The 144,179-nt window shown below is 43.8% G+C and overlaps 1 protein-coding gene and 1 pseudogene across 1 annotated transcript; both read right to left on the bottom strand.

Annotated features, from left to right (window-relative positions):
• LOC140200978 (uncharacterized) overlaps positions 1–2,452 on the bottom strand; it is a 2,614-nt pseudogene extending 162 nt beyond the window's left edge.
• A 25,400-nt stretch (positions 2,453–27,852) lies between these two features.
• Positions 27,853–125,499, bottom strand: LOC140200863 (organic cation/carnitine transporter 2-like). The gene is made up of 10 exons (XM_072264496.1): positions 125,098–125,499; positions 115,981–116,084; positions 97,201–97,355; positions 83,578–83,749; positions 72,795–72,921; positions 64,181–64,281; positions 53,908–54,122; positions 44,990–45,172; positions 40,091–40,226; positions 27,853–27,943 (listed from the first exon to the last, which is right to left on the bottom strand). The coding sequence occupies exons 1-10, from the start codon at positions 125,482–125,484 to the stop codon at positions 27,853–27,855; spliced, it is 1,671 nt and encodes a 556-aa protein (XP_072120597.1). The 5' UTR covers positions 125,485–125,499.
• Between the last annotated feature and the right edge of the window lie 18,680 nt (positions 125,500–144,179).

Genomic DNA, 144,179 nt, shown 5'->3' with positions numbered 1-144,179 from the left:
GGGTGGAGGAGGTTCAGCAGGAGGGCACAAAGGGCTGACAGACACAGGTTTCAGTTGGGAGACGTGGAACATGGGATGAATGCACATGGATCTGGGTAGCTTGTGTTTGACCGCCGAGGGGTTGATGATGCTCTCGATTTCGAATGGTCCGATGTAACGAGGGGTGAGATTTTTGGATTCGGTTTTTTACGGGGATGTCTCTTGAAGAGAGCCAAACCTTCTGACAAGGCTGATAGCTGGGTGCTGGAATCCGGTGGCAATCGGCGATACTCCGGTTGCGGTCAGCGGAGCGGGGCAGGGCAGAGCGTGCATCCTTCCAGACCTTGCGGCACCGGCGGAAATGGGCCTGAACTGAAGGCACAGCGATGCCGTCTTCGTGGGCAGGAAACAGAGGGGGTTGATAGCCTAGGGAACATTCGAAAGGAGACATTCCGGTGACGGCGCTGTCCAGAGAGTTGTGGGCATACACCACCCAAGTGAGATGGGTGCTCCAGGATGACGGGTTATTGGCGGAAATGTAGCGCAGTGCTGCTTCCAAATCCTGATTTGCTCTCTCCGTCTGACCGTTAGTCTGTGGATGAAAACCGGAAGACAGACTTACTGAAGCTCCGCGGGCTTGACAGAAGGATTTCCAGACTTGGGAGATGAATTGGGGATCCCGGTCAGAAACAATGTCACGGGGAATTCCATGAAGGCGGAAGACGTGTTGGAGAAGGAGGTCGGCTGTTTCACGGGCTGTAGGGAGTCTGGGAAGGGCTACGAAGTGCACGGCTTTTGGAGAAACGGTGCACCACTGTGAGTACAGCTGTGTTACCATGTGAAGGGGATAGTCCAGTGACGAAATCCAGAGCAATGTGGGACCAAGGGCGGCCAGGGACAGGAAGGGGACGAAGCAGCCCAGCAGGTGGCCGATGGGAGGCTTTTCCGCGGGCACACACAGAACAGGCAGAGACGAAGGAGCGAGTGGCAGCATCCATGGTGGGCCACCAGAAATGTCGCTTCAGAAGGGACAGAGTTCGGCCGATTCCAAGATGGCAGGCGAACTGGGAAGTATGTCCTCACTGGAGAACCTGAGACCGGACAGAGTCAGGCACGAAGTGACGATTGGGGGGGGGGGGGGGCATCGCCTGGGTCAGGTTGAGTCCGTTGGGCCTCTTTAACTATGAACTCGATCTCCCAGGTGAGGTTAGCTACGACGCAGGATGGTGGAAGAATGGTATCAGGATTGGAAGGGTCCTCCTCGGAGATGTATTGACGAGAGAGAACATCTGGCTTCACGTTGTTGGAACCAGGATGATAAGTGAGGGTGAAATTGAAGCGGCCAAAAACAGTGCCCAACGGGCTTGGCGAGAGTTACGGCGTTTAGCTGTCTTAATGTATGCCAGGTCCTTATGGTCTGTTCAAACGATGAATGGGTGTTCTGCGCCGTCCAGCCAGTGCCTCCACTCCTACAAGGTGAGTTTGACGGCCAACAACTCCCGGTTCCCAATGTCGCAGTTCCGTTCAGCGGGGGATAGACGGCGAGAGAAGAAGGCGCAGGGATTGAGCTTTTGGTCTGGGACGGAGCGTTGAGAGAGGACCGCCCCCACCCTAGTGTCGGAGGCGTCTACTTCCACTATGAACTGGCGAGAGGGGTCAGGTTGGACCAGGATGGGAGCGGAGGCGATACGCCTCTTAAGCTTTGAGAAGGCTGAGTCCGCTTCGGGGTCCAGTGGAAAGGAGTCGCAGGAGAGGTGAGCTGGGTAAGGGGCGCTGTCACCCGGCTGTAGTCCTAATGAAGCGACGGTAGAAATTGGCGAACCCCAGAAATCGCTGGAGTTGTTTGAGCGTCGTGGGTTTAGGCCACTCTGCCACCTCCCGGATCTTTTCGGGATCCGCCTTCACCTGCCCACTGTCAATGATTTATCCCCGGAAACTGACGGAAGGGGCATGGATTTCGCACTTCTCGGCCTTAACAAATAGTTTGTTCTCCAAAAGCCTCTGAAGAACCTGGCGGACATGGTGGGTGTGCTCCTGGAGATTACAGGAGAAGATTAGGATATCGTCCAGATAAACGGAAACAAATCGGTTAATAAAGTCCCTAAGGACGTCGTTGACCAGAGCCTGGAACACTGCGGGAGCGTTGGTCAGGCCGAAAGGCATCACCAAAATGACCGAGGGGGGTATTAAAGGCTGTCTCCCATTCATCTCCCTCCTGTATCCTGACCAGGTGATAGGCGTTCCGCAAGTCCAATTTAGAGAATATTGTGGCTCCGTGAAGGGGCTCGAATGCTGAGTTGACCAGGGGCAGAGGATACTTGTTCTCTATGGTAATATTGTTCAGGCCACGGTAGTCGATGTATGGGCGCAGCGAGCCGACTTTCTTCCCCACAAAGAAGAAACCAGCGCCTACTGAGGAAGATGAGGGTCGGATGATGCCAGCCGCGAGGGAGTCATTTACGTACATCTCCATAGCTTCTCTTTCTGGTCAGGACAGGTTATACGGCCGACTGGTGGGTAATGAGGCTCCGGGGAGAAGGTCAATCGCGCAATCGTAAGGGCGATGTGGAGGCAGAGAAGGGGCCCGTTGCTTACTAAACACCTCTCCAAGATCATGATATTCTACGGAACGGTGGACAAGTCAGTGGGCTCAGATACGGACGAGGTAGCAGTGACCTCCACTGGGGTAAGGGTCCCCACTGCTACTGGTGAGCCTCCCCCCCCCCCTTTGGCCGGAGGGAACACGTGGCAAGGAAGTGGCCGGACTGACCGCAGTATAAATACTTGCCCGCTCTCATTCTCCGGAGTCGTTCAGCGGGAGAAAGGCGGGTCCGCCCCAGCTGCAAGGGTTGCTCTTCCGGGGCGATCGAAGTGGCAGGGCTGGGAGCTACTCGGGGTGCAGGAGGGGAAGAAAGGCTTGTTCTGGCGGGAGGCGGTAATGAGAGCCGAGAAGTGGCCAAAGGTGGTGGACGACCAGTTCTCTCTCTACGGCACCCCCGGAGGCGATTGTCCAACCTGGTGGCGTGGCCAGGGAGATCAGGGAATCCAGGCTGTCGGAATCGTCTCTCGCCGCCAACTCGTCCTTCAGCAGGTCGCTAAGTCCATTAAGAAATACCCCCGGAGTGACTCATCGTTCCACCCCGAATCGGCTGCTAACGTCCGGAACTCCACTCAATATTCAGCATTACTGTGGGAGCCCTGGCGAAGGCGCTTGGCGGCCTCTTTACCCCGGACTGGGTGATAGAAGACTTTTCTCATCTCCGCGATGAAACTGGCGAAAGAGGAGCAGAATTCAGGTTGGTTGTACCAAACTGCTGTGGCCCATGCTAATGCGTTCCCCCTTAGCAACCCCATGACATAAGCAACTTCAGACTTATCTGTGGAGCAGGTCGACGGCTGCTGCTTAAACGCCAGGGAGCACTGAAGGAGGAAACCCCGGCACTTCCCCAGGTCTCCGGCGTAGTGCGCCGGCTCTGGTACCTGAGGCTCTCTGGGCGGGGGTGTTGGTGAAGCTTGGGAGGGGAGTTGACTAGGCTGGGTTCCAGGAGCAGGTTGAGTGGAGACCCGGTCCACCTGGTTACCGATCTGTGTGACATGAGCAGACAGGGAACGGAGATTTTCCATGACCTCCTGGAGGATTTGGTCGTGCTGTCCCAGTAGGGAACCTTGGCTGGCGAGGGCTTGTTGGATGGTGTTTGTGTCCGCTAGGTCCATGTTGGCCAGATCGTTACACAAACGCAGGACGCTGACACGGAGATAGAGTAATCTGATGCGTGTTCATTAATGGTTGCAGGGAAGGCAGGGGCGTGAGCGAGACTTGACCGGGGATCGAGCACGGGTCTCTGCGGTGAGAGCGCGGCGTTTAACCACTGAGTCAGCGGAGAGTTGCTCTTTTCAGCAGCTATGTAGGCTTCGTTGTCCATTTGAGTGGTATGGTTAAAGGCTCTGTTTGGCCTAGAGTTTAGCGTTTTCTTTTCCCTTTAACATTGTTAGCATTAAAGTCTATGAACTATCGAGCTGCTTCAGTGTCTCTCACTCCGCACTAGGGCCATGTCCGCACCGGGTGACAGCCCCAGCTAGTAAGTGTTGTTTCAGAATTAGTGTCTGTACACCAAATCATCGAAGAGTTTTGTTAGACACTAAGGAGCAGGATATGGAATGTGCTTCCTGTTATAAGAATGGAATACAACTTCCAAAGCTGAATGTGCATCTACCTCAAGATGTCTGATTTGCAGATGCCTGAAGAAAAAGCTGGGTAATGGGATTAAACTGGGACTTTATTTCAAATATAGCCACCAGCACAATGCACCAAAACTAAATGATAAATGCTGGAAGTACTCAGCAGATCAGACAGCTTTGGCAGAGAGAAACAGAATCAGTGATTTAATAAAATCAGCCTGAAACATGATCTGTAGTTCTCTCTCCACTGACCAACTAAGTATTTATAAAATGTGTGAAAATAAAATGTGTGAAAGCACAATGACAGTTTTTCACCCACCTTGTCAGATTCTTGAATGGTCCAGTTGTAGAATAAAACGGACTCTTACATGCTACCTTGTGATGATCTTGTACTTTATTGTTTACATGCACCGCACTTTCACTGCATTGTTGTTCTTTTACCCTGTTCTTCCTCCAATACACTATGTAATGATTTCGATCTGTATGAGCAGTCAGCAGGACAAGTTTTTCACTACATCTTTGTACACGTGAGAATGATTAACCAACACCAATACAAAATAATGAATAATGTAGCATGTGAATTGCAGGAATAAAAATGTTCATCTTCTGCAAGTGATAAACTAGTCAAAATTCATCCTATTGTGGATAAATTATATGTTAAACAGCTAAGACAACTGCACTGCTCCAAAGAGCACTATATGAGGTCATTCTTACCCTCGGCCATTAGGCTCAACAATGATCCAACCTATAGCCGGGGAAGTGATGACCCCCTCCTTTTAGACTTGTTGTGGTAACTTATTTTTTATTCTTTCTACTTCTCTTCTAATATTTATATCTGAGCATTTTTAATGCTGCTGTGTCACTGTAATTTCCTTTTGGATCAATAAAATATCTACCTATCTTTCTCCATCAGTTTATGATAAATGTAGACTTAAAATAATGAATCATAAATGAATGCCAATTGCAAGAATAAAAAATAGTGCAACCCACATTTTGGGACCTAAGTTAAACAATAAAGTTCTATTTTGTAGTCCCTTAACAAAGTTAATATCCCAAGGATTTTCACAGACTTGATATGAAACTGTTTACCAGTGAGCCTCATAGAGAGTTATTGGGGCATGTATCCAAAATTTTGGCAAAAGATTAAGGAATTTCCTGAAATACAGAAGAGGGCCAAGGGTCGTGAAGAGTCTAGAAGTAGTGAAGAAGAAGATTGTAAAGTTGTGGAGAATACAGAAATGGTGAGTATTATTTCTGTGGGTTTTCCTGAAGCAACTGTAGAAGCAGACATTCAGTCAAAATGAACTTAACAAACACTTTATTCCAAACACCACGGTATTGGTTACTGTTTTATAAACTTTATTACTATACACAGACTCATGACTCTGTTTTCTGTTGAATATAGAACTATACAATTAGCTAAACTGCTTATGAATATGAAATAAGACAGTCAGTTTATTTCATACATAGATGCCCAAATGTAAATTAACTTCAAGTGCCAATGATTGTGATACATCACATTTTGTCAGTACATGCTTTCTCCTTTGTTATGGCTATTGTATACATTGTGAACTGTAAGTGCTCTCGTAATTATGTGTCATTATAACTTGTGGACTTCCACTTCGTATTCATTCTGTACTTGACATTCTCCATCACCATTACTGGGTGTGTCGGGTGCAGGAAACAGATGTTGCACTGAGATTTTTAAAAATCTAACATTCACCTTTGTTGTTGTGTGGTGTAGGTCCTAGTACCCCCAATGTAATTCCATGGTTTCATCATGACAATTGTCCACACACATAGTTTCATACTAACCCCCTCTAGTTCCTCTTCCTTTCTTCCATTTCTTTTAAGGGGCTGTTTTTAACTTGGCTGTGTATGGAACTGCTGATTCATCAATATCTTAGAGGACATATCATGGGCCATACCTCTAATCCCTTTCAGACTCTTGACCAAAATAAGAAAGTTCTCATTTACAATTTGTAAGGATTCAACATGCACCCTCCTGAAAGACAGGCTAGCTACCATTACACTTTCACTGGAGCAGTGGCCTCTCATCCTGATGTATTAAACAAGTCTTTGCCAGGCCTTCAAAATCCTGTTTATTATCAAAACTCAAAATTCAAATCTGAAGTTTCTGGTGACAAGGCAAATCTACACAACTTCTAAGTTTACTGTACATATCATCTAGCCACTACCTTCACATGGGTTTATTCCCATGTGTTAGACATGAACATCCTTCAGTATGCACACCCACTGTATTTTCACAATCATCACTGCAATGCGATTGATTTACTAGAAGCATTTCCAGCGGGCAGGGTTCATGTTAAATGGACCATGGGAAATGGAGAATTTAAGCTATTAATTGAATGAAAACCTCATATTTACAATGGACAATTAAACTGCCAGATTGCAATAAAAATCATTTTGCTCACTGACCTCTTTTTAGAATATGATTACAAATACACAATTATTTAAACAACATATGGGATTAGGGAATTTAGCCACACTGGTTGACTTTGCATTTTAATAAAATTACAGCTGGTCTCATGGTAACCTTTACTCTGCATTCCAATCTGCCTATGATAACCTTTTATACCCTTGTGTTTCAAGACTCTAGCTACCTCTGCTTTAAAAGCATTCACAGATTCTGCTTCTTTTGCCCTTTAGGGAAAGTGTTCCAAAGATTCACAACTCTCTGAGTTCCTCATTATTGTTTTCTTTCTAAGCAGTGACCTCGAGTTCCAGTTTCTTCCATTAGACAAAATATTCTTTCTATATCCACTTTTCAAGAACAATTTGGAATAGACTATTGACGATGGTATTGCCAATGATCTCCACATCCCATCACTAAAAAAAGGGATATTCCTTGTCTATGAAGTAAAGAAACCAATGAGTGCAGTCCCATCTAGCTGGACATTGAATGGGGAGTGTTACGTACCCCGTAACTGGGTTGCCAACCCAGCCAAAATGGGACACTCATTGGAGTCTGGATTACTAGGAACTAATAAAGTTTTATTAAAGAAACAAATAATACAGTACTCTAATCGTAAGGATATAAATGTAACAGCTTAGCAATGATAATACACACCTATACACAGAACTAGCGTAATAGGAATCAACCAAGCTCTATCGCACTCTAGGGGTAAAATGATCAGTCTTACAGTGACGCAGAGTTCATTTCAGCTTGGTGCAGTTTGCAGTAATCGCTATTGTACCGTTGGAGAGAGAGAGAGAGGGATGCAATTTGGTCCAGGCAGACCTTTGATGTCTTCGCAGTTGGTTTCGGGCAGACCCTTTTTGATGTCTTCTATCCCGCTGTGGTCACTGACTGTGACTCCTCCGTTCTCGATACGATCATTCTTCCGCGGTGAACCCGGCACCCAGGCAGGGGCAGACACACACACCAGGTTCCCACCGATCGTACTTTTACACCCTGTGAGCCTATGGTCGGTTCCCGCGAACTGGACCTCCAAACTCCCACCACTTGTGGGGGCACACCACTCTTTCCAGGGTCTCATTGTCTTGTGGTCTCGTGGTGTCCCGTGCCTTAGCAAACCTGCTCTTTTTATCCCCCTGCTGGGGTATCACCTGTCCATCAAACTTCAAACAGTTCAGGTTGAAAGCAACCGGTCGGTCAATATTCTGAATTGTGTTTCTTTCCCATTAATCCCTCTTTCCTCTCTTATTAGCATTTTGAATGTTTCTCCATTGCCTCTCTTATCTCTCTCATTAGCATCAATCGTCCGAGAGCTTGGTTTGGCGTCACACCCCTACCCTTCAAAGGATTTTTACCGGGGTAAAAATCATGGGCATGAATGCACATTATTAGATACACACTAATATACAGGGTCATCAGCTATTCGGCTAATACAGAGAACTTTAAGTTTCAACACCTTGACAGACAGTCAGCAATCACATTGTCCGTTCTTTTTATATGTTTTATTTTAATATCAAATTCCTGTAAGACCAGGCTCCAACTTAGTAACCTTTTGTTTTTATCCTTCATAGTGGCCAAAAACACTAATGGGTTGTGATCAGTGTAAATTATCAGTGGTTTCCGTGCTGGACAAATATAAACCTCAAAATGTTGTAATGCTAGTATGATTGCCAGTAATTCCTTCCCCACAGTGGAATAATTTCTCTGATGGACATTAAATTTCTGAGAAAACAAGCCACTGGGTGGTCAATCTCCTCTTTGTCTGTTTGCAACAGCACCGCCCCAGCTGCTTCGTCGCTAGCATCTGTTGCTAGGCAGAAGGGTTTTGAAAAGTCAGGCACATTCAGCACAGGATGGTGACACAGAATTGCCTTCAGACTCTCGAAGTCCTGTTGACAAAGGTCGTCCCACACAAACTTCGCATTCTTTGGCAAAAGCTTAGTAAGAGGGAGGGTAATAGCCGCAAAGTTTTTGCAAAACTTCCGATAGTACCCCACCATCCCCAAGAACCTTCTCAGGGCTCTCTTGTCTGTCGGGATGGGGACTTCAGAGATAGCCCGCACCTTAGCCTGCATCGGAGCCAGCTGCCCCTGTCCTACCACATACCCCAGATAAGTGACCTTCGCGTGGCCGAATTCACTTTTTGCAAGGTTCACTGTCAGGTTGGCTTCAGACAGTCGTTTAAACAGTTCCTCTACCGCCACAATGTGCTCCTCCCACGTGTCACTCCAGACCACTAAATCGTCAATATACGCTTCTGTGTTCTTTAGCCCTTTTATCACTGAATTAATCATCCTCTCGAAGGTCCCTGGGGCATTTTTCATGCCAAAAGGTAAAACATTATACTCGTATAACCCGGATGGAGTGACAAATGCTGAGATTTCTCTGGCCTGGTCAGTTAAAGGAACGTACCAGTACCCTTTTAGCAAATTGATCTTTCTGATGTACTTAGCTCTCCCCACTTTATCGACGCAATCGTCTACCCTTGGGATGGGATACGCATCAGTTTTTGTGATGGCGTTCACCTTTCTGTAATCTGTACAGAATCGTATGCTCCTATTGTCTTTTGGGACAACCACACAGGGGGACGCCCATTCCAATTTGGATGGCCTAATAATATCTGTGGCTAGCATGTGTTCAATTTCTTTCTCCCCTAGCTTGCCCTTCTCCAAGTTCATCCTAAACAACATCTCCAGGTGTTGTTTAATAGGCTGGTCTGAGGTGACAACAACATCATGCACCATCCCTTTGCATCGCCTCGGGACATCCGGACATACGTGTGCATGCCGGTGAATTAGCTTTATCAGCGGCTCACTCTGTTCAGGGGTTAAGTGAGAGAGCTTATCAGCAAAATTGGCCAAAACAATAAAGTTCTCCAATCTGGTCAGCACCATATTTATCTTTTCAAGATGGGTTTTCCCCTTATCATTTGACACCCCAGCCTCATTAATTTTCATGATAACACCAACTAGATCTGCTTTCTGATCGTGGTAATCTTTTAACATGTTAACGTGTACCAATTGTGTGGGCTTTCGCCTGTCTGGCGTTTCGATAACATAATTCAAAGAGTCTATCTTTTTAATCACTTTGTACGGACTGTGGAATCTCACCTGGAGGGGGTTGGTTACCACTGGGAACAGAACTAAGACCCGATCGCCCACTTGAAACACTTGTTCGCGGGCACGCCTATCAAACCATTATTTCATTTTGGTTTGAGAGTGTCATAGATTTTCTTTGGCAAGGTCACAGATTCTTTTAAGCCTCTCACAAAACTTTAAAACATAATCAATCACATTGACTTGGACTGCCGGACTGGACCATTGCTCATTCAGTAAGGTCAGGGGGCCTCAGGACCGATGACCGAAGATGAGCTCGAATGGGCTGAACCCCAATGACTCCTGAACCGTGTCCCTTACAGCAAATAGCAGAAGAGGCAAGGCATCATCCCAGCCCCTAGCGTTCTCTTGACAGTAAATTTTAATCATGGTCTTTAATGTTGCGAGAAATCTTCCCAATGCCCCTTGGGACTCTGGGTGGTACACGGAGGCCAAAATCTGCTTTGCTCGCATCTCATCCAACATCCGTCGGAATGTATGAGATGTGAAGACACTCCCCTGATCTGACTGGAATTCCCTGGGCAGCCCCACCATAGTGAAAAATTTCACAAGCGCCTCTACCACTGCGGGAGCCTTGACGCTTGCCAGGGGCACAGCATCCGGAAACCTGGTGGCGTCGCACATCATAGTCATCACATACTCTTGCCCACTCGCAGTTCTGGGCAGGAGACCGACAAAATCCACAATTATTCGGGAAAAAGGTTCCCCAAAAGCGGGTATCGGTCAAAGGGGTGCTTTAGGCAGGACCTGATTCGGCTTTCCTACCACCTGACAGAAATGACATCGCCTACAATAGTCAACAATGTCCTTCCTCATGTTCGGCCAGTAAAACTCCTTCATAATTCTATCGACTGTCTTCCTCACACCAAAATGTCCACCGACGGGTATCTTGTGAGCCAGGTTAAAAATCTCATCCCTATAAATTTTCAGCACTACCACCTGGTACACCAAACCCCATTCCTCATCTGCGGGCATGGTACTTGGTCTCCATTTCCTCATCAGTACTCCCTCCTTCACATAATAGCCCACAGGCTCCCTTTCTAATTCTGTTTCGGAGAAAGCTGTCTCTGTCAAAACCATCAGCTCCTCGTCTCATTCCTGTGCCTGTATAAATTCCTTCCTTGCTAATGATAAGTCTACCTCAACTCCCTCACTTCCTTCCGCTCCACTATGCTCCTTCTTCTCACTTTTTTAACCCCTCTTGGTACAAAGCTGGTAAAAACATCTCAGCTAAATCTTTATTCGCTTCAGCAGCCTTTCTGGACATGCGCTGAGTCACTGCGCAAACGGGATAAACCTGTGAGTCCATGGGCGGGGCCTCAATCCTGGCAGGCTTGCTTGTCAGCTTTACTGCTGGGTACACCTCTCCGCCTGCAAGGTCATTACCGAGTAAGACCTCCACGTCTTCCATCGGTAGTTCGGGCTTCACCACTATCGTGACCGGTCCGGAGACCAAGTCGCTTTTTAGGTGTATCTGGTGCAAAGGTACTGCTTCAGTCCCTTTCCCAATGCCTTTTATCACACTGACCTCCCCAGTCTCGGTCTCTGAACTAAAGTCTAACACACTCCTTAAGATCAATGACTGACAAGCCCCACTATCTCTCCAGATCCGTACGGGAACTGGGTTTGACCCCTCCTTCACCGACACCAATCCAGCCAAAATAAACTTCTCGCGCCCTTCCTGAACTCTGTCAGAGCTCTTCTCCCCTAGCGGTTTGTTTGCCAGCTCAATACAGCCAGTCGGAACCGTCGTTGTTTCCTTTCCCCATCTCCTTCTTTGGGGCAAAGCACCTGGACGCAAAGTGTCCGGCTTTTTCACAATTATAGCATACGACCACAGGAGACTTCCTACCAAACTGCTTTCTGTCTTCCTTATCCTTGTCACTAGTCCCCAGCCTACTTTCTGGCTTTTCCAGTGGACTCTCTCCACCCTCTCAACTACCCTTCTGGTAGCTTTTACTCAGGGTAAACTTTGCTTTGTGTGTTAACATGTACTCATCTGCTAACTTAGCAGTTGCGGCTAAGGTTTCTGCCTCTTTCTCATCTAGATAGGGCCTCATACCTTCAGGGACACAACCTTTAAATTGCTCAATCAGTATTAGCTGTAGCAGTCTGTCATAATCCCCATTGACCCCTTTCGAGGCGCACCAACGCTCACAATACATCTGCATCTCATGGGCAATCTCTAAATATGCGCGGCCCCACTGCTTCCTCACATTCCAGAACCTCTGCCGGTATGCCTCCGCTACCAACTCATAAATCCAGAGTATCGCCTCCTTCACCACATCATACCTCTGGGCATCTTCTGCGGACAATGCCAAGTAAGCTTGTTGAGCCTTCCCTTTAAGTACGCTCTGAAGCAAAACAGCCCACTTATCCTTCGGCCAGTCCTGACTTGCAGCAACTTTTTCAAAATGTAGAAAGTACCAATCAACATCGGCCTCCTCAAATGGGGGAACCAGCCTAACCTCCTGGGTCGCCCTGAATCATCCACCTTGATTCGGCATGGGGCCCTGCGCTAGTGTCATCCTTAACTTCTCCAGCTCAAAATCCCTGTCCTTCTCCTTCTCTCTCTCTTCTCGTTCTAATTGCCTGTCTCTCTCTTCTCGTTCCAGCTGCTTTACCCGGAACTCGTGCTTGAGTCTCAAATTTTCCACCTGCAGCTGCACTGCTTCTCCACCAGGTTTTCTCATAGATACCACCTCCAGCTCCCCTTGAGGAAACACACCTTTATATACATAATGCCCATGATAGCTCTCTGCATCTCTGCTCTCCTCATTGTTGGCCTCCCCTTAAAAAGATTCAACCGTTTGGCAACAGTTGCCAATTCTGTTTTCCTGGCATCCTCTCATGCCTCCAAGGATGGCACTTTTAGAAATTCCTCATTCTCCATTTTTGCTGTTTGCCCTTTCCTTCTTTCAGGAATTTTAACCCAATCAATTTACCCAGTCCCAAATTTGGCGTTCAAAATCCCGTCGAGATCCCCACTTATGTTACGTACCCTGTAACTGGGTTGCCAAACCAGCAGAAATGGAACACTCGTTGGAGTCTGGATTACTAGGAACTAATAAAGTTTTATTAAAGAAACAAATAATACAGTACTCTAATCGTAAGGATATAAATATAACAGGTTAGCAATGATAATAAACACCTATACACAGACCTAGCGTAATAGGAATCAACCAAGCTCTATCGCAGTCTAGGGATAAAATGATCAGTCTTACAGTGACGCAGAGTTCATTTCAGCTTAGTGCAGTTTGCAGTAATCGCTATTGTACCGTTTGGGGGGGGGGAGAGAGAGAGAGAGAGAGAGAGAGAGAGGATGCAATTTGGTTCAAGCAGACTTTTGATGCCTTCGCAGTTGGTTTCGGGCAGACGCTCTTTGATGTGTTCTATCCCGCTGTGGTCACCGACTGTAACCCCTCCATTCCGGATACAATCGTTCTTCCGCGGTGAACCCGGCACCCAGGCAGGGGCAGACACACACACCAGGTTCCCACCGATTGTACCTTTACACCCTGAGAGTGTATGGTCGGTTCCCGCGAACTGGACCTCCAAACTCCCACCACTTGTGGGGGCACACCACTCTTTCCAGGGTCTCGTTGTCTTGTGGTCTCGTGGTGTCCCGTGCCTTAGCAAACCTGCTCTTTTTATCCCCCTGCTGGGGTATCACCTGTCCATCAAACTTCAAACAGTTCAGGTTGAAAGCAACCAATCCGTCAATATTCTGAATTGTGTTTCTTTTCCATTAATCCATCTCTCCTCTCTTATTAACATTTTGAATGTTTCTCCATTGTCTCTCTTATCTCTCTCATTAGCATCAATCGTCCGATAGCTTGGTTTGGCGTCACACCCCTACCCTTCAAAGGATTTTTACCGGCGTAAAAATCATGGGCATGAATGCACATTATTAGATACACACTAATATACAGGGTCATCAGCTATTCAGCTAATACAGAGAACTTTAAGTTTTCAATACCTTGACAGATAGTCAGCAATCACATTGTCCGTTCTTTTTATATGTTTTATTTTAATATCAAATTCCTGTAAGACCAGGCTCCGACTTAGTAACCTTTTGTTTTTATCCTTCATAGTGGCCAAAAACACTAATGGGTTGTGATCAGTGTAAATTATCAGTGGTTTCTGTGCTGGACAAATATAAACCTCAAAATGTTTTAATGCTAGTATGATTGCCAGTAATTCCTTCTCCACAGTGGAATAATTTCTCTGATGGACATTAAATTTCTGAGAAAAATAAGCCACTGAGTGGTCAATCTCCTCTTTGTCTGTTTGCAACAGCACCGCCCCGGCTGCTTCGTCACTAGCATCTGTTGCTAGACAGAAGGGTTTTGAAAAGTCAGGCACATTCAGCACAGGATGGTTATACAGAATTGCCTTCAGACTCTCGAAGGCCTGTTGATAAAGGTCGTCCCACACAAACTTCGCATTCTTTGGCAAGAGCTTAGTAAGAGGGAGGGTAATATCCGCAAAGTTTTTGCAAAACTTCCGATAGTATCCCACCATCCCCAAGAACCTTCTCAGGGCTCTCTTGTCTGTCGGGATGGGGACTTCAGAGATAGCCCGCACCTTAGCCTGCATCGGAGCCAGCTGCCCCTGTCCTACCACAAATCCCAGATAAGTGACCTTCGCGTGGCCGAACTCACTTTTTGCAAGGTTCACTGTCAAGTTGGCTTCAGACAGTCGTTTAAACAGTTCCTCTACCGCCACAATGTGCTCCTCCCACATGTCACTCCAGACCACTAAATCGTCAATATACACTTCTGTGTTCTTTAGCCCTTTTATCACTGAATTAATCATCCTCTCGAAGGTCCCTGGGGCATTTTTCATGCCAAAAGGTAAAACATTATACTCGTATAACCCGGATAGAGTGACAAATGCTGAGATTTCTCTGGCCTGGTCAGTTAAAGGAACGTACCAGTACCCTTTTAGCAAATTGATCTATCTGATGTACTTAGCTCTCCCCACTTTATCGACGCAATCGTCTACCCTTGGGATGGGGTACGCATCAGTTTTTGTGATGGCGTTCACTTTTCTGTAATCTGTACAGAATCGTATGCTCCCATTGACTTTTGGGACAACCACACAGGGGGACGCCCATTCCAATTTGGATGGCCTAATAATATCTGTGGCTAGCATGTGTTCAATTTCTTTCTCCCCTAGCTTGCCCTTCTCCAAGTTCATCCTAAACAACATCTCCAGGTGTTGTTTAATAGGCTGGTCTGAGGTGACAACAACATCATGCACCATCCCTTTGCTTCACCTTGGGACATCTGGACATACATCTGCATGACAATGAATTAGCTTTATCAGCGGCTCGCTCTGTTCAGGGGTTAAGTGAGAGGCCTTATCAGCAAAATTCGCCAAAAAAATAGGGTTCTCCAATCTAGTCGGCACCATACTTATCTTTTCAAGATGGGGTTTCCCCTTATCATTTGACACCCCAGCCTCATTAATTTTCATGATAACACCAACTAGATCTGCTTTCTGATCGTGGTAATCTTTTAACATGTTAACGTGTACCAATTGTGTGGACTTACACCTGTCCGGCGTTTCGATAACATAATTCAAAGAGTCTATCTTTTTAATCACTTTGTACGGACTGTGGAATCTCACCTGGAGGGGGTTGGTTACCACTGGGAACAGAACTAAGACCCGATCGCCCACTTGAAACACTTGTTTGCGGGCACGCCTATCAAACCATTGTTTCATTTTAGTTTGAGAGTGTCATAGATTTTCTTTGGCAAGGCGACAGATCCTTTTAAGCCTCTCATGAAACTTTAAAACATAATCAATCACATTGACTTGGACTGCCGGACTGGACCATTGCTCTTTCGGTAAGATCAGGGGGACTCTGGACCGATGACCGAAGACGAGCTCGAATGGGCTGAACCCCAATGACTCCTGAACCGTGTCCCTTACGGCAAATAGCAGAAGAGGCAAGGCATCATCCCAGCCCCTAGCGTTCTCTTGACAGTAAATTTTAATCATGGTCTTTAATGTTGCGAGGAATCTTCTCAACGCCCCTTGGGACACTGGGTGGTACGCGGAGGCCAAAATCTGCTTGCTCGCATCTCATCCAACATCCGTCGGAATGTGTGAGATGTGAAGACACTCCCCTGATCTGACTGGATTTCCCTGGGCAGACCCACCGTAGTGAAAAATTTCACGAGTGCCTTTACCACTGCGGGAGCCTTGACACTCGTCAGGGGCAGAGCCTCCGGAAACCTGGTGGCGGCGCATGTCATAGTCATCACATACTCTTGCCCACTCACAGTTCTGGGCAGGAGACTGACAAAATCCACAATTATTCAGGAAAAAGGTTCCCCAAAAGCGGGTATCGGTCAAAGGGGTGCTTTAGGCAGGACCTGATTCGGCTTTCCTACCACCTGACAGAAATGACATCGCCTACAATAGTCAACAATATCCTTCCTCATGTTCGGCCAGTAAAACTCCTTCATAATTCTATCGACTGTCTTCCTCACCCCAAAATGTCCACCGAGAGGTATCTTGTGAGCCAGGTTAAAAATCTCATCCCTATAAATTTTCAGCACTACCACCTGGTACACCAAACCCCATTCCTCATCTGCGGGCATGGTACTTGGTCTCCATTTCCTCATCAGTACTCCCTCCTTCACATAATAGCCCACAGGCTCCCTTTCTAATTCTGTTTCGGAGAAAGCTGTCTCCGTCAAAACCATCAGCTCCGCATCTCATTCCTGCGCCTGTATAAATTCCCTCCTTGCTAATGATAAGTCTACCTCAACTCCCTCACTTCCTTCCGCTCCACCATGCTCCTTCTTCTCACTTTCTAACCCCTCTTGGTACAAAGCTGGTAAAAACGTCTCAGCTAGATCTACATTCGCTTCGGCAGCCTTTCTGGACATGCGCCGAGTCACTGCGCAAACGGGATAAACCTGTGAGTCCATGGGCGGGGCCTCAATCCTGGCAGGCTTGCTTGTCAGCTTTACTGCTGGGTACACCTCTCTGCCTGCAAGGTCATTACCGAGTAAGACCTCCACGTCTTCCATCGGTAGTTCAGGCCTCACCCCTATCGTGACCAGTCCGGAGACCAAGTCGCTTTTTAGGTGTATCTGGTGCAAAGGTACTGCTTCAGTCCCTTTCCCAATGCCTTTTATCACACTGACCTCCCCAGTCTCGGTCTCTGAACTAAAGTCTAAAACGCTCCTTAAGATCAATGACTGACAAGCCCCAGTGTCTCTCCAGATCCATACGGGAACTGGGTTTGACCCCTCCTTCACCGACACCAATCCGGCCGAAATAAACTTCTCGCGCCCTTCCTGAACTCTATCAGACCTCTTCTCCCCTAGTGGTTTGTTTGCCAGCTCAATACAGCCAGTCGGAACCGTCGTTGTTTCCTTTCCCCATCTCCTTCTTTGGAGCAAAGCACCTGGACGCAAAGTGTCCGGCTTTCCCACAATTATAGCATACGACCCCAGGAGACTTCCTACCAAACTGCTTCCTGTCTTACTTATCCTTCTCACTAGTTCTTAAAAGTTTCTGGCTTTTCCAGTGGACTCTCTCCGCCCTCTCGACTACCCTTCTGGTAGCTTTTACTCAGGGTAAACTTTGCTTTGTGTGTTAACATGTACTCATCCGCTAACTTAGCAGTTGCGACTAAGGTTTCTGCCTCTTTCTCTTCTAGATAGGGCCTCATACCTTCAGGGACACAACCTTTAAATTGCTCAATCAGTATTAGCTGTAGCAGACTGTCAAAATCCCCATTGACCCCTTTCGAGGCGCACCAACGCTCACAATATGTCTGTAGCTCACGGGCAAATTCTAAGTACGTGCGGCCCCACTGCTTCCTCACATTCCGGAACCTCTGCCGGTATGCCTCTGCTACCGACTCATAAATCCAGAGTATAGCCTCTTTCACCACATCATACCTCTGGGCATCTTCTGCGGACAATGCCAAGTAAGCTTGCTGAACTTTCCCTTTAAGTACGCTCTGAAGCAAAACGGCCCACTTATCCCTCGGCCAGTCCTGACTTGCAGCAACTTTTTCAAAATGTAGAAAGTACCGATCAACATTAGCCTCCTCAAATGGGGGAACCAGCCTAACCTCCTGGGTCACCCTGAACCTTCCACCTTGGTTCGGCATAGGGCCCTGCGCTAGTGTCATCCCTAACTTCTCCAGCTCAAATTCCCTGTCCTTCTGCTTCTCTCTCTCTTCTCATTCTAACTGCCTGTCTCTCTCTTCTCATTCCAGCTGCTTTACCTGGAGCTCGTGCTTGAGTCTCAATTCTTCCATCTGCAGCTGCACTGCTTCTCCCCCAGGTTTTCTCATAGATACCGCCTCCAGCTCCCCTTGGGGAAACACAGCTTTAGATACATAATGCTCAGTGATAGCTCTCTGCACCTCTGCTCTCCTCATTGTCGGTTTCCCCTTAAAAAGATTCAACCGTTTGGCAACAGTCGCCAATTCTGATTTCCTGGCATCCTCTCATGCGTCCAAGGTTGGCGCCTTTAGAAATTCCTCAATCTGCATTTCTGCTGTTTGCCCTTTCCTTCTTTCGGGAATTTTAACCCAATCAATTTACCCAGTCCCAAATTTGGCGTTCAAAATCCCGGACGAGATCCCCACTTATGTTACATACCCTGTAACTGGGTTGCCAAACCAGCAGAAATGGAACACTCGCTGGAGTCTGGATTACTAGGAACTAATAAAGTTTTATTAAAGAAACAAATAATACAGTACTCTAATCGTAAGGATATAAATGTAACAGGTTAGCAATGATAATACACACCTACACACAGACCTAGCGTAATAGGAATCAACCAAGCTCTATCGCAGTCTAGGGGTAAAATGATCAGTCTTACAGTGACGCAGAGTTCATTTCAGCTTAGTGCAGTTCGCAGTAATTGCTGTTGTACCGTTGGGGGGGGCGGGGGGGGTGAGAGAGAGAGAGAGAGAGAGAGAGAGAGAGAGAGAGAGAGAGAGAGAGAGAGAGAGAGAGAGAATGAATGCAATTTGGTTCAAGCAGACTTTTGATGTCTTCGCAGTTGGTTTCGGGCAGACGCTCTTTGATGTCTTCTATCCCGCTGTGGTCACTGACTGTGACCGCTCAATTCCGGATACGATCTTTCTTCCGCGGTGAACCCGACACCCAGGCAAGGGCGGACACACACACCAGGTTCCCACCGATCGTACCTTTACACCCTGTGAGCCTATGGTCGGTTCCCACAAACCGGACCTCCAAACTCTCACCACTTGTGGGGGTACACCGCTCTTTCCAGGGTCTCATTGTCTCGTGGTCTCGTGGTGTCCCGTGCCTTAGCGAACCTGCTCTTTTTATCCCCCTGCTGGGGTATCACCTGTCCATCAAACTTCAAACAGTTCAGGTTGAAAGCAACCGGTCTGTCAATATTCTGAATTGTGTTTCTTTTCCGTTAATCCCTCTCTCCTCTCTTATTAGCATTTTGAATGTTTCTCCATTGCCTCTCTTATCTGTCTCATTAGCATCAATTGTCCGATGGCTTGGTTTGGCGTCACAGGAGGTATTGGATGCATATGGTATGTCAACTTCTTTGTTATTTAGGAAAAGTAATTGTACTTTTAAAGTGGATTGGTTTGCTTCTGAGATATTCAAACTGTACATTATTTATGATTCTTGTTAGAGATATTTCAGTAATTCTACTAGAGGATTCAGTATGGGGTCCATGAGATGGATGTGGATGAGAGAATCGATTGCAGGACTATATACGAAGGAGAGGTTGCAATTAGATTGCAGGATTCAAGTAGAATAGGAAGGTTAAGAGATTATATTGAGGAGTTTAGTGATGACAATTGATTTTTTGGAACTTGGTTCTAACCTGCTTATCATTTTCAGATTTCTCTGAAATCTATAAGTCTATTCTTTCTTATCATAGGCTCCTCTTCTCACTATCCAACGTGTTTATGCTTTGTATTATTTTCTGCACTTCAGTCAGGTCTGCTTTCAGCCTTATCGCTCCAAGGAAAACAACCAGATTCTCCATTGCCTCTTCAAGCTCCATCCCAATCAATATCCTGGTAAATTTCTCGGCACACTCTGCAAATAGAGTTGCATATTGGACTCTAGCTATTGCATAACTAAGGTCTTAATTAGGAGAACCATGAATGTTGAGGGAGGTGATGAATTTAGTCAAGAGGAAAAGTAAATAAAGCTTGGGAAGCTAGAATCAAAAAGAGCCCTTGAGGATTATAAACAAGCCACAAAAGACCTCAAGAAGTGAATTAGGAAAGCCAGAAAGGGCCAGGAAAAGTTTTTGGCAAGTAGGTTTAAGAGAATCCCAAAGCATTCTATCCTTATATTGAGCAAGAGCAAATAGGGAGAGGGAGGACTACCCAAGTATAAACACAAAACAATCTGCAGATGCTGGGATCAAAGCAACACAAACAACACGCTGGAGGAGCTCAGCAGGACGGGCAGCATCAATGGAAACGAAGAGTGGACATTTGAGGCCGGAACCCTTCGTCAGGACTGAACAAAGAAGGAGGGGGAAGGATTTGAAGAATGCTTGTAGGTTCAGTTGGAAGATCGGTAATTTGAAAGACAAAGAGGTGGGGGAGGGGAAGCAGCGTTGTCATAGGCAGGAAAATAATGGGTAGTAGAAGAAGGAGGTAGAACCATGAGGGAGGTGATAGGCAGCTAGGGGAGGGGGCAGAGTGAAATAGGGATAGAGGAAGGGAGGGGGAGGGAATTACTGGAAGTTGGAGAATTCTATGTTCATACCAAGGGGCTGGAGACTACCTAGACTGTATATGAGGTGTTGCTCCTCCAACCTGAGTTTAGCTTTATCATGGCGGTAGAGGAGGCCATGTATGGACATATCTGAATGGGAATGGGAAGCAGAGTCGAAGTGGGTGTCTACCCGGAGATCCTGTCTGTTGTGGGGGACGGAGTGGATGTGCTCAACGAAGCAGTCCCCCAATCTGTGTCAGGTTTCACTGATGTAGAGGAGACCACACCGGGAGCACCGGATGCAATAGATGACCGCAACAGACTCACAAGTGAAGTGTTGCCTCACCTGGAAGGACTGTTTGGGGCCCTGAATGGTGGCAAGAGAGCAGGTGTAGGGACAGGTGTAGCACTTACGCTTACAGGGATAAGTGCCGGGTGGGAGATCCGTGGGGACGGACGTGCAGATAAAGGAGTCGTGGAGGGACCGATCCCTGCGGTAAGCGGAGAGGGGTGGAGAGGGAAAGATGTGCTTAGTTGTGGGGTCCTGTTGAAGGTGGCGGAAGTTGCAGAGGATAATATGCTGGATTCGGAGGCTGGTGGGTTGGTAGGTAAGGACAAGGGGACCTCTGTCCCTGTTGTGGTTGCGGGAAGATGGGGTGAGGGCCGAAGTGCGGGAAATGGAGGAGATGCGGGTGAGGGCATCATTGATGACGGTAGAAGGGAAACCACGATCCTTAAAGAAAGAGGACATTTGAGATGTCCGGGAACGGAAAGCCTCATCCTTGGAGCAGATGTGGCGGAGATGGAGGAACTGGGAATAGGGAATGGCATTTTTGCATGTGGCGGGGTGGGAAGAGGTATAGTCAAGGTAGTTATGAGAGTCAGTGGGCTTGTAGAAGATGTCAGTGGACAGTCTGTCTCCAGAGATGGAGACCAAGACATCGAGAAAGGGGAGAGAGGTGTCCGAGATAGACCAAGTGAATTTGAGGGCTGGGTGGAAGTTTGAAGTGAAGTCGATGAAATTGACGAGCTCAGCATGGGTGCAGGAAGCAGCATCAATGTAGTCATCAATGTACCGAAGGAAAAGTTGGGGAGCAGTACCAGAATAGGTTTGGAGACTGTTCCACATAACCAGCGAAAAGGCAGGCATAGCTGGGTCCCATGCGAGTTCCTTTTGTTACACCCTCAGTCTGAAGAAAGAGGTAAGAGCCAAAAGAGAAGTTATTAAGTGTGAGAACCAGTTCCGCCAACCGGAGGAGGGTAGTGGTGGTGGGGAACTGGTGAGGTCTATTATCGAGGAAGTAGCGGAGGCCTTTGAGGCCTTCTTGATGGGGAACAGAGGTGTATAAGGATTGGACATCCATAGTAAAAATGAAACAACTGGGACCGGGGAACTGGAAGTTATTGAAGAGGTGGAGGGCATGGGATGTATCCCGGATGTAGGTGGGGAAGGACTGAATGGGTGACAAAATGGAGTCCAGGTAGGCAGATACAAGTTCAGTGGGACAGGAGCAGGCAGAAACTATCGGTCTACTGGGACAGTCAGGCTTGTGCATCTTTGGGAGGAGGTAAAACCGAGCGGTACGGGGTGTGGGAATAATGAGTTTAGCAGCTGAGGATGGAAGGTCTCCGGAGTTGATATGGGCGGTGATGGTGCGGGAGACAATGGTTTGATGTTTTTTGGTGGGGTCCTGTTTCAGGGGTGAGTAAGAGGAGGTGTCAGAGAGCTGCTGTTTGGCCTCAGTGATGTAGAGGTCCATCCGCCAGACTACTACGGCACCACCTTTGCCAGCAGCTTTGTTGGTGAGGTTGGGATTAGTGTGGAGAGAGCGGAGGGCAGTGCGTTCAGAGGGAGTGAAGTTGGAACAGGAGAAAGGAGTGGTGAAATTGAGATGGTTGATGTCTCGGCGACGTTTCGCCTCCATCCCCAAGGATCTCCCACCCGGCACTTATCTCTGTAAGCGTAAGTGCTACACCTGTTGTAACACCTCCTCTCTTGCCACCATTCAGGGCCACAAACAGTCCTTCCAGGTGAGGCAACACTTCACTTGTGAGTCTATTGGGGTCATCTATTGCATCCGGTGATCCCGGTGTGGTCTCCTCTGCATCGGTGAAACCCGACGCAGGTTGGAGGACCGCTTCATCGAGCACCTCCACTCCATCCGCCACAACAGACAGGATCTCCTGGTAGCCACCCACTTCAACTCTGCTTCCCATTCCCATTCAGATATGTCCATACATGGCCTCCTCTACTGCCATGATAAAGCTAAACTGAGGTTGGAGGAGTAACACCTCATATACCGTCTAGGTAGTCTCCAACTTCTGGTAATTCCCTCCCCCTCCCTTGCTCTATCCCTATTTCACTCTGCCCCCTCCCCCAGCTGCCTATCACCTCCCTCATGGTTCTGCCTCCTTCTTCTACTACCCATTATTTTCCTGCCTATGACGACCCTGCTTCCCCTCCCCCACCCCTTTGTCTTTCAAATTACTGGTCTTTCAACTGAACCTACAAGCATTTTTCAAATCCTTCCCCCTCCTTCTTTGTTCAGGCCTGACAAAGGGTTCCGGCCCGAACCGTCGACTCATCATTTCCATTGATGCTGCCCGACCTGCTGAGTTCCTCCAGCGTGCTGTGAGTATTATCCAAGTATAAAGGGAAGCATTTGCTTGGAAGTGCAAGATGTGGGTGAGTTTCTTAATGAGTATTTTGCATCAGTATTTATCAAGGAGAAGGATGTGGAGGACAGGGAGTTCAGTGCTGAACGTATTGATATGCTTGGGAATTTTGATGTAAGGAAGCAGATAGTGTTGGGTTTCCTAAAGAACATTATGTGGATGACTCAAGGGCCTGATGGGACATAGCTCAGGTTATTGAGAGAGGCAGGAGATGAGATTGCTTGGGCCATGACAAATGTCTTCGTGTCATTTCTAGCCATAGTCAAGATCCTGGAGGACTGGCAAGCATCTATTGTTGTTCCATTATTCAAGAAGGGAATACAATCATAGAAACTGAAGATCAGTGAGTCTCACATCAGTGCTAGGAAAGTTACTGGAGAAAATTCTTAGGAATAGGATTTATGAGCATTTGGAAAACCATGGGCTAATTAGACACAGCTAGCGTGTCTTACTAACTTGATCGAGTTTATTGACAAAGTGATGAGCGTGATTGATGAAGGTAGGTCTGTGGATGTTCTCTTCATGGATTATAATAAGGTATCTGACAAGGTCCCCTGGGGGAGGCACATCCAGAACATTAAGTACATGGGATCAATGGTGAACTCGCCATTTGGATTCAGAGCTGGCTTCCTCATGGAAGACAGGGGGTAGATAGTGGTCAAAGGGACTTATACTAGCTGGAGGTCTGTGATTTGTGGTATTTTACATGGACCTGTACTGGGACCTCTGCTGTTGTGATGTATATAAATGACTGGATGAAAACGTAGATGGGTAAGTAAGTTTGCAGGTGATAAGAAGATTGGTGGTGTTGTGGATGGCGTAGAAGTTTGTCCAAAGAATATAGCAGTATAGATCAGTTGTAGATATGGGCATTGAAATGAAGTTTTTCATCTTGATAGGTTAAATGTAAAAAGACAGTATACTGTTATGGACAAGACCCTTGAGCAGTGGGATCTTGGGTCCAAGTATATAGCTCCCTGAAAGTGGTTACACAGTTTGATAGAGTTGTTAAGAAGGCATGCAGCATGCTTGCCTTTATTAGTTGAGGATTTGAGTTCAATAGTTAGGAAGTTGTGTTGCAGCTTTATAAAACTCCAGTTAGGCCGCATCTGCAGCGTTGCATATAGTTCTAGTTGTCCCATTACAAGAAGGATGATGAGTTCTGGAGAAGGTGCAGAAGGTACTGACCAGAATGCTGTTTGGATTAGAGAGCATGTGCTATAAGGAGAGGTTGGACAAACTTATGTTGTTTTCTCTGGAGCAGCAGAAGCTGAGGGGAGATATGATAAAGGTCCATAAGAGTATGAGAGGTATAGATAGAGCAGACAAACAGTGTCTTTTTCCCAGGATGGGAGTGTGCACGTTTTTTGCACAGAGAGTCGTGGGTGCCTGGGGTGGTGGTAAAGGTAGATACATTTGGGATTTTTAATATGAGGGAAATGGAAGGAGATCGACATTGTGTAGGCAGTAAGGATTAGTTTAGTTGGCTATTTGTTTACTAATTTAATTGGTTTGAAACAACATTGTGGGCTGAAGAGCCTGTCCCTATTCTGAACTGGTCTATGTTCTATTTTCACCTTTCCAGGCATATATTCAGTTCTGAAGTTGAGTGCCTTAAGGCCACACCTTCATATGGGATCCACAAACCCATATTCAATGTAGTCATTAGCTAATAACAATGCATTGTGTTCTTGACCTAAGGTCAAGGATTTCAAACGTGGCGAATTTCACTTCTTGGAAAGAGAGGTGAATAGACTAGTTATGGTATCTCTGGAATCAGAACCAATAACAAGGAATTTCCCGCATAGCACTGAGTCAGTCAGCAACAGAAGCAGTCTGATCTGCTGAGTTTTACCAGTATCTTCCTTTTACTATCTAATTCCAGGATATCACCACAGTAGTTTCTCAGTACCCTCAGTACAACCATCTTCAACCATTTCATTAATGATGTTCCTTCCACTGCAACAAGTACAAAACATAGTGATTGCCCCTAACAGTCTGGGCTCAGGCTACTCCATAGACACGAAATAATAATCCTTTGGAACCTTCCCAACAGATTGGGGTAGAGCAATATTGCTCTTTAGGAGATGAGAGAAGATAAGGAGAACTGTAAACCAGTTAACCTGCCATCAGTTGTTGACATAATGCTGGAATGCGTACAGCAAGATCATGTAGTAAATAACAAATAATGGCAATTATGAAGAAGAGCACTAACAAAAAGAAAGCAGTGACAAATCATGTACTGTACTGAAACTTTCTAGGTGTATCAGTTTTGGTTGATTATATTCATGCAGCATGGAGACAAATGGAAGGTTGACCCAACATAAGGTTGGTAACATAACAGAACATCACTACGACTTTGTACTCAGGACTGTTTGTCAAAAAATTAGTTAATGTCAGTCATGATTCAGTTATCCAGTGTTTAAGTAAGGCCTTCTGTACCCAAAATAGAAACACTGAACTGAATCACTGATTGGGACCCAGTTCCAACCCATTAAGTTGAAAGAAAATGGTGTTGAGCTTTTATGTGGAATTGAATCTTGTCATATTGAAAGGTTCCCCAAATTTAATTTTTGAATTAGCAAATATCAGATTGTATAGAAACCATTTGATTTGTACTTGTAGGGGGCAAGTTCCCATCCAGTTAAAACCTGAGCAGTAACCACATAGAGTATTGAAAATAATGTGTCAGTTCAGTGTCTACTTTTATTGGAGTCAGAAAAAAATTGTTTTAATGGTATTGAAGATAATTTGTGTTTCTATACATAGGATTTATCTTTAAATTTGCATGAATAACCTGCAACAAAATCTAAATTATTCTTACGAGACAAATCATTTTCTGTTGGGACATTAATAAATTGGTGATGCATTGAGTCCCTCAGACTTTATTTCCATTCAGATCTATCTTAGCTAATTTGCAACTTAGGTCTGTTTATTTGTATTAAGTTCCAACATACAATGATAATTATAATGCATACAATCAGTTTTAACTGTTGCAGCTATTATGTGCCGAATAGAACAGTATTATCCAGACTGTGTAATTTTTTACCAGTGCGATTGACTAGTAAGTGACCTCAGAATGATCTAACGACAAATTCAGGAGGAAGTAGGAGTGGTCAATAAATACCAGCCTCATCAATGAAGCCCATAGTTTGTGAAGGAAAAGAAATATAGAAAGTAAATATCAGATAAAACAGATTTGAACATGTCATAATACATATTTAAATCCTATAATTTATTTGTATATGAGCAAACAAATTCCAGTATTTCAGTTACATTATTCACACCTAATCCCTAAAAGTAGATTTAATAACCGTAATGACTAATAAAATGATCCCGTTTTACTTCAGTAAAAAGCGCCATCGAACCAGTATCAACTTCTGCATTTACAGTTTAGAATCAATTGTGCAAGATTGCCAGAATAACTATATCATTTTTAGAGGATCGCTCCAAACATTTCTTCCTGTATTTTCACTTGCAGGCATACCACCTCTATGAACCCTTATCCATGAACGTGTTAACCTCTTCGTGCTGATACTATCACCACTTGTCTGCTCAAATTCCTCAATCAACTAACTGATGACCTGCTCACCATCTACCCAACTTTATTCCCCGAAACCACCTGAGAAAAAAAATCTAAGATCCCTATACCCAACTAATCTAAGTTACCCGTATCTCTTTATACCCTGATATTGGGAAACTATATTCTTGAGTTTGACTTATGCTCATTCATCTTAAATGCTACTTTGCAATTTATTCTGTTTACAGAACATTACTATATTTCTTCATTGTCAAGTTATTATCTCTAAATGCTATTTCAATCAGCGTTATTTTATTGATGAATACTCACTTGTTCAGCTACTATGCTGAAAAATATCTTAATGTACAACTATTTGTTTTGTAACTTTTCTTCACTTATTTGACACAAATGATGCATTTCCGATTTTATTTCAACTATGAGAATTATGATTCCATATGGAGGAATGGAGCAGGAATAATGTCTTTCAGAAATAGGAACCAGTGTCAACTGCAATTGTTACCTCACAGCAAAAATACTCTCTTTGAAGAGAAACTAGAGAATGTTATTTTGTACGGGTTAATTTCACTTCATTTGATGGATTTAAAGTGAGTGTTATGTGCTCAAATGGAGTTTGTAATTATTACTGTTCTATTTAAAAAAGCTTAAATTTCAAAGGGGCCTACAGTTAAGTGGTCAAGTCTATCCCTCTCATTTGTTTTCAGCTTTGGGAGCATAAGAACGTGACTACTTTTTTAAAGTAAACTTAAGATAAGATCTGCTGAGTTTCAGCCATGCTAACTTCCCCTTAAGTGTTCTGGCATCTTCAGGAGCAGTGTTTTGCTGGTGATTGAGACAGATTTATACTGGGTGACCTTATGCTGTTGAGCTACATCAGGATAGCGCTAACACCCTCAGTCTGGCAGCTGGTATTAAAAGTGGCCAGCGATGAAATGGTAGGCAGCTGAGCGGCTGGCATGCTCCAATGATACATTTTTTAAATAGTAAAAATAACTTGACAAAGCATGTTCTCAAAAATTGTAAGTGAACTAGTATAAAATTGAGGATCTTCTAGAAATCTAAATTGTGCGATGTTCTGTTGGTCTGTGTGTTTTACACTGATCCCTGCGTATTCTGGTTGTATCACTACATTCTGGTTTCTTCAATATATGTCATTGCAATACAGAGTAAACCGGGAAAGTGATTGTTCATCTGTACCGCTGCAGATCAGTTGCTGGATTAATTTTCCTCATTGTTTTGATCATTATGTTCAGGTTTTCCTTTTTTATAAGACCTGATGTGACCTTTACTCGTACTTCCACATTTGAGTCTACAATCAAATCAAAAAGAAAGCCTTGTTATAAAGAATGAATGTTAACTGAACCCTTTCCAACATATTCCATGGATTGATACAGTGACATAGTATATAATTTCAGAATGGCATTATTTTATGAGACTTGGGGCAGGTAATATATAGAAACATAGAAACAAGGTGCAGGAGTAGGCCATTCGGCCCTTCGAGCCTGCACCGCCATTTATTATGATCATGGCTGATCATCCAACTCAGAACCCCGCCCCAGCCTTCCCTCCATACCCCCTGACCCCCGTAGCCACAAGGGCCATATCTAACTCCCTCTTAAATATAGCCAATGAACTGGCCTCAACTGTTTCCTGTGGCAGAGAATTCCACAGATTCACCACTCTCTGCATGAAGAAGCTTTTCCTAATCTCGGCCCTAAAAGGCTTCCCCTCTATCCTCAAACTGTGGCCCCTCGTTCTGGACCTCCCCAACATCGGGAACAATCTTCCTGCATCTAGCCTGTCCAATCCCTTTAGAATCTTATACGTTTCAATCAGATCCCCCCTCAATCTTCTAAATTCCAACGAGTACAAGCCCAGCTCATCCAGTCTTTCTTCATATGAAAGTCCTGCCATCCCAGGAATCAATCTGGTGAACCTTCTTTGTACTCCCTCTATGGCAAGGATGTCTTTCCTCAGATTAGGGGACCAAAACTGCACACAATACTCCAGGTGTGGTCTCACCAAGGCCTTGTACAACTGCAGTAGTACCTCCCTGCTCCTGTACTCGAATCCTCTCGCTATAAATGCCAGCATACCATTCGCCTTTTTCACCGCCTGCTGTACCTGCATGCCCACTTTCAATAACTGGTGTATAATGACACCCAGGTCTCATTGCACCTCCCCTTTTCCTAATCGGCCACCATTCAGATAATAATCTGTTTTCCTATTTTTGCCACCAAAGTGGATAACTTCACATTTATCCACATTAAATTGCATCTGCCATGAATTTGCCCACTCACCCAACCTATCCAAGTCACCCTGCATCCTCTTAGCATCCTCCTCACAGCTAACACTGCCACCCAGCTTCGTGTCATCCGCAAACTTGGAGAGGCTGCATTTAATTCCCTCATCCAAGTCATTAATATATATTGTAAACAACTGGGGTCCCAGCACTGAGCCTTGCGGTACCCCACTAGCCACCGCCTGCCATTCTGAAAAGGTCCCGTTTATTCCCACTCTTTGCTTCCTGTCTGCTAACCAATCCTCCACCCACACCAATACCTTACCCCCAATACCGTGTGCTTTAAGTTTGCACACTAATCTCCTGTGTGGGACCTTGTCAAAAGCCTTTTGAAAATCCAAATATACCACATCCACTGGTTCTCCCCTATCCACTCTACTAGTTACATCCTCAAAAAATTCTATGAGATTCGTCAGACATGATTTTCCTTTCACAAATCCATGCTGACTTTGTCTGATCATTTCACCGCTTTCCAAATGTGCTGTTATCACATCCTTGATAACTGACTCCAGCAGTTTCCCCACCACCGACGTTAGGCTAACCGGTCTATAATTCCCCGGTTTCTCTCTCCCTCCTTTTTTAAAAAGTGGAGTTACATTAGCCACCCTCCAATCCTCAGGAACTAGTCCAGAATCTAACGAGTTTTGAAAAATTATCACTAATGCATCCACTATTTCTTGGGCTACTTCCTTAAGCACTCTAGGATGCAGACCATCTGGCCCTGGGGATTTATCTGCCTTCAATCCCTTCAATTTACCTAACACCACTTCCCTACTAACATGTATTTCACTCAGTTCCTCCATCTCACTGGACCCTCTGTCCCCTACTATTTCTGGAAGATTATTTATGTCCTCCTTAGTGAAGACAGAATCAAAGTAATTATTCAATTGGTCTGCCATGTCCTTGCTCCCCATAATCAATTCATCTGTTTCTGTCTGCAGGGGACCTACATTTGTCTTTACCAGTCTTTTCCTTTTTACATATCTATAAAAGCTTTTACAGTCCGTTTTTATGTTCCCTGCCAGTTTTCTCTCATAATCTTTTTTCCCTTTCCTAATTAAGCCCTTTGTCCTCCTCTGCTGAACTCTGAATTTCTCCCAGTCCTCAGGTGAGCCACTTTCTTTGGCTAATTTGTATGCTTCTTCTTTGGAATTGATACTATGCCTAATTTCTCTTGTCAGCCACGGGTATACTACCTTCCTTGATTTATTCTTTTGCCAAACTGGGATGAACAATTGTTGTAGTTCATCCATGCAACCTTTAAATGCTTGCCATTGCATATCCACCGTCAATCCTTTAAGTGTCATTTGCCAGTCTATCTTAGCTAATTCACGTCTCATACCTTCAAGTTACCCCTCTTTAAGTTCAGAACCTTTGTTTCCGAATTAACTATGTCACTCTCCATCTTAATGAAGAATTCCACCATAATATGGTCACTCTTACCCAAGGGGCCTCTCACGACAAGATTGCTAATTAACCCTTCCTCATTGCTCAAAACCCAGTCCAGAATAGCCTGCTCTCTAGTTGGTTCCTCGACATGTTGGTTCAAAAAACCATCCTGCATACATTCCAAGAAATCCTCTTCCTCAGCACCTTTACCAATTTGGTTCACCCAATCTACATGTAGATTGAAGTCACCCATTATAACTGCTGTTCCTTTATTGCACACATTTCTAATTTCCTGTTTAATACCATCTCCGACCTCACTACTACTGTTAGGTGGCCTGTACACAACTCCCACCAGCGTCTTCTGCCCCTTAGTGTTACGCAGCTCTACCCATATCGATTCCACATCTTCCCGGCTTATGTCCTTCCTTTCTATTGCATTAATCTCTTCTTTAACCAGCAACGCCACCCCACCTCCCCTCCCTTCATGTCTATCCCTCCTGAATATTGAATATCCCTGAACGTTGAGCTCCCATCCCTGGTCACCCTGGAGCCGTGTCTCTGTGATCCCAACTATATCATAATCATTAATAACAATCTGCACTTACAATTCATCCACCTTATTACGAATGCTCCTTGCATTGACACACAAAGCCTTCAGGCACTCTTTTACAACTCTCTTAGCCCTTATACAATTATGCTGAAAAGTGGCCCTTTTTAATGCTTGCCCTGGATTTGTCGGCCTGCCACTTTTACTTTTCTCCTTAGTACTTTTTGCTTCTACAATGTTAACAAAGAAACACATTACTATGACAAAGAACTCCATTAGCAAAACATGCCACATGTCAAAGATGGTAAAGGAAACTTTGCACATATGGTCGTTCATAGAAACATCAGTTTTAATTCATTAGGCAGGAACCACAATTAGTGACCACATTATTATTAAAATACTGCAGAAAGTGGGACAACTGGAGGCAGAATTTATTTGATGAGACTTCCAGGAGTTCATTAGGCTGGAATTAACACCCTGGAAGATGGGTGAAAGTGTATAATGTACTCTGGAGGAAGATGGTGCATTGTAATGAATGAAGCCAATGGCCAGGTTTGAGCAAGATTCCCCACTGGAAAGCATGAGTGTGGAATTTGAATGATTGTGAACAATCAAAACACACATCAACACTTGCCATGGCTTTGGCCATAAATAGTTCCCAAACCACAGAAAGCAATAAAGAAAATAATAAATTAAGAATGAAATGGGGATCATAGAGTCCTGGTTTTCCTATGTAGCCCCTAGCTTCGTCCCTCCCATTTTTCCTTCACTCTGCTCTGACCGTTATCTCTGGCTGGCATTCCATTTCCCACCCACCTCATGTAACAGGATGTCATCAATCTGTTAGATCAGGATGACACCACTGAGATTAATGCTGCAGCTGAAAGGGAAAAACGCCAAGTCTATATGCTGATGGAATTCCACAGAGTGTGTGAGAACCTGTTGCTGAAGGTTAATTTTAAAGTATCATGTCAAAGAGGAGTCCAATTGTAGAATGAAGCTGAAGAGAGCCTTCAAGGGAAGACAATAGAATAATTGAGCTGTAGTAAGGAGGAAGGGGACAAGGACACCAGTCATTGTTGCAGTGATGGGTGTTTTAAAATGCTCCACATTCTGTGACAGCTGAGAACTGTGGAAATTATAATGAGAATTACAATGAGAGAACAGGCATTCATGGAGACGGGATGGAAACTAAGATGTTCAGGGAGGAGAGAGGCTAATGTTTGCAAATTTGCGATAAATTTTTTGAAAGGAGGAGTGACAGCTTGCAAACATAATGAAAATGGGCACTGATAATGTGGCAGCTTCTCATTCAACTCCCAGATAACCTACACATTGTCCTGTTGCCTGATACCAAGTCATAAGTGAATATTTTTGCAATTGAAGAGAGTGACAACTGTGAAACGGTTGTTTCCATCTCCCACCCTTGTTTATTGACTTCACTGGTCGCTGGGAACTTACTGAGGTTGAAACAAATTGGACTCAGCCGAGTCATTTTGTTTGGTTCAAAATTTCATTTGGAACTTCACAGCTAAAGTGTTGTTAAACTGTGTTGAGTTTGTTACTTCATTGAGTAGTTGAAATCCATTAAAAAGTAGAACATAGAACATAGAATAGTAGAGCACAGTACAGGCCCTTCAGCCCACAATGTTGTGCCGACCCTCAAACCCTGCCTCCCATATAAGCCCCCAAATTAAATTCCTCCATATACCTGTCCAGTAGTCTCTTAAACTTTACTAGTTTATCTGCCTCCACCACTGACTCAGGCAGTGCATTCCACGCACCAACCACTCTCTGAGAAAAAACCTTCCTCTAATATCCCCCTTGAACTTCCCACCGCTTACCTTAAAGCCATGTCCTCTTGGGGAAGAGGCGCTGACTATCCACTCTATCTATTCCTCTTATTATCTTGTACATCTCTATCATGTCTCCTCTCATCCTCCTTCTCTCCAAAGAGTAAAGCCCTAGCTCCCTTAATCTCTGATCATAATGCATACTCAGTAAACCAGGCATCATCCTGGTAAATCTCCTCTGTACCCTTTCTAACGCTTCCACATCCTTCCTATAGTGAGGCGACCAGAACTGGACACAGTCCTCCAATTGTGGCGTAACCAGAGTTTTATAGAGCTGCATGATTACTTTGCGACTCTTAAGCCCTATCCCTCGACTTATGAAAGCTAACACCCCATAAGCTTTCTTAACTACCCTATCCACCTGTGAGGCAACTTTCAGGGATCTGTGGACATGTACCCCCAGATCCCTCTGCTCCTCCACACTACCAAGTATCCTGCCATTTACTTTGTACTCTGCCTTGGAGTTTGTCCTTCCAAAGTGTACCACCTCACACTTCTCTGGGTTGAACTCCATCTGCCACTTCTCAGCCCACTTCTGCACCCTATCAATGTCTCTCTCCAATCTTTGACAATCCTCTACACTATCTACAACACCACCAACCTTTGTGTCATCTGCAAACTTGCCAACCCACCCTTCTACCCCCATATCCAGGTCGTTAATAAAAATCATGAAAAGTAGAGGTCCCAGAACAGATCATTGTGGGACACCAGTAGTCACAATCCTCCAATCTGAATGTACTCCCTCCACCACGACCCTCTGCCTTCTGCAGGCAAGCCAATTCTGAATCCACCTGGCCAAACTTCCCTGGATCCCATGCCTTCTGACTTTCTGAATAAGCCTACCGTGTGGAACCTTGTCAAATGCCTTACTAAAATCCATGTAGATCATATCCACTGCACTACCCTCATCTATATACCTGGCCACCTCCTCAAAGAACTCTATCAGGCTTGTTAGACACGATCTACCCTTCACAAAGCCATGCTGACTGTCCCCGATCAGACCATGATTCTCTAAATGCCCATAGGTCCTATCTCTAAGAATCTTTTCCAACAGCTTTCCCACCACAAACGTAAGGCTCACTGGTCTATAATTACCTGGCCTATCCCTACTACATTTTTTGAACAAGGGAACAACATTCACCTCCCTCCAATCCTCCGGTACCATTCCCGTGGACAACGAGGACATAAAGATCCCAGCCAGAGGCTCAGCAATCTCTTCCCTCACCTCGTGGAGCAGCCTGGGGAATATTCCATCAGGCCCCGGAGACTTATCCGTCCTAATGTATTTTAACAACTCCAACACCTCCCCTCCCTTAATATCAACATGCTCCAGAACATCAACCTCACTCATATTGTCCTTACGATCAAGTTCCCTCTCATTGGTGAATACTGAAGAGAAGTATTCATTGAGGACCTCGCTCACTTCCACAGCCTCCAGGCACATCCTCCCACCTTTATCTCTAATCGGTCCTACCTTCACTCCTGTCATCCTCTTTTTCTTCACATAATTGAGAATGCCTTGGGGTTTTCCTTTACCCTACTCGCCAAGGCCTTCTCATGCCCCCTTCTTGCTCTTCTCAGCCCCTTCTTAAGCTCCTTTCTTGCTTCCCTGTATTCCTCAATAGACCCATCTGATCCTTGCTTCCTAAACCTCATGTATGCTGCCTTCTTCCACCTGACTAGATTTTCCACCTCACTTGTCACCCATGGTTCCTTCACCCTACCATTCTTTATCTTCTTCACCGGGACAAATTTATCCCTTACATCCCGCAAGAGATCTCTAAACATCGACCACATGTCCGTAGTACATTTCCCTGCAAAAACATCATCCCAATTCACAGCTGCAAATTCTAGCCTTATAGCCTCATAATTTGCCCTTCCCCAATTAAAAATTTTCCTGTCATCTCTGATTCTATCCTTTTCCATGACAATGCTAAAGGCCAGGGAGCAGTGGTCACTGTCCCCCAGATGCTCACCCACTGAGGGATCTGTGACCTGACCCAGTTCATTACGTAGTACTAGATCTAGTATGACATTCCCCCAGTAGCCTGTCCACATACTGTGACAGGAATCCATCCTGGACACACTTAACGAACTCTGCCCCATCTAAACCCTTGGAACTAATCAGGTACCAATCAATGTTAGGGAAATTAAAGTCACCCATGATAACAACCCTGTTACTTTTGCACCTTTCTAAAATCTGCCTCCCAATCTGTTCCTCTATATCTCTGCTGCTACCATGAGGCCTATAGGATACCTCCAATAGAGAAACTGCTCCCTTCCTGTTCCTGACTTCCACCCATATTGACTCAAAAGAGGATCCTGCTACATTACCCACCCTTTCTGTAGCTGTAATAGTATCCCTGACCAGTAATGCCACCCTCCCTCCCCCTTTTCCGCCCTCTCTATCCCTTTTAAAGCACTGAAATCCAGGAATATTGAGAATCCATTCCTGCCCTGGTGCCAGCCAAGTCTCTGTAATGGCCACTACATCAAGTTGTGAAGTAAACATGCAGGAGAAAGGAATAGAGAAAAGGCTTCATTCCTTTCTCTGTTACGGGGGTAAAGTAAAGGAAGTAGAGGACATGTACGTATATAGAGTATGTAATTCGCCTTAGCACAGACTAGTTTATAGCCATTTCTTTGCTGTAGATTCCATGTAATTTTACAGGTAATGTTTATGTTTACTCTGCAATTTTACGTGCTTTGATCTATCTTTTAAATATTTACAAACCTGTCTTCTCCACTTTTGTTTTTTGTTAAATACTCTCCATGGTAGCCTCCTGTCCTTTGTCACTAAATCAAACTCTGCCATTAATGTTCTGTTCTACGCAACTCTAACTTATCCAATATCTTCTAACTTTGAGTTTGTTGCTTCAAATAGCTTGAATTTAAAGCTGTTATTCTGTCTAAGCACTTTCCAAAGTGTCATTTCACAACTGATAAGCTCTCCAATCCAATGGCCTATCTCTCTGGCTTGCTTTCCATTCCCTGGTCTCCTCACTGTATCGTTGGTGGCAGAGATCAGCTGTTAAAGGCTCTTTGAAATTATTTACTCCAATAATGCTGATCTCTGCCACACTCTAATCTAAAACATCATCAATGATTTGGATGATGGAATCAATGGCTTTGTGGCCAAATTTGCAGATGATATGAAGATAAGCGGAGGGCAGGTAGTGACAAGGAAGGAGGGAGTCTGCAGAAGGACGCAGACAGATGAGGAGAATGGGCAAAGAAGTGGCAGATGGAAAAGAGTGAAAGGAAGTGTATGGTGATGCACTTTGCTAGAAGGAATAAAGACGTAGACTACTTTCTAAATGTGAAGAAATTTCAAAAACCAAAGCTGAAAAGAGATTCTGCAGTTCTTGTACAGGATTCACTAAAGCAATGTTCCCTCTAATTTGTTTTCATAGCTGCGCAAACCAACTATTACCCTGAGCAAGGAATTTTAACATGGCTAGAAGCTGCGCGACAGGTTAACTTAAAATTATATCATAGAAAATTCCAGCTGCATAGCAACAAATGCTATCTGCGTGGAAGCAGTTCAGTTACTGTGCAGCCCCGCATCCGTGCAGCTTAGAGGGAACAAATCCCTAAAGGCTAATTTGCAAATTGAGTCTGTGGTAATGAAGCCAAATACAATGTTAGCGGTTATTTTGAGAGGACTGGAACACAAGAACAAGGATGTGAAGCCGAGGCTTTATAAGATATTGGTCAGACTGTGCTTGGAGTATGGTGAGCAGTTTTTGGGCCACTTACCTAAGAAAAAATGTGCTGGCATCGGGGAGGATTCAGAGGACGATCACAAGAATGATTACAGTAATGGAAGGATTAATGTATGAGGAGCATTTGATGCCTCTGGGCCTGTGAGTGAATCTAGAGAGCACAACCACAGAACAGCTGTCCAATTAGAACAGAGATGAGGAGGAATTTCTTCAGCCAGTCGGTGTATTTCCTGAGTAAATCTGTGGAATTCATTGCCACAGATGGCTGTGGAGGCCATGCCATTGAGTATATTCAAAGCAACACACATAAAAATTGCTGCTGAACGCAGCAGGCCAGGCAGCATCTATAGGAAGAGGTACAGTTGACGTTTCGGGCCAATACCCTTTGTCAAGACTAACTGAAAGAAGAGATAGTAAGTGTAATGTATTGTGCGAGTATTCGTAGTGTCGGAGTGCGTATGACGTCAGGACATAGAGAAGTAAAAATGGAGTCTGTTGAATAAACGTGGTTGTTCAATCTACAGCGATGTCCAAGTCACATCAATATTACATGGTGTCAGAAGTTGCAAATTATGCACTTTCAACCTGCCCATAGGGAGATATCGTTTCCCGAGTCTACCCTTTGGGATTTCTTCTGCACCAGAGGTATTCCAGAGATCCGTTGCACAAATGATTGAAGGCCTGGACGGGGTGGTCAACATCATTGATGATTTGCTGATATGGGGTGACACAATTGAGGAACATGATCAGAGACTGAGGAAGCTCCTGGAGAGAGCACGTGAGTACAACCCAAAACTGAACAAAAGTAAATGTAAGATCAGAACTATAGAGATCAAATACATAGGTCATGTACTCAGCGCTGATGGGCTAAAATCAGATGATGAAAAGGTCAGAGCTGTGGTAAAGCTACCACCACCCGAAGACAATCAAGAACTATTGAGGTTCATGGGCATGATACAGTATCTTGCCAAATTCATTCCCAACTTATCAGACGTCAGTGTTCCACTCTGAAAGCTACTAGAGAGGAACAGTGAATGGCATTGGGAAGACAAACAAAAGAGAAGTTTTGACACAGTTGGTTACCAATGCACCAGCACTCAAGTTCTATGATGTCAATAAACCGGTGACAATGTCTGTGGATGCCAGTTCGGTGGGAATAGGACCTGTTATACTGCAGGATGGGAGGCCTGTGGTGTATGGATCATGAGCACTTCCGGACTGTCAATGCCGATATGCTCAAATCGAGAAGGAATTACTCGCCATAGTTTACGGGTGTGAGAAGTTCCACCAATATGTATATGGCAAAGAAATCCAGGTTGAGAGTGATCACAGATCACTTGAGAGCATCTTCAAAAAGCCACTCCACCAAGCTCCTATGAGGCTGCAAAGGATGCTTCTCAGGGTACAGAGGTACACTCTCACAGTCACCTATAAGCCAGGAAAAGAACTGTACGTTGCTGATGCTTTGAGCCGTGCTTGCCTCAAAGAGCAAAAGGAAGAGTTGCTAGGAAGGGAGCTGGAGGGCAACTGGGTTACACCTCAGCTACCCATCTCTGAGGAGAAGTTGAACATGTTCAGGAAAGCGACTGCAGATGATCGTGAAATGCAAATGCTAAGAGACATTACAATGAATGGATGGCCAACAGAAAGAAAAGGTGTTCCAAAAGAAATGCAGAAATACTGTACATTTAAAGAGGAAATCAGCTATGCATCAGGACTAATGTTCAAAACGGCAAAACTCATCATACCAAACCAAATGAGACAGGAAATGCTCAAAAGAATTCATGAGTCACACCTGGGGATAGTGAAATGTAAAGAAAGAGTAAGCGGCATTCTCTATTGGCCAGGCATGTCAACTCAGATAGAGGACATTGTGTCTCAGTGTGCTGTCTGTAATGAAAACAAAAACAGCAATCCAAGAGAGCCTCTGCTTCCCATCCACTACCAGGAAGACCATGGGAGAAGATTGGCACAGATCTCTTTCACTACAATGGTGCAGAATATCTGCTTTGTGTGGACTACTATTCAAAATATCTAGAGATCACCAAGTTAAGTTTCACATCCAGTCGAGGTGTCATTACCACAATGAAGTCGACATTCGCAAGACATGGTATTCCAGATATTGTCGTTAGTGACAATGGTCCACAATGTGCCAGTGGTGAGTTCAGAGGGTTCTCAGAAAGCTGGGAATTTCAACATGTTACCAGTCCAGGGCATGCTCAGTCTGATGGACAAGCAGAGAGAACTGTACAAACTGTCAAGAACATGCTCAAGAAGGCACATAGCAGCAACAGTGACCCTTACATTGCTCTGCTTGAATACCGCAACACACCGATTGAGGGTGTGGGGTTCTCTCCTGCGCAGTTGTTGATGGAACGTCGTCTGAAGTCCAAACTGCTAACATCCACAACTCTACTGACTCCTGAAGGTAATGCCCAAGTACATGACAAGCAAAAGTACAAGCAAATAAAGCAAAAGAGCTACTATGACAGACATACAAGACAGTTCCCAGATCTGCATACAGGTGAAAATGTCAGAATACAGAGAGGAGACACTTGGCAACCAGCTGTGGTTGTGAACAGACATCAGCAACGAAGATCCTTCATAGTTCACACGCTGGATGGAAGAGTCTACAGGAAGAACAGGAAGCATCTGCTGAAGACAGGCGAGAGGGAGTTTCCACATACAGATGCACAGGACATTTCCACAGATACAGACATGGAAACAGACGACAGCAAGAATGATGCAGACCGCAAAGCCAGAGGTCACTCGAGAGACTGACACGGATGAAGAACAAGCACAGTCACAGTTGTGTCACACACGGTCTGGGAGACAAGTCAAACTTCCAGCTAGATACAGAGACGAGATATACATATAGTCTCACACAGTTTGAGGCAAAGTCACACATGTTATAAGTTCCAAGGTGTGAAGTATAAGGTTTATTAGTCTATGTTAGTAAAAGAAAATACACTGCTGTTAGTATTGTAAGATACAATGCAGAATACAGTACAAGAAGTTAAGATTTTTTTTAGTTGAAGTCATGGTTGTTGCACTGTAAGAAGGGCATACCTAGAGGCATTGTTTTGGTAATTCACAGTGTTGTAAAAAGAAAAAAAATCTTGAGAAGGGGGATATAATGTATTTTGTGAGTATTCATAGTGTCAGAGTGCGTATGACGTCAGGACATAGAGAAGTAAAAATGGAAGTCTGTTGAATAAACATGGTTGTTCAATCTACAGCTGTGTCCGAGTCACATCAATATTACAGTAAGAGATTTAAAAGTGGGAGGGGGAGGGGGAGATCCAAAAGAGCAGGTTGATAGCTTTTGATTAGTTAGGGTGTCAAAGGTTGCGGGAAGAAGGTGGGAGAGTGGGGTTGAGAGGGATGATAAATCAGCCATAATAGAATGGCAGAGCAGATTTGACAGGCAAAATAGTCAAATTTGCTCCTATGTCTTGTGGTCTTATGGTCTAAATCAACTCTTGTTATTTTAAATTTAAAAGTAAAGATAGATTGTTTCTTAATATCTTGTTACAGTCACCTTGTAACATTTGGTGCATTGAAATTATTATACCAATGTACTGTAAACTGTTTGGAGCAGGGAACTGAGAGAAAAATAGAAACTATTATTACAACTTACCCCTTTACGTTTTGCATCTGTTCAAAGGTGTCTGGGAGAGGGATTTTGAATGTTTCAGGCAGCAACAAAACAAGAGGTCCTAAGAATGCTGTAAGAATTCCCATTACAGTAAAAGGCAAAAACTTATCATAAACACCTGTGAAAATACAGAGTTATTTTTTAATAATATGAACACGTGTACATCCACACAGAACAATGGACTTAGTTTACCTCACCTCATGTTGTCAATAAACACCCTTAATGCAGGCACTTTAATTTTCAAGTTCGTTTTTAACCCTTGCAATATATTCCATAAAAAAGGGCAGTTTGTTTCCAATGAGCAACTGGAAAATTCATCTGAAATTTACTAACTGGCTCAAATCCACAGACTGTCATTTCGCCATAAAGTGCAGAAGGCCTTACAGCAAGTTATACAGGACTGTAACGAGAGTCCTTGACGAGGATGGCTTAGACCCAAATGCTGGAGTATCTGAGGCTAGGATTGAGACACGGTATCAAACTGGATCGAGAATCTGCGCACAGAGCAAACACTAGATGAAATCATGAGTTGGCTTATAATAGAGCACCGAACCTTAGTTCAGGTGCCCTTTAAACGCTTAACCCTTGGTGCCCAAAACACGATTGCCAATTAGCAGGACAATCCTGAATCTTTAAAGGGGCCGTGCCAACTATCCATACTCTGGGGAGTTAGAGCGTCCAAACCTCGGAAGCTGGTGTGGATGGGTGCATGTCATAACAGAACCTCTTCTCCTATGCTGACTCCTGACGGATCTAGCTGCTCTGATAGATAATGATTGTAGTCATGGATGAGAGCCTGATCCAAAATGTCTCTTTCAGACATCCAGCACCTCTCCTCTGATCCAAATCCTTCCCAGTCCATGAGATATTGCCGAACACCTCAAAAAATACGTGAGTCCAAAGTTCCTCTCCCGGTGAAAACCTGTCACCCCATCAACAAACCTGGGTGGTGGCAGGGCTGATGGTATTGGGGCTAACAGCTGGTGTTCATAGGCTTTAACTTGGAAGTGTGGAAAGTGGGATTGATCTTGAGGGTTTTCTGAATCTGCAAGGTATAAGCCACCAGGTTTACTTTCCTGAGAATCCTGAAGGGTCCAATGAACTTGGGTGCCAATTTCCTGGACTGCACTTGGAGAGGCAAACCCTGATTCAACATCAGACCAGTTGCCTCGGCTGCAAAACTGGTCCCTGTCTTCTCTTGTGGTTAGTTTTTATCTTAGCCTTCCAGGTAGAAGCTAACAAAATCTCCCTGGCCCTAGTGCATCTCTCCTTGCAATGCTGGATGAGTTGTTTGGCTGCAGGAACCACAACCTCTGCCTCCTGCTCAGGGAAGAGTGGCAGAGAGTACCCAGATTGGCATTTGAAAGGAGACATCCCATGTGCCGAATGCCATGAAGTGTTTTCGGCAACCTCTGCCCACATCAAATGGTCTCACCACTCGTACGGTATTTTAGAGGACAGGCATTTTATGGTACATTCCATTACTTGATTCATCCTCTCTGCCTGGCCATAGGACTGTGAGTGAAACCCAGAGGAAAGACTCGCTGTTGTCCCAATCAGTTTGCAAAATACCCTCTAGAAGCATGATGCAAATTGTGGACTGAGATCCGACTTAACGTCCACTGGGTAACCATGGATCCTGAAGGCCTGCTGCAGGACAGTCTTGGTTGTCTCCACCCACAGATAGAAGTCTGTCCAAAGTGATGAATTTGCAGGCCCTTGAAAAACGATCCTCAGTTTCCATGGTAATGGTCTTCCCTGTGGAAGGATGAAGACCCATGACAAAGACCATGGGGATGTGAGCCCATGGTGGAGGAATCATTGATATTGGGTGTCACAGCAGCTATTCATACTCTAGGGAGTTAGAGCATCTAATCCTCAGAAGCTGGCATGGATGGATCATGTCATAACGCAGTACCATGATTTCAGATATTATGTGTGTTATTACACAATGGCCAATATGCTACGATGACCTTAGTCAGTGTCTACTGATGTCATCTGTGCGGAGTAGCAACATCCATAACAGCAGAAATTGTTTCTCCTTGCCTATATTTCCACAACGAGAAACAGAAGTGAACATTAAAAAAAAGCAGTAGCAAGAGCAGATCACGTGCCTTCTGAGGGTGGCCGACTAATCTACCAAGTAGTGCTTGACATTGTCACTTCCACTTCCATGTCCTTTCACTGTCTTAACACCAACAATTTAATAGATTTCAACCTTGAATATACTCATTGGCTGAGCAGCCATGGCCTATTAAAAAGGAAAACTCCAAACATTCAAGATCTTCTAAGTGAAGAAAACTCTTCTCAGTCCAATATAGTTGATTGCATGTCTGAGACTATGATCCTTAATTCTAGCAATCTTCAGCTAGGGAAATTGTTTTTCATTTTTTAAAATTAAGAGAATATATTTACATACTATTTGATAATACATCATAATGAGCTCTCAAACCAGAGAACTCTTATTGCATCCACTCCCAGAGAAATCTATTCTTTATTGAGTTTTGAGACCTAATGAATCTCAATTTCACTCCATTATTTCAGAAAAAGTTTTCTGTCTGCAAACAAATCCACTTTCCCTGTTTATATCTGATTCCTTGCTTTTCTGTCAACACCTCAGCAAGACACTTCAGATAGTAATTTCTCAAAATCCACTTAACATTCAATAATTTATTTGGTTAGCTGTTTGTTACAGCCTTAAAATACTGAAATTTGTTTTGATTTTGGTACTTTTAATGTTGCTGGAAGATATTCTTTACTAACAGTAATCATATTAGACCTTTTCAGAACTTTCATGGGAACTTTGTTTTCTTCAATTTACATCTATTTTCTGTTAACAAAAACAAAAGGGAGTAATTCATCTTTGAAGATGTATACAAAACGAAGCCAATGGATTAGGGGTGTTTGGAGTTTTGATTATTGGGGCTAGTTAAAACAAAAACTCCCCTGCTCCTTTGGAGCTGTGCAGATGGATCCAGCTGTTCTCAGCTCCTTCTATGATAACTAAAGTTGTGGAAATCCAGACAATCTTCAGTGAAAAGGAGGCATGTCACCACTATATATAAAGAAAATCAGGGTCCAGACCCAAAGTCTGAGAGGATTATCTGTCCTTGCCTGTGATAAAATGCTTCTTCTTCTTCTTCGGTTGTCCATTGAAATGTGATGATGACGTCAACTTCATTAACGGTGAGATCTTTGATGACTGTACAGTCCTATCCTGGATCCACAAGCTCTACTGCAGGATGGATATGTATAGGTAGTAGTGGTGGCAACCATGGCTGCATTTCTCCTGGCTCTCTTCTGCTGTCTTCTGGTTGTTCTTTCCATCTCCGGAATACAAATCCCATCTCTACACAGCTGTCGCCAAGCGGTATGGTCAGCTGCAACCTCCTCCAGTTCCTCAAGTCTCATCTTGCACTTCCTTAAAGCATTCTTCATCTGATCCTCATAGTGCTTCTTCGGCCTTCCAGCTGACCGTTGACCACGATGTAGCTGGCCGTATAACACTCCGCGGGATAGCCGACATGGGGGCATCCTTATCACATGCCCTAGCCACTGCAGCTGATGCTGGGTGAACATGGCCTCAATACTTCTGCAGTTGGTCTTTACAAGTATTTCAGTGTGAGGCACCCACTCACGCCAGGTAATTCCCAGGATGCGCTGGAGGTAGCTTATGTGGAAGCACTCCAAGGACTTGATGTGACGGCTGTAGGCTACCCAAGCTTCACAGCTATAAAGGAGGATGGTGACACAGACCACTTGGTATACAACGACCTTTGTGGAGGGTCGAAGGCTCCTGTTCTGAAAGACTCTACGCGAAGTCTCCCAAAGGCAGCTGATGCCTGTTTAATGCGGCTCTGGATGCCATTGTCAATGCCGCCATCCTCAGAGAGAATGCTCCCCAGATATTTGAAAGATGGCACTACTGACAGCTTTTCATCACTAACAGTGAAGGCAAGTAGAGTAGCTGGGACACTGGTACTCCATTGACAAACCAGTTCTGTCTTGGTGGTAAAATTTCCCCCGCCATCCAAAGGTAGAACATTCCTATGAAATGGTTCATAAGCCGAATGTCGTAAAGTGAAGAAGCAATTACCATTCAGTTATATGGGACAAATTTGTGAGCGTTCGCAGACCCAAAAAATAAACTACCAAATCATGCCAAATAACACATAAAACCTAAAATAACAGTAACATATAGTAAAAGCAGGAATTATATGGTAAATACACAGCCTATATAAAGTAGAAGTACTTTTCTACGATCAATGCTGCACTCTCCACCATAGCGAAAATCTCACGCAAGCGCTTTTGGCAGAAACACGACGCAAGCGCTCTCGGCAGAAACAATCTCTCCCGTAACCTTAAAGCTATGAAGCTGCCAAATCATACCAAATAACGCATAAAAATACACAGCCTATATAAAGTAGAAATAATGTATGTACAGTGTAGTATCACTTACCGGAATCGTGAAGACAGCGCCAAGCACACTGATGACGGCGTGTTAGGCTGAGTTGTTGGAGGTTGGGGTGGTGCAGTGGACCCCAACCTCCAGGCCGCCGATCGATACCGATCTGCGAAGCACGCAGGTGTACAGCGGTAGCCGGGACGCACCCAGCACATCCTTAAGAATAAAGCCGAAATAAACAAGCTAATTAATTAGATGCTGCCAAATCGCCTCTGATCTGGGCTGCCGTTTACGTGCTGGGCGGCACCTAATTAATTAGCTTGTTTATTTGGGCTTTTTTCTTAAAGTGCTGGGTGCGTTCCGGCTACCGCTGCATGCTTCGCAGCAATGTATCAGTCCGCGGCCTGGAGGTTGGGGTGGTGGGACACTTCTTTTTAAATCTATGAACAGTAGATAATTTCAAACAATTTTCTTACCAAGATGAAAAACATAAGGTGAGACAATGCTGCCTATCCTGCTGGCCATTGAACTGAATCCAACACCCATATTTCTTACTGCCGTTGGGTACAGCTCAGCTGTGTAGACATAGATCATGGAGAAGCCACATGTAGTTGCAAGTTTTCCACTCATCACCAGTGCCGTGGTAAGTCCTGAAATATGTAAATAATCCAGAAATAATCAGGCAGATCGGTTCCTAAACTCCTGTCTGTACCTCCTGCCATGTGCTTGTTACACAGGAAGATTTTCTGCAAACATACCTCTGACCTATTCATAGAGTAATGCAACACAGAAACAAGTCCTTCAGCCCAGCTGGTGCATGCCAACCAGTCCCAGTTGACAGCATTCAGCCCAAACTCCCTAAGGCCTCCCCTCCATGTACCTATCCAAAATACCTTTTAAGTGTTGCACCTGTACTTGTCTCAATCACTTCCTCTGGCAGCTCATTCCAGGTACTCGCTGCCTCTGTGCGAAGAAGTTACTCCTCACACTTCTTTTAAATTTCTCCCCTTTTCTATCTGTGTTTTGGGCTCTCCAGCCCTGGGGAAAAGACTGACCATCCACCTTATCCATACCCCTCACGATTTTATAAACTTTTATGAGGTCACTGCTCATTCTCCTGCTGTCAAAAGAATAAAGATCTAGTGTAGCCAACCTCTGCTTGTAACCCAAGCTGTATCCTTATAATCTAGGCAGCATCCCTGTAAATCACTTCTGTACTCTCTCCAGTTTGAATTTTTTTCCTGTAACAGGATGACCAAAATTGCACACAATTCTCCCACTGGGGCCACACCACAAATTACTTTATAACTGCAACATAATGTCCCACTCCTAAGCTCATTACCCTGATTGATGAAGGTCAGCATGCTAACTGCCTTCTTCACCACAGTTTACTCACACAAACTGTGAATTTGTACTCCTCACAGGTTGCTCTGTTCCACAGCACTCATCAGAAACTACCATTCACTCTATAAACATTAGCCTAGTTTGACTGTCCAATGTGCATAACATCACACTGAAGGTGAAAGTTAATATCATTAACGTAAATACAATGTGCGCTTCCTTCTTTTTCCTTACCAGAGCTTCACTATCTCTCATCATGGATTTTTTTGTTGTTTTTCACACAAGTAAACTCTAGATAAAAATCCCAGGAGAGCATCAGCTTCAAACCGTCCTGCCTATCACCATCAACTACTCCATGGTCAATCACTTAGATCACTCTTCTTCCTCATTGTGATGTTTGTTCTGAATAACAACTGAACCTCCTGACCATGTCTGCTTGTTTTTTTTTAATCCATTGAGTTGTTGCCACATGATTGACTGATAAGTGTAACTAATAAAGTGGCCACAATGCGTACCTTGTTCTTACGTTGCAGGCAATGTTGAATTGACTCACAGGTATGTGCCAACAGCATTGGATGATGAAGTCGGTTTGGGACAACTGGAAGAAGTGAGGTGTTGGATAGATTTAGTTCACAACATAAGGTAACCATATCCCGTGGGTGTTAGTTCCATGGTATTAATTAAAGTAAGCTTCATCTGTACCTCCAAGAGGACCACAACATTGTCAAAGGGTTTGGAGGCTTGTGTGCCTCAATGATCCAGAGAGCTATGTTGGCTGAAGTCAGGGCTTTGTGCTTTAAATCTTGTTAGGATCACACTTGCTAAACAGGTCAAAGGGTGGAGACCAGACTGAGAGTAGTCCACTGGTTCTCCAGGTTTGGACGTTCTGTTCAGGGCCAGCAACACTGACCAGATAAAAAAATATTACAGAAACAGCAATGAAGAACCCTATATCTGTGTGCAAGGGTATTCCGGAGTCTCCACCTGGGATTTGCGTGACTGACAGTAGTGAAAACTGAAGAGAAGCTATTGGCAAGATGACAGATGCCCAGCACACTGCCAAGACCAAGACCAAGCTTGGTTTTTGTGATGTATGACCCATGTACAAAATTGGCACGCTAGTATAAATAACTGCAGAAATACGTTGATACAACCTGCATATACTGGGTGTCAGTGAAAGCAGATGGACAGGGTCTGGCAGACTAAAGGCAGCAACCAGTGAAACAGTTTTATACTCAGGAAAGGAAAATGGTCAGGAAAATGGTGATGTAGTTGTCATTTTGAAGAAAGGCTTTGAGAAGTGCTTGATGGAGTGGAAACCAATCAGTAGGCTGATGAGAGTCAGGTGGAGAGGGAAGCAAGTGATCCAGTGCTGTGCTCCAACTAACAACAGTGACATTGAAGAAAAGGGTGTCTTCTATGAACAACTGCAATTGGAGATAGTGTTAACACTATGCCATGACTTAATCATATTCATGGGAAATCTAAATGCCAAAGTGGGAAATAACAACTCACATTTCACTAGGGTCCTGGGCATGCATGGATGTGGAACAATGGGGAAAGAATGGCAGAATCCTCTGCCATGAACAATCTGGTCATAGGAGGGATCCACGTTCCACACCATGAAATTCACAACCTACATGGTGATCACATCAATGGATGTGAGAAGAACCAGCTTGTCCATTTAATGACCAATGGCATGTGAAGACAATCCTGGCAGGATGTAATAGTGAAGTAAGCAGCATATTGTATACAGAAAGTGATCACCACATTGTTGTCGCAGTGATGAAACTCAGGTTGAGAAGCACCGGGACCACATGTACAAAGATGTTTTGATGTTGAAAGCTCAAGGATACCAGTGAGGGATCTCTCTTCACCATTCAGCTTAAGGACAGATTCCAGGCTTTGCAAGACCTTGATGAGGATGTGTCAGTAGACAAGATTGACAAAATGTGGAAATGGATTGCCTCAGTCTTCAAAGTGAGTAGTACGGCGTGTCTAGGATACAGAGTTGAAAAGAAGAAATGGATACAGAAGGAAACATGGTCAGCCTTAGAATAAAGATGGAAAATTAAGAAGAAAGTGTTTAATGCAAAGTCAACACGAATTAAGGTGCAACTTCAATCAGCATTCACTAAAGCCAACGAGGAAGTGAAGAGATTCGGAAGAAAGACTAAGAGAGTCTACATGGAAGACCTTGTAGAGGAGGCTGAAGCAGCAGCCAATGAAGGTGATCAGGGAAATATATACAAGGTTTCAAAATTGGTATGAGGGAAGTTCCAGGCCAGATCTAGTGGTCCTGTGAGAGATAAGAATGGTCTCCTTTTCACATCTGAGAAAAAACAAGAAGCACGATGGACAGAGTACTTCAGGGAATTGCTGAATAAACCACCATCAAATGAAGAATTTGACATACAAGAGGCAGCAGAGGACTTCGAAAGGTTTATTCAAGAAAGAAGAGATTGTTGCTGCGATTACACCAACAAATAACAGCAAAACTCCAGGATGTGACAGATTGTATGCTGAACAAAGGGAGTTATTGTTAGGATCCCCAAGAAAGGAGTACTAAGTGATTGCAACACTGGTGTGGCATCACACTTTTGTCAATGCCCAGCAAGAGTCATTGTCCAATGGATTACAGATGCCTTCAAAGTGTGCAAGGGGAAAGAGCAACTGGCTTCAGGAGAAACAGAGCCTCTGTCAACCAGATCTTCATACTGCGTAGCATCACAAAGTGGCAGAGACAACTGTAGGTGAATTTCATGGACTTTGAAAAGGCTTTTCATAGCATCCACAGGGAGAGTCTCTGGCATATTCTCAGATCGTACGAGATCCCTTCTAAAGCTGTCCATCTTATCCAGAGTTTCTGTGCTAATTTCACCTGCACAGTAGGGTGTCACGGTCCAGATCGGGGTCCCTTTAAACTTAGCTTGTTTATGTTACCATCCAGACCATTGATTCCCTGTTTTCCCGTGTTCCTCGACTTTGGTGATTAGAGGCAATTAACACTCAGCTGAACCAGTAGTTTATAGTCTCCGGCTTTCAGCCGTTTGGTGTGAGAGCATTTGCAAAGTCACCAAGGTACGGCGTGCCGATGTCATCTGGCCGGAGGAAGCTTAGTCTCCGCCCGAAGCAAGTGCCGTTAATTCGCCTTTCCTCACCAGAGCAACCTTGTCAAGTTACCTCGCCAAAGCGAGCCTGCAAAGTTTCCTTACCGAGGTGGGTCCGTCAGTTAACCCGCCGGAGAGAATCAAGAGCCGCTGTTTACTGTTCCCGGGCCAAGTCGAGAGCTCGGCACTACCCGGAGGTTCCAAGCACCACGTCCTGGCTCCGGCAGCATCCAAGTACCTTGTCAACGTCCTGGCTGTGGCGGCATCCAAGTACCACGTCCACGTCCTGGCTCTGGTGGCATCCAAGTACCACGTCCAAGTCCTGGCTCCGGCGGCATCCAAGTACCACGTCCACGTCCTGGCTCCGGCAGCGTCCAAGTACCACGTCCACGTCCTGGCCCCGGCGGCGTCCAAGTACCACGTCCATGTCCTGGCCCCGGCGGCGTCCAAGTACCACGTCCACGTCCTGGCCCCAGCGGCGTCCAAGTACCACGTCCACGTCCTGGCTCTGGCAGTGTCCAAGTACCACATCCAAGTCCTGGCCCTGGTGGCGTTCAAGTACCACGTCCAAGTCCTGGCCCTAGCGGCATTCAAGTACCATGTCAAGTCCTGGCCCTGGCAGCTTGTGATTCCTGTCCTACCCCCTTGCCTGAATCCCTTCTCTGCCCCTCTCACCTCTAGCCCTCGTCTGCAGCCCTCGCCTGCACTTCCGTCTAGTTCCATCACCGGAGCTAGATAGGTACTGTCTGGTGTTCATTCGTGTTTGCCTTGTCTTGTCTTGTCCTCGCCTCCATGGGGTAAGTCAGACAGTCTTGCTGTTGCCCCGCGGAGGGTCATGAGTCCCGGCCCTATGTCCTGTACCCAAAGAGGGGTCCCAGCTCTCTGTTCTGTGTATGTGTCCACGGTTCCATATACCTGCTCTCCCGAGACCGAGGCTCTGTTTTCCATGTCCCCCCTCTCCCTAGCCCATGTCATGTCCATGCCTGGTTCTGGGGTCCGAGCCCGAGGCAAGACCCAGGTACTGGGTCCTTGCCCAGTCTCGGGCTCGGAGTCCATACCCTAGCCTCTTCATGTCTCCTCTAGTTCTGGGACCCGATTCCGAGTCCAAGCCCAGACCTTTGGTCCCAGCCTAGTGGTAGTCTTGAGTCCTTATCCTGTTCACTTTTCCTGCTTCTGTCCTGCTTTCCTGGTATCGTACAATAAACTAAACCTAAGTAACCTCACAAGATGTGTCTTGCATTTGGGTCCACCCTTGCTCCCAATGCCCTGCCATTGTGACATAGGGGACTGCAAATAAGCTTTGAAAGCAAGACAGGACTCAGGCAAGGCTGTGTGATGTTGGAGATGCTGATGCTGGAGATTGACTGGGTTATGAGGCAAACAATGAAAGATAAGCAGAGATGCTTTAGAAGACCTTCACTTTGTGGATAACCTTATCACACACACACCAGAAAGAGAAAACTCAGCACCTGTGTACCCTTGGTGGATAGGCCGGACACAGAGCCAGCCAGATAAAGACTGAGACCATGACCCTCAATGTAGAGGCTCCTCCTGCGGTCAAGGCATATGGCGTCGATTTCTCCAGCACCGGCAGATTCACCTACCTGGGCAGCGTCATTCGGCAGGACTGTGGGACCAAAAACAACATCCGGGACAGACTCATCAAAGCTAGGTCCGGATAAATATTTGTTACATTTTAACTCATTTATATAATCTGTAAATTATTTTGTCTTAAACCACACTAGCTGTGGTATCTCATCAGGAAACATGGATGCATTCTGTTCTGATGCAAAACTAAATTGTTAATGGATACCAGAATAGCCATGTCCCCATCACTGATCTCTGGGTAATGGGTCACAATTGATCATTTAGGATATTTAATTGTCCATTTAACTTACTCCTTGTTGTAAATTAGCTATCTTCCTAACCAGATTAATAATTTACCTCAGTTCATGCAGTTTCAGCTGAGTTCAACTGTTCTTAGTAGTAGTCATCAGTAGATCTTTTATTGATATTTTAAGAATTGCAGGTTGCTGAAGAGCCTAGCATTTATTACCTTTTAGGTTTCTATACCATTATAAGAGATCAAAGTATCTAAATTGCAAGAGAGATTGGAAATGTAATGTTTTAGACATTTGACTTTGTACAATTGATCATGGGGGAAAATTTTGAATTAAAGATTAAAGTTTTTTTACTGAAAAGACTGACATGTTTTATTTTGTCTTGTGACTTCTGAAGACAGTGAAAAAGTTTTTTTGTGATATCATTCTGGAGGAACGTTGTATCATTTTTTAATGTATGCATTTCTAAATGACAATAAACAAGGACTGAGTGTCCTCATAATCTGATCTAATAATCGAAATGAAGAGAGAAAGTGGGCCTTGAAACCTTCATTCTCTGACACTGTTGAAGGACAGTATCCTGGCATAATCAACTGAACTTTTGAAATGCTGCTCCAATTTGTTAAAAACTACTTTGTGTCAAAGTGTTTAAATTAAAATGAATGATTTTGTTCACAATTGATCTGGATCAGTTTCTAAAACACTAATTCAGTTAGTGTCACACATCAAAAGTGTAGATTAAATTCAGTGGAATGTATAATTAATTTCTCAGACCAGAAATAAGGGACATTTCTGTTTTTTTAAGAAATATTCTTATAGAAATCACAATTGTGAAACTCTGCAATTTCTAATCTTTTAGTGCAAGCATCAGTTTTGTTTAACCATGCCCCTTTAAGTTTTCTTTTTTAAAAATCAGGGTTTGCTTGCAATCATTTCTAATCTCTTCCTCCTTTATCCATAAGACATAGGTTCAGAATTAAGCTATTCAGCTCATTGAGTCTGCTCCACCATTCCACCATGGCTGATCTATTATCCCTCTCAACCCCAGACTTCTGTCTTCTCTCAGTAATCTTTGACACCCTGTTTAATCAAGAACCTTTCAACGTCCTTTTTAAGTATACTCAATGAGTTTGCATCCACTGCCATCCATGGCTAATTGTTGCAACATACATCAAAGTTGCTGGTGAACGCAGCAGGCCAGGCAGCATCTGTAGGAAGAGGTGCAGTCGACGTTTCAGTCCGAGACCCTTCATCAGGACTAACTGAAGGAAGAGTGAGTAAGGGATTTGAAAGTTGGAGGGGGAGGGGGAGATCCAAAATGATAGGAGAAGACAGGAGGGGGAGGGATAGAGCCAAGTGTTGCCTCACCTGGAAGGACTGTTTGGGGCCCTGAATGGTGGTAAGGGAGGAAGTATAAGGGCACGTGTAGCACTTGTTCTGCTTACACGGATAAGTGCCAGGAGGGAGATCAGTGGGGAGGGATGGGAGGGACGAATGGACAAGGGAGTTGCATAGGGAGCGATCCCTGCGGAATGCAGAGGGGGGGAGGGAAAGATGTGGTAGGGAGCGATCCCTGCGGAATGCAGAGAGAGAGGGGGGGAGGGAAAGACGCAACACTTCACCTGTGAGTCGACTGGGGTGATATACTGCGTCCGGTGCTCCCGATGTGGCCTTTTATATATTGGCGAGACCCGACGCAGACTGGGAAACCGCTTTGCTGAACATCTACGCTCTGTCTGCCAGAGAAAGCAGGATCTCCCAGTGGCCACACATTTTAATTCCACATCCCATTCCCATTCTGACATGTCTATCCACGGCTTCCTCTACTGTAAAGATGAAGCCACACTCAGGTTGGAGGAACAACACTTTATATTCCGTCTGAGTAGCCTCCAACCTGATGGCATGAACATCGACTTCTTTAACTTCCGCTAAGGCCCCACCTCCCCCTCGTACCCCATCTGTTACTTATTTTATGCACACATTCTTTCTCTCACTCTCCTTTTTCTCCCTCTGTCCCTCTGGATGTACCTCTTGCCCATCCTCTGGGTCCCCCCCCCTTGTCTTTCTTCCCGGACCTTCTGTCCCATGATCCTCTCGTATCCCCTTTTGCCTGTCACCTGTCCAGCTCTTGGCTCTATCCCTCCCCCTTCTGTCTTCTCCTATCATTTTGGATCTCCCCCTCTCCCTCCAACTTTGAAATCCCTTACTCACTCTTCCTTCAGTTAGTCCTGACGAAGGGTCTCGGCCTGAAACGTCGACTGCACCTCTTCCTACAGATGCTGCCTGGCCTGCTGCGTTCACCAGCAACTTTGATGTGTGTTGCTTGAATTTCCAGCATCTGCAGAATTCCTGTTGTTTATGGCTAATTGTTCTCTGTTTCAATTAATCAAACATTGATTGTTAATTAAGTGCTCAATACAGAATTCTATTAATCTTGCAATTTACTGTAGATGACAGTGTCTTTTTTCAAACACAAATCTGAAAAAAGTGCTTACATTTTAAAAGATAAAAGGCTTCAGAAAAGATCTGTAGAGTGAACAGATTTTAAGAAACAATTAGCACTTCCATGCTGTTCAAACAGTGTTTGTAAATGATTGCATCACCTAGGAAGTGCCTATTATCAAGATTCCTATTTCTTGCAGAAAGCCTTGAATAAGTTTCAGATGTGAATAGAAATTGAACATATCAGTAGTTAAAAAGTACATTTCTCTCACTTCCCAGGTGCTTTCGGGAACTGTGACAATGAATGGTGGAAAAGTTACTGGAGGCGATTATAAGATACAGGATATCTCTAGCAAGCACCATTTTCTTAACCAATAGTAAAGCTTTGAAGAATCAAAAGAACTTTGGAAAATCATAGTGAAGTCATTAATGCTCTCACATTCAGTTCCTGGAAATGTTTCAGCCCACCATTTTCTCTTCAGTGCTTTCATCCCAGCACCTCATAGTCACAATATAACAAATATTGCTGAGATTGAGATACTTAATAGAAATAATAAGTTGAATATTAAAGCCCCTTCAGATTGAGAAAAACTACTTAGTTCAGTAAACCATGAATAAAATTATTATGATTATTTTAGTATCGCTCTGAAAATATTGTACCTGAAGGCATAAACTGGGTGAGTATAAGAACAGCTCCACCAAAAAGAGTTGTGCTTGAAAGGGTGCACCTGCGTGGAAACTTCTGAAGGAAAAGCCAGGCTGCTGTGTAGGCAGGAACTTCAATGGCAGCACAGAAGAAGCAGTTCAAATAGTTATCACCATGAAGATTGGAAGTGCTCAAGGACAGGCCATGGTATCCAACTGCTGTAGTTATCCTGCAACAAAATGATAAAACTAATTGTAAAGGAACTTCAAGTAACTTCTGTCATCAGGCCATCATTATCATATTAGAGTCACAGAAACAGTCATAGTGTTACATACATGGAAAGAGGTGCATTGGCCCCACTTATCCATACCAGTCAAGGTACCCTCCTGAGCTAGTACCATCTGATCAAATCGGGCCCATACATTTCCTATCCATGGACCTGTCAAAATGTCTTTTAAACAATGTAATTGTGCACACCTCACCACTTCTTCTGGTAGCAGGTTTCAAAAACCCATCATCCTCTGTGTGAAAATCTTGTCCCTCAGATTCCCCTGAAATCTTTCCCCTCTCACCTTGTACATGTGCCCTTCAGATTTAGAATCCTTAGAAAAAGAATTTTTCCTATTACTTTATCTAAGCCTCCAGTAAGTTTATAAATGTTCATAAGACTACTGCTCAGCTTCCTATACTGATACAGCATGTCCAGGATCTCCTTATACTGAAGCTCTTCAGTCTTAGAAAAATCATTTTGAAACTTTTCTGCACCTTTTCTAGCTTAATCACTTTATTTCAATAGCATGATGAGAAAAACTTCACAGAATATTCCAAGTGCAGCCTTACAAATATCTTATATAACTGTAACATGGCATTCCAAATCTTGTACTCAATATCTCAGTAATGAAGGTAGGCACACTATAAACCTTCTCCGCCATCTTGTCAATGGTTTCAAAGCTCCATCCTAAATCTACCCATATTATTATTGTTATGGAGCTATGTATTTATACCCTTCAGTCTTTCTGATCTACAGCACTCCCCAAAGTCATGCTATTTGTTGATATGTGCTGCCTGGGTTTAACTTCCCAAAATGCTTCATTTTACACTTATCTTGGTTAAATTCCATCTTCTGTTCCTTTGCTCGCTGTCCCACTTGATACAGGTCCTATTGCAACATTGACAACCTTTTTCACTACACACCAAACAACCAAATTTAATGTTATCTGCAAACCTACTGGTCATACATTATAATCCAAATCATTAATAAATATAACAAACAACAGGGAAACTAGAAGCAATTCCTGTGCCATACCATCGGCCATAGGTCTCTAATCTGGAAAACATTCCTCTACTACAACCCTCTGCTTCCTGCTGCATAGCCATTTTGCATCCAATTGGCTATGTCACCCTGAATCCCATTTGATTCCACTTTCCAAACTACACTATCATGTGGGATCTTATTAAAAGCCATGCTACAGTCCATGTAGGGAACATCTACTGCTCTGCCCCTCAACGATCCTCTTAGTCATCTCTTCAAATAATCAATTTTGTGAGACAACATTAACCACACACAAGGTCATGATAACGAACCAGAACAAAGTATTTTGAAACATAGATAGATCCTGTATCCCATAATCCCCTCTAGTAGCTTTCCCACCATTCATGTTAGGCTCATTATCACAGTAGCCTGGCTTGTCTTTGCATTTCTTAAATAAAGACACAGATTAGTCATCCTCTGATCTTCTGAGGCTTTATCCATTTCAAACTGCAACAATTTCTTCCTTTGCTTCCCGCTATATCATAAGATATTACCTGATGTCGTATTCTGAGCTTCACTGGAAATTTATAGGAAGCCAAGATCCAAACAGAATGAAAAATCAAAACTGACAGGTAACTAGAAGCTCATTACTATGTTGTAGATTTAATGGAGATATCCCACAATAATCAGTTTATATATGGTGCATTGTGACCTGAAAGTATATTATAAACTTAAAAGCATACAAGTAGCTTACTAATTGTCTGGGTCTCTCAGTAGAACAGAGGGCTATGATTTGTAACATCATAACTTGATAAAGATAGCTTTCTTTAATGGAATTTAGAAATAGGAGTTTATCTCCTGAAGTACTTGATTGTCTTGAAGTAGATTGATATAATGATGGATAGTTAAGTGCATGCATATTCCCTAAATGGACTTGAAAAATTATGTACAATTGATTTCAACAAAAATAATTTTTAGAGTAATTACAGGGCTCTCAAAACCAAAAAGAAAAGAGAATATTTTAGGAACATAGAAACATAGAAAAACTACAGCACAATACAGGCTCTTCGGCCCACAATACTGTGCTGAACATGTACTTACTTTAGAAATTATCTAGGGTTAACCATCACCCTCCATTTTTCTAAGCTCCAAGTACCTATTCAGGAGCCTCTTAAAAAAGCCTATTGTATCTGCCTCCACCACAGCCCATTCCATGCACTCACCACTCTCTGCGTAAAAATGTTACCCGACATCTCCTTTGTACCTACTTCCAAGCACCTGAAAACTGTGACCTCTCATGTTAACCATTTCAGCCCTGGGAAAAAGCCTCTGGCTATCCACACAATCAATGCCTGTCATCATCTTATGTACCTCTATCAGGTCACCTCTCATCCTCCGTTGCTCCAAGGAGAAAAGGCCAAGTTCACTTAACTTATTCTCCTAAGGCATGGTCCCCAATCCAGACAACATCCTTGTACATCTCCTCTGCACCCTTTCAATAGTTTCCACATCCTTCCTGTTGTGAGGTGACCGGAACTGAGCACAGTACTCCAAGTCGGGTCTGACCAGGGTTCCATATATCTGTAACATTACCTCTCGGATCTTAAACTCAGTCCCACGGTTGATGAAGGCCAATGCACTGTATACCTTCTCAACCACATTGTCAACCTGCATAGCAGCTTTGAGTGTCCTATGAACATGGACCCCAATATCCCTTTGATCCTCCACACTGCCAAGAGTCTTACCATTAATACTATATTCTGCCATCATGTTTGACCTACCAAAATGAACCACCTCACACTTATCTGGGTTGAACTCCATCTGCCACTTCTCAGCCCCGTTTTGTATCCTATCGATGTCCCGCTGTAAACTCTGACAGCCCTCCACATTATCCACGACACCCCCAACCTTTGTGTTATAAGCAAATTTACTAACTGATCCCTCCATTTCCTTATTTAGGTCATTTATAAAAATCACAAAGAGAAGAGGTCCTAGAACAGCTCCCTAAGGCACACCACTGGTCACTAACCTCCATGCAGAATCTGACCCATCTACAATCACTCTTTGCCTTCTGTGGGCAAGCCAATTCTGGATCCACAAAGCAAGGTCCCCTTGTATCCCATGCCTTCTTACTTTCTCAATAAGCCTTGTATGGCGTATCTTCTCAAATACCTTGCTGAAATCCATATACATTATATCTACTGCTCTACCTTCATCAATGTGTTTAGTCACATCCTCAAAAATTTCAGTCGGGCTAGTAAGGCACGACCTACCTTTGATAAAGCCATGCTGAATATTCCTAATCATATTATGCCTCTCCAAATATTCATAAATCCTGCCTCCCAGGATCTTCCCCATCAACTTACGAACCACTGAATTACGACTCACTGGTGTATAATTTCCTGGGCTAACTCTACTCCCTTCCTTGAATAAGGGATCGACATCTGAAACCCTCCAATCCTCCGGAACCTCTCCCGTCCCCATTGATGATGCAAAGTTCATTGCCAGAGGCTCAGCAATCGCCTCCGTCACTTCCCACAGTAACCTGGGGTACATCTCTTCCGGTCCCGGTGACTTATCCAACTTGATGCTTTCCAAAAGCTGCAGCACATCCTCTTTCTTAAAGTAAATATGCTCAAGCTTTTCAGTCCACTACAAGTCAACCCTAAAATTGTCAAGTTCCTTTTCAGTAGTGAATACTGAACCAAAGTATTTCTGATGTACCTCGGCTATCTCCTCCAGTTCCATACACAATTTTCCACAGTCACACTTGATTGGTCCTATTCTCTCATGCTCTTGCTCATCACATACTTGTAGAATGCCTTGGGGTTTTCCTTAATCCTGTTCGGAAAGTCCTTCTCATGGCCCCTTCTGGCTCTCCTAAATTCATTCTTATGCTCCTTCCTGCTGGCCTTATAATTTTCTAGATCTCTGTCATTACCTAGTTCTTTGAATCTTCCGTAAGCTTTTCGTTCTTCTTGACTAGATTTTCAACAGCCTTTGCATACCATGGTTCCTGTACCCTAGCATCCTTTCCCTGTCTCATTGGAACGTACCTATGTAGAACGCCACGCGAATATCCCCTGAACATTTGCCACATTTCCACGTTTCTGCTGTACAAATCCCTGAGAACATCTGTTCCCAATTAATGCTTCCAAGTTCCTGCCTGATAGCTTCATATTTACCCTTACTCCAATTAAACACTTTCCTAACTTGTCTGTTCTTATCCCTCTCCAAATGCTTTGGTAAAGGAGATAGGACTGTGATCATTATCTCCAAAATGCTCTCCCACTGAGAGACCTGACATCTGACCAGGTTCATTTCCCAATACCAGATCAAGTACAATCTCTCCTCTTATAAGCTTATCTGCATATTGTTTCAGGAAAGCTCTTTGAACACATCTCGCAAACTCTGCCCCATCTAAACCCCTTGCTCTAGGGACATGCAAATCATCCTTGTGGAAATTAAATCTTCCACCATGACAACCCTGCTATTATTGCATCTTTCCAGAATCTGTCTCCCTATATGCTCTTCCATGTCCCTGTCACTATTGGGTGGTCTATAAAAAACACCCAGTAGAGTTATTGACCTCTTGCTTTTCCTAACTTCCACACACAGAGATTCAGTAGACAACCCCTCCATGACTTCCTCCTTTTCTGCAGCTGTGACACTATCTCTGATCAGCAGTGCCATGCCCCCACCTCTTTTGCCTCCCTCCCTGTCCTTTCTGAAACATCCAAAGCCTGGCGCTCTAAGTAACTATTCCTGCCCCTGAGCCATCCAAGTGTCTGTAATGGCCATAACATCATAGCTCCAAGAACTGATCCACGCTCTAAGCTCAGCCGCTTTGTTCATAAAACTCCTTGCATTAAAATAGACACGTCTCAAACCATCAGTCTGAGCGTATTCCTTCTCTCTCACCTGCCTATCCTCCCTCTCACACTGTCTGCAAGCTTTCTCAATTTGCGAGCCAACCGCCTCTTCCTCCACTTCTTCAGTTCAGTCCCCACACTCCAGTGATTCTAATTTAAATTCCTTAGCAAACCGCCCTGCCAGGATATTGGTCACCCTCAGATTTAAGTGCAACCTGTCCTTTTTGTACAGGTCCCTGTGATCCAGAAATCTGAATCCTTGCCCCCTGCTCCAATCCCTCAGCCACACATTTATCCTCCACCTCACTCTATTCCTATAATTACTGTTGCATGGCACAGACAATAATCCTGAGATTACTACCTTTGAGGTCCTGCTTCTCAACTTCCTTCCTAACTCCCTGTCATCTGTTTTCAGGACCTCCTCCCTTTCCCTATCTATGTTGTTGGTACCAATATGTCCCATGACCTCTGTCTGTTCACCTTATCACTTGAGGATATTGAGGACGCAATCAGAAATATCTCGGACCATGGCAACTGGGAGGCAAACTACCATCCGTGTTTCTTTCCTGTGTCCACAGAATTGTCTGTCTGCCCCCCTAACTATAGAATCCCCTATCACTGCTGCCATCCTCTTCCTTTCACAGGGCCAGTGTCTGTGCCAGAGGTGCGGCCACTGTTACTTCTCCCAGGTAGGTTGTCCCCCCAACAGTATTATTGATAAGGGGGACAGCCACAGGGATACTCTCTAGTATCTGACTCTTGCCCTTCTCTCTCCAGACTGTTACCCACTTCTCTGTCTCCCGAGGCCTCGTTGTGACTACTTGCCTATAGCTCCTCTCTATCACCCCCCTGCTTTCCCTGACCAGATAATGGTCATCGAGCTGCATCTCCAGTTCCGTAACCCTGTCCCTAAGGAGCTGCAACTCGATGCAGCTGGCACAGATGTGGCTGTCTGCGAGGCTGGGAGACTCCCGGACATTCCACATCTGACACCCAATACAGAATACCGGTCTCACAGACATACTTCCTATTCCTATTCTTCACAAGTAACTTACCTCGCCTGAACCCGTTATCGCTGAAGCCCCGTCAAGATAAAGCCTTCCTATTCTGTCTCCCACTCCTTCCTCTCCCGCTGTATAAAGCTGTCTTCATTTTATACTCTTCCCACCATTCTAACTCGCTGACGTCCACGCGCTTGCGCAGTCGTTCCTCGATCAAATGGCTGAAGAAAAATTTATCACCTTTTATACTCTTCCCATCAGTCTAACTTGCTAATGTCCCTGCTCCTGCGCAGTCGTTCCTCTATTTTCTCCATGATAAAAGCTTAGGACTATGAAGTACTAGAGGGATTTGAATGCCCTTGTGCGCAACACAATAATGGCTCCTATGCGTAATTAGAATACAATGTTAGCCGTTATCTTGAAGGGTAGTCAGTACAAAAGGAAGGTCCATTATCTCAGGTCAGACCTCAGTTGGAAAGGTGTGCTCATTTTTGGGCAGTAAGCACCTGGGACATGTTGAAGGCCTAGTGCAGATTTACCAGCACCTTTGCTTATGTGGAAAGTTTGTTTAAACCTACTCTCAATGTTCAAAGTTCAAAGTAATTTTTATTATCAAAGTGTATAGATACAACCCTGAGATTCATTTTCCTGTGGACACACTCCGCAAGTGTATAGAACAGTAACTACAACAGGATCAATGAAAAATCCACAACAGTGCAGAAGACAACAAACTGTGCAAACACAAATAAAATACTGAGAACATGAAATAACAAAACTAAGAATCCTTAAAGTAAGATAATTGGTTATGGGAACATCTCAATGAATGGGCAAATGAGTGTACTTATCCCCTTTGTTCAAGAGCCTGATGGTTGTGGGGTAGTAACTGTTCTTGAACCTAGTGGTATAAGTCTTGAGGCTCTTGTACCTTCCACCTGATGGCAGCAGCAAGAAAAGAACATGGCCTCAGTGATGTGGATCTCTGATGATGGCTACTGCTTTCCTAAGTCAGCATTTCATATAGATGCGCTCAATGGTAGGGAGGCCTTTGCCTGTGATGTACTGGACTAAAACTATTACACTTTGTAAGATATTCCATCCAAAGGAATTGGTGTTTCCACACCCGACCTATTTTGTGCCGTCTTGAGTTCAAAAGAGCTAATCAAGATTCTGGAAGCTTTAAGGAATGTGAGAGAATCAATGAGAACATGAAGAATAACACTGCAGGATCTTAAAATTAATGATTGTCAATTTATGAGTAAAATTAAGAAGTGCATTTTTCACACGCAGTCCAATGGAACTTCGGAATATTAGGATAACTTATACACATATAAGAATTATTGATGGTTATTAAATAGTTATTGTTCTGGAGGTAAACCAGGAATGCATAACTGTGCTGTACTATGCTTCCCAAGCTCCATTGATTTTGATGTAGGTGAATATTGGAGACAAAACAAACTGAACAGTCATATGGACATTTAGCTCAAGCAATGCTCTTTCACAGGATGTAAAGATAGTATGGAAATCAGGTATAGATGGATTATAAACAAGCTTGAGGTTAAACAGACCTAAACCAATTCCTATGACTAACATTTCAGACATAAGAAGAGTTTGTGAAAGGATTTTAAATTAAGAACAGAAGGGGACTGGAAGTCAAAGTAGAAATATAAGCCACAAATGAAAAAGGGTTAAAAAAGGCTTGGGATTGTATCATATGGAGTGTTATCAAATATCCCATCAGGCTTTGGGATGATACTCTGCTGGCTAGAAAGGGATGTTGAGAATCAAGGACAACAGTTGGATGATTGACACATGGTCAGTATTACTGTGAAAACATGGCGGACATAGCTTAACATCTCACTGTGAACTGTTCATAAAACAGAACAAGCATATGAGGATGTTTAGGAAAGAGACATTTTGTGAAAAGGACAGCCAGATCAATAGTAAAAGCAGAAACAGACTCTCTGATGATTAAGGAACCAATGATTGAGGTAATTGTGGAAAATCACCAGCAGGAATTTGAAGAAGTTAAAGAAATACATATTTGAGTGAATGAGGACTGGACTTGCGGTGTAAAATTGTCAATAAAGAACTAAGTAACAACTAAGTAAGGTATGAGAAAGAATGCATAAAAGAGTGCCTCATGAGATACTGGCTACAGCAACTCCAGAAATCAATGACTAATGAAGAAGACTCTTAAGTTAGTGATTCAGAGAAGAAGCTCATCCAGATTGATACCTAGACAAGTTCTTCAAGAGTGAGTAATATCAAGATACAGGTAATGGGTTCTGGAAGTTATGGAAATAAGCTAAAAGTTGTGTGACTAAGAGAGTTGTCAAAATAAAGTGTTAATGTCTTGTTCAAAACTACATAGTGAATCTTTGAGTTGTTTGTACTAACTGTGATTAAGGAGTATAGTTGTTGGGTAATATAATTTTCTGATGTGCTTTAACAGGGGCTGAATTTAATATGCAACATTTGGAGTCCCAAGGGCAGAAGTGGGGGAGAGGCTTTTTACCAGACTATTTTGTTCTCATCCCGAGCTGAACTGCTCATGTAAATTTTGCACTGGGCTGGATTAATCGTACCATGTCTATCCACTCAGTTGTCACATCATGGCCATTGACAGTTAATAATCTCACTATGTTGCAGCCACTAGCTTCATATGACAGTAAACAATGGATTGTGGTGGAAAGACCTCCGGAAAAACTTAAATTAGAAAGTTGCCCAAATGGTGACAAAACAAAACGAGTTAGAGGAGAAAGCCAAAAAGTAGGGTTTATGAATGGTGTAGAGAAGGTAAATAATGCTGCCCAGAGCATCAGACACATAGTGTCTTATTTAACATTATTAATTATGAGAATCAATGTTCACTAAATCACAACATGATAATTGCAATTCCAATTAAGTAAACAACAACTTGTGGCAAATTAATGATCAATATTTTTGGTGTGCCCTGCCATGATCAATATATGTGTCTCTCTGTGAGTTATGAAGAAATTCTAGGCAATCATTATAAAAGTGACAATATATGGCTAGGCACAATTCAAGTTCCATCTATTTGCTGGTAATACAACTATTGTTAGTAGAATATCAGATGGTGACGAGGTGGCATACAGGAGAGAGATAGATAAGCTGCCTGAATAGTGTTACAACATCAACATCAGGAAGCCCAAGACATTGATTGTGATCTTCAGGAAGGGGAAGATGAGGAAACACACACCAGTTCTCATCAAGGGATCAGCAGTGGAAAGTTCCTGAGTGTCAACATCTCTGAAGATCTGTTCTGGGCCCAACATATTGATGCATTTACAAAGAAGACAAAACTGTGGCTATACTTCATTAGGAGTTTGCCACCAAAGACTCTGGCTAATTTCTACAGAAAGACCGTGGACTTTGAATTGGTTGCATCATCATCAGGCATGGAGGGACTGCAGCACAGGAGCAGAAATAGTTGCGAAAGGTTGAAAACTCAGCCAGCTCAACTATGGTCACGACACTCCCTAGCATTGAGGACATCTTCAAAATCCGATGCCTCCTAAAGGAGGCTTCCATCAATAAGGAACACATCACTACGAGGCACACATTCTTCTCATTGCTGCCATCAGGGAGGTACAGGAGCATGAAGACATTCACTTATATTTTAAGAACAGCTTCTTCCCCTCCACCATCAGATTTCTGAATGTACAATGAATCCATGTGCATTACCACTAATAATTTTCTTTTGTTTTTCTTCCCATTTTGTACTATTTATTGAATTTAATTTATATATTTTATTGTAGTTTATAGTTTAATTATAATTACTCATTTCAATGTACAGCCAAACAGCAAATTTCACAACGATAGTGATATGAAACATGATTATGACCCTGATTCTGAAAGTAAAATTGACAAATTAACGAAGGTACATACTCAAGGTGATAAGCCAAAGAACCGGCGGCAATAGGAAGAAAAGCAATTTTATGCAATGTGTGGTTAGGATTTCCCTGAAAGGATGACTGATACATATTAAATAGGGTCCTTAAAATGGCACCAAATTAACACTACAATGATAAAAAATTGCAGAAATATGGTTAAAGAGGATGGCTGGGCCAGGAGGTGAGAGGTCCATGTCAGATCTTATGAAACAAGCAGTCTTTGTATCATGATTCCATGAAATACTCACCATATCAGAACATTAATGACAGTGATAGCTCGGATGTTATAAGTTTTAACAAGATGGAAAACTGTGTAAGACTGTGCTTGTCTGGTTCTCATATCTTCAAGCTGAAATAGCAAAAGAAAATAAACCTTTATTGTTAATGTAAAGTATTGCTAATATTAACTTTCACCATGGTGACATTTGCACTGTTGTGACTGTCAGTGAAAGCCACTTTACACACAAGCTGACAGAATTTGGAGTTACTCTGGAGAGAGGCTCCCTGACCCACCATTACATCTTTATATGCTGAAGATCAAAGGTAACAACAGGACAATTCTAAAGTTACAATGCATTCACAGTGCTTCCTTTGAGTTACATGTAATTTTCAAACAACTAGAATTTTGCACCAACACTCAAGACACCCTAAACTGAATGTTAATCAGCACTGTCTCTGAGCTACATTCATGCATCTGCCAACACCTCAGGTCAATGAAGTGTTTCCTGGTTTGCAATCAACCCCAATCTGCAGCTCCAGGAAGGCCATTGTGCTGAGACGAAGAAAATCTGCAGATGCTGGAAATGCCAGCAACACACACAAAATGGTGGAGCAACCGAGCAGGTCAGGCAGCATCTCTGGAAAAGAGTAAGCTTTTGATGATTCAGGGCAAGACCGAACCAGGAGATGGAGAGGACTGAAGTAAAGAGCTGTGAAGCTGAAAGGTGAAAGAGATAAAGGGCCATTGAAGAGGGAATCTGATAGGAGAGGTAGATAACCTGGGTAGAAAGGGAAGAGGGAGGAGCACCAGAGGGAGGTGACAGGCATGTAAGGAGATGATGTGACAGAGGAAAACAGGAATGGGAATGGTGAAATGGAGTCAATTACCAGAAGTTCAAGAAATCAATGCTCATGCCATTAGGTTGGAGTCTAGCCAGACAGAACAACTTCATCGCGGCAGTAGATGTCGGAATGGAAATGGGAAGTATATAACCATATAACAATTACAGCACGGAAACAGGCTATCTCGGCCCTTCTAGTCCGTGCCGAACTCTTACTCTCACATAGTCCCACCGACCTGCACTCAGCCCATAACCCTCCATTCCTTTCCTGTCCATATATCTATCCAATATAACTTTAAATGTCAACATCGAAGCTGCCTCAACTGCTTCTGCTGGAAGCTCGTTCCACACAGCTACCACTCTCTGATTAAAGAAGTTCCCCCTCATGTTTCCCCTAAACTTTTGCCATTTAACTCTCAACTCATGTCCTCTTGTTTGAATCTCCCCCACTCTCAATGGAAAAAGCCTATCCACATCAACTCTATCAATCCCCCTCATAATTTTAAACGCCTCTATCAAGTCCCCTCTCAACCTTCTATGCTCCAAACAATAAAGACCCAACTTGTTCAACCTTTCTCTGTAACTTAGATGAAACCCAGGTAACATTCTAGTAAATCTTCTCTGTACTCTCTCAATTTTGTTGACATCTTTCCTATAATTCGGTGACCAGAACTGTACACAATACTCCAAATTTGGCCTTACCAATGCCTTGTACAATAAAGTAAAATTGAAGTGGGTTGCTGCCGGGAGATCCCACTTTTTCTGGTGGATGGAGCATAGGTGCTCAGTCATTATTCTGAGCTACATTTTAAATTCAATCCAAAATCAACATTCAGATCTGAAGAATGGCTGCTGTTCAAATTATTATTTGCTATATTCCATAACTCCAGAGAGCACCCTAACATGCACAATGGAAATTTTCCTGTGAGAACTATTACATTAACAGCTTCGTTCATTCACTTGTTTTTTTTTCTATTCTGTTCATCTTGAACGGACTGGAATTAAGAGTAGCTAGTCTCATTATGAAAATAATGAGCTGGAATGTGATCCTTTGATCTGCTGTAAGTCTCAGCACTTCTCTCTTTATTCCTGGGATATATGATTACAACCCCACTTCAATCAACTATCATTCTTGCTTATGTAACACTCTGGTTTTGTTGGCTGTGTAAGTCTAGGGAGACACCCTCTGGCCCTGCCAATCGTGGGAGGTTGAAGTGCAAGCCTCCCAAAATCCCCTTGTTTGTGTGGATGCTACGTGATTTGTTAGCCTGTTACAAATAAGTACCATGAAATAACAGACAGCACAGGGCTTACAATTAAATGATTTAGCTTTATAATTCTTAACTTGACTAAAGGGTTAGTAAAGAAAAAGCAAAAAAATGAAAAGGGCCCATTTTAAATGAAACAGTCTAATGTGCACAAGTTAGAGCTCACATTTTTCCCTTCGCCGATCCTCATTCGATCTCCACTGGCTTCATCGAACCACGCCCCTACTATGGGTCGACTCCTTTGACCTCTTCTCTCCAGCATCTTCTCTCTTCTCCCCTCTCAAAAGCCCCAAGCCCAACCTTAGTGTCCCTCACCAGAGAAATTTCCACTGAAGCCGTTTATCCCAATTGGAAGGCACACATTTTTTCCTATCTCTTATCTTCAATAGTAACCCAAACAAGCAGCTTACACGGAGAACAAACTGTGCAAATGCAGGCATCTAGAAGAAGACGGCACCGGTAAACAATGCTACCAAAGGTGACATCCTGAAGACAGGTCACAGAGCAATTTCTTTCATTTATTTAGTTTGTTTATTAATTGAGATATAGCTCAGCACAGGTCCTTCCACCCCTTTGAGCCACACTGCCTAGCAACCTCTAATTCAATTCTAGCTAATCACAGGACAATTTACAATGACCAATTAACCTATCAACCAGTACATCTTTGGAGTGTAGGAGGAAACCGGAGCACCCATGCGGTCACGGGGAGAATGTACAAACTCCTAACGGGCAGAGGCAGGGATTAAACCCAAGTTACCGGTACTGTAATGCGTTGTGCTGCCTACCACACTAGTGTGCCGTCCCACTTTCACTCTGTTTACATCTTGTGTTTATTTCAGATATGGTTCCAGTACCATTAGGCCCTTCATCTACTTTCTGGCGGTGTGGTTTCGGGCCGACCGGGCGATCAGAGGGTTTGTTGTTTCCGAGAGTCTTCCACGAAGCTGTGACCATGCAGGCCAGGGAGCCAGGAGACGGCGTGCGAGCCCAGGATCGACTCCATCACTTGCTGACCTCACCGATTAAAGCGCCGAGCGGAATGAAGTGATTGAGGTGATTGTGAATGCGAGCGAGCATTCAGCGCAGTCTACCAGCCTCTCGCTGCTGCCAGAGAGGGTGTCTGGGTATGGTGGTCTCTTGTTCACTCTCACTGGCTGCTCCCAAGAGAGTATCCTTGCATTCCAGTGATCCCTCCCTCCCTCGATGCTGTCGGTGGGGAGGGCTGGAGTAATCACCACAGAATGTAGATTGTTTCTAGGATGTGTTCTAGTTTCTAGTTCCATTTCTGGTCACTCTTTTTTTGTTGCTCTTTTTGGGCAGCCTGCAGACAATGAACACTGAGTGGAACAGTAGTGAAATATGTCTTTTCATTTTGTGGTTTATATTCCATGTTTTTGGCTGGTATTTTTCTGTTGCCGTTTGCACAATTTTTTTTGCACAGTGGGGTTTTGACGTTTCATGCTTTTCTTTGACCGGGTTGGTTTCATGGTTGTTATTTGTTTTGTGACTCTGGAGATGATGAATTTCAGGTTCGCATACTGCATACATACTTTGATAATAAATGTACTGAATCCATAAACAAAGAGCAATAAACAATTAGAACATGAGCTAATGTGATAAAGAGTCCTGAGAGTGAGATTATTGGTTGTAGGAACATTTTAATGATGGGGCCAAGGGGAGTGTAGTTATTCTCTTTTATTCAAAGCTTGATGGTTTTGGAGTAGTAACTGTTGTTGAATCTGGTGGTGTGAGTACTGATGCTCCTGTACCTCCTACCTGATGACAGCATGATCTGAGTGGTGGGGATCTCTGATCACGGATGCTGTTTGCTTCATGTAGATGTGCTCAATGGTAGGGAGGGCTTTACCCGTGATTTACTGGGCTGAATTCACCTCCTTTTGTAGGATTTTCCATTCAAAGGCATTGGTGTTTCCGTACCAGGCCATGGTGCAGCCAGTCAGCATACTCTCCACTACACAACTATAGGAGGTTGTCAAAGTTTTAGATGTCACACTGAGCCTCTGCAGACTCTTAAGGGAGTACAGTCACTGCTGTTCTTTCTCTGCAATTACACTTCAACGCTCAGCTCAGGACCGGTCCTCTGAAATGATACAGTGGAATTTAAAGTTGCTAACTGCCTCCACCTCTGATCTTCTGCCTCTGATGGGGGGGGGGGGGGGTCATAGATCTCTGGTTTCCTTCTCCTAAAGTCTATGATAAGTTCCTTGGTCTTGCCTACACTGCATGAGGGGCTGTTGTTATGACACCACTCGGCCAGTTTTTAATCTCCCTCCTGTATGCTGATTCATCATCACTTTTGACTTGGCCCACAGCAGTGGTGTCATCAGCAAACTTGAATCTAGCATTGGAGTTGTGCTTAGCCACACAGTCATAGTAAAGTGAGTAGGGGAGGGGGGTGAAGCACACAGCCCCGTGGTACACCCGTGCTGGTGGATATCGTGGAGGAGATGTTGTTGCCAATCTGAACTGACTGGGGTCTATAAGTAAGGAAATCCAAGATCCAATTGCACAAGAAGGTGTTGAGACAAAGGCCTTGGAGCTTATTGATTAGTTCTGAGAGGATGATGCTATTGAATGCTGAGCTGTAGTCGATAAAGAGCATGCTGATGTATGCACCTTTGCTGTCCAACTGTTCCAGGATTGAGTGAAGAGCCAGTGAGGTGGCATCTGCTATGGACCTGTTGCTCCAGTAGTCAAATTGGAGTGAATCCACGTTGCCTCTCAGAAGGATCTGATATGTTTTATCACCAGACTCTCCAGACACTTCTTCACTGTAAATGTATTTACAACTGAGTGATAGTCTCTGAGGCAGGTCACCATGCTCTTCTTGGGCACTGGCATAATTGAAGCCTGCTTGAAGCAGGTGGGTAGCGCACACTGCTGAACCAAGAGATTAACGATCTTTGAGAACACATCAGTTAGTTGGGCAGCACAGGTCTTTAGAACACATCCAGGTACCCTATCTAATCCAGAGGCTTACCTTGGATTCTCCTTCCTAAAGGCAGCGTGCACATCAGCTTAGATATCGAGATCATAGGATCATTGGATCATTGGAAGATGTGAGGGTTCACAATTGTTTCACTGTGTTCTGACGGTCAAAGCTAGCATAGAAGGCATTGAGCTGATTCGGAAGCAAAGCCCAACTGTCTCCCATGTCTTAAACAGGAATGTCTTCTTGTTTAAGTAAAAACATAAGAAAACTGATATTTTAAGTAAATTTAATATGACTGTAACTGTTAAAACAGCTCAGTAAAATTAATTTGAGGTTTATTCCCTGATTATCAAAGGCATGAGTATGTTAACACAAGGCCATCAGTTACTCTGGGGCTGTGCTGACAGGATGATAATTTGAAGACTGTTTCATGGATAATTGCAGCAGCCAGACCTCAAAGTGAATTCCTGTTGTGCTGTCACAAACGATAAGCTTGGTCACACCCGAACCACAGAGATGGAGCCTGGATGGCATACATGCGGGCTCTCACTGACATAAGCCATGAAGTTTGTTGTTTCAAGGCGGCAGTGAAATGCAGGTCTAACAAGTTACAATAAAAAGCAAAGTGCAAAAAAGGAATAGCGAGGTGGTATTCATGGATTCACAGACTGTTCAGAAATCTGGTGGTGGTGGAGGAGAAGAAACTCTTCCTGAAACATTGAGAATGGATTTTCAGTTTCCTGTACCTTCCTCTCTGTTAGTAATAATGGGAAGGTCCTTAATGATGGCTGCTGCCTTCTTGACGCATTACCTTTGGAAACTTAACTTTATGGTGGGGAGCCTTGTACCCGTGGTGGAGCTAGTTGAGCCTACGTCTGATACGTCTTATGATCCTGTGCAATGGTGCCTCCATCGCAAAGTAGGCAACCAGTCAGAATGTTCTCCATGGTACCTCTGTAGAACTTACTAGAGTCCTTGGTGCCATGCCAAGTATCCTTGCACTCTTTGACGTGTGCCTGTGAGCATGAGCTGTTTTCACCAATCCATGTGGACTATGGTCTCCCAATGAGGAAGTCAAGGATTCAGTGGCAGAGGGTGGAACAGAGGCTCAGAGTTTGAAGCTTGTTAATTAGTACTGAGAGGATGCTGGTGTTGAATGCTGAGCAGTAATCGATAAACAGCAGCACAGGCCCAATCCAACCCAAAAATGACTGCCTACTCATTGTTACAGTGCCATGTCAAAATTTGTGACATTGTCTCTGTCATCAAAGAACAATCTTATTCTCACAGTATCATGTAAATCAGTGGGACTGTATTCTAATTACCAGCAAATAACCAAAGAGTGGGAATAAATGGATCATCCTCAGACTGACAAACAAGTAGGGTACTGCAAGGATCAATGCTTGGGCCCCTCTTTTCATAATGTACATATATTAGAGAGTTGGCTGATGAGATCAATGTCATATTTCAGAGTTTGCTGATGATATTACACCGTAGATGACTACAACACAGTACAGGCCCTTTGGTCCACAATGTTGTGCACACTGTTTAACATACTCTGAGATCAATCTAACCTTCCCTCCTACATAGCATACAAATGTAGTCTAATCAAGGTTTTATAGAGCTGCAAAGTTACCTTGTGGTTCTTGAACTCAGTACCCCAACTAATGAAGGTGAACAAATCCTGCCACTTCTAAACTGCCCTATCAACTTGAAGCATTAAACTAGCTACACTGTGACTTTGAGGGAGAATAAAAAGAATCTTCAGGGATAACTACGGAAACTGTATGAGTGGCAAGATTATTGTAAATAGACTGTCATGTAGAAAAATATTAAGTCATTCCCTTTGGAGCACAGCATAAGAAAGTGAAGCAGTATTTACTACATAAAGAAAGACTCTAATATTCAGAGGGAGCCGGATGTGATTGTGCATAAATTGCTCAGGAGCAACATGCAGGTGTAGCAGATAATTAGTGGCAAGTAATATGTTCACCTGATTTAAAAGAAGATTTGAATCATGAAGGATTTGAGACATGAAAATTTTAATCTGAATGTTGAAGATCTAGGTGAAATGTACCTCGGATACTGTGTGAAACTGTGGCTTCCTTACTTTTGAAAACTTGTACTTGCCATTGAGATAGTGCCGTGAAGAATTATTGTTTACAGGGATGGCATATGAGAAGAGATTAAGTAGACTTGGTCAGTCTTCTCTAGAATTTAGAACAATGGGAGATCCAATTAAAATGTTAAAAATGGCTTGATAGACTTGAAACATTGAGGCTGTTTCATTGGCTGAGGACCTGGGGAGTGGGAGGCACAATCTGAGAATTATGGGTAAGTTGTTTTGTACTGAGATAATGAGAAATTACTTCACACAGAAAGTGTTGAACCTTTGGAACTCTCAACACCAGGGGTTTATGGAGGCTCCATCATCTCCATTCAAAGGAGATCAATATGTTTATGGACAATTAAGGAGTCAAGTGAGAAAATGATGCTGAGATAGCAAGCAAGCTATGGTCTTGATGTATGGCCAGATTTCCTATTCCTTATGTTCTGGAAATCCACAAGCATCAACTGAGGCAGCCCCAGATGCATTGGCTCCCATCTGCCAAGATTCTTGGGACTCTAAACCAGTTCCTCCAGATTAGGGATGACAATTTAAAAAGCAGGAAGGGTATAACAGTGAAATATTGAACAGACTACTTAACCTTGGTGTTGGGGAAAATGCTAGAATCTATTGTGAAAGAAGTAATAAAATATTTAAAATGTTAGTGGGATTGGGCAAAGTGAACATCGATTTTTGAAAGGGAAATCACTTAACACATTTACTGCAGTTTTTTGAGGATGTAACTGGTGGAACAGATAAAGGCAAAGCAGAGACTGTGCTCTATTCAGTCTTTCACAAAGCTTTCAATAAGATCTCATAAGAAGCAAGTGTACATTTTAACAAATGAACTGGGTAACATGGCCTGGCCTTAATTGAGAAGTGATTGCCAGATAGAAACAGACCAGAGGAATAAAGAGATCTTTTGTCAGGGTGGTAAGTGATGACTGGTGCGTTGAAGCAGAATTCAATGCTTGGGTTCTTATTTATATATCCATAATGTGGTTAAGAGAGCTAAATGGAAATATCCAAGTGTCCCTGAGAGTGGCAGCAGATATAGATAAACTTGTTAAAAAGGCACATGGTATAGTTGCCTACATTACTAAGGAGTGAGTAAGCAAACTTAATCAATACAAAATAGTATTGTCAAACATATCTGAACTTTTCTCTGTGCTTTGCTCATAATATTGTTGTTGCTAAAACTTATGGGGAAGTATTCATTGAGGTTCTCATGGTCTAATCAATACACGGAGAATCCTCCTGGAAAATGCATGTGTGGTTTGTTGCTGGGTGAAAGTGGAGCTGAAATTACCTACACACAGCAGCAGAATTCACATCTGACTTACATCAATGGAATCTTGCTACTGCAAAAGGAGATGGGATAAGGAAGAAATATATATATATATTTTTAAATGAACTGGTCTCTATTATTGAACTAACCGATCACACAGTAAGCAGAAACATGGCGGCTGATACCTCAGGTTCATCGAGAAGCACCTCTGGGAGAGTGACACCATTTTTCTTTGCAATATATTGGAATATTTCTTCTGCCTCCTTTACCCTTCCTTTTACCAACAACCAGCGTGGAGATTCAGGAATAAGCCTGAAAGTAGAAGTGTTATTTTAGGATACTGACTTCACAAATAATTTCACAAGTTGAAATACTTTCAAATCACATGACATAACGTAATTTAATTACCTAGAAACATAGAACATTACAACACAGTAAAGGCCCCTCAGCCCACAGTGCCAACATTTCAACCTCATCTAAGATCATAGAACATAGAACTCTACAGCACATTACTGGCCCTTCAGACAACAATGTTGTGCTGACCATGTAACCTACTCTAGAAATTGCCGAGAATTTCCCTACCGCATAGCACTCTATTTTTCACATACCCTACCGCATAGCACCTTGCCTGGGTTGACGAGTCCACCACAGAAGAACGGTCCCCTTTGTTGTGGTCACAGTCTGTGACTTTTAAAGGATTTCGGAGGACAACAGGAAGATCAACAGCGTCAGCTCACCTGAAGACTCAAATCTCTCCCTTTCTCTCTCTCCATCACTACTCGACTCAATACCACGAAATGAACTGAACTTTACTCATTATCGTAAGACTATCTATTTGCCCCTAGACTTGAAGAAGCTTGGTTTTCATATATATTCCACACTTACTTATCTATAATCATTGCTATCCTGTTTGATTTATCTGCATTTATATTACAGTATTGCATAGTTACAAATAAATATCATTAGTTATAGCAATACTGGACCACAAAGTTTTTTCCATCTCTGCTGGCTCTTTAACCCATCATGGGGTACGTGACAAACCATCCTTTGCCTTTTGTGGGCAAGCCAGTTCTGGAATAAGAAAGCAAGGTCTCCTTGGATCCCATGCCTTCATACTTTCTGAATGAGAATTGCATGGGGAATCTTATTCGTATGCCTTACTGAAATCTATATACACTACATCCACTACTCTACCTTCATCAATGTGTTTTGTTACATCTTCAAATAATTCAATCAGGCTTGTAAGGCATGACCTGCCCTTGACAAACCCATACTGACAATCCCTAATCAGATTATGTTTCTCCAAATGCTCACAAATCCTGCCACTCAGGATTTTCTTCAACCACTTGCCCACTACTGAAGTAAGCCTCAGTGGTCTATAATTTTCTGGGTTATCTCTACTCCCTTTCTTGAGCAAGGGAACAACATTTGCAACGCTCCAATCCTCTGGTACTTCTCCCATCCCTAGTAATGATGCAAAGTTCATCGCCAGAGGCTCAACTATCTCCTCCCTCGCTGCCCACAGTACCTTGGGGTATATCTTGTCCAGTCTCAGTGACTTATCTAACTTAAACAACAGAAATTCTGCAGATGCTGGAAATTCAAGCAACACACATCAAAGTTGCTTCTGAATGCAGCAGGCCAGGCAGCATCTCTAGAAAGAGGTACAGTTGACTTTTCAGGCCGAGACCCTTCATCAGGACTAACTGAAAGAAGAGTTAGTAAGAGATTTGAAAGTGGGAGAGGGAGGGGGAGATACAAAATGGTAGGAGAAGACAGGAGGGGGAGGGATGGAGCCAAGAGCTGGACAGGTGATTGGCAAAGGGGATATGAGAGGATCATGGCACAGGAGGTCCGGGGAGAAAGATGGGCGGGGGGGGGGAACCCAGAGGGCGGGCAAGGGGTATAGTCAGAGGGACAGAGGGAGAAAAGGAGAGTGAGAGAAAGAATGTGTGTATAAAAATAAGTAACGGATGGGGTACAAGGGGGAGGTGGGGCATTAGCGGAAGTTAGAGGAGTCGATGTTCATGCCATCAGGTTGGAGGCTACACATTTTAATTAAAGCAGGATCTCCCAGTGGCCACACATTTTAATTCCACATCCCATTCCCATTCTGACATGTCTATCCACGACCTCCTCTACTGTAAAGATGAAGCCACACTCAGGTTGGAGGAACAACACATTTCATTCCGTCTGGGGAGCCTCTTGTCCAGCTCTTGGCTCCATCCTTTCCCCTCCTGTCTTCCCCTATCATTTTGTATCTCCCCCTCCCCCTCCCACTTTCAAATCTCTTACTAACTCTTCCTTCAGTTAGTCCTGACGAAGGCTCCTGGCCTGAAATGTCGACTGTACCTCTTCCTAGAGATGCTGCCTGGCCTGCTGCGTTCACCAGCAACTTTGATGTGTGTTGCTTAACTTATCTAACTTAATGCTTTTCAAAAGATCCAGCACATTCTCTTTCTTAATGTCTATATTCTCAAGTGTTTCAGTCCGCTATAAGTCATCCCCACAATTGCCAAGGTCCTTTTCCCTGGAGAATACTGAAGCAAAGCATTCATTAAGTACCTTCGCTACCTCCTCTGACTCCATGTTTCCACTATAGCACCTGATTGGTCCTATCCTCACACAGCTCATGCTCTTGCTCTTCACATACTTGTAGAATGCCTTGAGGTTTTCCTTAATCCTGCTCACCAAGGCCTTCTCATGGTCCCTTCTAACTCTCTTAATTTCATTCCTAAGTTCCTTCCTAGCAACCGTGTAAATTTCTAGAGCTCTAACATTACCTAGTTTCTTGAACCTTTCGTAAGCTTTTCTGTTCTTTTTGACTAGATTTTCTACATTCTTTGTACACCATGGTTCCTGTTCCCTACTATCCTTTCCCTGTCTCAAGGGAACATGCCTATGCAGAACACCATGCAAATGTTCCCTGAACATTTCCTGAGCCAGACTCAGCAATCTCCTCCCTCGCTTCCCACAGTAGCCTGGAATATATCTCCTCCAGGCTCAGCTTTTCAAAAGCTCCAACACATCCTCCTTTTCAATGTCCATATTCTCAAGTGTTTTAGTCCGTGCATTTCCCTGAGAATATTTGCTCCTAATTAATGTTCCCAAGTTTCTGCCTAATAGCATCATATTTCCCCCTACCCCAGTTAAGTATTTTCCCAAATTGTCTGCTCCTATCCCTTTCCAGCACAATGGTAAAGGAGAAAGAGTTGGGAGCAAATAGGAGTTTACTAAAAAAAGTATATTACTCTAATCCTCTAATCAGAAACATCACTTAGTTGAGTTCCCACCATCTTTTGAATTTTATATACGCACTGTCTTTTCTTTTCAAAGATGTTTTAAAAGACCCAGTGACAGGATGTTCAGCCGTACTTTACATTCCAAAGTTTCAGGTGATTATTAAGAAAAGATTCTAAAAGTATTGGTAATCACATCTGAGATGGTTGCTATAGTTTTAGCCTTGGAATGCGTCGAAGAAGTATGTTCACACATTTTTTTCCACATGCAATTCCTTCTGGCATCTTTTCTCCCACTTATTTAGTTTGCGTATATTACACGAGAGCCTATTTACATTCTTCTCTGTATTCAAAATCCCACCTAAATTTGCATGTTTATTGAAATACAAGATTTGGTTCTCGAGGTCATATTTTTCCATTGAGGAGAACTGTGACCCAACCTCTAACTACTGCAGTAGTCCACCAGAGAAGCTGAAAGGAATTCCCTCGTTCACGCTCTTTGCCTTGTCCCTGGCATACAGTCCTTTAGACATTTCAGTACATTACCTAAAATTCCATGTGCACTATCCCTTCTGACAACCTTCCATGCAAGTGCAAAGTATTTCCCATCAGAAATATTCCCGTCATAGCTGATTCGCTGATTGGTAGGAGGCAGTGAGTGGGTATAAAAGGATCCTCTTCTGTTTGGCTGCCAGTGACTAGTAGTGTTCTGCAGGGGCTGGTGTTGGGACCACTTCTTTTTATGTTGTATATCAATCATTTAGATGATACTACGATGACAAACCAAGTTATCAGAAGATTGATGCTGATGAGAGAGATAAGAGAGACAATGGAGAAACATTCAAAATGCTAATAAGAGAGAAGAGAGAGATTAACGAGAAAGAAACACATTTCAGAATATTGACAGACCGGTTGCTTTGAACCTGAACTGTTTGAAGTTTGATGGACAGGCGATACACCAGCAGGGGGATAAAAAGAACAAGTTCGCTAGGGCATAACACACACCACGAGATCACGAGATAACGAGACCCTGGAAGAGCGGTGTGCCCCCACAAGTTGGTAAGAGTTGGAGGTCTGTTCGTGGGACCCGACCATAGACGCACAGGGTGAAAGGGTACGATCAGCGGGAACCTGGTGTGTGTGTCCACCCTTGCCTGGGTGCCGGGTTCACCGCTGAAAAACGGTCGTATCCGGAACGGAGGGGTCACGGTTGGTGACCACAGAAGACATTAAAAGGGTTCGCCCGAAAGCTAACTGCGAAGAACTTCAAAGGTCTGTCTGAATCAGATTTGCATATTATCTCCCTCTCTCTCCAATGGCACAACAGAGATTACTGCAAACTGTACTAAGCTGAATTGAACTCTGCGTCACTTGAGACTGATCATTTTTCCCTTAGACTGCGATAGAGCTTGATTGATTCCTCTTACCCTAGATCTGTGTACATGTGTGTTTTATCATTGTTAACCTGTTACATTTATATCCCTACGATTAGAGTACTGTGTTGCTTATTTCTGTAATAAAACTTTATTAGTTTCTGTTAACCAGACTCCAACTAAGTGGTCCATTTCTGCTGGTTTGGCAACCCAGTTATGGGCTACATAAAGTAAGTGGGGATCTCGTCCAGGATTTTGAACGCCAAATTTGGAACTGGGTAAATTGATTGGGTTAAAATTCCTGAAAGAAAGAAAGGGCAAACAGCAGAAATGAAGATTGAGGAATTTCTAAAGGCGCCAACCTTGGAGGCATTAGAGGATGCCAGGAAATCAGAATTGGCAACTGTGGCCAAACGGTTGAATCTTTTTAAGGGGAAGTCAACAATGAGGAGAACGGAGACGCACAGAGCTATCATAGAGCATTATGTATCTAAAGGTGTGTTTCCCCAAGGGGAGCTGGAGGTGGTATCTATGGGCAAACCTGGTGGAGAAGCAGTACAGCTGCAGATGGAAAAATTAAGACTCGAGCTCGAGTTCCGGGTAAGGCAGCTAGAACAAGAAGAGAAACAGTTAGAACGGCAAGAGAGAGAGAGGCAGTTAGGGCGACAAGAGAGAGAGAAACAGAGGGAAAGGGAATTTGAGCTGGAGAAGTTAAGGATGATGATAGCGCAGGGCCCCATGCTGAACCAAGGTGGTGGGTTCAGGGCGACCCAGGAGGTTAGGCAGGTTCCCCCATTTGAGGAGGCTGATGTTGATCGGTACTTTCTCCACTTTGAAAAAGTCGCTGCAAGTCAGGACTGGCCGAGGGATAAGTGGGCTGTTTTGCTTCAGAGCGTACTTAAAGGAAAAGCCCAGCAAGCTTATTCGGCATTGTCCACAGAAGATGCCCAGAGGTATGATGTGGTGAAAGAGGCGATACTCAGGATTTATGAGTTGGTTCCAGAGGCATACCGGCAGAAGTTCCGGAATGCGAGGAAGCAGTGGGGCCGCACGTATTTAGAGTTTGCCCATGAGATGCAGATGTATTGTGAGCGTTGGTGCGCCTCGAAAGGGGTCAATGGGGATTATGACGGACTGTGACAACTAATACTGATTGAGCAGTTTAAAGGTTGTGTCCCTGAAGGTATGAGGCCCTATCTAGATGAGAAAGAGGCAGAAACCTTAGCCGCAACTGCTAAGTTAGCGGATGAATACACGTTAACACACATAGCGAAGTTTACCCCGAGTAAAGGCTACCAGAAGGGTAGTCAAGAGGGCGGAGAGAGTCCACCAGAAAAGTCAGAAAGTAAACCAGGGACTAGTGAGAAGGATAAGGAAGACTGGGAGCAGTTTGGTAGGAAGTCTCCCGGGGTTGTATGCTATAATTATGGGAAAGCCGGACACTTTGCATCCAGGTGCTTTGCCCCCAAAGAAGGAGACGGGGAAAGGAAACAACGACGGTTCCGACTGGCTGTATTGAGCTGGCAAACAAACCGCCAGGGGAGAAGAGGTCTGATAAAGTTCAGGAAGGGTGCAAGAAGTTCATCTCGGCTGGATTGGTGTTGGTGAAGGAGGAGTTAAACCCAGTTGCAGTGCGGATCTGGCGAGACATTGGAGCTTGTCAGTCACTGATCTTAAGGAGTGTTTTAGACTTTAGCTCACAGACCGAGACTGGGGAGGTCAGTATGATACAAGGCATTGGGAAAGGGACTGAAGCAGTAGCTTTGCACCAGATACACCTAAAAAGCTACTTGGTCTCCGGACCGGTCACGATCGGGGTGAGGCCCGAACTACCGATGGAAGACGTGGAGGTCTTAGTCGGTAATGACCTCGCCAGCGGAGAGGTGTACCCAGCAGTAAGATTGATAAGCCAGCCTGCCAGCATTGAGGCCCCGCCCATGGACTCACAGGATTATCCCATTTGCGCAGTGACTCGGCGCATGTCCAGAAAGGCTGCCGAAGCAAAAATAGATTTAGCTGAGACGTTTTTACCAGCCTTGTACCAGAAGGGGTTAGAAAGTGAGAAGGGGCGTAGTGAAACGGACGTTGAGGTAGACTTATCATTAGCAAGGAGGGAATTTATACAGGCACAGGAACGAGATGAGGAGCTGATGGTTTTGGCGGAGACAGCTCTCTCTGAAGCAGAATTAAAAAGGGAGCCAGTGGGCTATTATGTGAAGGAGGGCATACTAAGGAGGAAATGGAGCCCAAGTACCATGCCCGCAGCTGAGGTATGGGGGGTGGTGCCAAAAATTTATGGGGATGAGTTTTTTAACCTGGCCCACAAGATACCTCTCGGTGGACATTTTGGGGTGAGGAAGGCAGTCGATAGAACCATGAAAGAGTTTTACTGGCCGCACAGGGGAAAGGATGCTATTGACTATTGTAGACGTGAGCTAACACAGTTACAGGCTATTGATATGCTAACAGCTTGCCACGATAGGCGAGCAGACCTAGTCGGTGTTATTACGAAAATTAATGAGGCTAGGGTGCCACCTGATAAGGGGAAAACCCATTTTGAAAAGATAAGTGTGGTGCCGACCAGATGGGAGAACTCTATTGTTTTGGCCAACTTTGCTGATGAGTTCTCTCACTTAACCCCCAAACAGAGCGAATCGTTGATAAAGCTAATTAACCAGCATGCACACGTATGTCCGGATGTCCCGAGGCGATGCAAAGAGCCGCGACATGGTGTTGTTGTCACATCAGGTCAGCCTACTACGCAACACCCCTATAGGATGATTAATTCAGTGACAAAAGGGCTAAGGAATGCAGAAGCGTATATTGGCGATTTAGTGGTCTGGAGTGACACGTGGCAGGAGCACATTATGGCAGTAGAGGAGCTGTTTAAAAAGCTGGCTGAAGCCAGCCTGACAGTGAACCTCGCAAAAAGTGAATTCGGCCACGCGAAGGTCACTTATATGGGATTTGTGGTAGGACAGGGGCAGTTGGCTCCGATGCAGGCTAAGGTGCAGGCTATCTCTGAAGTCCCCACCCCAACAGACAAGTGAGCCCTGAGAAGGTTCTTGGGGATGGTGGGGTACTATCGGAAGTTTTGCAAAAACTTTGAGGACATTACCCTCCCACTTACTAAGCTCTTGCCAAAGAATGCTAAGTTTGTGTGGGACGACCCTTGTTATATTTGTCCAGGACGGAAACCACTGAGAATTTACAATGATCACAACCCATTAGTGTTTTTGGCCACTATGAAGGATAAAAACAAAAGGTTGCTAAGTTGGAGCCTGGTCTTAGAGGAACTTGATACTCAAATAAAACATATAAAAGGAACGGAAAATGTGATTGCTGACTGTCTGTTAAGGTGTTGAAAACTTAAAGTTCTCTGTATTAGCCTTATAGCTGATGACCCTGTATATTAGTGTGTATCTAATAATGTATTCATGCTCATAATTTTTACCCCAGTAAAATTCCTTTGAAGGATAGGGGTGTGACAACAAACCAAGTTATCAGAAGATTGATGCTGATGAGAGAGATAAGAGAGAGAATGGAGAAACATTCAGAATGCTAATAAGAGAGAAGAGAGAGATTAATGAGAAAGAAACACACTTCAGAGTATTGACAGAATGGTTGCTTTGAACGTGAACTGTTTGAAGTTTGATGGACAGGTGATACCCCAGCAGGGGGATAAAAAGAACAGGTTTGCTAAGGCACGACACACACCAGGAGATCACAAGATAATGAGACCCTGAAAGAGTGGTGTGCCCCCACAAGTTGGTGGGAGTTGGAGGTCTGGTCGCGGGACTCGACCATAGACGCACAGGGTGAAAGGGTACGATTGGCGGGAACCTGGTGTGTGCGTCCGCCCTTGCCTGGTTGCCGGGTTCACCGTGGAAGAACGGTCGTATCCGGAACGGAGGGCTCACGGTCTGTGACCACAGAAGACACTAGAAGGGTTCACCCGAAAGCTAACTGCGAAGAACATCAAAGGTCTGTCCGAATCAGATTTGCATGTTATCTCTCTCTCTCTCTCTCCAATGGCACAACAGCGATTACTGCTAACTGTACTAAGCTGAACAGAACTCTGTGTTACTTGAGACTGATCATTTTTCCCCCAGACTGCGATAGAGCTTGGTTGATTCCTCTTACCCTAGTTCTGTGTACATGTGTGTTTTATCATTGCTAACCTGTTGTATTTATATCCCTACGATTAGAGTACTGTGTTGCTTATTTCTGTAATAAAACTTTATTAGTTTCTGTTAACCAGACTCTAACTAAGTGGTTCATTTCTGCTGGTTTGGCAACCCAGTTATGGGGTATGTAACAATACGAATATTGATGGAGGGGCATGAAAAGTGAGTTGCCTGATGTTGCTGAATTGAGACCTTAAGGTTTATGAAGGCCTTTACATTGGAGAGATCAAACACAGCTTGAGGGACTGCTGTGTGAAGCACTTTATTCAGGGGATTGGAGGAGCATGCGTATTCTGGCCCAGTCCCATTTTAGGCAAAAGGTTGGGAACCCCTGTTCCAGAGGGAAACAGAACAGAATGGTGTTTAGCTTGACTGTTCTTGTAGTTGCGTATCAGGAGATCGTAATTCCTCTGAATCGATGATTATTCCCCATTATTTTCCGTCCAAAGTTTACTTTGCATTTTGTTATTAAAAGAGATAGTGGATAATATTGGCATAATGAGTTGCAATTTTTGGACCTGAAGTAAAATTAGATTTGTAAGTAAATTCTTCTGTGGTTTCTTTGTGAGGTCAGTACCAAAGTACCATTTAAATGTTTTGCCAATTCTTTGTTCCCAGGTAGTAATCTCTCCCATTTCTGAGTTGGACTTCTAATTCAGGTACAATGTCCTTAAACTTGATCTTTTGAACATTATAACCCAGTGGTCTCCAACCACCAGGCCGCAAAGCATGTGCTACTGGACCACGAGGAAACGATATGATTTGGTGATATGAGTCAGGTGCACCTTTCCTCATTCCCTGTCACGCCCACTGTTGAACTTGAACGCACGCGAGGTCATTACGCACGCATCATCTATGCCAGCGCAGGAAGATGATCAACTCCTTGAGCTTGCAAATGACGACGGGCTGAAAAGCATGTTTGACATAACATCTCTGCCGGCATTCCAGATCAAAGTCAAGACTAAATATCCTGAGGTAGCCACGAAAGCACTGAAAACATTGCTTCCATTTCCAACATATCTCTGCAAAGCGGGGTTTTCTGCAATGAATGCAACGAAAACCAAATTGCAGAATAGACTGGACATAAGGAACCCCCTTCGAGTATCACTGTCTCCCATCACCCTTCGATGGCACCGTCTTGTTGCGGGGAAACAAGCCCAGGGCTCCCACTGATTCAGCGATATTGGTGTGTTGCAATGATTTTATATGTTCATCCAGGGAAAATATGTGCTGTGTGTTTAATATTTAAATGTTACTTAAAATATTATGATGCTATTGACTTATAATTGACATCACTGTATTCATGCGCTGTGTCACATAAAACTTAAAATAACACTAACATATAGTAAAAGCAGGAATGATATGATAAATACACAGCCTATATAAAGTAGAAATAACGTATGTACAGTGTAGTTTCACTGAACAGAATTGCTAAAAATGATTTGTAGAAAAAAGTCAGCACGTACACGCATGTGCACGTCACGCAAGCGCACATAGGTGCCCACGCAAGGCTTCATGGTCATGGTAGACTTTCTCGGGGTAAACACAACGTATTTGACTGCTACTCTTGTCCGTTGGCAACCCTACCCTCCCCCCAACCGGTCGGCCGGTCCGCAAGTATATTGTCAATTTTAAACCGGTCCGCGGTGCAAAAAAGTTGGGGACCACTGTTATAAGCCCTCTTAGATATTTTTATTTGTGTCATGGCCCTACTTCCCGCTCATCTTTTTTATTTTCTCTTCCATTTATGCTCCCTTTTCTTTTTGGTGATTTCTTCATGTTTCTCCCTTCTCTTTCCCTGCTCTAGTTCCTGTCATCCTACCACTCGAGTTTAAACCCTCCCGGAGAGCAATACCAAACGCGGTGAAGCCTGTCCAGTCTATGCTGGTTCTATCTGGCCCACTCATTTCAAATTTACTCAATTTTTTACCTCAAACTGGCTTAGTCTTGTGAAAATGATACAACAGGCTAGCAATCATTTGATGCCAAGAAGTATTTGATACTTATGTTACAAACAAGCAAGAGATTACTAGACTTTTTAAATACATTGCCAGTATTAACACAATCCCTAACCTCACCTGAGGAGGACACTCATCCTTTTTTAAGTTGTTTATAATTTCTGGCAGAAGACAGCAAGAATAAGTGGTTAAGGTAGAAATTCCTACATACCACCACAAAGGAATGTATGTCAGGCCTATGAGAGAAAGAGCCAAAAGCAGCATCCGCCAGTTTCTTAGAAAGTATGCAATGAAGGGCAGCAACATGTAGCCAAGAGCATAAGAAATGCACACTCCCAACGTGCTGTACGTAAGCCGAGTGGATTTTCCAAGAATTTCTGATCCTGGAAGAAAAAAAGTAGTAATTACAACAGAATTCTTGACTTCAGTTGGTGATAGGTCAACACAATGACATTTTGTTCTTTGCCAATATTGCACTTTGAGCATTTTCTGTCAGTAGTATACATCTTCTTCTTAACCATCATTTTGTTGACTTGATTATCCAGTTATACCTAAAATAGAGCATGTGAGCATGATGTGAGCAAATTTATGGTTATGAAATATTATTTCCTCAGCATTTGGACAGAAGTGCAAAGGTCAATTGTAACATCTGATTGACTACCATAAATCAGATCAGGAGAAGCTAACAATCTTACTTTTGCAATTAGTTCTGAGTTTCTTGGGCCACAAGAAAAGAAAATGGAAGCTGTGTGTCTGTATGATTCAAATCCATCTATAGAGAACAATGAAGTTATTAGATGAGGGTCGGGGAGTGGGTTATATGTCCTCACAAAACAAAGAAATATAACTGGGGAAATTCCTGGTCTCCCATGGGAAGTTATAACTTTTCAAGTACCCAACACCCAAAATGTAGAAAACTAACACAGGTTTTGCTAAGGACATTTAAAATGTCATGAAATTTTCACAGCAGGTATTCATTGGTTCCAGTACCTCCATTAATTCCAGGACTCTGCAGATAGTGGTGTGGACAGCCCAGCGGATGTGTAGTTGTGAACTTCTCATGATTCAGGACAGGTGTCCAAAAAGGGCCTGTAGGATCATTGAGGACCCAAGCCATCCCAACCAGAATCTACTCCAGCTGCTACCATCTGGGAAGCAATACCACAGCATAAAAACCAGGACCAACAGGCTCTGGGACAGCTTCTTCCACCAGGCCATCAGACTGATGAACTCACTCTGATTTGAGTGTACTCTATATTACATTGACTGTTCTATTTATTATAAGTTACTATGATTGCACATTGCACATTTAGATGGAGATGTAATGTAAAGATTTTTATTTCTCATGTATGTGAAGGATGTAAGAAATAAAGTCAATTCAATAAAAGTGTAAGATAACATGTTTTCCTGTCAAGCCATTCTTACTCCATCAATGCTAATGTGGTTATCATCCTGGCAATTGAGCTGGCGATAATATTGAAGCCTCTTGGAGATTGAAATCAATCACCCCAGGCAGTGACCTGTGCAAGTTGGAATGGGAGGGTGATACTAATGGAGCAAATCCAGAAGTTACCCAACAGTTTATTTACTGATGAGTGCATTTCTGTTGTGAAATACAGGAGCACTGGAATAGAAATCGCACTTGGAAAAAATCCTCAAATTATATTAAGGATAACATATGCATGAAAAGGACTTATGCTGTGCTTGTGCTTGGCACCGAAACACTAGCATTTCTGGTGTGTTTCACATACTGGCAATAAAGTGATTCTGATTCTGATTAATCAACGAGATATAAGAGGAAACAAGTTCAAAATTATCTACCATGTGAAATAGAAATAGTTAAATACTTTGACCAATTATACATGAAGAATGATTATCTCACAAGTGAAAAATACAAATTTGAAAATAGTTGATTCAATAACTATGTCCTTAAGTTCTTTTTTTCTTTTGTAAAGGAATACCAGGAATGTGTTGGTCAGTGGGATAAACACTGGTTAATTTCATTGTGGGAGTGTGGAATGTATAGCTTCTGATTGTTAAAATGCGGTGGGTTGTGTTTAATTTCCGCACACAGAATTTAGCTCATGTACAATGAAAACAAATATCGGACCCACAGAGAATTAAAACACATGGGAGCACAGACACATTAGAGAAGCAGTCCCTCCAACCTATTATTTAATGAGACCATGGACTAATTTGTAGTTAACTTTATCCATCCATATTGTACACTGTAATAATACAGTATTTAATGAATTTCAAATGAATCACCTGATTTAAAATTATGAAATGAAGTGAAATATCTTTGTCATTTCATAGTACAACTTGCGAAAATGAGTTAGCAACTCTCATACTCAATGCTATGAAACAACAAATAAAATAAATAAACAATAAATAAAATCAAGTAACCAGCCAGTACAAGCATTGTCCAGCAGTACAAAAGCACAACTCAGATGCATGACCGCCATAACACCAGTATTAAGGTAGCAATATAGCAATTTATGAATGATGCTTGATCGATTGGTTCAGAGCAATTATAGCTCTGGGGAAGAAGCTATTTTTCAGTCTGGAAGTGTGGGCATAGAAAATCTTATAACAACTGCCAGGTGGAAGAAGTTCAAACAGATGATTGCATGGGAGTGTATTGTCCTTTCATCTGCTACATTTGAGGAGAAAAGGTTTCACACTTCCAATACATTTTGTGAGAAAAGGGGCTTTACTTCCTCCTAAAGGACCAACTCTGATTTTGGAGTCATTTCCGTTTGTTTTTGGTTTCTCCTAGTACTAAGAGTTTTAAACTGCCTCATAAAGTCATAAAAATCTCAGTCAAATTTTCTTGATAATTCCCAGGGTGTACAAATTTAGTTTCGGCAATCACTTCTCGTAAATTGATCACTAGAACTCTGAAAATTCCTAGTGAGATCTTACTACTTGTATATTTACTGGAATTAGGATGCAACAACATTACATGACACTCTAGGTGCGCTCAATTCAGTGCTTTGTGTAGAAAAGCTTCCCGTTTATTTTATATAGCAGACAAAAAGTATTTCAGTATTTAAGTGCTACATTTAATGATCTGTGTACATAGATCCCAAGGTATATTAGAATTCTATTCTTTGATTATCATCAGTTATAAGTGTTCAGGTCTATACCTATTTGAAAGGACGGTCTCAGTAAAGTGCATCTTCCACCTTCAACCCACATTCTGATTATCCATGGTTCTTTGTAATTTAATGCTTTTGTCTACACTACTTATTGGGCCAGCAATCTTTGTGTCATTGGCAACCTAAGTTAATTAGCTAGTTGATTTCAATGTTTTTGTTAAAATAATACCTATAAATTTAATAAAACTGTGAATGATTAAGTGCCACTTAAGTTTCTTTTGAGACATCATGAACATGGTACATAGTACATAGACCAGCACAGCACAAGAAAAAGTCCTTCAGCCCACAATCTTGTGCCAAACCAATTAATTTAGTAATCAAATAGCTAAACAAACTAATCTCTTCTGCTGAAACAATGTCTATATCCTTACATTATACTCATACTCATGTGCCTATCTAACCATCTCTTAAAAGTCTCTAATCTTCTGCTTCTACCAGCACCCCAGGCAGTGCATTCCAGGCACCCATAACCCTCTGTAAAACACTTGCCCCTCACAACTCCTCAGAAATGGCCACATCTCACTTGAAATTCATGCCCTCTGGTATTGAATATTTGAACCTTGGGAAAGACATACTGTCTCTCTGCTCTGTCTCAGCTTCTCATATTCTTATAAACCTCTATCAGCTCTCCCCTTGGCCTCTTCTGATACAGGTTACCCCTGCCCCATAAGCAGTTCCGATGATCCAAGAACCTGAAACCTCGTCTTCCTACACTTGTACTATCATCTAATTCCTGCCTTGACTAGTACATAATACTAGGAGTGAAGCAGGGATTATTACCTTGGAGGTCCTGCTCTTCAGCCTCTTTCCTAAATCCCTATACTCACTGTGCAGGACCTCTTTCCCCTTTCTACCTATGTCATTGTTGCCATTGTGCACCATGACCTCTGGCTGAGTTGAATGTTTATCCATCATCACTAACGTCTCTCTTCTTTCACCCAACCAATTTTAATCAGGCCGATAAGTTGCTTTAACTCCATTTCTCTTCCCTGTTGTAATTAGAGAAAATTTTTCTTCACCTACCATTGTCATGGTCCCGTCTGGCTATTCCCCATCTCAATCCCTGGATTGTGCCTTAATTCCCATTGTCTGATTCCCAATTGCTGCCTGTTCAATTAATTATAGCACACCTGGTTCTCATCAGGGAATACAGGATAAGAACTCTGGTATCACAGTCGTGGATCACCAGTTTGTTAGAAATTCCAGTGAGTGTTAGCCTTGTTTCTTGATCCCTTAGGACTGTTAGTTCAAAGCTCCACTCCATTCTCTAGAGATTCTACGAAAAGCTCATCTTCAAATCAAGACTCCCCTGTTATCCGTTCTACGTTCGTGACTGAGCCAGCATCTCTCGACCCTGTCTCCATGCCTGTGTCCTGCACTTGGGTTCGTCCCTAGTCCCTCCCTTGCAACAGAACGAGCAGGCCAAGAATGAACCCAGCAGACATGAACCTCCCACAACAGTCCCTCACCAGCCAGGGCTCCCTACTGGGCTTCCACGATCAACTGCTCAGAGGTCACGGAAAACCTTCGTCCTCTGTCCGAGGATGTAAAGAAGGTCAGTGAGCAGGTCGACCGAGTATCCGCTCCCCTTACTCTGTCCTTTCCAGGAGCCCAGCCTGACCAACCTGCGCAGCCTGGGATGACAACACAATCACCTAGAGAGCCACACGATCCCAAACCAAACCCTGGGGACCTAGGGAAATGCCGGGTTCTCTTACTGCAATGCTCCTTGGTTTTTGAGCAACAGCCATGTACGTACACCACTGACAGATCGAAGATAGTGTTCATCATGGGGTTGTTGCGAGGGAATGCCTTAGCATGGGCCACGGCAATCTGGGATAACCAGCCAGAGACCTGCTCTTCTTTCTCCACCTTCGTTTCCGAAATGAGAAAGATTTTTTGAACATCCCATTCGCGGAAAGGACGCCGCTAAGTGCCTACTGACTCTCCGTCAGGGCTCACAATATGTAGCTGAATACTCCATAGAGTTCCGAACATTAGCGGCCGGCTCAGGGTGGAATGACGAGGCTATGTGCGGAACCAAAGGAAATGGGAGAGATCTTAAATAGGTTTTTTGTGTCTGTATTTACTAAGGAAACTGGCATGAAGTCTATGGAATTGAGGGAATCAAGTAGTGAGATCATGGAAACTGTACAGATTGAAAAGGAGGAGGTGCTTGCTGCCTTGAGGAAAATTAAGGTGGATAAATCCCTGGGACCTGACAGAGTGTTCCCTCGGACCTTGAAGGAGACTAGTGTTGAAATTGCGGGGGCCCTGGCAGAAATATTTAAAATGTCGCTGTCTATGGGTGAAGTGCCGGAGGATTGGAGAGTGGCTCATGTTGTTCCGTTGTTTAAAAAAGGATCAAAAAGTAACCCGGGAAATTATAGACCAGTGAGCTTAACGTTGGTAGTAGGTAAGTTATTGGAGGGAGTACTAAGAGACAGAATCTACAAGCATTTAGATAGACAGGGACTTATTAGAGAGAGTCAACATGGCTTTGTGCGTGGTAGTTCATGTTTGACCAATCTATTGGAGTTTTTCGAGGAGGTTACCAGGAAAGTGGATGAAGGAAAGGCAGTGGATATTGTCTACATGGATTTCAGTAAGGCCTTTGACAAGGTCCCGTATGGGAGGTTAGTTAGGAAAATTCAGTCGCTAGGTATACATGGAGAGGTGGTAAATTGGATTAGACATTGGCTCAATGGAAGAAGCCAAAGAGTGGTGGTAGAGAATTGCTTCTCTGAGTGGAGGTCTGTGACTAGTGGTGTGCCACAGGGATCAGTGCTGGGTCCATTGTTATTTGTCATCTATATCAATGATCTGGATGATAATGTGGTAAATTGGATCAGCAAATTTGCTGATAATACAAAGATTGGAGGTGTAGTAGACAGTGAGGAAGGTTTTCAGAGCCTGCAGAGCGACTTGGACCAGCTGGAAAAGTCGGCTGAAAAATGGCAAATGGAGTTTAATACTGACAAGTGTGAGGTATTGCACGTTGGAAGGACAAACCAAGGTAGAACATACAGGGTTAATGGTAAGGCACTGAGGAGTGCAGTGGAACAGAGGGATCTGAGAATACAGATACAAAATTCCCTAAAAGTGTCGTCACAGGTAGATAGGGTCGTAAAGAGAGCTTTTGGTACATTGGCCTTTATTAATCAAAGTATTGAGTATAAGAGCTGGAATGTTATGATGAGGTTGTATAAGGCATTGGTGAGGCCGAATCTGGAGTACTGTGTTCAGTTTTGGTCACCAAATTACAGGAAGGATATAAATAAGGTTGAAAGAGTGCAGAGAAGGTTTACAAGGATGTTGCCAGGACTTGAGAAACTCAGTTACAGAGAAAGGTTGAATAGGTTAGGACTTTATTCCCTGGAGCGTAGAAGAATGAGGGGTGATTTGATAGAGGTATATAAAATTATGATGGGTATAGATAGAGTGAATGCAAGCAGGCTTTTTCTACTGAGGCAAGGGGAGAAAAAAACCCAGAGGACATGGGTTAAGGGTGAGGGGGGAAAAGTTTAAAGGGAACATTAGGGGGGAGCTTCTTCACACAGAGATTGGTGGGAGTATGGAATGAGCTGCCAGATGAGGTGGTAAATGCCGGTTCTTTTTTAACATTTAAGAATAAATTGGACAGATACATGGATGGGAGGTGTATGGAGGGATATAGTCCGTGTGCAGGTCAGTGGGACTAGGCAGAAAATGGTTCGGCACAGCCAAGAAGGGCCAAAAGGCCTGTTTCTGTGCTGTAGTTTCTATGGTTTTCACTACAAGAAGTACTTCAACAGGGTGTCTGTGACACAGGGGCGGCGCTAAGGTGGTGCTAAGCAGAAATTGCATTAGCACCACCATTGGACCATCAAGAAATTAACTGCAGCTGCTTTGTTTTCTCTGTATAGTTTTGAATACAGCTTGTTTCTCCAGTTGAAACAGCACCCCCAGTTACCATAGCACCATAGCACCCATGCAGCGATAAAGTTATAAACGCTGTCAGATCCACTATACACTTCTGCTTATTCGTTCATTGTCAATGTCTTGCAGTTGCTCTCCTCAGATCAGTTAAGCTGATCTAAGTTCACTTAAGGTGGTGACGTCACTCACTCTCACTCACGCGAGAGATTGATAGTATACATCCAGGCGCAGATCCATTGTCTCGCGAGACTAACGGATGCCACATGTGAACATTGTGCTTTTACAAGCGAGCGTGGGCCTGGCACGTGCATTATTTTGGCCAGCGTGAAAAATGGATCAATTTTTAGTCAGAAAACAACCTCATCCAGAGGAATCAGTGGTGTCTCAGCCTGAGCATGTCTTAATTGAAAGTGACATGCAGAAAGAAGTAAGTGGGGATGAGGACGACAGCAGTTCATCGAAGGAGTGTGAGGGCAAAGTAGAGGAACAAGAAATGGAGCGGGATTCAGAAGAGAACATGGATGAAGCTGCTCTTAGTGCTAGTGGAAATACTATTAGCGATGTTAGCCAGCAGCCTGAGGAAGAACCCCATCGGCCAGCATTGAAAAAGTACCCTTCGCAACAGTTTGGCAATCAGCAAAAGTGTTTTATTTGTGGCTGGTTTGACCTGTACTCCTGGCTGGAATATTTAATCACAAAAGGTGCTGCATTCTGCTTCGCATGCAGGCATTTCCCGTGTGGAGGACATGGGTTCCATTCTAAGTCTACCTTCGCAACTGGTGGAAAGCTACAACAGCTTTCAAAACCCACCATGTAAGTGCAGCTCATAAGTTTGCGATGGAGGCATGGGCCGAATTCAGATTGAGAAACCAGGACGGTTCAAGATTGGGAAATATGCTTGATAAAGGACATGCAAAGATTGTCCAAGAAATGAGAACAGTAGTTGACTCTCTACGCTATACTGCGTGCCAAGGCATTGCCCACCGAGGACACCGGGAGAATGATGGATCGGCAATAGGGGAAACTTTGTTGAGTAGCTCAATGTAATTGGGAAGTTTGATAAGACTGTAGCTAAAAAAAAAAAGAGAGCAATCCTGGAAATGCAAAAAACACCCATCACGATATCCAAAATGAAATTATGGGTATTATGGCAGATATGGTCAGACATCAAATAAGTGTAGAAATCAAGGAGGCTGGATATTTTGCCATCATGGTGGATGCAAGTAAAGATTTGAATAAAAAGGAGCAAATATCAGTGGTGGTGCGGTATTTGAATAACGAAACAGTGCTTGAAGAATTCTTGCACTTCACTCCAGCAGAAGGGTTGGACGCAGAGTCGCTTCTTAAAAGCATTGAACAGACACTCGTCCAGTGTGTTATTGATAAGAACGTGTGTATGGGTCAGTGTTATGACAGGGTGGCAGTGATGTCCGGGTGCAATAACGGGATACAAGAGAGGTTCAGGAAAGAGGTCCCGCAGGCATTATATATACACTGCCATTCTCACAGACTTAACTTTGTTTTAGTGGATGTTGTGAGCAGTGTACAACAAGCGGGTGAGTTTTTTGAAACTGTGCAACTGCTTTACAACTTCCTTTCTGTTGCCTGCGATCTTTTCATGAAGAAACAGAGAATCAACTGCACAGCCCGTGGAGTTGAAGGAATTGTCAGATACACGCTGGGCATGGCAGTATACAGCTTTGTGGGCTATACGGAAATCACTCCCTGCCATTCTAGCTACACTACAGGATATTATGGGTCAACCAAATGCATGGAGGAAAACCGAGGCCAGAGCTGTAAATGGACTGATTGATGAGCAGTTTGATTTACTTCTCACTCTGTCTGAGGATTTATTCCGAGTCACCAAGTTCATGTCAGACCAGCTACAATCTCCCAGTTTGGAGCTTTCATTCGCTGTGGACTTGGCTCAGTCTGTTATCGATGCACTCTCAGCAAAATGGGAGAGGAATCATGGAGTAAAATTCAGACAAGAGCTAGGGAACTGTGCGTCAAGGCCGGTACACAGAGCAGACCACATGAAAGGAGGCAGGCCCAGCCACCCTGCCGCCTACATGATTTTGTTGTTGAGGCCCAAACTGAACGCACACCTGACACATCCTCTGATGACCTTCGCAAACACTGTTTCTATCCAGTTACAGGCAGACTTCTGACTGAAATGAAAAGACGGTTCTCAGTTGAGACTGGGAGTGTTCTGGCTGGAGTCTCAGCATTGAGTCCCAAACACAAGTTCTTCCTAGACAAGAATTGTCTTTGGCCGATGGCCCAATACTATGCAGTGGCTGAAGTGAACCTGACTGCAGAGCTACGTCAGGTTCGGCGTCTGCTGGAAACAAGACGAAAACAAGGACAGACAGTGAATGACACAGTGGAATTTCTAGCTCTAATGAGACCCTACCATGATGCATTTATAGATTTATACAAACTAATCTGCATATCACTGACTCTGCCTGTTACATCTGCCTCATGCGAACGGAGTTTCTCTTGCCTCAGACGCCTCAAAAACTACCTAAGGAATAGCAGTGGCAATGCTTGGAACAGCAACTTGGCCCTGTTGGCCATAAACAGCCGGAGGACCAAGGCACTTGACATCCAGAAAATCATTCATGCTTTCGCCACCAATCACAACAACAGACAGATTGTGCTTCTCTGAAAACATTAATGGTGAGTGCAGTTGATTTTTTTAAAAAATTGGGCCAAGACTAATGCTGATTATTGTTATTATTTTGTGGTGGATACCCCATAGTCCTTATGTTTCCTGCAAATCCTAAAATATTACATTTACTGCTATTAAACCTACTGGTTTTGCTTGGACTTCCAAGCAGTGATTCTGTTGATTTTTGTTTTATATTCAATAGCCGAATTAATTGAGGTATTGCATGGTCAGAGTACGATTTGTCCAACTCCTGGTAAAGCCTTGCATCTGTTGTTTGCCTTATTTGACTTTAATAACGGTGTATCTTTTGGCATTGCTGTCTATGTAATGTGAACACCAGTGGGTTCGTTTTGAGTTTTTCAGTTGAAAAGCACGCATTTGACGCTGATTGCGAGATTGGTGCGTGATTCACGTTGTCCGCTGTTGCTCGGATGCTCTGGTTTTTTTTTGTTTATGCTCCGTGTAGCCCAGGTTGTCTCCGATGCTGTTGACACTGTAACAGTTCACTTCTATATTAGATCTATCAATTGCTGTTGCCTGTGAATCAACAGAGGCATTTATAGTAGGCACATAATGCTTGAAACTGACTTTTTAACGCCACGCGTCTGGCCTTGCGAATACATTTTACCATACAGTACATCCCTCAGCACCATCACTGAATAATTCAGCCCCTCTGTAGTACCAGCAAGAAAAAATCTCCGGCGCCGCCAATGCTGTGACAAGATAAAAAACGAATTAGCGGCAAGGGATGACGCTAACAGTGTGGACTCTTTGGTCTCTCTAGCCACCAGGCTAGATACCCGACTTCTAGAGCGTCAGGGAGAGAAGACCGGTCGCCCCACTCCTCGGGTCACCCCACAGCCCATTTTACCATCTTCGACCAGCCCTAACCTCTCTCTCCCTTCCGCTCCTAGCTTAGCTCCCGCTCCGACTGTTCTGGTGAGTCAGACGACACTCCCTTCAGCCCCCTAAACCCGGACGCAGATCCAGGCTACTGTGAACTACCACCAACAATCCCTGTCTCTATCCGCCTTGGTGGACTCCGGTGCCGAGGGAGATCTGTTGGACGAGGACATAGCCCCCGGGCCGGAATTCCTCGGGAACCGTTAAGTACCACTCTGGCGGCCCGGGCGCCGGACGGGAGACTTCTGACTCGGGTCACCCACTGTATGCCACCCCTGACCTTGATTCTGTCTGGAAACCATCGGGAGCAGGTACAATTTAATCTAATGCATTCTCCTCAAGCCCCTATTGTTCTAGGATACCCCTGGTTGAACCACCACAATCCCCACATTGGCTGGTCTGCCGGGAGGATAGTCACCTGGTACCCGTTTTGCCACTCCATCTGTCTGCAATCGGCTCCATCCCCTCGGGAGGCTACAGCGACCTCGCCTGCCTTGGAAACCCTCGACTTGTCCAGAGTTCCCGCAGAATACCACGGCTTGGGACAGGTGTTCAGCAAACAACGGGCTCTGTCCCTGCCTCCACATCGCCAGTATGATTGCGCTATAGACCTTCTCCCCGGGGACTCGTTACCCACCAGTCACCTGTATAACTTGTCCCGGCCTGAGAGAGAAGCCATCAGTGTGTCTCTCGCGGCGGGCATTATTAGACCCTCATCCTCCCCGGTGGGCGCAGGTTTCTTCTTTGTGGAGAAGGAGGATGGGTCGTTATATCCCTGTATCGATTACCGAGGCCTTAACAACATCACCGTTAAAAACAAGTACCCACTGCCCCTCATTCACTCAGCATTTGAACTACTTCACGGAGCCACGTCTTCTCGAAGTTGGACATTCAAAGCGCCTACAATTTAGTCAGAATTAGGGAGGGAGACGAGTGGAGATGGCACTTAATACCCCGCTAGGTCACTTGGAAAACCCGATCATGCCGTTTGGCCTCACCAATGCCCCTGCCGTTTTTCAAGCCCTGGTTAATGATGTGCTGAGAGATTTTATTAACAGCTTTGTGTTCATCTATCTAGATGACATCATAATATTCTCCAGCAGCCTCCAGAAACACATTCATCATGTCCGTCAAGTCCTACAGAGACTATGGGAGAACAAGTTATTCGTGGAGGCGGAGAAGTGTGAATTCCACGTGCCCTTGGTTAGCTTCCCAGGCTACATCATCGAGAGCGGGCAGGTGAGGGCGGATCCCGAGAAGATCCGGGCGGTGGTGGAGTGATCCAGACCCAGGACCCACAAGCAACTTCAGCGGCTTCTGGGGTTTGCTAACTTCTATCGCTGATTTATCAGGGATTACAGTCGGGTGGCGGCGCGCCTTACCCGATTTACCTCGCCTACAACACCTTTTCTTTGGGATTCCGAGGCTGACTCAGTATTCACTGAACTGAAGAGGCTTTTCACGTCCACTCCCATCCCGGTCCAACCGGATCCCTCCTGTCAATTCATTGTGGAGGTCGAAGCCTCCGACTCCGGGGTGGGAGTAGTTCTGTCCCAATGATCAAGTCCAGACCTGTGCCTTCCTTTCTCGCCGGCTGTCCCCCGCTGAACGAAATCACGACGTGGGGAACTGGGAGCCACTGGCGGTCAAACTGGTGTTGGAGGAATGGAGGCACTGGCTGGAGGGGGCGGAACGCCGGTTTATCGTCTGGACCGATGACAAGAACCTCGGATATATCGAGACCGACAAACGTTTGAACTCCCGCCAAGCCCGTAAGGCGTTATTCTTTGGCCGATTCAAGTTTTCTCTCACCTGCCGTCCGGCGTCCAAGAACGGGAAACCTGACGCACTCTCCTTCAGGGGCCTCCAATACCTGGTCCACTGGGAAGGATATGGCCCAGAGGAACGTTCCTGGATCCCCCACTCCTTCATCCTGGACCCTTCCCTCATCCGTGACTTCCATGGGGACCATCCAGACAAGCCTGGAGACTCCCGTTGACGGGGGGGGGGGGGGGGATACTGTCCTGGTCCCGTCTGGCTATTCCCCATCTCGCTCCTAACTCCTTGATTGTGCCTTACTTCCCGTCGTTTGATTCCCAATTGCTGCTAGTTCAATTAATTACAGCACACCTGGTTCTCATCAGTTCATCATTTATTGCCCATCCCTCAATATCTTTTATGACCTGAACTCTGTCTTTTTAGAGTCATGAAGTCACAGAGCAATACAACATGGAATTAGGCACTTCAGCCCAACTTGTACATGTGGACTGCATGCCCTTCTACAGTAGTTCTATTTGCCCACGCTTGGCCCATATCCCTAATATTTTCTTATGTACCAAATTCTTACTTGCTTACATGCATTATTGTTTCTGACTGACCTCTCTCCCATTTATTGGTAACTAAAGTTCTTTATACCATCTCATCTGACATGGTTGAGAAACAAACTGTTCTAGGAATAACATTTTCTCCTCTCCTAATATTGAGTCTAATGTCAAATTAAATTAAACTGCTTCTTCCTCCTGGATCTCATTGCCCCTTTCCATTAGCAGATGCATTTGGAAACCACTGCACTTGAACTCCTTTTGAAGTTAGCTCCCAAATCTCATCAGGACCATTTCCCTTCCTCCTGATGTTAGCAGATTCAATAAAGATCACAAGAATTGTATTTTCCCCCTTCCTATCCATTCTTTCCAGCCAAACAAATGCATCTCATAGAATTATAGAATTAAAAGATGAGGCTATTCTGCTCTTCATGACTGCACTAAGCAAAAATATTTTTTAAAAAAAGCTATTCAAGACGATTCCTACTTTTGACCTGCAATCTCAATGTTTACTGCTCTTCAGGTGCTCATGTGGGGCTGTTGTCTGTACAAGGATTTCAGATACATAAATGTAAAATTCAGGAATTTTTGTGTATATTTTACTGTATGGAATATTTCTGCATTTCAGAAATGATCTGATTAGCTGGTCAACTGAAGCACTCAAACTACTCAAAATGTTTCCAGATTTTTGAGATATTCTTTCCATAGCAAAGGAATTAGAAAAAGAATAAGATTTCAAAAATGTATGGGTGTTCTACTAGCCTCTAGTCCACTGACTAGACTTAATGCTTCACTGACAGCGAAAGAATAATCTATGGTATTGAAGAGCCAGGAACCAAGAACAAGAACATACATACCAAGAACAAAGGCAGCTACATAGTTTGATATTTGTCCGAGACCAATGAGGAAATTAAAAAGGCAGAATATTTCCCAGCTTGGAGCGAACACTTGAGCAATGCCGAATATAGACTGTACAGCCATTGTTCCAAATAGAACTAGCTTTCTTCCAAACCTGCAAAGCAACAACAAATGAAGATGTAGATATGCATACACAGACTCCCTGCCACTGATTAATACACATGTTATGGATTTGTTCTGTACGTTACTTCATGGAAATGGTCTAAGCAAAGATTTATGCATGGCAACAAATGAGACAACTGCATGGGAACCTGAGAATCTATCATTCAGATGCAGCTTCCTCACCAGGCTCTTATGTTAACCTGGCTCGTTAGCCAGTCCTGCCAACAGCCACGGGACTCAGCGGTGAGAAGTCCGCCTTTCATAAACAATGGGCATCTGGGGTTGGTATGATTTGGCTTTCAACTAAACAGGAATGTCATGATGTTCCGACTAAAGAAACCTCAATTTGAGTGAATACTGCATAAATACTGTCCATACACAAATGTCGGTTGGCAAGAAATAACAAATTGTACACTGCATAAAATTTATAAAGAAAGTGTATTTACAAATTTCAACTTTATTGAGCAGTTAATAGGAGAAAGAAAAGGAGAAAAATAAAGAGCAGTAAAAACCTTAATCAGGGCATCACACAAAACCAGGAATTCAGTAAGTTATGTCCAAACATGCACATAAAGTTGGAGCTCATCCTGAAGTTGTCTTATTACTCACACGCTGGACCCACAGAACACATGAAAACACAAACCATATTCCAAACCGCTTGAAATCCATCTCAAACAAACGGGTGCTCTCATTGGGAGTATTGGCCCTTGAAGCCATTCATCCACACAAAGCACTTTGTGCAACAGGGATGCTCCTTCCCGGGGCATCCTCAGCCCTTTTCCCTCCTGTCCTCTCAGCAGCTCCCATCAAAAAAAACGCAAACCACACTGTCCATCAGAAATCTCACCTCACACACAGCTCCCTCGAGAACCGTCTCTCCATTTCACCATTCTGATTGGGTGACACAGCATTCCCAAGCTGAACATTAAAGCCCCTTAGCTTTTAGCCAAAACCAAAACATTCTAATCTGCTTTTACGTAACTGCTAAAAAGAAGTACCTACAACATAGCTTTGAATGTGCTATATACTTGACTTGACTTGATAAATAGAACAACTGATAAGGGCAATAATGGGACAGGCCCTTGATACAGCTATGTGTGAATGAATACCGGATAAGAAAAGGACCTCTGGATGTTAACAAAGAAACTAGGGAAACAGTGTCACACATCAAAGTTGCTGGTGAACACAGCAGGCCAGGCAGCGTCTCTAGGAAGAGGTACAGTCCACGTTTCCGGCCAAGACCCTTCGTCGGGACTAACTGAAGGAAGAGCTAGGGGGTCTCCCCCTCCCACTTTCAAATCTCTTACTAGCTCTTCCTTCAGTTAGTCCTGTCAAAGGGTCTCGCCCCGAAACGTCGACTGTACCTCTTCCTAGAGATGCTGCCTGGCCTGCTGCGTTCACCAGCAACTTTGATGTGTGTTGCTTATGTTACGTACCCCGTAACTGGGTTGCCAAACCAGCAGAAATGGACCACTCGTTGGAGTCTAGATTACTGGGAACTAATAAAGTTTCATTAAAGAAATAAGTAACACAGTATTCTAATCGTAAGGATATAAATGCAACAGGTTAGCAATGATAATACACACATGTACCCAGAACTACGGTAATAGGAGTCAAACCAAGCTCTATCACAGTCTAGAGGTAAAATGATCAGTCTTAAGTGACGCAGAGTTCAGTTCAGCTTAGTACAGTTCGCAGTAATTGCTGTTGTGCCATTGGAGAGAGAGAGGGGGTGCAATTTGATTCAGGCAGACCTTTGATATCATCACAGTTAGCTTTTGGGCGGACCCTCTTATGTCTTCTATCCCGCTGTGGTCACCGACTGTGACCCCTCCGTTCCGGATACGACCGTTCTTCTGCGGTGAACCCGGCACCCAGGCAAGGGCGGACACACACACCAGGTTTCCACCGATCGTACCTTTACACCCTGTGAGTCTATAGTTGATTCCCACTAACCGGACCTCCAAGCCCCCACCGACTTGTGGGGGCACACCGCTCTTCCAGGGTCTCGTTATCTCATGGTCTCGTGGTGTGTCCCCTGCCTCAGCAAACCTGTTCTTTTTATCCCCCTGCTGGGGTATCGCCTGTCCATCAAACTTCAAACAGTTCAGGTTCAAAGCAACCGGTCTATCAATATTCTGAATTGTATTTCTTTTCTGTTAATCTCTCTCTCCTCTCTCATTAACATTTTGAACGTTTCTCCATTGTCTCCCTTATCTCTCTCATTAGCATCAATCGTCTGATAACTTGGTTTGGCGTCACACCCCTATCCTTCAAAGGATTTTTACCAGGGTAAAAATCATGGGCATGAATATATTATTAGATACACACTAATATACAGGGTCATCAGCTATTCGGCTAATACAGAGAACTTTAAGTTTTCAATACCTTGAGAGATAGTCAGTAATCACATTGTCCGTTCCATTTATATGTTTGATTTTAATATCAAATTCCAGGCTCCAACTTAGCAACTTTTTGTTTTTATCCTTCATAGTGGCCAAAAACACTAATGGGTTGTGATCAGTGTAAATTATCAGTGGTTTCTGTGCCAGACAAATATAACAAAGGTCGTCCCATACAAACTTCGCATTCTTTGGCAAGAGCTTAGTAAGAGGGAGGGTAATATCCGCAAAGTTTTTGCAAAACTTCCGATAGTACCCCACCATCCCCAAGAACCTTCTCAGGGCTCTCTTGTCTGTCGGGGTGGGAACTTCAGAGATAGCCCGCACCTTAGCCTGCATCGGAGCCAGCTGCCCCTGTCCTACCACAAATCCCAGATAAGTGACCTTCGCATGGCCAAACTCACTTTTTGCAAGGTTTACTGTCAGGCTGGCTTCAAACAGTTCCTCTAGTGTGCTCCTCCCACGTGTCACCCCAGACCACTAAATCGCCACTATATGCTTCTGCGTTCTTTAGCCCTTTTGTCACTGAATTAATCATCCTATAGGTGTGTTGCTTACTAGGCTGGCCTGATGTGACAACAACACCACGTACCGTCTCTTTGCATCGCCCCGGGACATCCGAACATATGTCTGCATGCCAGTTAATTAGCTCTATCAGCAGCTCGCTCTGTTCGGGGGTTAAGTGAGAGTTCTCATCAGCAAAGTTGGCCAAAACAATAGAGTTCTCCCATCTGGTTGGCACCATACTTATCTTTTCAAAATGGGTTTTCCCCTTATCAGGTGGCACCCTAGACTCATTAATTTTCATGATAACCCCGACTAGGTCTGCTCGCCTATCATGGCAAGCTGTTAACATATTAATAGGCTGTCACTGTGTCGGCTCATGCCTACAATACTCAATAGCATCCTTCCTCATATTCAGCCAGTAAAACTCTTTCATAATTTTATCGACTGTCTTCCTCAACCCAAAATGTCCACTGAGAGTTATCTTGTGGGCCAGGTTAAAAGTCACGCCCCTATAAATTTTCGGCACTACCACCTGGTGCACCACCCCCCCATTCCTCATCTGTGGGCACAGTACTTGGTCTCCATTTCCTCATTAGTACTCCCTCCTTCACATAATAGCCCACTGCCTCCCTTTTTAATTCTGCTTCGGAGAAAGCTGTCTCTGTCAAAACTGTTAGCTCGTCTCGTTCCTGTGTGTGTATAAAGTCCTTCCTTGCTAACGATAAGTCTACCTCAAATCCCTCACTTCCTTCCATTTCACTACGCTCCTTCTTCTCACTTTCTAACTCCTCCTGGTACAAGGCTGGTAAAAACATCTCAGCTAAATCCATATTTGCTTCGGCAGCCTTTCTGGACATGCGTCGAGTCACTGAGCAAACGGGATAAACCTGTGTGTCTATAGGCGGGTCTTCAATCCTGGCAGGTTTGCTTGTCAGTTTTACTGCTGGGTACAACTCTCCGCCGGCGAGGTCATTACCGAGTAAGACCTGCATTGTCTTCCATCGGTAGTTCGGGCCTCACCCCTATCGTGACCGGTCCGGAGACCAAGTCGCTTTTTAGGTGTATCTGGTGCAAAGGTACTGCTTCAGTCCCTTTCCCAATGCCTTTTATCACACTGACCTCCCCAGTCTCGGTCTCTGAACTAAAGTCTAAAACACTCCTTAAGATCAGTGACTGACAAGCTCCAGTGTCTCTCCAGATCCGTACTGGAACTGGGTTTGATCCCTCCTTCACCAACACCAATCCGGCCCAAATAAACTTCTTGCACCCTTCCTGAACTTTATCAGACCTCTTCTCCCTTGGCGGTTTGTTTGCCAGCTCAATACAGCCAGTCAGAATCATCGTTTTCCCTTTCCCCATCTCCTTCTTTGGGGCAAAGCACCTGGACGCAAAGTGACTGGCTTTCCCACAATTATAGCATACGACCCCAGGAGACTTCCTACCAAACTGCTTCCTGTCTTCCTTATCCTCCTCACTAGTCCCCAGCTTACTTTCTGGCTTTTCCGGCAGACTCTCTCCGCCCTCTCGACTACCCTTCTGGTAGCATTTATTCGGGGTAAACTTCGTTTTGTGTGTTGACACGTACTCATCCGCAGTTGCGACTAGGGTTTCTGCCTCTTTCTCATCTAAATAGGGCTTCATACCATCAGGGACAGAACCTTTAAATTGCTCAATCAGTATTAGCTGTAGCAGTCTGTCATAATCCCCATTGACCCCTTTCGAGGCGCACCAACGCTCACAATACATCTGCATCTCATGGGCAAACTCTAAACACGTGCAGCCCCACTGCTTCCTCACATTCTGGAACCTCTGCCGGTATGCCTCCGGGACCAACTCATAAATCCTGAGTATTGCCTCTTTCACCACATCATACCTCAGGGCATCTTCTGCAGACAATGCCGAGTAAGCTTGCTGAGCTTTCCCTTTAAGTACGCTCTGAAGCAAAACAGCCCACTTAACCCTTGGCCAGCCTGACTTGCAGCGTCTTTTTCAAAATGTAGAAAGTACCGATCAACATCGGCCTCCTCAAATGGGGGAACCAGCCTAACCTCCTGGGTCGCCCTGAATCATCCACCTTGGTTCGGCATGAGGCCCTGCGCTAGCATCATCCTTAACTTCTCCAGCTCAAATTCCCTTTCCTTCTGCTTCTCTCTCTCTTGTCACTCTAACTGCCTCTCTCTCTTTTGCCATTCTAACTGTTTCTCTTCTTGTTCTAGCTGTCTTACCCGGAACTCGTGCTCGAGTCTCAATTTTTCCATCTGCGCTGCACCGCCTCTCCAGCAGGTTTGCCCATAGATACCACCTCCAGCTCCCCTTGGGGAAACACACCTTTAGATACATAGTGCTCAATGACAGCTCTGTGCATCTCCACTCTCCTCATTGTCGACTACCCTTTAAAAAGATTCAACCATTTGACAACAGTCGCCAATTCTGATTTCCTGGCATCCTCTAATGCCTCCAAGGTTGGTGCCTTTAGAAATTCCTCAATCTCCCTTTCTGCTGTTTGCCCTTACTTTCTTTCGGGAATTTTTACCCAATCAATTTACCCAGTCCCAAATTTGGCATTCAAAATCCCGGACGAGCCTCCACTTATGTTATGTAACCCGTAACTGGGTTGCCAAACCAGCAGAAGTGGAGCACTCATTGGAGTCTGGATTACTGGGAACTAATAATGTTTTATTAAAGAAATAAGTAACACAGTACCCTAATTGTAAGGATATAAATGCAACAGGTTAGCAATGATAATACACACATGTACACAGAGCTAGGGTAATAGGAGTCAAACCAAGCTCTGTCACAGTCTAGGGGTAAAATGATCAGTCTTAAGTGACGCAGAGTTCAGTTCAGCTTAGTACAGTTCGCAGTAATCGCCATTCTGCCGTTGGAGAGGGGTGGGTGCAATTTGATTCAGGCAGACCTTTGATGTCTTCGCAGTTGGTTTTCAGGTGGATCCTTTTATGTCTTCTATCCCGCTGTGGTCGCCAACTGTGATCCCTCCATTCCGGATACGACCGTTTTTCCACGGTGAACCCGGCACCCAGGCAGGGGTGGACACACACACTAGGTTGCCACCAATCATACCTTTACACCCTGTTAGTCTATGGTCGGTTCCCGCGAACTGGACCTCCAAACTCTCACCAACTTGTGGGAGCACACCACTCTTCCAGGGTCTCGTTATCTCGTGATCTCGTGGTGTGTCCTGTGCCTTAGCGAACCTGTTCTTTTTATCCCCCTGCTGGGGTTCCGCCTGTCCATCAAACTTCAAACAGTTCAGGTTCAAAGCAACTGGTCTGTCAATATTCTGAATTGTGTTTCTTTTCTGTTAATCTCTCTCTCCTCTCTCATTAACATTTTGAACATTTCTCCATTGTCTCCCTTATTTCTCTCATTAGCATCAATCGTCTGATAACTTGGTTTGGCATCAGACTTGAATTTCCAGCATCTGCAGAATTCCTCGTGTTTACGTAGGGAAACAGTGTGGCCACCGGGGGAAATGAGCAGTACATTTGGGAAAAGAACTGCAGTAAAAAGTGGAAATTATTGATTAAAGAATGGAAAGGGAGAGCCCATATTAAATGGAATGGTACCTTACTGGCCAGCTGGAGGAATAATGCATGTGATAAAGAGATAGAGGTATGTACAGCAGAAGGGACTCCCAAGAGTTGGGAGACACTGCAGGCGGAGTGCTAACGGGTAGAAGGGAGAAGAAAGAGATAACGAAAAATAAAGAAAACAGGTAAAAGCAGATATGGACAGACAGGAAGGTTTAAAATCGGCAGTGCCGCACGCGAAGATCTAGGGCCAATACGGGATCCTGAACCCATATCTGGCATACCGACCCTGCTTAAGGACAGTGACCACGATGAGGATTGGGCACCCACCTTACTCCCCACCTTACCAGAGGCCGAGTGCACCCAGTACTTCCGAACCCCAATCCTCCCAGTACTTAGATACGGTGGCTGCTCGGGTAAAACAGCAGCGGCAGGGAAGGGAAGGCTCCCTGTATCCTGAGACCCAGAAAGGGAATACCGGGGATTAATCTGAGACAGGGAGGGAAGAATCCAATAAAACCCTAGAGTTAAGGGCTCCACAGAGACAATTGCCTACCCAAATGCTGCCCAGTCCACGAGCAGCCGAGGAGGGACAGCCTCGTATGCACCCTGGAAGCCTCAAGAGATGGTAACGATCGTGAATCAGGCCCCTGACAGAAAAGAAAAAACAGCACAGTTTGCATAGTATGTCCGCAGTACTATACAAATGTATAATGCGACCCCACAAGGTGTATTTGGTCTTTGCTGCTGATTCTCTCATCTGATGTTGGGGGGGGTGGGTGAAAATGGAAGGCAGAATTAAGATACCAAACCTATCAGGAGTTACCGGCGGGAATCCATAATGAGAATGAACAGACAGACAGTCCGGATTATTCAAACCTTGGAGAAGGCTCTCCAACAACGTGTAATATCACTAAAGTACTTGAATGCAAACCTAAGCCTGGGAAATCAGGACCAGACTATTGGGAGCGATTTATGGCCTGCTACGGCACTTTCGCAGGAGACCAAGCCTCTAATAATGCTCCCCCAGTTTAACGCCCTACTGCTCAAGTGTTTACCAACTAAGTTAGCCAACAGGATTAAAAGTAATAATATGGATTGGCCTGACATTGACCGAAATCGAATGCGATGAGCTTTGACATATTACTGGGACCCAGCTTTCGAATCCCGATCAACCCCGAAGGGAACTAACATTAAAGGTGAATATGTTCATCAGGAAGAAGGATGCTTCCTACCGTGAGTACCGCCCGTCAGGAAGAGCCCAATATAGTATTGCAAGATGCTGCAATTCTAATTCCGTTTATGATGGTATAGGGAAAGGGATAGCCAAAACCAAAACATTCTAATCTGCTTTTACGTAACTGCTAAAATGAAGTACCTACAGCATAGCAGTAAAAATCTCAACCAGGGCATTACACAGTCATCATACGAAACCAGGAATTCAGCAAGGATAGACTAGAAATTAAGCTGGATCTTACTTATGCACAGTGAATCTCTAGATTCCAACTTAATTTTTGGTATGACCTCGCTGAATGCCTCAAAGATGGCTTTTGGTGAATATACCTATCACATAATAATAAAGTATTGAAGGGAATATTTCAACCTATAATGTTCTTAATATACCTTGTATGAAAGACCAAGTTGACTTCAATTTTAACACACACAAAATCCTGAAGGAGCTCAGCAGGCCAGGCTGCACCTATGGAAAAAAGTAAGCAGTCAACGTTTCAGGCTGAGACCCTTTATCAGGACAGGACTCTTGCTTGTGACTTCACTTGTAGCCCAATGATCTATGATAGGTCTGGTAACTTTTAGTACATGATGGGTTCTGCTCCAATTATCTCTAGGGCTGTAGGTTCTTATTACCTGTCAACATCACCAAACAGTCATTTCCTTAAAACTATGTTGCCTCCTGAGTTGGGTTACCTGACTTCCACTCATCCTACTCCTTCTAAACCTCATAAACCACAATCAGAAACACGAGGAAATCTGCAGATGCTGGAATTTCAAGCAACACACAGAAAAGTTGCTGGTGAACGCAGCAGGCCAGGCAGCATCTATAGGAAGAGATACAGTCGATGTTTCAGGAAGGGTCTCAGCCCGATACATCGACTGTACCTCTTCCTTTCTTTTCAAATCTTTTTATTGTTATATTATACAAAAGAAATAACATGAGTACATTGAAGTAACAACACTAACAATGTCTCAAAAAAGACATTATCTTAAAGATTGAAAAAAATTTGAGATAACAAAAAAAACTTACTAGGCAGAAAAAGTGAGAGAAAAACCCCATTAGGTGTACAACCCCGGAGCCATGCATCATACAGAAAGCTTCTAAAAATATACATCAAACCGCCAGCAAGAAAAGAAAATATACCAAAAAATTTACAATTAGATTGTGGAAAAACTCTGTCAATTAGCTTAAATGATAATAATGAGCAAATGAGCCCCATCTTTTCTCAAAATCAAATAAAGATTCAAAGGTTCGACTTCTAATTTTCTCCAAACTAAGACATAGCATCACTTGAGAGAACCATTGTGACAAAGTGGGAGCTGATGTATCCTTCCACTTCATCAAAATGGCCCTCCTAGCTATCAATGTAACAAATTCAATAACATGTTGGTCAGACACAGAAATACCATGAATATTTTGAGGAATTATTCCAAAAAGCACAGTTAATTCATTAGGTTGTAGATTAATTTTAAGTGCTTTAGAAGTTGTTGAAAAAACTGACTTCCAAAACTGTTCTAATATAGAACAGGACCAAAACATATGTGTCAGTGTAGCTATCTCAGTTTTACATCTATCACACTTTCTGCAACACCTTCAAGTTGGACATTTTTTACAAAAACATTTAAGTATTTTTCCTTACATATTGGAGGCTGACCTGTTAGATACTATTATGTGTATGAATCCTTCGATCAAGGGTTCTATTGGAAGAATTTATAATTTATTATTACAATGGGATAAGCATCCTTTATCTAAGATTAAACAGGTTTGGGAAAAGGAACTCAATTTGACTTTTATGACGGAGGATTGGATGCGGATTTTGAAGTCGGTTAACTCTTCTTCAATTTGTGCTAGCCATTCATTGATTCAATTTTAAATTGCACATCGTTATCATTTGACAAAGGTGAGACTTTCTAGACTGTACCTCTTCCTATAGATGCTGCCTGGCCTGCTGCGTTCACCAGCAACTTTTATGTGTGATACCACAATCAGATATGCTTTCCACATCCTCTATCCTATAAAAAGATAATTCCAACCTAGCCCATGTTTCCTCATACTAATTTCTCCAACCCTGGCAACAGCGATGTAAAGCAGAAGTAACCAATTATAGAGAATGTTGGAAATAGTCAACAGTTCAGGCTACAATTGTGGAAAATACTTTGATATTTCAAGGAAATGATTCTGCTTCTCTCTCCAAAGATACTTCCTTACCTGCAAATTTCTAATATTTTCTGCAATTTTTTCCCCAATTTCTGGCATTTGAACTCTTTTTTCCCTTTTGAATCCTTATAAATGTCCTCTATATCCTGAATTGAACTAGTAAACAGCGGCATGCAAAAGTATGGGCACCCCTGGTCAAAATTTCTGTTACTGTGAATAGCTAAGTGAGTAAAAGATGAACTGATTTCCAAAAGGCATAAAGTTAAAGATGACACATTTCTTTAACATCTTAAGCAAGAAAACTTTTTTTATTTCCATCTTTTACAGTTTCAAAATAATAGAAAAAGGGCCCAAAGCAAAAGTTTGGGCACCCTGCATGGCCGTACTTAGTAACACCCCCTTTGGCAAGTATCACAGCTTGTAAATGCTCTTTGTAGCCAGCTAAGAGTCTTTCAATTCTTGTTTGGGGGATTTTCACCCATTCTTCCTTGCAAAAGGCTTTCTAGTTCTGTGAGATTCTTGGGCTGTCTTGCATGCACTGCTCTCTTGAGGTCTAGCCACAGATTCTCGATGATGTTTAGGTTGGGGTCTGTGAGGGCCATGGCAAAACCTTCAGCTTGCGCCTCTTGAGGTAGTCCATTGTGGATTTTGAGGTGTGTTTAGGTTCATTATCCGGTTGTAGAAGCCATCCTCTTTTCATCTTTGGCTTTTTTACAGACGGTGTGATGTCTGCTTTCAGAATTTGCTGGTATTTAATTGAATTCATTCTTCCCTCTAGCAGTGAAACGTTCCCTTTGCCACTGGCTGCAACACCCCAAAGCTTGATCGATCCACTCTCGTGCTTAACAGTTGGAGAGGGGTTCTTTTCATGAAATTCTCTACCTTTTTTTGTCCAAACATACCTTTGCTCATTGCGGCCAAAAAGTTCTATTTCAACTTCATCGGTCCACAGGACTTCCTTCCAAAATGCATCAGGCTTGTTTAGATGTTCCTTTGAACCTTTTGAATAAACCTCCTGGCTTTTCGTAAGGCCAGTGATGTTGTGGGGATGGAACTGGACTCTCTAACGGTGGTGTCTGAAAAGAGGATGCTGTCCAAGTTGCATGCCATCTTGGACAATGTCTCCCATCCACTAAATAATGTACTGGTTGGGCACAGGAGTACATTCAGCCAGAGACTCATTCCACTGAGATGCAACACAGAGCGTCATAGGAAGTCATTCCTGCCTGTGGCCATCAAACTTCACAACTCCTCCCTTGGAGAGTCAGACACCCTGAGCCATTAGGCTGGTCCTGGACTTATTTCCTGGCATAATTTACATATTATTATTTAATTTTTTATGGTTTTATATTGCTATATTTATACTCTATTCTTGGTTGGTGCAACTGTAACGAAACCCAATTTTCCTCGGGATCAATGAAGTATGACTATGACTACAGAGAAGGTGTTATGGCCAGCTCATCTCTCATGCCTTAGAAATTTCCTTTACTCCACCATAATAATGATACATCTGACTTTAGCTTCTCCTTCTCAAACCTCAGGGTGAATTCTATCGTAGTATGACCACTTCTCCCTAAGGATTCCTTTCTGTTAGTCTCTCTAATCAATTCTGATTCATTGCATAACACAAAATTCAGAATAGCAGATCTCCTATTGGGCTCAACCATGAGCTGCTCTAAAAAGCAACCTCATAGATGTTCTACAGATTTCTCTTGGGATCTAGCACCTACCTGATTTTCCCAATCTACCTGCATATATATTAAAATCCCCAGTGACTATTGTAACCTTGCCCTTTTCACATGCATTTTCTATCTCCCTTTGTAATTTGTAGATCACATCTTTACTATTGTTTGGGGGTCTATATATAACTCCCATCAGGGTCTTTTTACCCTTGCAGTTCCTTAGCTCTACCCACAATGAATTCTCCACCTTCCAACCCCATGTCATCTCTTTCTAATGTTTTATTAACAGAGCCATGCGTTCCCCTTTGACTATTTGCTTATCCTTTCGATACAATGTGTAACCTTGGACATTAATGTCCCAGCTATAATCTTCTTCAGCCATGATTCAGTGATGCCTACAACATCATACATACCCATCTGTACCTATGTTTCAAGTTCATCTACCTTATTCCGTACACTGCATGCAGTCAAATGTAATGCCTTCAGTCTTGTATTCACCCTTTTCAATTTTGTCTGCCTTTTCCATTGCAACTCATCCTGTTGACTGCAATTTTTCCCTTTCACCAGCCTCTCCTTGCTAGCAGTCTCACACACATCCTCTCTTTGTAAATAAACTACCACATTCTCTGCCCAACCAGTCCGGTCCCCATGCCCCTAAAAAATTAGTTTAAACCCTCCCGAACAGCTCCAGCAAAGCTGCCCACATTGACATTGGTCCCCTTCTGGTTCAGGTGTAACCCGTCCCTTTTGTACAGGCCCTACTTTCCCCAGAAGAGATTCCAATGATCCATAAATCTGAAACCCTTCCCCATGCACCAGATCCTCAGCCACACTTTCATCTGTCAAATTACCCTGTTCTTGCCTCACTATTGTGTGGCACAGTCGGCAATCCAGATATTACTACCCTGGTGGTCCTGTATTTCTGTGTCCTCTGGCAGACCTACCCTAGCTCCCTAAAATCTCTCTTCAAGACCTCTTCATCTTTCCCATGTGCAGTATTTATAAAATGAAAAATCTTCGGGCTTTCTTTGATTTTACTTGCTGGTAATATATTCATGGACAGTTTGCAGTTCCTACATGTAGGGTTGCAGTATTGCAGAACATTAATACTGAGCTTAAGCATTCACTGCCTCACTCAATCCAGAGTACTTCTCCACCTTCAGCGCTTTGTAGAATTGGAAGCTCCAGCTTTCTTTGTACTGAGAATGTATCTGCTCTGAACTCTGCCGTGTACTTGGATATGTCCCACACTATCACCAATTAACTTTATAGAGATTTTTCCAGTCAACTTTTGCTGCAGCTCTATCTAGTATTTTTGCTCTAATTGAAAATTTGTATTTTCGACCTATGTTTGTGCTTTCCCTCAACTTCGTTAAATCTAAATGAGTCTGTATGCTTGCTGCCAACAAAACATTCTCACACTGATATTTATTCCCCACACCAAAATTAGCTTTCTGTATTCTGATTTAAGATTTTCTGGAACATTGAACAGCACAAGAACAGGCCTTTTGGCCCACAACATTATGTTGAATAACTAAGCTAATGATGTCTAATCAAACTAATTTTTTCAGTCTGCCCACATCCATATCCTTCTATTTTCTACATTTCCATGTACTTATCTGAAAGTCCCTTTAACACCTCAGTCATATTTGCGTCTGGCACCACCCCTACCAGTGCATTCCCAGCACCCACCACTCTATTGTAAAAAATCTTTCCCCACACACCTCCTTTGAAATGTCTCCCTCTCATCTTAAATGCATGCCCTTTACTGTTAGGCATTTTGGCCCTGGGACAAAAAAGTACCGATGATCTACCTATATTTTTCATTTTAATAGCTTCTACTAAATTTCCCCTTAGCTTCCACCACCCCAAGGAAAATAACTCCATTTCTTCCACGATCTCCTTACAGCACATGTCTTCTAATCCAAGAGCAACCAGGGAAGTCTTTTCGGAACCCTCTCTACAGTATCCACATCCTTCCTATAATGGGGCAACCAGAAATTATTGCAACATTTCAGATGTGGCCGAAGCAGAGCTTTATAAAGCTCTAACTTGATTTTGTGACACTCGAAGACAATGCATTGACTAATGAAGGCAAGCATGGTTACATCTTCTTTATAACAGCTGGAGTCACTCACCTTGTAAAGACACTGCCCAGAAGGCAAAGGCAAGCCACTCCTGTAGAAAAATTTGCCAAGAGCAATCATGGTCATGGATAGACCACGATTTCTACATCATACAAGATGGTCCATGATGATGATGATGATGATGAACTGTTGCCCGAGAGTTTTACCACTCTTGAAAACTTATGAATGTATTTTCTCTTCTCTTTCCCTTTGAGACGAGGCTTAACATAGACTCAGTGGCCACTTTATTAGGTACCTCCTGTACCTAATAAAATGGCCACTCAGTACATGTTCATGGTCTTCTGCAGCTGTAGCCCATCCACTTCAGGGTTTGGTGTACTGTGCATTCAGAAATGCTCTTCTACACACTACTGTGATAATGCATGGTTATATGAGTTACTGTTGCCTTCATGCCAACTTGAACCAGTCTTGCCATTTTCCTCCAACCTCTCACTAACAAGGCGTTTCTGCCCACAGAACTGCCATTGTTAGTTACTGTCACCTTCCTGTCACTGGATCCATTCACTGGATTTTTTTTTTTGTTTTTCATACCACTCTCTATAAGCTCCAGAGACGGTTATGCATAAAAATCCTGGAGATCAGCAATTTTGGTGATACTCAAACCAGTCTGTCTGGCCCCAATAACCATTCCAGTGTCAAAGACACATAGATTACATTTCTTCACCATTCTGATGTTGGTCTGAGCAATCACTCAACCTCTTGACTATGTTCGTATGCCTTCGTGCTTTGAATTGCTGCCACATTATGGGCAAAAATGCCCTGTTGATGAAAGAGGTCAGAGGAGAAAGGCTAGACTGGTTCAAACTGACAGGAAGGTGACAGTAACTTAACTAACTATGCATTACAACTATGGTTGCAGAACAGCTTCTCCAAATAGCTGACACATCAAATCTTGAAGCAGATGGGCTACAGCAGTAGAAGACCACAAATGTGCACTGAATGGCCACTTTATTAGGTACAGAAAGTGCCTAAAATAGTGGCCACTGAGTGTTATTCACTCGTCATTGATGTTAGTTGTAATCCAAAGATTGCCACTACTGAAGTGCTGGTTTGTAATAACTTCCCTCTTTCCCAGCAATCTACCAGTTGATTACATCCTTGTTTCAGCCTGTGCTATTGGAAGAGGCTCATGTAATTTAATCTTTCCTCTTTGAAATTCTTTGCAGCAACAGTCATGTAAAATACATAGAATAAGATCATGCCTTTGCCTGCAGAAACAACTTGACTATTAAGCAAAACATACAAAATGCTGAAGGAACTCAACAAGTGGTGCAGCATCTATGGAGCGGAATAAACAGTTGACTCTTCATCAAGACTGATGGAAGAAGGCAGAACCCTGAATAAAAAAGGTAGAGGAGGGGAATGATCACAAACTGGCAGGTGGTAGGAGAGGAGAAAGTTGGGTGGGTGGGAAAAGAGTTTCAGTTAGGAGCTGGGAGGTGATAATGGAAGAGGTAAAAGGCTGAAGGAGGCGGCAATGGACCATGGAAGAATGGGAAAGAGGAGGAGCACCAGAGGAGGGAGATGGGAAGATGATAAGAGAAGGCATGAGAGAGGGAGCATTAAAACAGAGGAGATGTAGCACTTATTGGAAGTTAGATTAATTGATGTTCATGCCATCAGACTGGAGGCTACCCAGATGGGATATGAAGTCTTGCTCCTTCAACCTGAGCTTGGTTTTATTGTAGCAGTAGAGGGCAGACATAAGAATGGGGTCAAATTGAAATGGGTGATCACTGGGAGACCTTGCCTTTTGCAGCAGACAAAGCCAAGGTGAACAATGAAGCCATTACTACTGATTTCACTGATAATATGGCTTTGCTGAACATCTTCCTCCTCTGTACATTCACAAATGTACTTAGGAAAAGGAACACACATCAAAGTTGCTGGTGAACGCAGCAGGCCAGGCAGCATCTGTAGGAAGAGGTGCAGTCGACGTTTCAGGCCGAGACCCTTCGTCAGGACTAACTGAAGGAAGAGTGAGTAAGGGATTTGAAAGTTGGAGGGGGAGGGAGAGATCCAAAATGATAGGAGAAGACAGGAGGGGGAGGGATAGAGCCAAGAGCTGGACAGGTGATAGGCAAAAGGGGATACGAGAGGATCATGGGACAGGAGGTCCGGGAAGAAAGACAGGGGAGGGGGACCCAGAGGATGGGCAAGAGGTATATTCAGAGGGACAGAGGGAGAAAAAGTATAGTGAGAGAAAGAATGTGTGCATAAAAATAAGTAACAGATGGGGTAAGAGGGGGAGGTGGCCCATCTGTTACTTATTTTTATGCACACATTCTTTCTCTCACTCTCCTTTTTCTCCCTCTGTCCCTCTGAATATACCTCTTGCCCATCCTCCGGGTCCACCGCCCCCCCTTGTCTTTCTTCCCGGACCTCCTGTCCCATGATCCTCTCGTATCCCCTTTTGCCTATCACCTGTCCAGCTCTTGGCTCTATCCCTCCCCCTCCTGTCTTCTCCTATCATTTTGGATCTCCTCCTCCCCCTCCAACTTTCAAATCCCTTACTCACTCTTCCTTCAGTTAGTCCTGATGAAGGGTCTCGGCCTGAAACGTCGACTGCACCTCTTCCTACAGATGCTGCCTGGCCTGTTGCGTTCACCAGCAATTTTGATGTGTGTTGCTTGAATTTCCAGCATCTGCAGAATTCCTGTTGTTTAGGAAAAGGAAATCTGCTTTCCTTACACAGTTGGGTCTTTATTTGACTCCAAACCCACCAAGATGGTTGACACTTAAGGTTTCAGATCTTGACCGCAATAGAACCCGCAGCAATGTATATCCAAAGGTTAACTGCAATTTCATTTTGGGACAATCCGGAATTGACAATTAATTGATAGCAATGCTAGCATTATCCATACCCTGTGAAAGAAAAAAAAATAAAACAAGATAATAATAAGAAGAGAAACCAAGGGGTTGGGATCAAAACCCAAAACCCTGGCCTCAAAGATCATCAGTGTAGAAGAGGTGGAGCTATGCTTGGTGAGATGATACATGTCCATCTACTTTTAATATTGCAGTGGATGAATATCAGAAAAGAGTAACTGTCCTCAGCTCAAATGTAGCACATCTGTGTCAGATAGCAAAGCTCACAGTGAAAACCTTTAAAGTGGCTGAAGTTATAGCTAACAAATATTACACTCTGGCTAGCCGGAGGCCATTTATCATAGCCACAGGATAATACAGCAGTATTTCTTAATGAGGCAGCATTCAGTCATTATGAATGATTTTCTGTTTGCATAATGTCAGGAATGGGGAAGTCTGCTGATGATCACACATAGTCCCACTCTGGACTTAAAATATAATCCAACATCTCATGTTTCATCTACAGCAGCAAGTGCTTTCTGGCATAATATTTTCACATAATGATTAACTGAAGCAGATAACCCAGCCATTTTCCTTTGACCTTAAGTCAAAGGAATACGCTTGCTTAATGCACTGTCGTCGACATTTCATAGAGTCATAGATAAGGACAGAACAGAAACAGGCCCCTCGGCCTTTTTGCAGAAAATATTTAAACTGCCTACTCCCATCCACCTGCGCTACTGGGACCATAGCCCCCCATACCTCTACCATCCGCGTACCTATCTAAACCTCTCTTAAATGTTGAAATCGAACTTGTATGCACCATTTGTGCTGGCAGCTCATTGTACACTCTCATGACCATCTGAGTGAAGATGCTTCCCCTCATATTCCCCTTAAACTTTCCACCTTTCAGCCTTAACCTATAACCTCAGGTTGTAGTCTCAACCAGCCACAGTGGAGAACATCTGCTTGAATTTACACTATCTATACCATTCATCATTTTGTATACTTCCATTAAGTCTCCTTTCAATCTTCTACATTCTAAGGATTACAGTCCTAACCTACTCACTCTTTTATAGGTTGAAGACAAATGATTGGATGTTATGTTGAAGTGTATAAGACATTGGCGAGGCCTAATTTGGAGTATTGTGTGCAGTTTTGGTTCCCTTTCAAAAGGAAAGGTGTAAACAAGGTTGAAAGAATACAGACAAAATTTACAAGAACGTTGACAGACAGACTTTTGACAACAGATCTATCAACATTCTTGTCTTCCTCGCTGGCCACTACACCCCCAACCTTGGGGGTCATCTGCAAATTTATTGATCCACTTAACAACATTATTATCCAGATCATTGATAAAGATGACAAGCAACAAAGGACACAGCACCAGTCCCTGCACCACACCACTAGTCACAGGCCTCCAGTAAGTGAGACAACCCTCTACTACCACTGATTGACTTCTCCCTCAAAGCTAATGTCTAATCTAATTTACTACTCCATCCTGAATGGCGAGCAACTGTAACCTCTTGACCAACCTCCCACTGAATCAATGATCAATAGTTACTTTGAATGTAAAACTATATTTTAAAATCAAATGATGTAATGAATTTCATGGTTTCTCATTATCACAAAGAGGCCTACACTCAATTAAGCAAATTTGATTTGCACTCACGACTGCTGAATCATGAGACTCTTGAACGAAATGGATAACTTCATTCACCTTCACTTGCCCCACATTGAAATGTTCCCACAACCTATGGACTGATTTTCAAAGACACTTCTCTCATGTTCTTGATATTTATTGCTGACTTATTTATTTATTAATTACTTATTTTTGTATTTGCACAGTGTGTTGTTTTCTGCACAGTGGTAGAAAGCCCAAGTTGGTGTGTGCATTCATTGATTCTGTTACAGTTATTATTCTATGCATTTATTGAGTATATCTGCATGACAATGAATCTCAGGGTTGGATATAATGATATAGCTGTATGTGTACTTCGATAATAGATTTTACTTTGAACTTTTAACGTTGAACTTTAACTCAAAAACATAGTAACTCTTACAAATAGCAAACAAGAATGACAATAAAAACTACTTTGGGGCAAAACTAAATAAAGGAGATAACTCACCTGTCTGACAATTGGCCAGAAACAAGGGAACCAACCAGCACGCCTGCAAAGAACATTGACACAGAAAACGGAGCTTTCCAATGATCTTTACATACCAAGTCCCACTAAAAAGAAACAAGAAGAAAATGAGGGGTCCAAATATGTGCTACATTATATTGGATCTAAATCCATGCACTATAGACTTTCAAAACAGGTGCAAAGCTCAGTCAACTTCTCCGATGAGTCTCAAAAGCAACAAACAAATGTCCAAACCATTAGTCTAGAGCTTCAAATCTCTTTTAATAATCTAAAGCATATACAGTTATGTGAACTATATATTTTCTTCCAGAATGAGAAAGCACTCCCATTCCACAACTATCTTTGCCTGTAACGTGGCCTCGGAGGTTATAAAGTTACAGTGTTTGGAACTTCGTCAGTGTTATACTGTGAGCAATGTCCCATGACAAGTTAAAACTGCCATGTCATGATATGTTTTGCATGAATTGATAAACTTGTGAATCCAGCTGTTTTCTTTGACAGATATGAAACATTCTATGACACCTTTGAAGAATATGGAATAGCTGTAAAATTACATTGCTTTTCTTTTGACAGTGTTATGAATAATTCTAGTTCAATAATATGCATAACCAGAAATAATTAAATGTGTTTATCTCATTGTTCATATTGCATTGGGATTTAAGTATCCAAGATTCTAGGATTATGAGAGGTTGTTTCCGCTGGCTGGGGAGGTCTAGAACTTGAGAGATAGTCTAAATATAAGGCAAATGTCAATGAGGATAGATATACAGAAACAATTTCTTCCAGGATGGTGATTCTTTGGAAATCACTTCCTTACCATGTTGAGAATGTTTAGTTGCATATATTCAAGGCTGGTAAATTGGCAATTTGGTTTATAATTATCACATGTACCAAAGTATAATAAAAAATGTATCTTGCGTAATACTGTTCATACAGATCAATTAATTACAACAGTGTATTGAGGTAGTACAAGGTAAAACAATAACAGTGCAGAATGAAGTGTTGCAGTTACAGAGAAAGTATAGTGCAGGTAGACAATAAGGTGAAAGGTCAAAACGAGGTGGATTGTGAGGTCAAGAGCCCATCTCATCATACTTAGAAACGATTCAATATTCTTAATAGCGCTTCCTGAAATGCTGCATTACTGTGTGGTACGGAAACTGCATTGCGGCAGACGTACCAGCTCTACAATGTACGCCAGCCTACCTGCCATCAAGGGCACATATACAGAAAGATGCCAGAAAAAGGCCAACATTACCCTGCTTGTTTGTCCCACTTCAGTCAGGGAAGAGGTTATACAGCATGCACACCACAACCACTAGACTCAAAAATATTTACATCCCCAAGCCCTCAGGCTGACCAACAACTCCATACAGTAACCCACCAGCAATATATCGACATCAGCCATTCGTCTCCATAACCCTTCAACACACTTTGCCCCCAGCCCCCATGTACTGCCACTTTATGCTTACACTCCACACCTCATACCTACACTGATACAGTCATGTCCTGCTGCAATCTAGAAGAGCTCCTCTTGCCAAGAGTCACTTTGTCACTTCATCATTTCCTGTCAGTGTCACCTTACGTACATGCAATCAGTCAATGTACTGTACTGTACTGTATATAAGCTAATCTTATTTATATACAGCCACTCTCCACACTTATTTGTACATTGTGTTTAATAGGTTTGTTCTTATATATATAATCTTGAACCTTGAATGTTGATTATTTAACAGCAGGATAGAAGCTGTGTTGAGAGCACCCTGGCAAGAGGGGGTACTCAATTTTGGAGTGGCATTATCTCTTGCCATCCCTGATAGCTTTACAGCGGCTAATACAAGTCAGGGCTGCCTGATTTGAATACTGCAGTGCTAGTCTTCAGTTGGAGTGAATTTCCCAGTTCATCCATGGTTTCTGATTTGGAAACACATGGATTTTCCTCCTTGGTACGTAGCCCTCAACACACTTGCTGATAAAACTCCATGGCAATGGTGATATACACATCTAAAGCAACACACACCAACTGCTGTAGGAACTCAGCAGGTCAGGTAGCATCTATGCAAAAGAGTAAACAGTCGATGGTTTGGGCGGAGACCCTTCATCAGTCATGATGAAAGGTTTTGACCTGAAATATCGGTTGTTTACATCCATAGATGTAGCCTGGCCTGCTGCATTCCTCCTGTATTTTGTGTGTGTTGCTTTGGACTTCCAGCATCTGCAGAATTTCCCATGTTTGTGGTATACATACCTAGGCTGCTTGTTGACTCTTTAAATATGGACCAGCCTACTGACTCAGAAGAGTTGTGTGGAAGATCGTCTGTTTCTTTAGACCAGCACTGAATGACTTTCTGTACTGGATCCTGTTTCAGCTTCAGTTTGTATGCAGAGAGAAAGAGCACAGCCTGGAGGTCTGCTTTTCCAAAGTGTAGGTGTGGGTTGTCTGGGTAGGCACTTTAGTCAAAGGTGTCTGGTCCCCAGGTGAGACAGGAGACATACTGGTAGTATTTTGGAACACATCCTTGGTTGGACTGGTTGAAGGTGCTAGCTGCGCTGAAAAGGAAGAGACCCTCAGGGCATCCTGTATCAAGGCTGTTGTGAAGAGGTATAAGCCATGTTTCTGTAAAACTGAGCACAAAGCAGTTCCTCAGTTCTTTTTGAGAGGTCAGTTTTGCCCTTAATTCATCAACTTTGTTCTTAGCAGCCTGGCATTAACTAGTAGTACAGTGCAGATAGGGAATTTGAACCTATGCTGTTTCAGTCTCAGTTGCAGTACAGACCTCTTACCATGCTTCTGTGGTAAGTGGCTGTGTCTGACCAGTCCTGGGGTCCTGGGATCCTGGAATGGAGTGACCTGGGCTGGAAGGAGAGTGATTGCTTTCAGATGGACCTGGAAGGCTGGAGCACATTCATTTGGACTAGAAAGTAAATGATTTATTCTGGGCTGCACATAGAAAATGCTGGAGGAACTCAGCAGATCAGACAGTGTCTATAAAGGTAAATTAACAGTTGATGTTTCAGGCTGAGATCCTTCATCAGGACTGGAAAGCAAGGAGGAAGGAGTCAGAATAAAAAGGTGGAGGGATGACGAGGATCACAAGCTGGCAGGTGATAGTTGATTCCAAGTGAGGAGGTGGGTAGGTGGGGGTGATGGAGTGAAATGTAACAATATGAGAAGCTAGGAGGTGATAGTTTGAAGAAGTAAAGTTAGGAAGAGAAATGAATCTGATGGGAGAAGACAGTAGACAATGGAATAAAGGGAAGGAGGTGGAGAACCTCCTGTCTTTCTCCTTCCTTTCTAGACCTCATGAAAGGTCTTGACCCAAAACATTGATGATCCGTTTGCCTCTATATGATGCTTCCTGACCTGTTGAGTTCCTCTACCATTTGTATGCATTGCCAGAGATTTTCAGCATCTGCAGAATCTATTCCATCTTCTTCTGGGCTGCCCTAGAAAACCTGGAGTAGATTCAGCAAGCCCATATGTTAACGGAGACATACAGTGAGGCTGCAGATGCTGGAAACCTGAACCAACATACACAAAATACTGGAGAACTTAGCAGGTGAGGCATCATCTATGGAGGGAAATGATGTCCTGATGTAGGGTCTCAGCCCAAACATCATCTATTCCCTCCATAGATGCTGCCTGGTCTGCTGGCTTCCTCTATCATTATGTGTAGTCAAGTTGTTGTAAGATAATGTAACAACTCATATTTTTGTTGATGGAATCAAGGACAATCTGGATCAAGTGAGTTCAAACTGACAAAGGATCAACAATGATCTTATTGTTTAGTGGACCCTCACAACTACCCCTATTCTGATGTTCTTATGGCAAATTCTCATTTCTTATAGCAAATTTGAGTCAACGCATAATTTCTTTCCAAGGGCCAATGACTATTGAACAACATCAAGGATATCTACTCCTGCCCCACTTGCTTTCTTTTTTGAAAACATCTTCTGAATCCTGCTGCCGAGATCTCTTCCATTATTCCAACATACAGTGAAACATTACGTAGCATATCATCTGGGGTAATGTTTCAGTCCCTAATACTTTAATGCATGGTTATTCCTTACAACTTCAGCCTTAAGTGCATCAACCAGTTTTGCAGATGTTACCGTGAAAAGAGACCCTGGACTACAAACACATTACAACTTCTGTAATACAAAATAGAATGAATTTCTCATGAGAAAAGGCTCTTTTATTTAAATAGGAAATTATATTAAAGGAGCAAAGAGACAAATCTGCTTGATTTAATCTTTGTCCTTTTGATTTATCCTTTACTTAGCACCTACCTGTACTTCCCCTGATATGAAATATCAGGTGTTTCAGAGCAAGATACCTCTTTTGAGGTAGTCCCGTTTGTCTGTATTTGGCCCATATTTCTCTAAACTTTTTCCATCCATGTACCAATTGTTAAAACATTGTAATTATACCCTGCTTCCTCCAAAAGCTCATTCCATTGACCCGTGACCCTCTGAAAAAAATTGCCTCTCAGATCCCTTTTAAATCTTTCTTCCTCTCACCTTAGATCTATACCCTCTAGTTTTAGGGTCCGCTATTCTACGAACAAAATTGAGATCATTTACCTTATCTATACCTAGCAACTTTTCTCTGTACTCTTTCAGTCATATTCTTAACTTTCCTGTAGAAAGACGATCAGAACAGCACACAACACTTCAAGTTAGGACTTGCCCATGTCTTATACAACTTCAGTATAGCATCCCGACTCCCGACTCTTGCACTCAGTATTTCGATTTATAAAGGCAAATATACCAAAAGTTCTCTTTACCACCCTCTCTACCTGTGACACCACTTTCAAGGAATTATGGATCTGTATTCCCAATGCCCTACCATTCATTGTCTAAGACCTACTCTGGTTTGTCCTCCCAAAGTGCAACACTTCGTTCTTGTCTGCTTTTGATTCCATCTGCCATTCTTCAGCTCATTTTTCCAGCTGATCCAGATCCCAGTGCAAGCTTCAATAGCCTTTCCTGGTATTCACCACACAAATCTGATAATCCAAGTTGCCAAATTATCATCCAGATCATTGATGTAGATGGCATACAGCAATGGGTACAGCTTTGATCCTTGAGGCACACCACAAGCAACCATCTATGACTGATTTCTAGCTGTTCTCATGAAGTCAATGTCAAAACCATTTTACTGCCTCACTCTGAATGCCAAGAGACTGAACCTTCTTGAACAGCCTGCCATGAACTGGATTTATATCCCTCCACTTCTGTCCAAGTATCTGTTCAAATGCCTTTTAAATGTAGTAAATGCAACTTTCCACACCACCTCCTCCAGAAGATTGTTCTATATAACCACCATTTTCTGCGTAAACAAAATTGCCCCTCAGATTTTCTTTAACTTTCTCCCCTTTTACTAAACCCACCTTCTTTTTTTTGTCTTCTCATTCTTAACCGCTACCATTCAGTCATTGGCCAGTTACTTTGTTTACACCCTGCTCCATGGTAACCCCAGCTTTGCCCTATCAGAGACATCCCCTCTCTTCTAGCTTTACAAGCTACTCTTGTCTCCTTTGAAATCATGACAGAGGAGCTTCTTTAATATGCTGGATATTTCCAGCACCATTCTTTATATTTTGGGATTTCCAGCATATTGCATAAAAGAATTTAGGAAACAAGTGATTAAGCTGCCTGTCCTTCTGGCATGAGATCAGACAAGCATTGGACTGGAAGTCCCTACAAAAGCCTATGAGAGCAGCTGACAGGATCATAGGGGTCTCCCAATCAGCCATCAGGGATATTTATCAGGAATGCTGCATAAACAAGGCCCTTAGTATTATCAGGGTTCCCACCAGGCTTCTGAACTTTCTACTGCAGTGCATTCGAAGTTTTATGCATTAATCTGTTCTGTACCTCACAATATTTAATTTATGCACTTTACTTTGTTTATCAGTTCTGTCCAGGGTGCAGAATCTCCCCTAAACATCACCATTGATGGTTGCTGTCTTTATGTAATTGACTTCTTCACCTATCTTTGGTTGACCATCACCAGCTCCCTGTCCCTCGAAGCAGAGGTAAACAGCAAGATTGCCAAAGCTGCAGCTGTCATGGCCATTCTGAGCAAGAGAGTGTGGAACAACAGACAGCGCACAAAGAAAACAAAACTGTGTATGTGCCAGGTGTGCGTGCTCAGCACATTCCTCTATGGCAGTGAGGCTTGGATGCTATACTTCAGGTAAGAGGCTAAACTCATTCCACCTACACTGCCTCGGGCACACCTTGCACACCTCCTGGCAAGACAGAATCACCAACACAAAGGTTCTGCAGTGGGCCGACACCGCCAGTATCCAAGCACACCCAGCCACAGACGCCTCAGATGATTGGGCCATATCAAACAGGTGAACCAGGGAGGCATTCCCAAGGACGTGATGCAAGGCAAGCTGAATGAGGGTTAAAGCCCATGAGGGAGACCATGCCTCTGCTACAGGGATGTCTGCAAACACTACATGAAGCTGGCAGGCATTGACCTCAGCACCTCGGAGGAAACCGTTGAAGACCAGATAGAATGGAGGGCTGCAGTCAAAAGTGGTGTACGACGTGCAGAGATATCAAGAACCAACATGCTCATCAACAAGAGAGCCAGAAGAAAAGCCAGAGCTGATCACCCAGAGCACCTTCCTCCTTCACCTGCAGCCTCTGTGAAAGAGCCTGAACTCTGGAGTAGGGTTGCACAGCCACTCTAGAAAGTGCAAATAGTTGCAAGACTACAACCCCAAGAAACATCAGAAAAGATTGTCTCTCAAGACGCACATATGCCAACAACTTTGTTTATTTATGTGTATTTCATCTGTAGATTTTATCCTTACTTTCCTCAGTTATTGTGTATATGTGTATTATGTACGCTTTACACCTTGGTTCAGAGAATCGTCTCATTTGACGGTATATGTGTATACAGTTAAATGACAATAATCTTGACCTCACTTGATTAACGGGGTATACCTTAGCTCAGGGTTTCTCAGCCAGTGTTCTGGGGAAAGCTAGGGTTCCATGAGAGGTCACTTAAGGGTTCTGTGACAGATTGTGATTAAAAAAATCATTGTTTTGTGAACTTCATGCGAAGCGGTCGCAGTGGTGGGCAGTGAATGAGTAGCCCCATTAGCACTCTAATCACAAACAAGAGATAATCTGCAGATGCTGGAAATCCAAGCAACACACACAAATGCTGGAGGAATTCAGCAGGCCAGGCAGCATCTATGGTAAAGGGTATTGTCAATGTTTTGGGCTGAAGCCCTTCAGCAGGACTGGTTTCAGCCCGAAATGTCGACAGTACTCTTTTCCTTGGATGCTCCTTGGCCCACTACGTTCCTCCAGCATTTTGTGTGTGTGTAGCCCCATTAACAATCTCATTAGATGTCTCTCAGCCCAGTATGGCAGTGTGCAGTAGGACTGTGTTTATCTGGTTGTGTCCATTCTCAGTTTTTAATGTGTGATACGGGATGCCATTGATAATTGGTGAGTGCTGTATTGTACAGAGGGGAGGACAGTAGGCTGGTGAGGAGCGTGAAGTGCATTTTCCGAGCATTGAATGGACCCATCGAGCTTGGGCTGTGATGTCAGCCTCTCCCTCCCGGATTACCTCACCCAACTTTTTACATGTGTAAGCAAGCTTTTCTTGTTTAACAAGCATCAAGAGCAAGGATAGAAATTGTCTCCTTTCAGCTGAAGGTGAAATCTGTGTATGCTTATCTCAAGTTCAACCCAGAACTAAGTACTTATGCAGCAAAAACAAGCACAATTTTCACATTATATGTCTGAGCCTGATCATGTCACCCGCTGGTGGCGCAGTGACATCAGCGCCGGACTTCGGAGTGAAGGCTCCCGAGTTCGAATCCATGTCGGGCCACCCCGGGGCACACTTTCCATCCGTGCCGGGTGGAGCGTCGAGCTAGCCCCTCGGCCTCATAAAATCAAGGGTCGAGTCAGGAACGGTTATTATCGTGACCTGATTAATCCGATAGGAGACCAATCCTAACACTACGCACAAGACAGAATGGCTGACTGCCTGAGGCGACATGCTAGAAAGGGCGTCACTTAGTAAGAAAATATTTTTTTAAAACTTCGTATAAAATTGTGTCTTAGGCTATATTTTTATTCATATTGCTTTGGCTTATGGTTTTTAGTAACTTTACATTTCAACATTGTCAATAAATTTTCATATTGTAAATAGCATAAAATTATTTTTCAAACTATTCAAATTAAATCTACTGAGCCTATCTTGAGAAAAAATTAAATCCCATTTTGCTTTAAGCTAGTTATTTAACAGAAATTTATTATGTTTGCCTTATGAGTTTTTCAAATTTATGGAAGGGAAAGAAAGATTAATTTCAAGAAAGGTAAGCTAAGCTTAACTATCTTTTTTTCAAGGTTGGCTAAAGATTCATTCTCTACTCAAAAGAGCATTGACAATTATTTTTGGATTATTATATCTACGACTTACTCATCACGCTAAGGTACTGCGAGCTGTAGCTATAATTTTTTAATGCAGGGACGACCTGACACCTGAAAATTATTTCACGAGTTCCTCCGGGGCTTGAAGGTTAAGAAAGGATGGTTTAGAGGAATGCATGAATAAATTGAAAGACAATGCAACTCATCTGGTTCTACAGTACACTTTAGTAAACAATTCTACTGTCAAAAGTTTGTTCGGGAGCTTAAAACACTTTTCTCTCCTTCCCCTGACAGCTTTTCCATTCATTCCCCACTCTTAAAACCAAGAAACTCTCTTTTATCACTTCCTTTCAAAAATCGGAGGTTATGAAGTTTTCGAAAATGTTAAACTAACAGAAGCGGGCGGTAAATTGAATGGAATTAGACCCCTTGGAAGAAGGGGACATTTTGAATTCTGATCGAGGGAGTTAACGACAGGGTTGAAGTTTAATACTTAAAAATCCCTAACCGAGGTTAAACGTTAAAAATATCCCTGACTCGAGCTCGTATTGACGATAAATTTACAGCTGTAGGCTCATGAATGGATTCAAACGCACTTCGTTCATTCGCTCTTTAAAAACTATTGCACCACAGCTAATTTCAAATGTGGTTGAGCGTGAGCAGTGTACCTCCCCAGTCACAAACCTCGGAGACGATAGTGGAGATGTACTGCTCCTTACTGTACTCCCATCCATCCAGACACGGTTCCTGTTCGATCTCAGACACGTTGAGGAAATCTGGGTCGGGGAATGTCTCCGAAAGGTTCATTATCACGTTCAGCCGGTACCGAGTGCATTTACTATGCTGTAGTTCGGCACCTTGTATCAGAGGAATTGTCCTGTTCCTCCATGTTTCACTGAGGTTGAGATTCCCAGGAATTAAGCAGCGGTGTTCCGGTACATCACCAACGAATACAAAGGAGAGTCCGCAAAAACCGTTGCTAAAGGTGCTAAAACTCAAGATGAAAAATATAAACTTCTGGTACGGTCCCCATTCTCCCAGAAACGCGACAATTTCTTCATAGTCCTGCATGTCAGTTGCAGTGGCAGAAACGACTGTGACTTTCTTCCGGAAACATGCACGATGCAAGTATGAGTAATATCGATTGCCTCAACAATAATTAGGCTGTGAGACGTTTACAGTCACGGACCGCCTTTCAGTCGGCAATCTGTTTGTTTAAACTGAAGTGTTTTCCTGTTTTGGCAGGACAACCACTCGTCACATTATGAGGCTACAAGGCTAGAACTTGCGGGTGTGAATAGGGATGAAGTTTTTGCAGGGAAATGTATTATGGACATGTGGTCGATGTTAAGGGATCTCTTGCAGGATGTTAGGGATAAATTAGTCCCGGTGAGGAAGACAAAGAATGGTAGGGTGAAGGAACCATGGGTGACAAGTGAGGTGGAGAATCTAGTCAGGTGGAAGAAGGCAGCATACATGAAGTTTAGGAAGCAAGGATCAGATGGGTCTATTGAGGAATATAGGGTAGCAAGAAAGGAGCTTAAGAAGGGGCTGAGGAGAGCAAGAAGGCCTTGGCGAATAGGGTAAAGGAAAATCTCAAGGCATTCTTCAATTATGTGAAGAACAAAAGGATGACAGGAGTGAGGATAGGACCAATTAGAGATAAAGGTAGGAAGATGTGCCTGGAGGCGGTGGAGGTGAGCAAGGTCCTCAATGAATATTTCTCTTCGGTATTCAGCAATGAGTGGGAACTTGATGATAGTGAGGACAATATGAGTGAGGTTGATGTTCTGGTGTAATGGTCCGGTCCATGAAGTCCGTATTCCGGTTCACGGTCCGGTTCATTGTTCCTTATGCCAGGGTTTCTCGTTTTCCCCAGTTTCTGTTGTAGGCACATGATTCTTGTTTTGCGGCTGAGACATAAATACTTCTGCAAACCAGGGATTCCTGGCTGGACTGTTCTGTTCCCTGGCTGGACTGTTGTTCCCCTCCCCGTCTTTCCCCACTCACCTGACTCTCTGCCTGGATACCTCGCCTGTATACCCCGCCTGTATCCCTCGCCTGCACCACTGTTTAGTTCAATTGCCAATGCAGAGATGGAACTGTATGTCATTCTTTGGTGTTTGTCTCTTCTTGCCCCTGCCTCTGTGGGGTAAGTCAGGCCATTCTGCCGTTGCCCTCCAGGGGAATCTGTCTTGTCTTGTCCTTGCCTCTCTGGGTTAAGTCACGCCGTTCTACTGTTGCCCTGCAGGGGGATCTGTCTTGTCTTGTCCTTGCCTCCGTGGGGTAAGTCAGGCCATTCTGCCGATTCCCGACAGAGGGACCTGTCTCACCTTGGTGTGGAGATGAAATTGAGTCCCGGCTTGTCTAAGGATCAGTCCCGGCTCTATGTCCATGTACTGTCCAGTCTCATGTTAGTATCTTGTTAAAGATGAGTCCCGTCTTTTCGAAGGGTCAGTCCCAGATCTATGTCTATGTACTGTCCAGTCTCATGTTAGTGTCTTGTTAAAGATGAGTCCCGACTTTTCGAAGGGTAAGTCCCGGCTCTATGTTGATGTACAGTTCCCAGTTTGTCTCCAAGCTCAAGGATCAAGGCTCAAGCCTCAAGACCCAAAGCCTGTCTCCAAACTCAAGCCTCAAGACCCAAAGCCTGTCTCCAAACTCAAGCCTCAAGACCCAAAGCCTGTCTCCAAACTCAAGCCTCAAGGCCCAAAGCCTGTCTCCAAACTCAAGCCTCAAGACCCAAAGCCTGTCTCCAAGCTCAAGCCTCAAGACCCCAAGCCAGTCTCCAAACTCAAGCCTCAAGACCCCAGCCTCCAGTCCTGTAGCTATGTCATGTCCTTGCCCGAGGCAAGACCCAGTTTCTGGGTTCTTGTCCAGTCTGGCTCAGAGTCCAAGTCTTAACTCCTAGTCCATGGTTTCTAGTCCTGGTCCCGCTTTCCCAAGCCCAGGCTCCTAGCTCATAGTTCCTTGCCTAGTTTCCCTGTTTCTTGTCCATGTCCTAGCCCAGGTTCTGCATCCTATTCCTGTCCCTAGTACTTCAGTGTCTGTGTCTTGCATTTGGGTCCGCCACCAGCGCCCCATTGTGACATCTGGAGCATGTTGATATTAAGGGGGAAGAGGTGTTGGAGTTGTTAAAATACATTAGGACAGATAAGTCCCCGGGACCTGACGGAATATTCCCCAGGCTGCTCCACGAGGCGAGGGAAGAGATTGCTGAGCCTCTGGCTAGGATCTATATGTCCTCATCGTCCATGGGAATGGTACCGGAAGATTGGAGGGAGGCGAATGTTGTCCCCTTGGTCAAAACAAGTAGTAGGGATAGTCCAGGTAATTATTGACCAGTGAGCCTTACATCTGTGGTGGGAAAGCTGTTGAAAAAGGTTCTTGGAGATAGGATCTATGGGCATTTAGAGAATCAGGAACAGTCAGCATGGCTTTGTGAAGGGCAGATCATGTCTAACAAGCCTGATAGAGTTCTTTGAGGAGGTGACCAAGCATACAGATGAGGGTAGTGCAGTGGATGTGATCTACATGGATCTTAGTAGGGCATTTAACAAGGTTCCACATGGTAGGCTTATTCAGAAAGTCAGGAGGCATGGGATCCTTCTTAAGCAATGAGGAAGGGTTAGTTATTGAGCAATGAGGAAGAGGAAAGATTAGTCAACAATTTTGTCGTGCGAGGCCCCTTGGGTAAGAGTGACCATAATATGGTGGAATTCTTCATTAAGATGGAGAGTGATATAGTTAATTCAGTAACAAAGGTTCTGAAATTAAAGAAGGTTAACTTTGAAGGTATGAGACGTGAATTAGCTAAGATAGACTGGCAAATGATACTTAAAGGGTTAACAGTGGATATGCAATGGCAAGCATTTAAAGATTGCATCGATGACCTACAACAATTGTTCATCCCAGTTTGGCAAAAGAATAAACCAGGGAAGATAGTGCACCCGTGGCTGATGAGGGAAATGAGGGATAGTATCAATTCCAAAGAAGAAACATACAAATTAGCCAGAAAAAGTGGCACACCTGAGGACTGGGAGAATTTCAGAGTCCAGCAGAGGAGGACAAAGGGCTTAATTAGGAAGGGGAAAAAAGATTATGAGAGAAAGCTGGCAGGGAACATAAAAACTGACTGTAAAAGCTTTTATAGATATGTGAAAAGAAAAAGATTGGTTTAGACAAATGTAGGTCCCTTACAGTCAGAAACAGGTGAATTGATCATGGGGAACAAGGACATGGCAGACCAATTGAATAACTACTTTGGTTATGCCTTCACTAAGGAGGACATAAATAATCTTCCGGAAATAGTAGGGGACCGAGGGTCTAGTGAAATGGAGGAACTGAAGGAAATACATGTTAGTAGGGAAGTGGTGTTAGGTAAATTGAAGGGATTAAAGGCAGATAAATCCCCAGGGCCAGATTGTCTGCATCCCAGAGTGCTTAAGGAAGTGGCCCAAGAAATAGTGGATGCATTAGTGATAACTGTTCAAAACTCTTTAGATTCTGGGCTAGTTCCTGAGGATTGGAGGGTGGCTAATGTAACCCCACTTTTTAAAAAAAGAGGGAGAGAGAAACCGGGGAATTATAGACCGGTAAGCCTGACATCGGTGGTGGGGAAAATGCTGGAGTCGGTTATCAAAGATGTGATAACAGCACATTTGGAAAGCGGTGAAATCATCGGACAAAGTCAGCATGGATTTGTGAAAGGAAAATCATGTCTGATGAATCTCATAGAATTTTTTGAGGATGTAACTAGTAGAGTGGATAGGGAAGAACCAGTGGATGTGGTATATTTGGATTTTCAAAAGGCTTTTGACAAGGTCCCACACAGGAGATTAGTGTGCAAACTTAAAGCACACGGTATTGGGGGTAAGGTATTGGTGTGGGTGGAGAATTGGTTAGCAGACAGGAAGCAAAGAGTGGGAATAAACGGGACCTTTTCAGAATGGCAGGCAGTGACTAGTGGGGTACCGCAAGGCTCAGTGCTGGGACCCCAGTTGTTTACAATATATATTAATGACTTAGATGAGGGAATTAAACACAGCATTTCCAAGTTTGCGGATGACACGAAGCTGGGTGGCAGTGTTAGCTGTGAGGAGGATGCTAAGAGGATGCAAGGTGACTTAGATAGGTTAGGTGAGTGTGCAAATTCATGGCAGATGCAAATTAATGTGGATAAGTGTGAGGTTATCCACTTTCGTGGCAAGAACAGGAAAACAGATTATTATCTGATTGGTGGCCGATTAGGAAAGGGGGAGGTGCAACAAGACCTGGGTGTCATTGTACACCAGTTATTGAAAGTGCATGCAGGTACAGCAGGCGGTGAAAAAGGCGAATGGTATGCTGGCATTCATAGCAAGAGGATTTGAGTACAGGAGCAGGAAGGTACTACTGCAGTTGTACAAGGCCTTGGTGAGACCAACCTGGAGTATTATGTGCAGTTTTGGTCACCTAGTCAGAGGAAAGACGCTCTCGCCATAGAGTGAGTACAAAGGAGGTTCACCAGATTGATTCCTGGGATGGCAGGACTTTCATATGATGAAAGACTGGATCGACTAGGCTTGTACTCTCTGGAATTTAGAAGATTGAGGGGGAATCTGATTGAAACGTATAAAATTCTAAAGGGATTGGACAGGCTAGATGCAGGAAGATTGTTCCTCATGTTGGGGAAGTCCAGAATGAGGGGTCACAGTCTGAGGATAAAGGGGAAGCCTTTTTGGACTGAAATGAGGAAAAACACAGAGTGGTGAATCTGTGGAATTCTCTGCCACAGGAAACAGTTGAGGCCAGTTCATTGGCTATATTTAAGAGGGAGTTAGATATGGCCCTTGTGGCTAAAGGGATCGGGGGTATGGAGAGAATGCAGGTACAGGGTTCTGAGTTGGATGATCAGCCATGATCGGACTGAATGGTGGTGCAGGCTCAAAGGGCCGAATGGCCTACCCCTGCACCTATTTTCTATGTTTCTATGTTTCTATCCAGGGAAGTTTGGCCAGGTGGATTCAGAATTGGCTTGCCTGCAGAAAGCAGGGGGTCATGGTGGAAGGAGTACATTCGGATTGGAGGGTTGTGATGAGTGGTGTCCCACAAGCATCAGATCTGGGACTTCTACTTTTCGTGATTTTTATTAACAACCTGGATGCGGGGGTAGAAGGGTGGGTTGGCAAGTTTACAGACGACACAAAAGTTGGTGGTGTTGTGGATAGTGTAGAGGATTGTCACAGATTGCAGAGAGACAGTGATAAGATGCAGAAGTGGGCTGAGAAGTGGCAGATGGAGTTCAACCCGGAGAAGTGTGAGGTGGTACACTTTGGAAGGACAAACTCCAAGGCAGAGTGGAAGGTAAATGGCAGGATACTTGGTAGTGTGGAGGAGCAGAGGGATCTGGGGGTACATGTCCACAGATCCCTGAAATTTGCCTCACAGGTAGATAGGGTAGTTAAGAAAGCTTATGGAGTGTTAGCTTTTATAAGTCGAGGGATAGAGTTTAAGAGTCACGGGGTAATGATGCAGCTCTATAAAACTCTGGTTAGGCCACAATTGGAGTACTGTGTCCAGTTCCGGTCGCCTCACTATAGGAAGGATGTGGAAGCATTGGAAAGGGTACAGAGGAGATTTACCAGGATGCTGCCTGATTTAGAGAGTATGGATTATGATCAGAGATTGAGGGAGCTCGGGCTTTACTCTCTGGAGAGAAAGAGAATGAGAGGAGACATGATAGAAGTATACAAGATATTAAGAGGAATGGATAGAATGGACAGCCAACACCTCTTCCCCAGGGCACCACTGCTCAATACAAGAGGACATGGCTTTAAGGTAAGGGGTGGGAAGTTCAAGGGGGATATTAGAGGAAGGTTTTTTACTCAGAGAGTGGTTGGTGCGTGGAATGCACTGCCTGAGTCAGTGGTGCAGGCAGATAAACTAGTGAAATTTAAGAGACTACTAGACAGGTATATGGAGGAATTTAAGGTGTGGGGTTATATGGGAGGCAGTGTTTAAGGGTCGGCACAACATTGTGGGCCGAAGGGCCTGTACTGTGCTGTACTGTTCTATGTTCTATGTTCTATGTTATATCGCCACAGGTAATACAAAAAGAATCCCAAGCAGTTTAATACAGTCTACTTGAAAACATTTGGTAAATGGGAACAAATGTCACATGTACCAAAGTAGAGTGAAAAAACTTGTTTAGCATACTTATCTATTCAGATCACTTAAATACAAGAGTGCATCGATGGAAAATAGCAGAGTGCAAAATAAAGCGTTACAATTACAGAGAAAGAGCAGTGCAGATAGACAGTAAGATGCAAGTTCACAGCGAGGTAGATTGTGAAATCAAGAGTTTATCTTATTTTACCAGCGAACAGTTGAACAGTTTTATAACAGTGGAATAGAAGCAGCTCTTGAGCCTGGTAATAAATGTTTTAAGGCTTTTGTATCTTCTGCAGGATGGGAAGGGGAAGAAGAGAGAGTGCCTGTGGTGGGTGGGGTCTTTGATGATGTTGAGTGCTTTAGTGGGAAGTGTACTCAATTTCACTTCCCACTAACTGCTGGGGGTCACTACCGTCCTGTCGCACTCACATCCATCATCATGAAGTGCTTCGAGAGGCTCATCATGAGGCACACTAAGACTCTGCTGCCCCCCCACTCCCCACTGGACCCCCTGCAGTTCACCTACCGTCCCAACCATTCAACAGACGACGCCATTGCTATCACCCTCCACCTGGCCCTAACCCACCTGGACAAAAAAGACACCTACGTTTGAACGCTGTTCATAGACTTCAGTTCAGTATTCAACACAATCATTCCTCAGAAACTGATTGGAAAGCTGAGCCTACTGGGTCTGAACACCACCCTCTGCAACTGGATCCTAAACTTCCTGACTGGGAGACCTCAGTCAGTCCGGATTGGAAGCAACATCTCCAACACCATCACACTGAGTACGGGGTCCCCCAGGGTTGTGTGCTCAGTCCACTGCTGTTCACTCTGCTGACCCACAACTGTGCTGCAACACCCAGCTCAAACCATATCATCAAGTTCGCCAATGACACGACCATGGTGGGTCTCATCAGCAAGAACGATGAGTCAGCATACAGAGAGGAGGTGCAGCGGCTAACGGACTTGTACAGAGCCAACAACCTGTCTCTGAATGTGAACAAAGCAAAGGAGATGGTTGTTGACTTCAGGAGGACATGGAGCTACCACTCTCTGCTGAACATTGACAACTCCTCTGTAGAGATCTTTAGGAGCACCAGATTTCTTGGTGTTCACCTGGCAGAGAATCTCACCTGGTCCCTCAACACCAGCTCCATCGCAAAGAAAGCCCAGCAGTGTCTCTACTTTCTGCAAAGGCTGAGAAAAGTCCATCTCCCACCCCCATCCTCACCACATTCTACAGAGGTTGTATTGAGAGCATCCTGAGCAGCTGCATCACTGCCTGGTTTGGAAATTGCACCGTCTCAGATCGCAAGACCATGCAGTGGATAGTGAGGTCAACTGAGAAGATCATTGGGGTCTCTGTTCCTGCCATTACAGACATTTACACCACCCGCTGCATCCATAAAGCAAACAGCATTATGAAGGACCCCACGCACCCTCATACAAACTCTTCTCCCTCCTGCCATCCGGCAAAAGGCACCGAAGCATTCAGGCTCTCACAACCAGACTATGTAACAGTTTCTTTCCCCAAGCCATCAGACTCCTCGATACCCAGAGACTGGACTGACACAACCTACTGCCCTCTACTGTGCCTATCATCCTGTTTATTATTTATTGTAATGCCTGCACTGTTTGTGCACTTTTTGCAGTCATGGGTAGGCCTGTAGTCTAGTGTAGTTTATGTTGTTTTACGTAGCTTAGTGTAGTTTTTGTAGTGTTTCATGTAGCACCATGGTCCTGAAAAACGTCTCGCTTTTACTATGTACTGTACCAGCAGTTATGGTTCAAATGACAATAAAAAGTGACTTGACTTGACTTAACTTTTCAATATTACTCACTGAAAAATAATATTTATACATATCTGGGATGTAAGCTGCATGTCAAATGGAGAGCATTTATAGCAACCCACACAAAATGACGGAGGGACTCCGCAGGTCAGGCAAAAGAGTAATCAGTCAGTGTTTTGGGTGAAGACCCTTCATCAGTCATGATGAAAGGGTTTGGCCTGAAATATCAGCTGTTTACTCTCTTCCATAGATGTAACCTGTCCTGCTGCATTCCTCCAGTATATTTCAACTACCAGCACCAGCCCATTTTCCCATGTTTGTGATATACATATCTAGGCTGCTTGTTGAGTCTTTAAATATGGACCAGTCTACTGACTCAAAAGAGTTGTGTAGAAGATCGCCTGTTTCTTCAGATCAGCACTGAATGACTTTCTCTACTGGATCCTCATGATTCAGCTTCAGTTTGTCGAATGGATAGCATTTATAGCAACTCACACAAAATGCTGGAGGAACTCAGCAGGTCAGGCAACTGTGCTTCTCAAGTCTACTCTGTGAACTAAGCTGTCCTCATGTTCTGAGGAATATCAGGCTACATCATCTAAGTCTTGCAACTATGGTGTTTATGGAGAACAAGCTTGAAGTGAGGTTCCATTCTAAGTGTCATGAAAATACCAAGGAGGCAACAGTGACGTGGAGGACATGGCAAAGAATTTGTATCTGCTATGAAACCAGATTAGGATTGCCACAAAGCAGGTCTCTTTTGATAGTTTTATTGGCATTGCTTAAAGAGGATAAAATCATGTGCATTGAGAATTCATCGCCAGAACTGAGGATGACTCAAATCTCTTAATGAGCCTCCAACTAAGTCATCAATGAAAAAAGGTTTGGAAAGCAAACAATTTATTGATGCAACACTAAATAAACATACTCTTCCTGGTCTTACAACTGTTATAACCAAACAGTGTCAAGTATAATACTTCTTTGCCATATTTCACCATAGGTCTGTGACATGTGCATCCATACATTTACGTGAGCTGGAGAGACAAAACCGGTAACAGGTTCAAATTACTCCAAGCCACAAACTGTAAACTTAAGGGACTCATGCCTGCTTACCAGCTTAATAAGAATCTTATTAACTCTTGAGTGGAAGCTTGCCAGTCTATATACATGGCATATGGTAAAAGTGGAACTGCTCAAAGTTGGTATAGCACACAAAGCAATGGAAGCACGTGCATCACATAGATATTGAAGCACAGCACAACAAAAGGCTTATATTTTTAGCTTTTGTGTATACGTACTGCAGAGTGGGGATAGTGAAAAGTAGATAAGAAATGTCAGGACTTGCACATGAGTTTGATTAAAGTGGGGGGTGAGTTGTGCAGGATGTCAACCTCACTCTCTCGTCCTGCTCCATCTGGATCCAGTGGCAAGACGAGAGTCAAGACAACTGGAGATAGGTCAGGATGCAGTTGATGACCAGGGTGATCTATATGTCTTGCCGTGCTCTTTGCGCTCCACATTGTGTGCTGCAAAATGCCTTCCTGCCCATTGAACCAGCTAGTTGTTTCTTCCACACAGTCTGCCAAATCCAGACTTCACCTGCTTTAGGTAGACAAGCTCGAATTCACTGAGGATTCAAAAAAACCCTGACGGCTACTCTCACCTGGCCTGTTGAAGCCTTTGCCCGGGGTGTGGCCACTGTCACGTGCTAACAGCTTACTTGGAACCACAGCTGAGAGCTGAGTGCAAGGTGAGGACCAAAGGGGAAGGACCTACCTCGGAAGGTGCAACAAGTCTTCACACCAGAGGTGCTACCCCTCCCTGACACCCCATACACCCCAGATAAGAAATAGTATAAATATAATGAAAACTTTGGATTGGAGAGGTTTGGTTCCGGTATGAGTGATTCCACTGTTGAAGTTGATTTGTAATAAAATAAAATTTGTTCTGATAGTAAACTCCAGACTCTAGATTCCATGTCAATTTTTTCAATAGGCAGTGTAAGCAGTTTAACACATGCAGAATGCTGGAGGAACTCAACAGGTCAGGCAGCATCTATAGAAAGGAATAAACAGTTGATATTTAGGGCTGAGACCCTTCTTCTGTCATGGTCCCGGTTGTCCCTCCTGTTTATTCCTCAAGTTCTCCTAATTCCCCTTACCCTGTGTTTCTTCTGCTCTCGTCTATCTCTGTGTGTGTGTGTGTGTGTGTGTGTGTGTGTGTGTGTGCGCGCGCGCGCGTGTGGACACGGTGGGCGTGGCGTCTTGATTGCAACGCACCTTAATCTCATCTAACCTGCAGCATAAATACCCCGGCTTTCCATCCACTCATCGCCAGATCATTGCTCCAGCCAGTGTGGTAGTTCACGTTCTAGGCCGCTTAGAATTGTGTATTCTAAAGGCTGATTTATGCTTGTGCGTCAAATGTATGCCATAGGTACGGCGTAGTGGCGCACCCTACGCTGTACTCTACGTGAACCTTACACCGTAGCCAAACGTGCACCTCTCCCAAGGCCTCAACAAGTGTGATTGGTCCGTTTGGCAACATCGCATTTCATCCTACGCTGCGATAGCTTGCCATTGGGTGACTGAAGGGCAAGGAAGCAACTCTGGCTGCAATGCTTTCCATAAAGACCCTGTGCTTAACACCATCTTATAGCTAGCTGCTACAGCCTGTTGACTTCCACTTGAAGCTAAAACCTGAATGGTGATTGCCAGTCTCTGAGTATACTGTGCGTACACTGATGCGATATTAATTGTTGGAGACGATGAACCAAATTGTCAAATCTACCTGCCGACATCAGAAAATATTTGAAATGCATTTCCTCCTCCATGTCTCTCAGTGGCTGGACAAGCACAGAAAATTCATCCTCCTTCAGTTTCAGTCGCCATTGTTTGAAGTTTGAGTTTCTTCGTGTTGAGTTTCAACACAAAGAAACTCACAGTGGCATAGAAACCCCATCGCCAACTAGCATTTTGGTGGCGAATTGCAGCGTGACGCAGACACACCAACGCACAAGTATAAATGCTCACAACACTGTAGCCCTCTTGCATAGGCACAAGTATAAATCAGCCTTAAGTTTTGTTTCTGTGCTGTTGTTTGCCCGTGTTAACAGGAGCATTGAATGCCGCTTGCCTTCTTGTTCATCCTTCTGCCTGCCCTTCTCCTCCAGCCATGCTCACACCCTTGTCTGCATTCCTGCTCTGCTTCATCCCGCCGCCCACCTACACTCTCCAGGCTGATTTATACTTGTGCGTCAAATGTACACTGTAGGTACGGTGTAGCCGCAAAGCCTACGCTGTACCCTATGCAAAGCCAGCGCCGTGGCCTAATGCGCACCTCTCCCAAAATGTAACTACGCATCACGGCAACGCAGACCGCAACAACTGTGATTGGTCAGCTCGGTAGCATCGCATTTCCTCCTACGCTGCAATGGCTTTCCATTGGGGGACTGAAGGGCAGGAAGGAAATCTGGCTGCCATGCTTTCCAGAAAGCTTTACAGACCTCCAAAATTATGGAGGACGCATTTCGCTTTTATGGAAGACCTACATTAGTACCTGTTTTCGTTAACCGAAAGAGGGATTTTTGCTTTTAGGAAAAAAGACGCTCGCTTTAAACTTGTTTATCCCGAGAAAGTCTACCATGATCATGAAGCCTTGCACGGGCAGGTGTGTGCGCATGCGTGACGTGCGAATGCTTGATGTGTACATGCATGTACGTGCCGATTTTTTTTGACATATCGATTTTTGCTCAAAATTCCCGATTCTGTTAGGTGATACTACACTGTACGTACAGAAAATTCACCCTCCTTCAGTTTCAGTTGCCATTGTTTGAGGTTTGAGTTTCTTCGTGTTCAGTTTCAACACGAAGAAACTCGACACAGTGGCATAGAAACCCCACCGCCAACTAGCGTTTTGGCGGTGAATTGCAGAGCGACGCAGACACACCTATGCACAAGTATAAATGCTCACAACGACGTAACCCACTTACGTAGGCTACAGTGTAAGCTAGTATGCACAGGTATAAAACAGCCTTTATGGACTGCTATGAATATTGTACAGAAATCGGCAGCTGAGAAGAAAGGCAGCACGAATCACACCAGCTATTTAAAAAAAATTGAAAAGCTGCAAAGTTAGCTCTCAGCTCTGATAGTAAAGATATGTGTATTTGGTGCAAGAGCTTATGATGATGGTGATATAGATTAGCGCAATTTAGCATATGAGGCGATACACTATAATAGTAAGGATGATTGCGGAAGTGGCCCTGCTTCCCATGGATTTTTCTAAGGATTGGAACCTTCAATACCCACTGCTCCAGTGGCGCCTGTGGTAATTGAAAGACTTCAGGAACCCATTTGTGACACGGTATTCTAACCCTCTTAACGTGGCCTAATTGAGTGCTATAGCTGGGAATATACCAAAATGTGGGCTAGGAGACAATCCTTGGGAAATTTTCCAGTGCACACAGCAGCAGAGGATGATTCACAGTTTAGATAAAGCAGAGGAATGGAAGTTAAGTTTTCTGTGTCCAACCTCAGTGCTACACTCATCCATGCTGGAGGAACAAGGGATACTGGGTGATTTACAGGAGGCTATATTAAAAGCTGCAAGGGCTAATTGAGGTGACCTGGTGGAGGCTTCGTGTAAATGCAGACAACAGAAAGGGGTGCACACCTCTGTATTTGTGATGAGGCTGTGGCCAGTTTTCTCGAGTGTTTATGGTCCTACATTGGATAGATGAAATTTGACCGAACAACAGAACAGTAACTGACTGAGGACTCAGGTGGTGCACAGTGCTGAGGAGAGCAGAGGGCGTGAACTGCTTGATCCCAGTGACCCTACACATACTGAGTCACGGGTACCTAGGAAAATGATTAAAGTTTCAAAGATTCAAAGGTTTATTCATTATCAAAGCATGTAACCATATAGAACTCCAAAATTTGTATTTCTCCAGATAGCTACAAAACAAAGAATATGAATGTGTCATAGATAGGGCATTGTTAAGAGGACCCAAATGCAAGACTAGGAACAGGACTTGATTAGAGGTCTGGGACAAGAACACAGACTTGGGCTAGGACATTGGCTAGGCAAGTGGGACCAGGACAGGGAACTGGGAACTAGGAGCCTGGGCTAGGACTCCGAGCCGGAGACTACACAAGGACCCAGAACCTGGGTCTTGACTTGGGCTCGGACCACGGAACTAGGCGAGGACATGACGTGGCTACAGGACCGGATATAGCTTGGGTCCTTCCTGGCTTGGGTACTTCGAGGCGAGGACATGACGAGGCTCGGGTTCCTCGAGGTGAGGACATGACGATGCTCGGGTTCCTCGAGGCGAGGACATGACGAGGCTCGGGTTCGGACTCTGAGCCAGAGACCGGACAAACATAGAAACATAGAAAATAGGTGCAGGAGTAGGCCATTCAGCCCTTCAAGCCTGCACCGCCATTTATTATGATCATGGCTGATCATCCAACTCAGAACCCCGCCCCAGCCTTCCCTCCACACCCCCTGATCCCTGTAGCCACAAGGGCCATATCCAACTCCCTCTTAAATAAAGCCAATGTACTGGCCTCAACAGCTTCCTGTGGCAGAGAATTCCACAGATTCACCACTCTCTGAGTGAAGAAGTTTTTCCTAATCTCGGTCCTTAAAGGCTTCCCCTTTATCCTCAAACTGTGACCCCTTGTTCTGGACTTCCCCAACATCGGGAACAATCTTCCTGCATCTAGCCTGTCCAATCCCTTTTGGATTTTATACGTTTCAATCAGATCCCCCCTCAATCTTCTAAATTCCAATGAGTACAAGCCCAGTTCATCCAGTCTTTCTTCATATGAAAGTCCTGCCATCCCAGGAATCAATCTGGTGAACCTTCTTTGTACTCCCTCTATGGCAAGGATGTCTCTCCTCAGATTAGGGGACCAAAACTGCACACAATACTCCAGGTGTGGTCTCACCAAGGCCTCGTACAACTGCAGTAGTACCTCCCTGTTCCTGTACTCAAATCCTCTCGCTATAAATGCCAGCATACCATTCGCCTTTTTCACCACCTGCTGTACCTGCATGCCCACTTTTAATGACTGGTGTATAATGACACCCAGGTCTCGTTGCACCTCCCCTTTTCCTAATCGGCCACCATTCAGATAATAAGGACACAGAACCTCAGTCTTGACTCAGGCTCGGACTCCGGAACTAGGAGAAGACATGACGTGGTCTTGGGAGACAGAAACCTCGGAACACAAAGCCAGAAGCCTTGACTTGATGTTGGGGAGGACAGGAACACAGAGCCTTGGTCTAGAGCATGGGAACACAGAGCCTTGGACTTGCAAGACAGGAACACAGGGACATGGAACACAGAGCCGGAACCCCCCCTTGAGAACAGGACTTAGGGCCGGGACTCGTACACGGAGCACAGAGCCAGGACCCCTCCTTGGGAACAGGCCTTGGGGCCGGGGCTCTACACAGAATGCTGAACACGATGAGACGGTTCCCAACACAAGGTAGCGGCAAACGGCCAGACCTACCTAGCGAAGGAATGGACACAGAGACAGTTCCAACTCAACGATAGACAGTTCCTCATCTTGACACAGCAAGGCTCCGCTCTTGCTCCAGTGGTTGAACTTGACAAGGTTGCAGGCAAGGCTCCAGACACAGGTTGCAGGCAAGGCTTCAGAAGGAAGGGGAAGGGAAGGGAACAGTCCAACCTCAGGGTAACAGCAAAGACGGCCTAGTTTACCCAACAGAGGCAAGGACAGGATACTGACAAGACAAACCAGCCACCACACTTGAACCCAGGGCCACTTATATTCCCAGCCCCAAGAGGAGCATCAGGTGCCTATGATTAAGCCCAACTGAAACAAGACCCGGAGTCCAGAGTCCACGGACCGGACCGTGTTCCAGAATGCGGACTTCACGGACCAGACTATGACAGAATGTCATTCAGGAAAGAACATCAAATCCACATTGCCGCCACACAAAAAAGAACGGATCCCAATCATCAACCCCCAAAACTCCCCTCCTCCACACAAAACAGAACAGGAACATCGAACCCTAGAAACAATCCCCGCCCCACCCAAAAAAAAATAACAGAACACAACAGAGTATAAACCCCCAAACAACCTCCCAACGCACAACGCAATGGAAAAGGAAGCTGCAGTAAAAACACAGAATATAAAACAATAATTCTGAAGAAGTCCACGGTCCATAAATGCAATAGTCCGATCCATAAACGCAAAACCATGATACTGTCCTATGATATCACCGACAATGATCGAAAGAGAGGGAAACTACATGAGACAGAGAGGCCTACTCGCCTGTCACAGCGAGCCACTTAGCTGCAGCCTGCTCACAGATTCCTCCTCCGGCAGCAATCAAAAGAAAGACAGTTGACGCTGAACGCCCCCTCGCCTTTCGCATTTGCATTTGTGTCAATGTCTCAATCTTCCTCGACACTTTAATTGGCGATTATGAACGCTTTAACTGGCAAAATGAAATTGAACATCGGTTCACGCCCATTTCAAAGTTCCTTCTCATTGAGGCTGTCCGAGTATGGGCTCACTTTGCGAAATCATCTCAAAGTGCTGGATCGCTCAGACTGTCTCCTGCTTGGGAGAAGGAAGTGCAGGAGCTAGATTTTAACATTAAGAATACTTCAGGGGGAACTGAAGAGTTGTCCCCTCAAGGGATTGTGTGGCGAAATGCAGGTCAGGATAGAAGCCAGCAGAGAGAATTATAGGAGCAAAGGAACACATCACTGGAGTGCACCTTCACCCATTCAGCGAAGTAGCTGTCGGGGATAACCACCCTGGTACAGTACTCAAACCTGCTGTTTCAGCTGTGATTTAGTGGGTCATTATGCACAGAACTATACAGTGAACAGTTCATTCAATCTGAATTTGAACACAGATCAAAGATGGGAGTTACAGAAAGGTCCAAATATGTTGGAATTTTGGTTAATTTGGGGGTATCATGCTTTAAACTTGTTGAATGTTGCATGATGAATAACTTCCGGCATATCTTTGTTTTAACTTCTTCGAGTAACACATTTCCTCAGTTTTGTCAGATTGTACCTGAATATTTTGGCAATGGTTTAATCCATAGAACAAGAGATTTTCGCAAAAGTTTGAAGTGTGAATGGTTTGTATGTTTTAATTGTGTAATGTGTGGCCACATGTGAGTTCACTTGAGAGAGAGTATATGCCTGTGTCTGTGAGAGAGAGTGCCAAAGGCTGTTTTATGCGGCTGTGCCTTTAAGAGGTTGCATCAATTTGTTAGTGTGTTGGGGGCCCCTGTCCAGCAGATTTTTCTTCCTTATCCCTGGCACTTTAGAAAATGTGTAGAAGCTTTCCATGGTGGGAATTAAATGTTCATTCTAGATTTACAGTTAGTTGCAAAGGTTCTGAAGGACGAAGAGTGCAAACATGGATTTTTGTGTTTTGTCTAGTCTGTTTTTGGTTTGTTTTTCATGGAATTGATGTTAGAGAAACCCAGATTTCACACTGGTCATGTGTAATCTAGGTTGAGCTGGAAAATTGTTCACCTCTATTCCAGATATGTGATGCTGACATTTCAAAAGGAAATGGGCATTCAGGGAAATTGCTCATTGGTAGACAATTAGATGAGGAATTTCTAATTAACAATTTTGGGAAGTTTGGAGTATTTGTGGAGCAATCCTGAAGTTGTTTTACTAACAAGACTGCTTTCTTTTACAGAACATAAAAGATGTGTTCAAAACCTTTTTCATATTGACTTTGAGTTTGAGATTCCTTGGAAATAGTTCTGAAACAATCAGTCTTGTAAATTGCAAATGGGAGTTTAATTTAAAAATTGGATCAGTCCAAACAGCATTTCAATGTTAATTCCTTCACCATATTAAAGCACACGTTTATCTAGCTATTGCTGGCTATTCAAATTTAAATGATCTTATCAGTTATTTTTGACACTTCAGGTTTGGCATGTAGTTGTAAAGGTTATTAAAGTTTCTATCTTCCTTGCAGGTAATCTTAATTGTACTCGACTCTAACGATTTGATAGCAAATGATCCCAAGGAGCCTTTTTTATCAGAATAATAAAGGAGGAGGTGGAAGGAGATCAGGAACCAATACCCAAGAACAAAGGATTTTTTTTGTTGTTGAAGATGGTTCCTCATATGTACAGAATGGTGAGAGGAGATGCAACTGGGGTATATCTATGAGAGTAAAAAAAAAGTCCTTAAGGCGGAAGCTCACATCAAATATCACTGAGGGAATAATAGTCAGTTTTTAGGTTTAATTACAAAGCAGCCCTTAGGTAATGATTTCCATGGTAAAATTACAGTTCTGTTGGATAACATCATGGGAATGTGAGTGGGGCAGTGACTCATTCAAGATAATATCCATTGATGTGTTCGCACCCAAGTATTTTCCACAGGATGATTTGATCATTACTAACTGTACACAGGAGAACACTGTACATGGCCAGGGGTGGGGTGGGGCAAGTAGAGTGAAAAGTTTCACAATGAGGGCAAATGTCATGAGACAAAACTTACAGATTTTGTTGTCAGTATTTATGGAAATTCTTCATTGTCTATTTTGCCTGTGAATAATCATTTTCTCTTGCTATATGCATTGGTGGGACAGACATTTTGTATAGCAACACCCATAATGTGTTGTACCAAGGGATAGAAACAATGTGCTTTGAAAAATCAAAATTGGGAACGTGAATTTAGATCCGGCTGTTGGGGACGAACATTGTCTCAACTGGCAGTAAATGTGGTAATAAAGGAGAACCTCACAATCCAACAGATCAATATTGTTGAATCTTTGTTATTGTTGAGTTGCCACTGATTCCTCACTTGACTGCATGCTAGATGTGTTGTGAGGGAGGCAAAGGAATAATCCACCAATGGACTAAACACACTGAAGTAATTAAAACACGCACTGCTGTTCAGAAACAGTTGGTGCTGGAATACTACTAATGAGTGGCCTCTAATGGTTGAAGGCTCTATTGAAGGTTGCATGAATGAAAAATGAAGAAATGAGCTGCGGTTGTGCAAAGAAAATAAGACTGATGTCTGTTGATATTTGTGGTTGAATAACAGTAATATAGGAACTGATGGATCAACAGAGGCATAACTCAGGGCTGTGTGCTTAGCTCACTGCTCTACTTTCTATATACACATGACTGCGTGGCTAGGCATAGCTCAAATACCACCTGTAAATTTGCTGACGATTCAATCATTGCTGGTAGAATCTCAGATGGTGATGAGAAGAAGTACAGGAGTGAGATATGCCAACTAGTGGAGTGGTTCGCAGCAACAACCTGACACTCAATGTCAGTAAGATGAAAGAGCTGACTGTGGACTTCAGGAAGGGTAAGACGAAGGAACACTTATCAATCCACATAGAGGGATCAGAAGTGGAGAGAGTGAGCAGCTTCAAGTTCAGGAGTGTTAAGATTCCTGAGAATCTAAATTGGTACCAACATATCGATCCATATATACGGAAGGTAAGACAGCAGCTATACCTTATTTGAAGTTTGAAGAGATCTGGCATATCAACAAATAATTCCACATCCCATTCCCATTCTGACATGTCTATCCATGGCCTCCTCTGCTGTAAAAATGAAGCCACACTCAGGTTGGAGGAACAACACCTTATATTCCGTCTGGGTAGCCTCCAACCTGATGGTATGAACATCGACTTCTCTAACTTCCGCTAATGCCCCACCTCCCCCTCGTACCCCATCTGTTACTTATTTTTATACACACATTCTTTCTCTCACTCTCCTTTTTCTCTCTCTATCCCTCTGAATATACCCAATGCTCATCCTCTGGGTCCCCCC

The sequence above is a fragment of the Mobula birostris genome, chromosome 7, assembly GCF_030028105.1.
Source record: "Mobula birostris isolate sMobBir1 chromosome 7, sMobBir1.hap1, whole genome shotgun sequence".
Lineage (NCBI taxonomy): Eukaryota > Metazoa > Chordata > Chondrichthyes > Myliobatiformes > Myliobatidae > Mobula > Mobula birostris.
Note: the sequence above shows the minus strand (reverse complement) of the source record. Positions and strands in the feature narration are given on the sequence as shown.

Excerpts from the sequence above, each read along its gene's own strand:
- LOC140200863 (XM_072264496.1), bottom strand. The coding sequence starts at position 125,484 with ATGCAGGACTATGAAGAAATTGTCGCGTTTCTGGGAGAATGGGGACCG. Across the intron at positions 45,173-53,907 it reads CACCCAGTTTATGCCTTCAG|ATATTTCAGGACTTACCACG; the intron begins GTACAATATTTT and ends TGGATTATTTAC. Across the intron at positions 27,944-40,090 it reads CAGATGCAAAACGTAAAGGG|ACTCAAATGTGGAAGTACGA; the intron begins GTAAGTTGTAAT and ends ATTTGATTGTAG.